The sequence below is a fragment of the Polypterus senegalus genome, chromosome 4 (assembly GCF_016835505.1).
Source record: "Polypterus senegalus isolate Bchr_013 chromosome 4, ASM1683550v1, whole genome shotgun sequence".
Taxonomy (NCBI): Eukaryota; Metazoa; Chordata; class Cladistia; order Polypteriformes; family Polypteridae; genus Polypterus; species Polypterus senegalus.
Window position 1 is genome coordinate 116481891 of NC_053157.1, and position 144179 is coordinate 116626069.

The window sequence follows — 144179 nt, forward strand, 5'->3', positions numbered from 1 at the left end:
GATCTTCCTGATTCATGGCCAGAATACCCACCCATCTTAAGTGCCACCTTCAATCATCTTTAACCACTTTCTGGTGCAAGCTATGGTACCCACCTGTCTGAAACCAGCTACTTTCATACTAGTGTCCAAACAGCCTAACATCAACAGTCTAAATGATTACAGACCAGTGGCACTCACATCCATTATAACAAAGTGCTTTGTGAAATTGGTCTTAAAACACATTAAATCTATTATCCCTCCCACCCTGGATTGGCATCGGTATGCCTATAGGTCAAACCATTCCACAGAGGATGCTATTGCCATAACTCTCCATACTGCACTAACCCATTTAGGGCAAAGGGGGACATATGTGAAAATGCTGCTTGAGGACTACAGCTCTGCATTCAACACTGTTGTCCCCAGAAGGTAAGTCATTAAACTCTTGAAGCTGGGCCTCAATAATACTCTGTGTATGTGGATCAAGGATTTTTTATCCAACAGACCACAGATGGTCAGACTCAGTCATCATTTTTCTTTAGATCTGATCCTCAACACCAGCGTGCCACAATGCTTTGGGCTGAGTCCCCTTCTATATACCCTGTATACATACAACTGTGTCACCATACATTCTACAAATACAATAATCAAATATGCAGATGATACAACAGAGGTGGGGCTGATTCAGATGAGATGGCATACAGAGATGAAGTTGCTAAACTGGTAAGAGTGATGTTCAGTACTTAACTTATTACTGAACAGCAAAAAAAACAAAGAAATCATTCTGGATTTTTAGAGACAATGTAAGGATCACTCTCCTTTAAACATCACAGGAGAAGAAGTAGAAAAGGTTTCAAGTTTCTCAGAACCCATATCGCTGATGACCTCTTATGGACAACCTTCTCCACAGCTCTAATTAAAACGTTTCAGCAGTGGCTCTATTATTTAAGGACTCTTAAGATCACCAACTTGGCTGCGGAGCTGCTCATGGCCTTTTATCACTGCTCTGTTGAGAGCGTTTTGACATACTGTATTATAGCGTGGTATGCCAACTGCACAGCAGCAGACAGGAGGGCATTACAGTGCATTACTGATACAGCTCAAATGATCATTGGACTTCCTCTAGCTTTACTGGAGGATATCTTCAAGACTCACTGTCTTTGCAGAGCTAGTAACATCTGGAGGGTGTAACAAAGATAGCCAAGAGACAGCAAAGGTTTGGGGCAGTCACCCGTATAATATGCCCTAGCTGCAAATGGGTATTTTTTATGAGTTGTGTTCAGGTTGAAATCCAAAGCAGAATTGATTTTAGTTTAATAATATGGCGGCTTTAAAGGCCGTGACAGGAAGTGACGTCATCTGGACCGGAGCCGGAAGTGATGTCCCCAAACCCCCCAATTCCCCCAAAACACAGTGGACTGGAAGTGACGTCATCAATAACATCAGAACAGGAAGTGACATCTTCTGGACTGGAAGTGGCATCATCCATGGTGCTGGTACCGGAAATTATATCATCAATAGCGTTGGCACCTAATGGGATTTCTCGTGGACAGTCTGCAGAGGACAGAGAGAAAAAGTTAGCGCAACTCGCCACCCCCTGGTCTCACGTGGTAGTACTATTATTTAGGCCCTCTAGCTGTTTCCAATCGCACATGTCTGACAAGGGATACAACTCATCCCTGCCATCACTCACATAGACTCACACTAAAAGGCTTAAAAAATTTTTTTTTTTTCCTAGATCCATCATTGCACTGAACTCTAGCTCATCTCAGAATCATATGTCTTGCATGTCCTAGTGTAAATTTTTAACTTACATCTTAAGTAAATTTATTCTGGTGTAAATTGTGAGGAATTATTTGGTTGACTAACTATATATATACATCCTAGGGACTGTACTGCAAATTTCATTGTGGAAGAATTGTCAAGGTCAATAAAGGTATTCCTTTTAATCTTCTTCATCTTCATCTAAGCTTTGTGGCTTCAGGCCCATTTGTACCTTTTTAAGTTTACTGACAACCAACATACAGCAATTGAAAATCCAGGCGTTTGAAGTGACGGGAAGTGGAAGAGACTAGTGTGGTTAGAGGCAAGGAAAACTACAACACAACACTGTGCTGTGCTTGGGTGGGGGGCAGTTAGCACATGTTACTAGCTGAAGTGGCATAGATTTCCTCTTGTGATTGTGACTCTGCTATAGCCACATAGGCTGTGATGTTATAGTAGGCATGCGTGAAAGTTCTGTGCATGGCTGCTACAGCTCTGTGATGTCACGCTGGCCTTGCAAAGCATCATGAGGTGCTCGGATAAAAATGTTCTTCTAAGGTTGCTGCACTGCAAATTTCCAGGAAAATATTCAGCAAACAAGGTTACGGCAAACAGAGCATATTTATTGCAATGAATGCTTTGGCAAATTTCGACGATCAACACTATTAAAGAATAATGCACATAATTAACAAAAGTGATATTAATATACTGTAAGTAAAAGAATCAAGAATGAACAAAATAGGCATAACACAAGAATCTGAATCCCAGGTTTGGGGGAATCCTACTTGCAATATAATAACTTTCTTTGAAAATTGTTTTCAGTCCTTATTGAAGCAATAAGCAGTGGGGTTTGGTAAAAGGTTAAAACCCTCAGGAGCAAAAGCTATTAGAGCTGCAGTTACTTGATGGTTATCAAAGACACCTGCTAGCCATCGAGTTGGGAGTGTAAAGTAGCGTGTTACAGTAATCTAATTACATTTCCCAGTAACACAGAAGTCAGTGGTGGCTGGCCAATAGAGGACACTAGGGTACCACCCTCCCTGCTGGAAAGTATTTTTGAGCTTTGTTTCTAAACTATACATTTTTAAAATAAATAATTTCTTACTTAAGAATGTGTGTGTTTAAAATGTGCAATAACGTGTAATTTATAAATAATGTTTAATTATGTCTGAGGGAACTTCACTTCATATTCAACGCCTCTCTTTCAATGTCTCTGCTAAGACACAGTGGGCACTAGAAAAATCACTGTTACTGCAGCAGCATCACTGACAAAAGATATTCACGTAGCAACATAAATATAGCCAATCAGCGTCCTTAAATCTAAAGGGCAATTAATTTATTGCCCCAAGCAGAATCCTTCAGTGGAGCAGACACATCTGATGTTGTTTGCCAGAATACACACAAACTGTTATTGACAATAATGAGCATGCTTAATCAATATAAAGGATTTCACCCACCACCAGATTCATTTAAGATCTCTTCTCCAAAATCCATTTGAAAGGAAAACTTTGGTGGAGAAGCTACAAGTTAAAGAGCTTGGCCCAGATCAGCCAGACATCAAAATCACGCAACAGGCCCGTGAAAAAGGTAAAATCTACATGCAAGGCTTCACCCTTTAATCGGTACAACAGAAAGGATAGGCTATTTGGATGCAGTCATGTAAATGCTGTAAGTTGCTTCCCATGTTTACTTTTTAAAACAATGGAGACAGATTCAACATCGACTGTTTCAGAAGTTAGGGACATGAAACATTTTCTGAAAAGACTGAAAAACATGAGTGAACAGACAAGGGCGAACATGAAGAATACAGAAAACATTCATAAAGTAATTTTGGAGTAAATTGGTTTTTAGAGTACAATGGGGCCATTTGAAAGAGCAGTTAACATTATTCAGGATGTTTCTTTCTTTAATTTTTAGTCATGGTGTCCCTTCCTTGAGGTTTGAGACTACAAAATCCATGCTTTTCCTGCACACGTTTTCATAGTAATTTCTGTTTCTGTCTGCGCATTGCTTGTCTCACAAATTGTACATTTTCAGTTTCATAACTTTTTAATTAGAATGTCTGAAAGTCCCCTTCCTTGAACCATCACCTTATTGTGGTGGAAGGGTTTGCGTGTCCCAATAATCCTAGGAGCTCTGTTGTTCAACAAACCTCCAATGATGAATCAAAACTTTGGACAACGTTTTCCATTGCCCATACGAGGGTCACCGGGGCCCCCCTCTGGAACCAGGCCAGGAGGTGGGGCTCGATGGTGAGTGCCTGGTGGCCGGGCCTGAACCCATGGGGCTCGGCCGGGCACAGCCCGAAGGGGTAACGTGGGTCCCCCTTCCCATGGGCTCACCACCTATGGGACGGGCCAAGGAGGTTGGGTGCAGTGTGAGTTGGGTGGTGGCCGAAGGCGGGGACCTTGGCGGTCTGATCCTCGGCTACAGAAACTGGCTCTCTGAAGGGGAAGGAGCCTGAGCTAGTGCGTGAGGTCGAGAGGTTCCGGCTAGATATAGTCGGACTCACCTCGACGCACAGCTTCGACTTTGGAACTAATCTCCTTGAGGGGGCTGGACTCTCTACCACTCTGGAGTTGCCCCCGGTGAGAAGAGCCGAGCGGGTGTGGGCATACTTATTGCCCCCCGACTTGGAGCCTGTTCATTGAGAGGTTTACCCCAGTGGACGAGAGGTTAGTCTTCCTCCGCCTTCGGGTGGGGGTCGGGTCCTAACTGTTGCTTGTGCATATGCGCCAAACAGCAGTTTGGAGTATCCACTCTTTTTGGAGTCCCTGGAGGGGGTGCTAGAGGGCATACCTTATGGGGACTCCCTCGTTCTGCTGGGAGACTTCAATGCTCACGTGGGCAATGACAGTGAGACCTGGAAGGGCGTGATTGGGAGAAGTGGCCCCCCCGATCTGAACCTGAGCGGTGTTTTGTTATTGGACTTCTGTGATCGTCGGATTGTCCAAAACGAACACCATGTTCAAGCATAGGGGTGTTCATATGTGCACTTGGCACCAGGACACCCTAGGCCTCAGCTCGATGATCGACTTTGTGGTCGTGTCGTCGGACCTGTGGCCACATGTCTTGGACACTCGGGTGAAGAGAGGGGCGGAGCTGTCAACTGATCACCACCTGGTGGTGAGTAGGCTTCGATGGTGGGAAAGGATGCCTGGTAGGCCAAAACATGTTGTGAGGGTCTGCTGGGAAGTCTGACAGAGTCCCCTGTCAGAAATAGCTTCAACTCCCACCTCTGGCAGAACTTTGACCACATCCCGTGGGAGGTGGGTGACATTGAGTTCCGAATGGGCCATGTTCAGTATCTCTATTGTTGAGGCGGCAATCCCCGAACCCGTTGGTGGACACCGGCTATGAGGGATGTTGAAGAAGTAGTCCTACAGGACCTTTTTGTCCTGTGGGACTCTGGAGACAGCTGATAGGTACCGGCAGGCCAAGCGGAATGCGGCTTTGGTGCTTGCTGAGGCAAAAACTCGGGTATGGTAGGAGTTTGGGGAGGCCATGGAGAATGACTTTCAGACAGCTTCGAGGAAATTCTGGTCCACCATCCAGTGTCTCAGGAGGGGGAAGCAGTGCAGTGTCAACACTGTATATGGTGGGGATGGTTCACTGCTGACCTCGACTCGGGACGTTGTGGTTCGGTAGGGGGAATTCTTCAAAGACCTCCTCAATCCCACTAACATGCCTTCCAATGAGGATGCAGAGCCTGGGGACTCGGGGGTGGGCTCCCCAATCTCTGGGACTGAGGTCACCAAGGTGGTTAAAAAACTCCTCAAGTCTCTGGATGTTGTAGGACTGTCTTGGTTGACACGCCTCTGCAACATTGCTTGGACATCAGGGACAGTGCCTCTGGATTGGCAGACGGGGGTGGTGGTCACCCTCTTTAAGAAAGGGGAGGGTGTGTTCCAACTACAGAGGGATCACACTCCTCAGCCTCCCTGGAAAAGTCTATTTGGGGGTCCTAGAGAGGAGAGTCCGTCGGATAGTTGAACCTCGGATTCAGGAGGAACAGTGTGGTTTTCGTCCTGGTCGTGGAACAGTGGACCAGATCTGCACCCTTAGTAAGGTCCTGGAGGGTGCATGGGAGTTTGCCCAACCAGGCTACATGTTTTTTATGGACTTGGAAAAGGCGTTCGACTGTGTCCCTCCGAGAGTATGGGGTACCGGACCCCATGGTAAGGGCTGTTCGGTCCTTGTACGATTGGTGTCAGAGCTCTGTCCGCATTGCCGGCAGTAAGTCAAACCCATTTCCAGTGAGAGTTGGACTCCTCCAGGGCTGCCCTTTGTCAACGATTCTGTTCATAACTTTTATGGACAGAATTTCTAGGTGCAGCCAGGGCATTGTGGAGGTCCGGTTTGGTGGACTCAGGATTGGGTCACTGCTTTTTGCAGATATTGTTGTCCTGTTTGCTTCATCAGGCCATGATCTTCAGCTCTCTCTGGATCGGTCTGCAGCTGAGTGTGAAGTGGCTGGGATGGGAATCAGCACCTTCAAATCCAAGACCATGGTCCTCAGCCGAAAAAGGATGGAATGCCCTCTCAGGGTTGGGAGTGAGATCCTGCCCCAAGTGGAGGAGTTCAAGTATCTCAGGATCTTGTTCACGACTGAGGGAAGAATGGAGCGTGAGATCGACAGGCAATCGGTGCAGCATCCACAGTGATGCGGGCTCTGCTTCGCTCTGTTGTGGTGAAAAAGGAGCTGAGCTACAAGGCAAAGCTCTCAATTTACCGGTCGATCTATGTTCCTATCCTCACCTATGGTCATGAGCTATTACGAAAGAATAAGATTGTGAATACAAGCAGCTAAAATGGGTTTCCTCCATAGGGTATCTGGACTTTCCCTTAAAGATAGGGTGAGAAGATCAGTAATCCGGGAGGAGTCAGATGAGGTGGCTCGGGCATCTGATCAGGATGCCTGCTGGATGCCTCCCTGGTAATGTGTTCCAGGCACGTCTAACCGGGAGGAGGTCCCGGGGAAGACCCAGGACATGCTGGAGGGACTATGTCTCTCGGCTGGCCTGGGAATGCCTTGGGATTCTCCCAGAAGAGCTAGAAGAAGTGGCCGGGAAAAGGGAAGTCTGGGCATCTCTGCTCAAGCTGCTGCCCCCGCGACCCGATCTTGGATAAGCGGAAGAGGATGGATGAATGGATGTCTGAAAGTCAAAAATACAAGCTGAATATGGGTGTCAATTGAACACCAAACCATAATTGATTCAAGACCTTTCTAAGGAACAACATGACACAGGATCACCTGAACACTTGGTCTATGCTCTCCATGTAGAGAAGCTGATCAGAAACATTCCTGACTTAATACTAGAATCATTGAGAGATTTGCCACTCAGAAAGACAGAAGGGCAAAATTCTCATATAAATAAGATCTTACACAAACACACACACACATATTCCCCTAATGCTATTTTTCTTTTTATATAGGTTTCCTTAGCATATGACATCATCTAGCAATATATGCCACTATAGAAATTCCTAATACATTTTTGCTTAAAAGTGTGTTTGCTAATTTTACTGTATACTGTAGGCTATATGTTTCATTACCTATTCATCTGCTGATCAGAGTTTTTTAAATGTCATTTATATGACTGATTATTTCACAGAATATTGGTATCCTGCAGTATGTATTAAAGTCTATTGGGATGGTTACTCAAACAGACCGAATAAGGCACAAACAGCCCCACCTAGAATGTTTGTCACCAGCCGCCATTGAAAGCAGTGTATCATTTTAAAGTTTACATTTCTGTAATCACGTTAGAGTGACTGAGTTAACTTGAATTTCGATACATTGCGCATTTGTTTTGCAGAAAATAATACATAAATATCATAAATGCCTTGAAGGGCATGCATTTCATTTCATGTAAGAATCAAAGGGAAATTTGGCTACCTGATCTTTTTCCCCTGCTCAAGTGTTTAACCTGTACAGGAGATGTGTCTTACTTTACAACATTACACAGTAGGATTGTACTGTGTTGAGCTTGTCTTTATTTAAAAATCAAGATTTTGTATTTTGTTTCGAAAAATAGTAACATTTCTGTCTTACAGTGCATGTAAACAATATGTTTAATAGAAAGAATTTAATTCTAGTTTAAGGGAGACAGAGAGAAATGAACCCCAGTGTGTGAACCCTTCCTTAAACAAGGGGCTTTAGTTAATATGATGTGATAGAAGTGCTATGTAACTAACCATGTGCTTTCTGTACACAATATTTGTAGTTTCTTGTTTTTTTTATACCAGGGACAAATATTAGCTCACCAGAACTGCTCACTCTTGTACATGCTGTACATAATTGCACATTTGTGTCATAGACTAATTCCTGTTTTTCCTAGTGACTAATTTTGACTTTTGTTCATTGCAAAAAACAATTTTACAGGAAATTATTGTTTATGAATTAAAACAAGAAATTAGTAGAAATAATCAGAATGTTGGGTATAAATATAATTTGTCCTGTAGGACATCCTGTAAAGTCTGTAGCTACAATGAGATTTGAAAGTACCACTTTGATCTCTTGTACTGTATACAAACTTTTGGAGCATTCAGATTTAAAGCAAGATACAAATTGAAATAGGCCTACACTGGGGAAACAAAAGGTTACCTCCAACAAAGTGGGGAACTAAAAACTGGAACCAGTAAGAACTGAAATAAACCATAAATAAACTTACAAAATTGAAAATGATGGGAAGTCAAGTAAAAAGTACAGCAAAATGCAAATCTAAACTTGCAATGTGCAGTACGCACATATCACACAACAGTACTGTGCCAACCGAACTAAGGTTTTTACTTTGTTCACTTAAGAATATTTTTAAGTTTATTGCCAATTTTATGTTCAGTTGTATTATCTATATATATAATTCATTAAGGCAAGACAACCATGGAAAGCACGCCGGAAGGGGCGTGAATTCACTGAGCCGCCAACATGCAAGACACCTATGGCGCACGCAGGAAGGAGCCACGCCCACCAACTCCTGGAACCTCCGAGCCATGTTGACCATTCATAGAGGCATGTTTCTCGCGGAGGTGAATTGCCATATGCAGCGTGTAAAAAGGTTTGCGAGGGGTATCTCAAAACAATCCTTTCCAACTGAGGTTAAAACACAATGAGGTAAGCAGTCTTTAAAATCCAAGTTTTCAGTTACAACGCACGACCGCTTGCACCATAGCAAAATGTTTCACACGCTACATACAGCAATTCGCGTCCTCGACAAACGTGTGTCTTCTTAGATGCTCCTGCAGGAACACGGAAAGTCTACATTAGTCTCAGGTGCATCTGGACTGTGCAAAGACGACAACGACTCAAGTGACGAGTTGGAGGTGGTGGTCTGCCAGCTTTCAGTCACAAATGATTGTGTGTTGGTTCATTCCGTGCATTGTTACAATGTTGCTTTTCTTGCTGATTTATTACATTACCGATTTTTCAAATGTTAATTTTCTCCCTGTGCTTAAAAATCATTAAAAAACCGGCCTGATTATGCGGTGTGTGGTACGCCGCGGGTTGGCTAGTTATTAATATTAGATGTTTTAAAATTGTATTTATTAACATTGTTCACTTACTGTAAACATTTATTTTACAGTTGTTTTCTCCATTAATATTTTTGCTCCTTGGGATATATCACCCCTTGCCCAATGAGCTGACAGTTAATTAAATTTGCAGTAGCCATATATGAACATGCATTCAGAATTTTTCACCATATCTCTTCAACATTCTTGCCAAAATGGAAGATACATCTGAGTACAAGTAAGTTAATGAAACATTTACCTTAATTTTTATTTAACTAACACACAAGGGATAAGCAAGGGGACATGTAAGACATCAAGTGTTCCACTTTTCCACTGGCAGAGCAGTTTTGAAGGTGGGAGTTAACGAAGAACGGCCATCCAGGGTCCTGCGTCGGCCAGTACCCTCATTCCAGAGTTTGTAATCCTTCTTCACATGTGTATAAAAATAATAATTACACAAAAAACTTACGTTTTTATTCAAGATTAAATCTAAAATTAACGGGACAGCAGATACTTTATTCAAACCTGGAGACATGTGGGTCTTCCACTATCTACATCATCAGTTTCAAGCTATTGTAGAATGCAGAATAACTAAGTTAGCTTGGAGAAATGATAAAAAATGTCTAAAAAATGGTGAGAAGAAACAAAGATAAGCACAAATTACAACAGTGGGTGTGAAAAATGGAAAAGGAAAAAGAAGAGGAAGGATACACATATAGCACTTAAAGGCTCTTTTAAGCAATTTGTTGTAAAAAATAGGAGGTGATGAAGAAAAAGAACATGGGTGATGATTGTAGATGCCATTGAGACACCTGGAGGTACCAATAGCATTGGCAATAACTGTACAGTGTTGTGATCTGTATGCTCACAAATAGCAAAATGATGGAATACCTGGAAAAAGACCCTTAAACCAGGCCAAGGCCTACACCAGCCTGCCCAGAAGTAGGCTTCACCTTAGGTAGCCTGACCCCATATAGTATAATGGCCTACTTTTACCATTATAGGCCTAAATTGGGGTTTTGGCTTTACAATGCTTAAAATCCCCCAAAATATTTAAAATAGAGAAAATGTCTTTCAAGGGAAAGGGACTTTAGAAAACATCTGGTTGAAGGAAAAGGTCAAATCAAAATCTTTAACAACAAAGATATTTATTTGAAAAGCACAAAACTGCAAAAAGGTGAAATAGGGGAAAAATGAATTTGCCTAAAAATGTAATCCAAAGCAAATACAGCAAGTCCAAAGCCACAATCTAGTAAACAGTAATTCCAAAAACAGATGCAAGAAATACAGAAACTAAACATAGCAAGGAATAGCAATACTTACAACTCCAACAACAATAAATGAACCGATAAAGGGTTTGTTTCCCTGCTTGAATGTATTAACTGATGGCAGTCAGGCCAGTTAGGCAACTATTTCTTCATCTTGCTGCTACTCTCTCCACACTAGGATCCAGCAACATCTGAATAAACTGAAAGATTAAATTAAGTTGAACTTGCAGGCAAAATTTGAGGTCAAAAGTCACAAAACAAAAGAAAGTGTCCCACACTCGGAATAAGAAAATTAGTACTGATAAAGACTGAAGCAGAGGCAGAATATTAAAACTAGTGAGAACCAACCTCTAGTTAGTGTGAAACACACCATGTTATTGTTTGGAAAAAATCCAACGGGCTGGATATCTGAAGCTGTGTGCAGTCATCTTAAAGATGTAAGTTTGATCTGTAATTATATAACAAGTCACGTGATGGCAAGGAAAGGTAAACAGCCAGGCTGCAGCCATAGGGACAGACACCAAAATGGTGGTAACTGCATGAAAGTCAAAAATAGGGCAATGATAAAATCACAGTAAAAATGAATAATCAGAAAAACAAATCTAATAATTACCAAAACAAAAATTAAAGAATCAAAACTGATTGCTGGGGGTGACATAAATCCTGACTTATTAAACAAGGAAATGGTGGTGACAAAATGAGCTGGTATATAAATAGTTTTTAAATAGGCTGAGGTCAGGCAATCACAAGAAACAAACTAAACAAAAGTCAAAAACAATTTGAACACGCAAAAGGTCAAGGGGCCTCATGCATAACGTCGTGCGTAGAATTCGCACTATAACATGGCGTAAGCACAAAAGCCGAAATATGCTTACGCACAGAAAAATCCAGATGCAGGAATCTGTGCGTACTCCAACTTCCGCATTCTTCCATTCCATAAATCCCGGTCAGCGTGAAAAGTAACGCTTGTGCACACGCCTTCTGTCCCATCCCAACTCCTCCCAGAATTACGCCTCTTTGAATATGCACATCAATATAAATCGGCATTAAGCTCAGCCTTCTGTGAAAAGACAATGGGAAAAGCACAGGGGAAAATATAAGAATTTCAGCGAATACCAAGTGGAGGCAAAGGAAAAACATACTATTTGTTTAATTAAACCGTGGTATAATCAACAAAAGGAAGTTGATCGAGTGACATAGCGTGTCTGAGAAAATTGAAAGCTCAGATATCAAAGTCACCGTGAAAAGCCAAGTCGTAGCCCACCGTCTGAGTGTCATATGAAAGCTTATTAGGGTACAGATAAAAAATAAATAGGCACACAGTGGGAAAAAAGCACGAAATGTCAACTTCAATCTCGAAATTTCCACTTTAATCATGTAGTTTATTTTTTCATTAAAGTAGAACATCATAAATGTCATATTAAAATCGTTTAATTAACCAGTTTCTCAAATCACATTGTAATTAAAGTAGCACGTTAAATGCTTTGTTTTGTATGTGATCTTCTATGTGCTCTATGTGTGTGAATCACTACTTGCTTCTTAAACCGGCTGTCTTCGTCCGACTGGACACAGAATCCATTACATTCGTGATATTACAGCTCTCTGAATAACTAAAATACTGAGATTTATACGTGATATAATTTTCATAATGATAGGAGTTAAAGCACGTTATTAAACATGGGTTTCACAGCGTAGTGATTGTGTGCGACCTTCGATGAAATTATTTATTGCAGCAGTATTCAGGGGCGGCTCTAGGCAGAGAAAGAATCAGTGGCCCCTTTGTCCGCCAATGTCAATATGGTATCTTATGCACGGTGGATGGCCATGTCCGTTGCGGACACAGCATAGTCGCCTTGTGCTCATGTAACAAGCATTTAACTTTTGTCGAAATTTGCCGCTGCGTTTTTAGCTGTGTCGTTATTTTCTCTTTCTGTTTTATATTCAATATATATTGGCGTGGCCACCCCTGCAGTCCTTGCTTTTCTTTCTCCAGGTAACCGAACACGATCACCACACAATCAGCTCTGTAATAGATGTTATGCCACCTGTAAGCTTAGAGCGCCGATTCTTCAAAATGTTTAAGGAACATTGAACTATCTTCGTAGTACATGTTTAATCATTCTATCCTTCACGCCAGTCCCAGTAAAGAATATGGATTATTTAAATGAAGTTAAAGTTTTATCTGTATAATATAATAAACATATTTTGCTGTATTTCATCTTAAAAATGATATCGTCATCATATGTAAATACGCGCTTTATAAGGTGGCTCAGGTTGTGCAATATTATAACTGTAGTGCAAGTTTACAGTGGGGTAATTGTACTTATAAGTACAAATAGTTCTACAAGGAGCAATTGATTAAGTGCATTTAAAGTTCTTGGGATGAAACTGTTTCTGAACCGCGAGGTCCGTACAGGAAAGGCTTTGAAACATTTTGCCGTAGCTGAGGTAGCATGTGCTTAATGCTGTATAACGATAATTCTCTTTCCGATCAGCTGCTGCTGTGATTCACACTCAGATACAGTGATATAAATACTCCGAGTTGTGCAGTGAGAGTAATATGGAAAAAGATGATCGGCTGTGGCAACTCCTAACGGGAGCAGATGAAAGAAGAAGAAGGTGTAGTGAGAGTAACAACGCTAAAGCAGTTATGGTATTTGGAATACTATGGCTGTTCCCTGGACCATTATATTGTTACAAGTTAATTACAATCAGATGCATTACACTAATAAACAATATGCGGTTAGTTTCAGTGTATTTATAAAGCCGCGTCAGGAAAATAGGGAGTAACCACACAGGAACAGTAGCACTGCTTTGACGCTGGGTGCCGCCAGTCTGCAAAACCGAGCGGAGAACTTGCATACGACAAGGTATGAGGTACCGTGGAAATGTGCGTGGCTTTACATCAAGTGTAGGTTTTATACATCGCGATTTGAACGTGGAAAAGTTCTTACACAACATTTCTGTGCATATGCACTGTTTATACATGAGGCCCCAGGGGTTTCTCTACCCCTAGCGCATTTCACTATTGTTCTTTTTTTAGAAATAATTGAAAGCTAGCATAACAAGATACTGCCACTGGCATCTTAAATAGGAGGAGTGTGATGACCAAGCTCAGCACATGATCAGGAACAGGCATAACAATTGAAAATAAAAGGCTGTGGTCATACAGATATCGTCCCAAGATGATACAAAAAACAAGAGCACAAAAAGGCATTTTCAGAATAATAATAAAAGTAATAAACCAATTGAGTAAACTTACAATAATTCTAAAAATGAAATTGATTGGATAGGAATGGCAAAAATCTTGGATTCATCACACTTTAAAACTCCAGGGGCATCAGTTATAAAACTGCATATTGCAAAATAAAAAACAGATTTATAAAACCTGGTGTATGCACATTTCAAAGCAATTTATCTTTTATAAATCACAATAACCTTGTAAATATACATCCATGAATGTACCTTGAACACTACCCCGAAATGTCCCTATATTGAGCTTGCTAATCATCCTCACACAAATGCACTCACTATGCTGCAAAGCTTCATTAGCTAGTAGAGCAGCATCTCTCTCCTGATGCGTCGGGAGACCTTCTGTATTTAAGAGTATCAGGGTGCACACAGCAGCTAAGACCACCACTCCTCTGCATTGAAGGGGTCATGTGAAAAGTGCAAGGTGACAGCCAGAGCAGGAAGCCATTATTACCTGGCACATGATTGCTATTACAATGAATAGTGCAGGCGATGTGAAACACCGCATGAGTTCAGACAGTTAACATACCAACAAGCCAGTCACTACATGCAGCACTATCATGTCTGTCAAAGCTACTTTGCCTTAAAATAAATGAATCAGGGAATCATCCATGCAACAAAGCCATGAAGTTTGTCAGTCTTATATTAGCATTACAGATGACTTGTGCATTAAAGGAATGGCACTGCATGCTGATTACAAAAGTGGCAAACCAAAGGCAAACTGAACACTGCTGCAGATTTTCTTTTATGTTGGCAAAAAACATGTTATGTTTTATGTATGTGCAACCACACCATATGAAAACTGGATGTAGTGCCTCGCCGGTCAGTTATTGGCTTCAAGCACAGCTGGCATAACAGAATGAAGTTTTCCTGAGATACTCCTGACCTGTCTGCCAGTTGCTTAAGAAGTGATAACAGGTTGCCAATATAAACTGATGAACAACCAAAGTTCTTCAGTGCAAATACACAGCATTGGCCCACTTAAGAGGAAAGTAAAATAGAGCCTATACATCATATTCATCACTTCTGAGGTGTACTATGTAAGTTCAAATTTCACCTGAGTCATCATTTAGTTGGTTCCACTGCACCTCCCTGCTTGAACAAGGATGTAGTAATTTCTCATTTTCTCAGAAATGCAGTGAAAGTGCATGGAAGTGAGGAGTTGTGGCTCTGATGGTAATGATAGGTGCTGCTATCTGGAAGGTTGCTGGTTCATATCCAATTACTGCCAGAAAGAATCCTACTCCATTGGGCCATTGAACAAGGCCTTTTAACCTGAAAATTGCTCAAGGGGTGCTATACAATGGCTGACCCTGCACTCTGACGTCCATATGTCATAAGAAAAAGATCATTTCCCCTCAGGGATTAATAAAGTGTATCAAGTTAAAAGGAAATATTGTGTATGGATGGGTTAGGGCTGCTGTATGTGTATGTATATTCCCCCATCAAATCTTCTTTTATAAATCCCAATGTTTGCATGGGAAGCTGCATACATATTAAAAAAAAGTCTCGAAATGTTCATAGGCAAGCTGTATCAATAAGGCACCTGGGCTGCTAGTCTAAAGGGACGTAGTTCTTCTTAACTGTTCTTGGCTTTGTGGCATTGACCCATTGTGGCCACTGTTTTCTCCCTGTGATTACCTCCTAGCCTGATCTTAACCTACCTTAGTTACTCTGTCTTGCTTGGGTGCTCTTGAGAACTTTCCCTCAACAACACTTTTGCCTGAACGGGGCATCTACTCTCTGGGGCCCCCCCTCTGTTTCTACTGGCAAGTGTAAATGCTCTTAAGCTATCACAGTATATTTGCCCCTTTTAAAACTTTCCCATGTCCACAAGATCTCTTTTGCCTTGAGCAGCCCCCTTTAAAACTCTAGCAAGGCATTTAGTTTATTGACAGGTGTATTGAAGGTATTCCATTCACTTTCCTAGGCTGCTTATTATAATGCGGAGTTACAGAATGGCAGCATGGCAATTTTGGGTGCAAGACCAAAAAATAAATAAATAAAAATTGGATGTAGTGGCAGTGTATAGCTAGGAATACTCAAATACATGGGGCATATTGAGATAAGCCAGTTAATGTAACTTGCAATGAGGCAGAAACCAGTGTATACACAGAGAAAATACACATGAGCACTCAGAAAATATATGACCTGCAAACTCCTTGCACAAAGTGACCGGGTCTGGATTTGAATCAAAGATTCTGGTGTGGGCCATTTTAAATGGTTATTAATTTAGGCATTTGTTAATTATGCATTTCTAGTTATTATTTTGTTTTTTTTGCCAGCTTTTAAGCCAAAATTGCCACACCACTTAATCAACAATGGAATAAGGGTGTGGATCCCTTAATCTGATTCCAAATTATTTTTAATATTAAAAGATTACTTTTACTATTATATTTTGTTACTCTAATATCTGAGTTGGCATTGACTAGCATTTGTAAACCTTTACGTTGCATACCCTTTCAGAGGTTAAGAGCCATTTAACTAGCGTGTGCTTGATAATGAAAGTTCAGGTGCTAAGCAGCTCTCTTAGCGTGTGTTGCAACCTCTGAGGCTAAGTGTAATTTATTAGCTTGTTTTTCTGAATAAAGCCTAAGAGGCAAGACAGCTTAAGTTAACCTGCGATACATTTAATCCCAACTCTAAATCTAAATAGAATACAGGGTGGTCTAGATTTAATTATGCAATTATGAAAAGGCAAACATATCGCACCCGCTGTTCAACTGACAACTGTCTCCCCACCATTTTGGAATGCAGGGCAGGTACTGCCATCTATTGGCAACAAAAAGATTTTTTTGTAAATTGTCTATGTAATAATCTTAATAAGTTACAGTGTAATGAAAATTGCATAATTAGATCTGGACCACCCTATACATAATAATCATGAATATTTCAAACTGTGTACCTCAGAGGATGGTTATCCAGCATGTGCCCACCTGTACAAAAGGATTAGACCATTACAGTGTAAATGTTCTCAATAGCAGAGTCAAAGAACAGAGGAAGTATACAGTAATTAACAATTTGTTAACTAGCAAACTCACATTTAAATAAAGTAACAGAAATACACACCCATTGGAAGTTTTTGCGTTTTATTGTTATACAATCCTGCTTAACGGTGGAATCAATTCACTATTTTGTAGATGCAGTGTTTAACAGTGAATTTCTCTTGGTGAATCTTCCATTAAGCTGTAACTGTTGGAGCACACGGGCAGCAGTTGTTGTCTATACAGTCTGTCCCGTCTCATCCACTGCATCTTATAATCCCTTCAGAGTTATGAAAGATTTATCGGTGGCCTCCCTCAGTAGTGTCTTTCGACAATCACTCAGTTTTTGAGGACGGCCTACTCTAGGCAGATTTATAGCTGTGCCATTCTCTTTCCATTTTACGATAGTTGATTTAATTTGACTCCAAAGGATACTCAGTGACTTGGATATTTTCTTGTCTTCATCTCTTGAAGTGTGCATTTCAATCATCTTTCTACAGAGTTGCTTAGAGTGTTCTTTATTGTGTAGGGTAGGTCAACAGTATTGACTGACCATAAGGTGGACCTTCCAGATAAAGTGCATTTATACTACAATCAATTGAAACATCAGACATGTGATCTCCATTGAACAAATTATGTAACATCTAAAACCAGTCAGCCGCACCAGTGAGGATTTAGGTGTGTCATATTAAAGTAGGTTTTGTGGTGTATGACGGCTGTTTATCCCGGCCAATACCCCAAAGCCGCCTGGTGGAGCTCTCCCTGCAGCATGGAGGTGCCCCGAAGACCAGCAGGGCATCATGGACATTGGAGTCTTTATCCACAGCCCTGCTGGATACCATGGGGGCCACTAGGAGACGCTGCAGGGAGGAACGATGCTTATTTACCCTACCCCCCTGAAGTACGTCCGAGTTACATGGACAAGGGGAATGACATGATTCTGGGGTCAAGAAAAGGACTTTTTATCTGACCCAGAAGTGATAAGGAATCACATGGACTGGGGATTGAAACACTTTCGGGTCAGGGACTATAAAAGGACTGTGACAGTTCCCAGACAGCGAGCTGAGCTGGGTGGAAGGGTGGCAACGCATCTGGGATTGGTGGATAGTTTATTGTATTTGTTATTGGTGAATTAATGAGTATTGTGGATAGGATGGTGCTTTGTGCACTGTTGTGTATAAATAAAGTCAACATTTGGACTTTTACTTGGTGTCTGACGTTTCATCGGAGGGTTCAAGGGAGCGATAGCTCCCCCAGTCTGTCACAGTTTATATTTATGTGTTATATATGTTTTGTGTTTTATATTTGTAATTAATTTGGACCACTCTGCATGGATCTGTTTTCACTTTGACATTAAAGTGTTGTTTTCTGTTTACTAGTTTCAAAAAAGCCAAATTAAATCAGGTGTATTTCGGTGTTGTATAAGGGCCAGTTTACTGTATACTTCACACTCATGCATCCTAGCGTTCCTATGATGCCTCTTCTGAGCATGTCGTCAGAAATTAATACGACACACGCGCAAGTTGCAGTAAGAACAAAAATATGGGTAGCGTGTGTATTCAAGTTTTGGTAGGTGAAGTCAGCATCATTGTTTACTATCAGCATGTGACGGAAAGCCGCAATGAAGCTTCAACAGGTTAAATATGCGTGCTTCGATGTCTGACGGCTGGTTCAATGAGGTGAATCAAATCATCAAACTAATGCTGATCTGTGAAAATATTTGTGGTGCTTTTTCTTCATCCATTAAGCATCATGTATTCCCTATTATAGTGATGCAATATATTTAAAAGTCGCACATACCATCTTCTCTGTCACTGTTGCCATCTTTTTTTATTTTGCACTTTTGCAACAACATCAGAATACAAAGATTTTTTATCTTTGACATCTTCCTTCTCTCAACTCACAACACAGCAAAATCAGACACTGTTTTCTCACAGTGATGATTTCTTGCACTACCACCTTGTGGAATCCTCCAGATTTACTTTAAGTACATGCACAAGTATAGTCAGTACACTGCTTCAGTAGAAGCAGCCTCCTCAAGCTTGCACATCACGTAGTGTTAAGAATATCCTCGACCTAACAATAAATTGTGGAAACTTCTAAGGAAGTGAATACTTTTTATAGACACAGTTTATGTGCAGAAATTGAGAGAAGGCAGGAACCTAAGCAGGAAAGGATGCCAGTCCATAATCAACCAAATTCACACTGCTTGGAATTTGACACCAGTAAGATTGGTGACTGACTTCAGAGAGTCCATAAAGTTTAGCTGAACAAGGATTCAAGATGGGGCCTGAGCTGTTGACATGTTTAAGAGCCTCTATGGGAGATATTTTGGTCTTTTCAGGTGAGAGATTGTGTCAGGGGCCTAAGCCTGAAAGACTTGTCATGGTGTGCAGAAGTGCAGTGCATTCTAGGCAAGCTGAAAGGCAAAGCAGGTCTCAGAGTATTTTGCATAGTTAAAAAGGACCATGCAATGTTTTGTATAGCCAGTCTGTTTGCACCTTTAAGCAGCTTTTGATTCCCATGCTAATATAACCTTGAGCTTCTGTGATAATGATTTAGTAAAATTAGTTTGTTTTGAGAAAAAATAAAAATGTTAGCCACTCTGCTAGCAGAAAAAAGCCAGGTGATTATTTTGCACAAGAAGGGGGAGAGTATGACTGCCTTTTATTTAACTTTTTTCAGAAAGACCTATCATTTAAGTTACTGCTTGTTGCAAAAAAGAAGCTGTCAGTTCAGCTGAAAATGGATGCTTTAAGAGAAACCCCTGACACTTTTATGGACTCTTAGAAAAGTGCACTCTTTCTGTCACCAAAAAGAAACTGTAATTTTCATATTTAGATAAAGAATCTATAATCTGTAAATAAAAACCTGGGCTTTCTGAGAACTGTCATGTTGGACTGAATGAAGGCTGCTTTTTGTATTGCTTATATTTGTTGCTGTTAGTTATTATGGAAATAAATATGATTTTTAGGAAAACTTGAATCAAGCCTTTATCTGTTTGCTACTAGTATTGCAAAGTGTTACAATTGATCATTGTTTGTCTTGCTACAATCCCATAAGGGCTCAGTATAATGCTTTCAGAAGTCCTCAACTGGTGATAAACTGGGTTGATGTAAAGGAGTGAAAGTAAAAGTCACTAGAGGTCCTTTGGGTGGAATACATGGGGTACAACATGGACAGTGAGACATGTAAGAGGTAACAGTTAACAAGTGTATATGTTGGTTTTGGCATTTCGTCCTATTTCTGCCATTGAGAAAAGAACATAAGAGGTTAGTTGGTGCCTTTGGTGTTATATGTATATCCCAGGTGATCAGATAACAGGATAAAACTGCCAAAAATGGAAAAATTACAAATTTGTGTAATTGATTAGTTGTTTGATTTCCCAATTGAGTATAATGAATGTGGTATTTTTATTTGATTATATATTTGTAGCACTCCCTAAGAAATAATGCAATCAGGAAAAAGAACAATTATATGCTACCAGCCTTAGAGCAGCAGTCAAAAATAACCCAATAAGCAGTTAATCAATATGACTTCCCTCCTGATCTTAAGCACAAAAATACAAAGACAAAAAGCACAGTTAAAGTAGAAAATTAAAATATACTATATTATTAAATTGGAAATATAATACAAATGCCTCTTTACAAAACGTTCAAGACAATATTCCGAGTTTATATATAATCCCAGCCAACAGTAATACAGACAATGCACAAACAAACACAAACGATAGATAGAGAGATAGATACTTTATTAATCCTCAAGGGTAAATTTACATACTCCAGCAGCGGCATACTGATAAAAACTGATAAAAATGCAATAAAAATGCATTGCAAGTTAAAAAATGAAAGGTGGAGAGTGTGAGGCAGGTATAACAGACAATAACATTGTATAATGTTAACGTTTACTCCCCCAGGTGTAATGGAAGAGTCGCATGGTGGGGGGGAATGATCTCCTCAGTCTGTCAGTGGAGTGAGGAAAGAAAACAGGAACAAATAAGCTGTTATAGATTTTTATAGAATATAAAAGCCACAGGGGATGCACAACCCAGCATGTTCCTCTGTGCTTGTCTCAAGTCCAGATAAATGTGGAGGATTACATCCGTGAAGGCATTAGGTGTAAAATTTTGCCAGATCAATATGCAGACAACAATACAGATTTCCATACTGGATCGGTCAACGCTCAGGTTAACCTGTACTGCTAGTCAACAGGGTGCTGGTGGAAACTGGGCTACTGTTGGCCAAAGAAGTAAAAGAAGAGGTGGGAGACGTGTCTGGAGGCAGGAGGAGAGGAGGAAGGTAAAGAGAGTTAAACGGATGGTAGGAACTTTGAATGTTGACAGTATGACTGGTAAGGGGTGAGAGTTAGCTGATATGATGAAGAGAAGGAAGTTTTATATATTGTGCGTGCAAGATACTAAGTAGAAATGGAGTAAGGCCAGGTGGATCGGAGGTGGATTCAAATTGTTCAATTATGGTGTGGATGGGAGGAGAAATGGGGTAGGGGTTATTCTGAAGGAACAGTATGTCAAGAGTATTTTGAAAGTGAAAAGAGCGTCAAGCAGAGAGAGAGTGATGATTATGAAGCTGGAAATTCAGGTGTGATAATGAATGTTGTTAGTGCATATGCCCCACAAGTTGGGTGTGTAATGGATGAGAAGGAAGATTTCTGGAGTGAGCTGGATAAAATGAAAGACAGTGTACCCAAGGGACAGAGAGTTGTAATTGGAACGGATTTAAATGGGCATGTTGGTGAAGGTAACAGAGGAGATGAGGAGGTGATGGGTAGGCATGGTGTCAAGGAGAGGAATGAAGAAGGTCAGATGATAGTGGATTTTGCAAAAAGGATGGACATGGCTGAGGTGAATGTGTATTTTAAGAAGAAGGAGAAACATAGGGTGATGTACAAGAGTGGAGGATGATGCACAAAGGTAGGTTCTATCCTATGCAGGGGGGGGCAATCTGAAGGAGATTGAAGACTGCAAAGTGTTGGCAGGGCAAAGTGTAGTTAGGCAGCATAGGATGGTGGTCTGTAGGATGATGTTGGAGATCAAGAAGAGGAAAACAGTGAGGGCAGACCTAAGGATCAAACAGTAGAAGGTGGAAAAGGAAGACTGCAAGGTTGAGTTCAGGGAGGAGACAGGCACTGGGTGGAAGTGAAGAGTTGTCAGATAGCTGGCCAACTACAGCAGAAGTAGTAAGGGTGACAGCAAGAAGGGTGCTTGGTGTGATATCTGGATAGAGGAAGGGGGAAAAGGAAACCTAGTAGTGAAATGGGGAAGTACAAGACAGTAAATAGAGGAAGAGGTTGGCAAAGAAGAAGTGGGATAGTCGAGAGATGTAGAAAGTAGACAACAACACAAGGAGATAATGTGTGAAGTGAAGACAGAGGTGGCGAAGGCTAAAGAAAAGGCATATGATAAGATATATGAGAGGTTGGACACTAAGGAGGGTGAAAAGGACCTGTGTGATTGCCTAGACAGAGGGACGGAGCTGGGAAAGATGTGCAGCAGGTTAGGGTGATAAAGGATAAAGTTGGAAACGTACTCACAAGCGAAGGGGGGCGTGGGTAGGTCAGTATCAAGGAGGAGGTTGAACAGATAGAAAGAGTGCTTTGAGAGGCTGATGAATGAAGAGAATGACAGAGAGAGAAGGTTGGATGATGTGGCAATAGTGAATCAGGAAGTGCAATGGATTAGCAAGGAGGAAGTAAAGACGGCTATGAAGAGATTAAAGAATGGAAAGGTCAATGGTCAAGATGACATACCTGTGTGAAAGCGTGGAAGTGTTTAGGAGAGATGGCAGTGGGGTTTTTAACCAGAGTGTTAAATGTAATCTTGGAAAGTGAGAGAATGCCTGAGGAGTGGATAAGAAGTGTACTGTTACCAATTTTTAAGAATAGGGGGATGTGCAGAGCTGTAGTAGCTACAGGGGGATAAAATTGATGAGTCACAGCATGAAGTTATGGGAAGGAATAGTGGAAGCTAGGTTAAGAGGGAGGTGATGATTAGTCAGCAGCATTAGTTTCATGCCAGGAAAGAGCACCACAGATGCAATGTTTGCTCTGGGTGTGTTGATGGAGAAGTACAGAGAGGGCCAGAAAGAGTCACATTGCATCTTTATGGACCTGGAGAAACCATATGATATGGTGGCTTAAGAGGAATTGTAATATTGTATGAGGTAGTTGGGAATGGCAGAAAAGTATGTAAGAGTTGTACAGGATATGTACGAGGGAAGTGTGACAGTGGTGAGGTCTGTGGTAGGGGTGACGGATGAATTAATGGAGGTGGGATTACATCAAGGATTGGCTCTGAGTCCTTTCTTATATGTAATGATGATGGACAGGATGACAGACAAAATTAGACAGGATACCCTGTGGACTATGATGTTTGCTGATGACATTGTGATCTGTAGCAAGAGTAGGGAGCAAGTTGAAGAGACCTTGGAGAGTTGGAGGTTTGCTCTAGAGAGGAGAGGAATGAAGATCAGTAGGAACAAGACAGAATACATGTGTGTGAATGAGAGGGAGGTCAGTGGAATGGTGAGGATGCAAGGAATAGAGTTGGAGAAGGTGAATCAGTGTAAATACTTGGGATCAACAGTACAAAAGTAAGGGATTGTGGAAGAAAGATGAAAAAGAGAGTGTAGTCAAGGTGGAATGGGTGGAGAAGAGTGTCAGGAGTGATTTGTGACAGACGGATATCAGCAAGAGTGAAAGGGAAGGTCTACAGGATGGTACTGAGACCAGCTATATTATATGGGTTGGAGACAGTGGCACTGACCAAAAAACAGGAGATAGAGCTGGACGTGGCAGAGTTAAAGATGCTAAGATTTGTATTGGGTGTGACGAGGATGGACAGAATTAGGAACGAGTACATTAGAGGGTCAGCTCAGGTTGTACGGTTTGGAGACAAAGTCATAGAGGTGAGATTGTGTTGGTTTGGATATGTGTAGAAGAGAAATACTGGGTATATTGGGAAAAGGATGCTAAATATAGAGCTGCCAGGCAAGAGAAAAAGAGGAAGGCCTAAGAGAAGGTTTATGGATGTGGTGAGAGAGGACATGCAGGTGATGGGTGTAACAGAACAAGATACAGATGACAGAATGACATGGAAAAAGGTGATCCACTGTGTCAACCCCTAATGCGAGCAACTGAAGGAAGAAATATATTTTAATAGAATATAGCAATTGTTAAATGAAAGTAGTTGTGTTTACTACTTTCAGTATTGTAAAGATAATGTAATTTGCAGTTATTGCTGCGATGGGTCTCTGAGCAATGCTAAACTCTCCTTGACTCTGTTAATAAGATAAGGCCAGCCCTAAGATCTTTCTACAGAATTAAGTCATCTATTTGCTATACCAATTTAATGGATCAGAAAAAAGTAATATTGATGTAAAATAGGCAATACTAGCTTAAAGGCCCGTTTTGTCATCCTGTAGTTCTGTGACAATGAATCTTCATCAGTGATTCATTTTGGCAGAGGTTTGCATGTCCATCAGTCTTTGTCAGTGATAGATGTTAGGTAATATATTTATTTTTTAATTGTATCTTAAAGGAATTTAGTAACTTAGAAGTACTGCACCATAATTTTTTTCACACATATTTTCATGTTATGCATTATTTTTGGGCACAGTCAAACACAGTGGTATATGCAGCTAAATTAAAGTTCCACAGCCTGATCACTGTGTGTGAAGTTTCCATGTACTTGTGTTAGATTAACTGGCAGCTCTGTTAAGTGAACATGACAGCATAGCTGTGTGTGTGAATGTGTTTTGTAATGGACTAGTGCAGAATTTCTGCCCTATTTGTTCTCAATGCTGATAGGATTCCCATTGCAACACATCTGACTATTAACCCTCGCTGATCATGGCATATGACATGCATTTAAGGATTTTATTGTATACTAGATGTCCCCTGTGGTTCTGCCTGTATAGTAATGAAATAGGACAAACTTTAAAAATCAATAAAATTTTTTTTTTTTAATTCTCATTTGTATTGAGAAGAATTTATTTTGATAGCTTTTGTATCCGAGGGGCTATTGATATACAATATTTTTGGTTTTGATGTCGGGGTGAGAATGTAGCTATGATGTCTTTGCCAAAAATGTAAAAGTTAGCCAGGTATCTCTGGCCAAGCGGAAGGTAGATATGCTCCAAAGTCAAACGTCGATACTATATCTGATTTGGTCTCGTCCGATGCAAGAGATGGACGTCTGAAGTGGAGCTCCGCTAGCAACGGTGTTATTTTTCATATTATTTGCTTATTATCCTGAGATATCCTGTATTTATTTAACCCGAGAGGGACTGCTACAGTATATGTAAGCACATATAAACATGGCCAACAAGAAGGGGGGTTTGAAAGAATAGAAAACTAAAGCTACACCCAAGCTACGATCAACAAGCCCCAGTTCAAGATATGGCCTTTCAGAGACAGACCTGGATCAGATGGGCGAAAGCACAGACTCCTCGGGACCACGGTCCGCAACATCATCGCCGGCTGAGAGCAAAAAGGGGAGCGAAGGTGCGATCGTGAGTGCAGATTTGGATAGCTCGCCGATCGGAGAAGATCACCTGAAATTGGAAAGGGCCTTGAAGTCTGCGGCTTCAATTACGCAATTAAAGAGAGACCCCTTTCCAGGTAGGTTGGGCGTGCAGTGGGTGTCAAAAGTAGGGGGTCAATATAATACAATACACAGAACAGAACAATTCCTTAAGACAGCATAATAATAAAAATTTTAGAAGTACAGTTTAACAGTAGATGATATGACATAATTAGGTTTGGATATTTGTAGAGTCCTGGAGACCTCATCCATCTAGCTGCCTCCCCATTTGGCCATGCCACGGCTGAAACATTGCTCCGATGAAAGGACCCCTCTTTCCCATGATTCCTGTGATCCTACATCAGGGATGACTTTACCATAGGCAGGCAAACAACTTGGCAGGTGGGCCGTGGCACCAATGGCCACATTTGGGTACCGAGAAAAGAAACAGAATAGGTGAGGGTTAGTATTCAATTATAACTATCATGTTATTTATGTTTTAGTGCTAACAACTAACAACAGAGATGCAATATGTACAGTTAATCAGCAGCTCTAGTCAGGATATGCTAAACTGAAGTAGTGAGTCTTCAGCCGGGATTTAAAGGCTGAGACTGAAGGGGCATCCCTTATGGAAGCAGGAAGACCATTCCACAGTTTAGGGGCCCTGTAACTAAAAGCTCGACCTCCCACTGTTATTTTATTAATCCTTGGAATCCTAAGCAGACTGGCATCTTGAGATCTTAATGTGCTCAGGTTTGTAAGTCATGATAAGTTCAGACAAGTAAGCCGGACCTTGGCCATTTAATGCTTTATATGTTAAAAGGAGGATTTTGAAATCTGCCCTAAACTTAACTGGGAGCCAGTGTAAAGATTTAAGAACTGGGGTTATGTGTTCATATTTTCTTGTTCTTGTAATAATTCTTGCAGCTGCATTTTGGATTAACTGGAGGCTGTATAGAGAACAGTTTGAACAGCCAGTGAACACCGCATTGCAGTAGTCAATCCTACTAGAGATAAATGCATGAATTCATTTCTCACAATCCTGTTTATTTAGAAAGCGCCTTAATTTCCTAACATTTTTAAGATGGAAAAAACATGTTTTGGACGACTTTGTAATATGCGCTTTAAATGACATGCTAGAATCAAAGATAACTCCTAGATTGGGCTGATTCCGTAAAATTAATTGGGATTCCAACTGAGTTAAATGACGACAAAATATTGCTGTGATCAGCGTCATTCCCTCCAACAATTAACATTTCTGTTTTATCTGTATTTAAAGACAAGTAGTTCTCATTCATCCATTCCTTTAATTCACTAACACAACTAATTAAAGACAACATCGGAGAAACTTCATTTGATTTAAATGAAAGGTATAACTGGGTGTCATCTGCATACGAGTGAAAATTAACATTATGTTTCCTAATGAGAGATCCCAGTGGAAGCATGTAAAGTGAAAACAGTAAAGGTCCAGTACTGAGCCCTGCGGGACACCATATTGAACTTCTGTGTATAATGATGGAATACTGTCTGCACATTTCTGTACATACTGGAATCGATTTGATAAATAAGAACTGAACCAAGTGAGCACGGGGCCTGTAAGCCCAACATCGTTTTCTAGCCTGTGCAGTAAAATCGAATGGTCAATGGTGTCAAATGCTGCACTTAAGTCCAACAACATAATTGGAGACATGTTGGAGACAGACTGGCTGCTTTGGAAAATGGGAGTAGAAGGTATAATGTCAGAATTGAAGGTCTGCCTGAGAATCGAGAAATTTCAAACCCTGTGAAATTCACATCTGAACTTTTTTCTAAAATAATCGGGGACGACTTTAAAGCAGAATCTGAGATAGCAGCGGCTTACCGCGTATGCTGATCAAACACCGTTAGACCCCGACCAAGATCTTTTATTGTTCGTTTTGAACGATTAACATTTAAGCTAGAGGTGATGGCACTCCTCAGAAACAAGGAAGATATTATATATGAAAATAACCACATTCGTATCTTCCCTGACTTCTCTCCAGCAACAGCTACTAAACGCGCAGCCTTCTACAACATTAAACAGCGTTACGGCAAGCCAGTGTCAAATACAGCCTCTTGTATCCGCAAAACTGAAAGTGGAATGGCAGGGTCAATTCTATGTCTTAATTAGCAAGGAAGAAGCAGAAAAGGAATTAAGAAATCTGATCCCTGGACTATTCTGATACATAATAGTGAGTCATGGCGGTTAATGATAAAGCAAGGATTAATAATCTATTGTCTGATCTATTCGTTTTAAAATACGGGTTTTATCAGCATATATTCTCATATTTTCTTAGTATTACTAGGGCGCTATCTGTTTATGTTTTATTGTGCTTAATTACTTTTTTCTCCTTTTTTTTCTTTTTTTTCTAATTATTTCATCTCTACCCTAAACAAGACTGTTCAATATCATACCCTTGGTTTATTGTTATTGCTATTACTGCATTAAGACTTGTTATGCTTATTCTGGACACATTTTAACACCACCCCGGGTTTATTATCTGGGTGTATCATCTTAATGCACTAAAATTGCTGAAGACTATATATATATTTTAAGTGCAAAACTTTTTTTTTTTTTTTTTAGAGATATCTCTATCTTTTAACCCTAAAGCGCCGCTTCATTGGGCTTGTTTTGCTTTGGACGTGCTCTGTCTCTGGGTATGTCAGAGGACTGGGACTGTGTGAAGTGGGTTTTAGCCTCACTTGGGGAGGCAAAAGGGAGGGTGGGGGTTAAGGGGGGAGAGAAAGAGAGCAGGCTTGATCTATACCTAATCTATCCTCTCAATCTTTATAATTATAACTACCAACGTAATAATAAGCTGCATGGCAACAACTCTAGGGGAAATAGGAAATTAAGACCTAAACTGTCTCACTTCCAGTTAAGACTATAAAATGACATCAAAAACTCAGAATCAGTGTCTCCATGATGGGACAGTTAACTTCGTAAGCTGGAATGTTAAAGGCCTGAATCACGAATTAAAGAGAAAGAAAGTACTTCTCACCTAACAGGTCTAAATGCTAAAATAGTATTTTTACAGGAAACCCACTTACTAAGCAAGGATCAGTTCCGCTGCAAAAGACTGGACTGGCCAAATGTTCCATTCTAGTTTTACAAAGAAAACTAGAGGTGTGGGAATTCTCATACATAGAACAGTACCATTTGTAGCATCAGATGTAGTATTGGATCCTGAAGGAAGATATGTAATGGTCATGGGAGACTTATCTAACTGTAAAATGATTTTGATAAATGTTTATGCACCTAATGTTGATGATAAGGAATTTATACAAAATTTATTTGCATCCATTCCCAATCTGAACACTCATAAAGTTATAATGGCTGGGGACTTTAATTGTGTTCTAAATCCACTTTTAGATAGGACTTCCTCCACAGGGGGAACGGCATCTAACACCGCAAAGATAATTACAAAGTTTATAACTGATCACAACTTATCAGATCCCTGGAGGTTTTTAAACCCAAATTCAAGAACATATTCTTTCTACTCACCAGTACATCATTGCTACTCAAGGATTGATTACTTCTTTATAGACAATAACTTCTTGCCTAAGATTAAATCTTGCAAATACGATGCTATTGTTATTTCTGACCATGCACCTATGATCTTGGAGCTAAAATTACTAAGCCCCATACACTCACCCGCAGATGGCCTCAACCGCTTCTATTAGCTGACGAGAATTGTACTGAATTTATATCCAAACAAATCAAATTCTTTCTAGAGACAAATACATCCCCTGAGATCTCTGCAGGAATACTCTGGGAAACTCTTAAGGCCTTCTTAAGAGGACAGATTATCTCATATCTTTCCCACAGAAATAAATCCGAGCCAAGAAAGTAGCAGAGATAAAAAGCGAAATTACTAAAATAGATGAAGAACATGCCAGACTACCAAGCGAGACTCTACATAGGAGGAGGCAGGCTCTACATTCAGAATTAAACCTCTTGACAACTAAAGAAACTGAACAACTAATTTACAAATCCAGACATCATTACTATGAACATGGAGAGAAAGCTAATAAGCTTTTAGCTCAACAAATTCACAAGCAAGAAGTGCAAGCAATCTCGTAATCACTAACACGAACGGAGATAAAATCATCGAACACAAAAATATAATGCACACTTTCAGAGACTACTATAAATCCCTATATACTACTGAGTTTAAAGAAGACAATACACAATCTAATGCATTTCTGGATACATTACAGATACCACAAATACGCTTTAGTGTGGAGGAACTTGATAAACCTCTGGCATTATCAGAATTACTAGATGCTATAAAGTCACTCCAAGGTGGAAAGCAGCAGGCCCTGATGGCTACCCTGCAGAGTTTTACAAGAAATTCTCCGCTCAGCTAGCTCCCCTCCTATTAGCAACATTTACAGAAGCCAGAGATAACCAATCTCTTCCACAAACCTTTCGCCAAGCACTAATCACTGTCTTTCCAAAACAAAATAAGGACTTATTACAATGTGCATCATACAGACCAATTTCACTTCTGAATAACGACGTTAAAATACTCTCTAAAATCATAGCTAGAAGGATGGAGAAAGTGCTCCCTCGTAATATCACAAGACCAAACTGGATTTATTAGGGGCCGACACTTATCTTCAAATCTTCGACGCCTGTTTAATGTAATATACTCACCAACTAAATCAAACACCCCAGAAATATTATTATCATTGGATGCAGAAAAAGCATTCGACCTGATTGAATGGAAATACCTTTTACTACATTGGAGAAGTTTGGGTTTGGCCCAACATTTGTGCATGGATTAAATTACTGTATACTAACCCAGAAGCTTCAGTTTGCATCAACAACATTTGCTCAGACTACTTTAAACTAGAACGTGGCACTAGACAAGGATGCCCTTGTCACCGCTGCTGTTTGCATTGCCATTGAACCACTGGCAATACATTGTCGAAATACTGATCAGATAAAGGGGATTAGCAGAGAAGGACTGGAACAGAAAATCTCATTATATGCAGATGACATGGTACTGTATATATCGGACCCAGAAAATTCTGTGCCTGCAGTCTTAGCAGCACTCACAGAATTTCAAAAGATCTCTGGTCTCAGAATTAATCTGAATAAAAGTGTACTCTTTCCAGTGAATTCTCAAGCATATAATATTAGATTAGACACCCTACCTTTTATCATTGCAGAACAGTTTAAATACCTGGGTAAACATCACAAGTAAACATAAAGCTCTTTATCAACAAAATTTCACGTCTGCATGGAAAAAATTAAACAAGACTTGCATAGATGGTCAACCCTTCATCTCACACTAGCTGGAAGAATTAACACTGTTAAGATGAATATTCTTCCTAAGCTCCTTTTTATTTCAAAACATCCAATATACATTAATAAATCATTCTTTAAGCAATTAGATTCAACAATAACCTCATTTATTTGGAATTCAAAACATCCACGCATCAAAAGAGCGACCCTACAAAGACAAAAGGCAGAAGGCGGCATGGCTCTACCTAACTTCCAGTTTTATTACTGGGCAGCAAATATACAGGCGATAAGAACCTGGACACAAATAGAAGAACATACACAGGCTTGGACCGCAATAGAAGTAAAATCTTGCAGTACTTCTTTGTATTCCTTGCTCTGTGCTCCAATAAACACACGCTATCGGCAATACACTAATAACCCAATTGTGCTCCACTCACTTAGAATCTGGAACCAATGTAGAAAGCATTTTAAGACGGAGAAGCTTCTATCTGTGGCACCCTGCAAGAGAACCACCTCTTTCAACCTTCACAAACATATGCAGTTTTAATATCTGGAAAAATTTGGAATTAACTTGCTTAGAGATCTTTATATAGACAACGTCTTTGCATCCTATGAACAATTACATTCCAAATTTAACATTCCAGCTACACATTTCTTTCACTATCTTCAAATCAGGAACTTTGTTAAACAGAACCTTCCAGATTTTCCTCATCTTGCACCCTCATCCATGCTGGAAAAATATTGCTCAATCTCAAGGACTTAGACTCCATCTCTACAATATATAAAATCATTTTACAATCCCTCCTTTCAAAGATCCAAGAGGACACTGGGAAAAATCTCAATTAATATATCAGAAAAGGAGTGGAAAGTAGCAATGCAGAGAATTCACTCAAGCTCCATATGCACAAAGCATACAATTATACAACTCAAAATTATATATCGAGCACATCTGTCTCGACTAAAACTCTCCAAAATGTTTCCAGGGCATGATCCAACCTGCGACCGTTGCAACCAAGCCCCAGCCTCACTGGGTCACATGTTCTGGGCCTGCACCAAATTAACATTATTCTGGACAAAAATTTTAATTACCTTCAGACAGCCTTGGACTCACAATCCCTCCTAACCCATTAACAGCTGTGTTTGGGGTTCTTCCAGAGGGCTTAAAGTGGAGAAGGAAAAATAAATTGTGATTGCATTCACTACACTTTTGGCACTCAGACTCATTCTGATAATATGGAAGAACCCAAACTCTCCTCTTTAAGTCAGTGGGAAACTGATGTGTTATATTATTTGAAATTGGAAAAATCAAATACTCAGTTAGAGGATCTGTACAGACTTTTTCAAAACATGGCAGGATCTAATCAGTAATATTTTAAAATAAGTTCATAAAGCACAGAGAATTTATTAATTTAGGTATGTTTACAAGCCTTAAATTTTAGGCCGTTTGGCTTGCTCTCTCTCTCAGGGTGGGGATCGATCTGTTCTTAAATCAATTTTTCTTTTTGTAAAAACTTGATTGCTTTGTATGGATTGTAATAAAATTAATAAAAATAAAAAAAATAAAAAAAAAAGATACTATATCTGATCATGTTCAGCTCTGATGGGAGAGCATCCCCCGCATGGGGAGAAGAGCACTTTCCAATGAGCAGGTACCCTCTAAAACACATGTAGCTGTGGTCTTTCTCTCAAAAACGTTAAAATTGTTGCTCCGTAACAATCTCTAGATGATAATGTCTGCTGAACAAACATGTATCGCTAAGCAGAGGCAAGGTATGCATCAACACGTGGCGAGAGGTAATGCAAGCCGAACGGAGACTGGCGTGTGAGTGAGGATGACCCCGCCCAGCTCCCTACTCCTGAGGTCCCACCTCCCTATCTGCTCAGCCTGTCTCTCGGATTCACAAGAATACATTGGAGCCAAAACCAAACTATAATACTTAACGTGATTTGAAAAAACGCAAAATCAACCAGAATGTTCGAGCAAATTATAGAAAAAAACCCAATCTAAAATTATTAAGTATTTCTCTCGTGAAAAGCAGACAGACATACAGACAGAGAGACAGATATTGGATTTTAAATATACAGAGATGTGGCAATGTTTTTGACCTTGTAGATTTCAGTCAAATATGCTTTATATAATTGTTTGTTTTATTCTGAGTTTTAACTCATGTTCTAATTAAAGTAGAATTAACACTAATTAGCTACACTGTAGTAGCACTGCCTGATTAATGCTGTTGACTCAATATAAAGGGTTTCAGTTAAATAAGTGGTTCAAAAAGAAGAAGTGAACAAAGACAACTACTACTCACAGACTGGGACAGATCTATCGGTTGCTTTTTGCTAAACTACAGTCTTGCTCTGTCTGCTGACTCTTTTTGTCTGTAGCCATGTAAGCCATGGTTTGATGGGCTGTATCAATCAGAGTTAAATAAATAATGGATATCTTAGTGCGGGACAGATAAGATCAAAGAATCCACTTTTGTCCAAAGACATATCCACACTATGATTGAATTCGATTAGAAGATGATTACTGTAAGATTGTTCTGGAGTGATGAAGACAAGCCCCTGCTCTGTGTTGTCAATAAAAGCCTTGCACGGTTTTTATGCCTTTCATAAAAGCCAATGAAGTTGAGGAAAGATGAAGAAACTAGAGTACCTATTAGACTGCCTAATGTTTTTTGACTGAGTGATTGTAAATATGTAAATAATTGTACATGTTCATTTTTAATACATTGTGTTTTTAAATCTTTTAATGTTTTGATTACTTCTCAAACTTTAAAATTATGTGAAGGCTCACTTGATAATGCATTAGTGATGAACACTGGGCCCCGGAAAATGCCACTGGATTGAGAAAGAGACCATTGGCCGTATTGTGAAGGTCCATACTCAGTGGTGTGTTGGGCTGTTGTTACACTACAGCTCTGAACTGGATTAATTAGGTTGCAAAACAGATGGATGAACGCACATCCTTTTTTGTGTGGCAGGGAATACCTATTCACATTACATTTGCTGACATTCATTGAGACATCTCGGTTTTCTCTCCTCCATGGGTCACTGCAGTGGAGATGTATTTATCTGTTCCATCATGTTCTTTTTCTTATTAAAACAGATCTCTTGCACATTTTTCTCGACTACATCCCTCTCCTGGTTTTCCTCTTGTCTCTACACTTGTCCAGCCCACTGAAGTCTTCTCTCCATCATCTTCTACTTATGTCTTTCATCTGTAATCTTCCCCTGATGTAATTATTAATTAAGCTGTCTTTAAAAGAAAAATTCAGTAATTATTTTGGAGTATATTAAATACACTTACATTTCTCCTAATTATTGCAATAATTAGGAGAAATGCAAATGTATTTAATTTACTCTTTAAACTATGGAATGCAATGTCAACAAGCTTAAAACACTATGAAATGCAAAAACGTATCGGAAATGTTTCAGCAAGTATATACTGATTTTTTTAAAGGCTTTTTTTCAGAAAGAACATATGAATAAATATGACAAAGGCTACATCGAGAAATTAGGTATAAATATTTAGAGACTTCCATAAAATAAGAAACTTTGTTCGGATGCTTATGTGGGCAATAAAAACTCAATTACCCAGATTACTACCATGTAGTACTTTTACGGAAAGAGGTAAGGCTTGTCCAGCAAGCACATTTATTTTATAAAACTAGTTTTATTCATGATAATGTTAGATTACAAAAGTTTTGATAGCAAATAGATTCTTTTGCAATAAACAAGCATAGCATATTTCCTGAAAATGTACAAAAACAACAGAAAAGCACTTACATGCTTTAGCTCATTTGGCAATGTAATGATAAAAGTGAAACGATACATTTAGGGTCTTAAATGACAAATTCAAAAAGATATTAAATTTTTTTCAAGTAATATATTACATTTATTTCTAAAGAAATGTCATCATGTTGCTATAAATATGTCATTCTCTTTAAGTACAATTCCAAAAGCATAACATATGCTACAAAGTATACCATTTGTGGAAAAATGTATGATTACAAGCTGCATGTATGTTTTAAATCATGAGCCACATTCCTGCATTTTCGGTGGGTGGCAACACTGGCAATGTCCACATCATTGTTGTACAGTTCAAACAGATGTAACTCCTGCAGAAGTCCTTGTGTTCCATATTAAAAATAACAGATCTTATATACATTAAAAAGCCACTCCACTCACTCCTTTTTAAACATTCGCCTTACTGCAGAGCTTAATCACTGTGATGGTCAGCACTGGGATTTCCAGGCAAGAAAGACAGTGACTGGCAACAGCTGGCCATAGCTGGTAATGTTTTTGTGTTTTGTAGCGGTCAGGAAGTCTGCAAAACAAGTTTGTCTCACACAGGCGGAGCACTATAGCGAACAACAGGGTCATACTCTACAGCTTGCATGCAGCAAATCGGAGGCGTTTCCTGGCTATATAAAAGTTCTGCTTCCTCATTGCTGTAAATGACCGTGTCTGTGTCGTCAGAGTGGTAACCAGTTGTATGGTTGGAGTTCTCAGATGCCACGGACTCTTTGCTTTTGCTAGAAAACAACAAGAGAAAAGCAATGAAGAACCCAAGGTTGACTAATATATGTCTTCTTAAACAAGCTTGCACTTAAATTAGATACTTACTCCATACCTGTTGAGATAAACTATGGAAAATCCATATACAGTACATAAAAATTAAACAGTAGAAATATTTGCATTGTTTAGAAAAATAAAAAAAGAATCCTCTTACTGTAATCTCAAAATAATGTCATTTTGAAATACTGTGCTTGGTACTTCAAATACAATTGATCTGTTTTTGTGAGACCACTTTTAATGTTTATCATTTAAAAGTGTTTATTGCAACTTTTTTGTATGTAGTGAACTACTTCTATAAATGACGATTTTCTTTCCCATAATATCTTTTGCATAAATATGTGTTCCACTTATCCATTCATCCATTTCCGACCGTATCTCAGAAGCACCGAGCATGAAGTAGGAAACTCTTGGGCGCTACACAGCATACTTGTGCAGGCCCACATAATGGGCAATTCAGTGTCACCAATGAATCTAATCTGTATATCTTTCGGATATGTGAGAGAAACCCAAGCAGGAACCACACAGGTGGTGCAGTTTGTAGTGCTGCTGACTCGCAGTATGGAGATCATGGGTTTGAATTCCGGATCCTCCCTGTGTAGCTGCACTTTGAGTAGTGAGAACAATTGCTATATAAATGTAAAGAATTATTATTACTTTTAATGTGTAAAACATTTGCTGATGACATTGTGATCTGTAGCGATAGTAGGAAACAGGTTGAGGAGACCTAGAGAGCTCTAGAGAGGAGTGGAATGAAGGTCAGTAGGAACAAGACAGAATACATGTGTGTAAATGAGAGGGAGGTCAGTGGAATGATGAGGATGCAAGGAGTAGAGTTGGTGAAGGTGGATGAGTTTAAATACATGGGATCAACAGTACAGAGCAATGGGGTTGTGGAAGAGAGGTGAAAAAGAGAGTGCAGGCAGGATGGAATGGGTGGAGAAGAGTGTCAGGAGTGATTTGTGACAAACGGGTATCAGCAAGAGTGAAAGACAAGGTCTACAGGACGGTAGTGAGACCAGCTATGTTATAAGGGTTGGAGACAGTGGCACTGACCAGAAAGCAGGAGACAGAGCTGGAGGTAGCAGAGTTAAAGATGCTAAGTTTTGCATTGGGTGTGACAAGGATGGATAGGATTAGAAATGAGTACATTAGAGGGACAGCTCAAGTTGGACGGTTGGGAGACAAAGTCAGAGAGGCGAGATTACGATGGTTTGGACATGTGCAGAGGAGAGATGCTGAGTTTATTGAGAGAAGGATGCTAAGGATAGAGCTCTCAGGAAAGAGGAAAAGAGGAAGGCCTAAGAGAAGGTTTATGGATGTGGTGAGAGAGGACATGCAGGTGATGGGTGTAACAGAACAAGATGCAGAGGACAGAAAGATATGGAAGAAGATGATCCACTGTGGCAACTCCTAACGGGAGTAGCCGAAAGAAGAAGAAGATTAATGTGTAAAACGCACACAGACCGTGACTGGTCTGCAGTTTAAACCCAGTCACCTAGAACTGTGAGGCAGTGGAACTAACCACTGCATCACCATACCACCCTTTTCTAAACTTGTCTAGATTAATTCTGACTATATTGAAAGTGCTACTGTATGCACCTGAATTTTCCAAACACATCAGAGTTATTGATGCTTTTTTCTGTTTCATAAATTTACTATTTAAAAAATGGGTTATATTACTTTTTCTGGTTTTGATTTAAGGAATCTATCTGTCAATCTGTTACTTTGGACAAGTACACCAATCTCTGTCTGGCTTTTTCATTAAAGATTGTTTCTTTCCAGGTTGAAAGTTTTTAGGGTGATAGCCCATTTTCAAAAAACCATGATACTGCTTTCATGACAAATCCAACAGTGTAATTGTTCTTGGATTACTAATGTTGTTTCAGTTCGATTTATTTTTGTTGTGCTAATGCATCTAATGTCCATTTACCATGTTGCCCTCAAAGGCAATTTATGCTTCAGCTTTGCCGATTTTCTCCAATAATAGCTTACACACTTGGCCTACCTGCTCTAAACAACATGGCCTGCATGTAATGTATGATGTCTAGATTATATGAAAAACTTTCTAGGTTTAGAAGCACCTAATAAGAGCATAAAGTCTATTTTGTCATTATGAGTCTCCAATTGTACAATGGCTGACCCTGCGCTCTTACTCCCAAAGGTCATGTGAAAAGACAATTTCCCCTTGGGGATTAACAAAGAATATCAAATCAAAAATAATAAAAATAACTGATAATGTGTGACAATATCACAGCACTGCTAATATTACAAAATTCAAAGTAAATTTGAGATGTAAATTTATTATTTCGTTCAACTTAATAGTGCAGAACCGTAGTTCATTTCCGCAGCTTTAACATGCACGTCATAAGCCACTGCAGGACACTATTAGCCAAAAGTCAAACTTGTGTGCATGTGAGAGGAATGCAGATTATGAACAGAATTGGGAAGAATGTATAAACTGTAGATAGTGATTTCAGCCAAGTTTCTTGTAATGGTGAGGTGTCAGCACCATGCTATTGTTAACCAAGATTTATTCCAAATGACAAACTTAAGTAAAAACTACTAGAATGTTTTCAAGAAAATATATGAAACTGGTACCCAACTTTCTTTAGGGTAAAGATCTGGGAATGCTGCTATTGATCTACAAGAATATCAACATTCCTATAAATGAAAACTCACCTAAATTTCAAAATTTGATTATGCTGATTCTCCAGAACTTTCAGCTCCTCTGAAGACAGGATCATTCCACTGTCTGTCTGATTGTCCTGCAGGGAAACACTTGCTATCAGATTCTTAAGAGTACTCACTGCATTATTGTGAAAGACAGTTTGCTCAGACTGGCTTACTACAAATGGAATGATAGACAGTGAATCTTTCTAAATATGCCACATCCTTCATCCTTTGTTTGTTTCCTTTTAGGCAACTTGGCTCCAGATGGTGATTGAACTTATGACCTGCAGTCTTTGAGCAAGCAAATATGCAGCAAATAGGAAGAAGCAAAATTCATGATATCACTTACGACAGCCATTGTTTGCTCCACTGGAATATCCTCAAAGGTTTTCACGCTAACTGGCCGGCTTTTCCTCTTGCCACCTTGACTATACCTGCTACTTAAACAAGTAAATAATGGTTCAATATATTATGTATTTTTTTAAACGTGAATCTATCAAATTTTAAAAGTATCCTTTATGAATAACATATAGCATAAGTTGAATATATAAAATCAATGAGAGGTAAAGGGTTTTGAAACCTTTTTTTTCTGTTCTGTTAATTTTCATTTAGAAACAGAAAGGAGATATCAAGCCAACTCATTAAAAGAGCAAAACAATTTTTGATTTGCTAGATGTTTTATTATTATAACTGACCTAATTATTTTACAGGTTTGTAACAGTCTGATCTTAAGCTCATAAAACAAAATGTTGTCTTCACCAATAACATCCACAAGGCACCACCTATTTTGGTTGAGCATGGGCTTCAGGACATAGATGGACATGTGAAAGTTTAAACTTAATTATGCTAACATTTTTTATTTATCTCAAACGGGAGTAAGACAACATAGGAAAGGTCAAGAAATACAGAGGTTGACTCACAGAGTAAGTGCAAACAACAAACAAGGACTAAGGCAAAAGACAAGAAATAGAGATATGAGAATCCAGAAATACAAACATAAAGTCCTGACAAAAGTAAGCAGAACATGGCTTACTTTATTTGCAGTGGTAATGAACCTAACTGGAATAAAGCCAAAAACACAAAAACACACAACATGGCATTACCCCCTGATAAAAGTGTTACCTATAGAAATGCTTGACATATTTACTGTATTTCAGAAATACCTGGATGAAGGGGCACATACAAGTAACTGTTTGGAAAACTATGAAATTGTATGTCTTTACACAGAACAAAGAATACAAATTCTTAAATATTTAGGTCAAACTGCCCAAGATACACTTGCATGCTTTCTATAGACTATCTGTCCTCCATGGCACTCACTATAGACTACATGATTTTATTTTACTGTCAAGAGCGGTCAAGGCCACCAGTTCTACAGCAGTGTCAGAGACAATTGTAAGATATCTTCTATATTGCTGAGCCTGAAAAAAATCACTAAAAATATTTTACATCAGCAAAAAAACTGTGAAGTACAACAGATGGAAAAATGGCAGCCCCTTCATTAGACAATATAGTGTGTGTTAAAAATACCAAAAGATAGAAACAATATAATGCAATAATGGAGATAGAGGAGCAAAGAGGTGAGCTAAAGATGTAGTCAGGAAAAGGCAAGAGGACACTGGAAGAAAGATACAAGAAACAAAAAGCTAAATCTAATACACAAAAGTCCCAGCACTAAGATCTTCTAAGATGTGATCTTTAGCTTTCACTATTTTAATGAAAAATGTGAAATAAAGGAAGGAACCCAATACATGAATAACTCCATAACCATACCCTTTTTTCTATAAAAATCATGTAATGCTGTCATGAGTACAATAGCAGGGAACATGGGACAAGTAACAGGCTTTTCATCCGTAAATAGCCTAGTCACCACATACTAACCTGGTGCAAGAAAAAAGCAGCCATAAGTTAACTATGATTCAAAATGCCACTTTGCCATTTAATAATTCACGACCAAAAGACTGAATAAAATAATCCTTAAAGTGACCAAAATGGTCTTCAATGGGCAAAAAAAAAAATATTAAAATATCAGTATCAGATTTAACTGTTGATGTACTTAAATTATTTGTAAAATTAAGAAATTAATATAACTTGTTTAATAGATAAAAATGTTTGAATTTCTTGAACCACTGTGCATAAATCACAGGAAATACTGTAGGAAAACTGCAAGCAGGATAAATGGATGAAGATGAGGAGCCAGTCTCTGTTTACCTAGTAGTAACACCATGATTTTGTTTTAGCTTCATCAAAATTATTAAAATAAATGAGTTCACCAGGATAGTCCTATTTGATACAGCTCAGAATAGCACAGTGGTTTCCACCAGTGGAAGATTTGAATCTGCACACATTTTTACATTTCGTTCTACAGTAGCCACCTTTCATGATACATTTAATTATTTATGCTCACATATCATTCTGTTTTAAATTTTTTTATTGATATTTCACATTGCATTTATTTATTTGCATATTTTATTTATCTGCATATCTATTTTTGTAAGCATAAATGTACGTCCAAAATATTCGCCCATAGACCATACATTCAGTATGACAAGTCACTGGAAGCCATTCTAGGTCCAATATAAGGGTCAGCAGACGACACTCAATTGGAGGCAGAAGGAGAAGAGTTTCATTGTTTTGTATGATTTTTGGGTGCATCATTATATTTCGTGCTTGGTGGATTAAAAATCCATTATTTGAACTCGTGACTGTGTTGGGCTTTGGTGCTTGGTAGTGTAAAGGATGGTTACGCTGCATCCTTTTTTATACAGTGATGGATTATATTTCTTAAAGTAAAATCCCTTCACTCACTATGCTACCTATAAAATGTGTAAGGGTAATGAAATGTAAAATGCAAATTTCTTAGATTCACTATAAAAATCAGTAACATGTTCAAGAACTATTTCATTCTTCCAATATCACTTTGAAGATTCTTGATGATTTATATTCCACATACTAAATATCTTCATTTTCTATGCTAGCTAAAAGAAATTGAGCATCAGGAAATGTGAAAAGCCAATGCCTTTTTTAGATTAACACAACTTAATATCAGTAACATGTTCAAGAACAGTTTCATTCTCCCAACATCATTTGAAATGCTTTTAAGCTCTTCTCAGGAGTCATCAACAGATTACTGCCTAATAAATAATTATTTGCAAAATATTCCAAAAGCGAAAGGAAAGTTATGCACCTTTAAAGCGGCGGTTTTCAGTGCTAACTCAACAAAAATATTAATTATCAAAAAGTACCAAATAACATGGTAATCAAGTATGGAAAATATGTAATTAAAATGTTTGATTTACCTCTCAGAATCTGTATATTGGACAAAACCTGTTAGCAATGTTTTCAAAAGATATGGTTGTCTTTACCTCACAACTGCAGCATTAGCATAGTTATTTTTGGAATCACTGCACTGTTCTTCAGTAACACAGGAAACAGGTGAAGTGGGTAGTGAAAGAACAGAGTCCTCCTTCAAATTCCCTGATACTGTTAAAGGAATGTAATCTTTCCCATCCTAAAATGTTAAACACAGAATAAACGATTTCATGATAAATATTCAATATGGAATTCTTTTACACCAGTTTGAGCGCTTACATTATAAGGTGGTAGTCTATTTCTTCAAAAATAAAAACAGTGTCTTTTGTCAATTCTTGGAATCATCAAATATAATATTGACACTATGTGGCACATGTTACTAAACTGCTCAAAAAAATTAAAGAAACACTTTGAAAACACATCAGATCTCAATTGGAAAAAGAAATCCTCCTGGATATCTATACTGATATAGACTGGGTAATGTGTTAGGAACGAAAGGATGCCACATCGTTTGATGGAAATGAAAATGATCAACCTACAGAGCCCTGACTTCAAAGACGCCCCAAAAATCAGAGTGAAAAAATTATGTGGCAGGCTAGTCCATTTTGCCAAAATTTAATTGCAGAAACTCAAAATTGTACGCAGCACTTTGTATGGCCCCTGTGTTCTTGTATACATGCCTGACAACATTGGTGCATGCTTCTAATGAGATGACAGATGGTGTTGTGGGGGATCTCCTCCCAGATCTGGACCAGGGCATCACTAAGCTCCTGGACAGTCTGAGGTGCAACCTGGTGGCATTGGATGGACCAAAACATAATGTCCCAGAGGTGTTCTATTGGATTTAGGTCAGGAAAGTGTGGTGGCCAGTCAATGGTATCAATTCCTTCATCCTCCAGGAACTGCCTGCATACTCTCACCACATGAGGCCAGGAATTGTCGTGCACCAGGAGCCACTGTACCAGCATAGGGTCTGACAATGGGTCCAAGGATTTCATCCTGATACCTAATGGCAGCCAAGGTGCCTTTGTCAAGCCTGTAGCGGTCTGTGTGACCCTCCATGGATATGCCTCCCCAGACAATCATTAACCCACCACCAAACTGCTCATGCTGAATGATGTTACAGGCAGCATAATGTTCTCCATGGCTTCTCCAGACCCTTTCACTTCTGTCACGTGCTCAGGGTGAACCTGCTCTCATCTGTAAAAAGCACAGGGCACCAGTGGTGCATCTGCCAATTCTGGTATTCTATGGCAAATGCCAATCGAGCTGCATGCTGCTGGGCAGTAAGCTCAGGGCCCATTAGAGGACATGGGGCCCTTGGGTCACCCTCATGAAGTCTTTCTGGTTGTTTGGTCAGAGACATTCACACCAGTGGCCTGCTGGAGGTCATTTTGTAGGGCTCTGGCAGTGCTCATCCTGTTCCTCCTTGCCCAAAGGAGCAGATACTGGTCCTGCTGATGGGTTATGGACCTTCTATGGCCCTCTCCAGCTCTCCTAGAGTAACTGCTTGTCTCCTAGAATCTCCTCCATGCCCTTGAGACTGTGCAGGGAGACACAGCAAACCTTCTAGCAATGGCACGTATTGATGTGCCATCCTGGAGAAGTTGGACTACCTGTGCAACCTCTGTAGGGTCAAGGTATCGCCTCATGCTACCAGTAGTGACACTGACTGTAGCCAAATGAAAAACTAGTGAAGAAACAGTCAGAAAAGATGAGGAGGGAAAATGTCAGTGGCCTCCACCTGTTAAACCATTCCTGTTTTGGGGGTCATCTCATTGTTGCCCCTCTAGTGCATCTGTTGTTAATTTCATTAACACCACAGCATCTGAAACTGATTAACAACCCCCTCTGCTACTTAACTGACCAGATTAATATCCCATAAGTTTCATTGACTTTATGCTATACTCTGATTAAAAAGTGTTCCTTTAATTCTTTTGAGCAGTATATATTTCAGAAAAAGAAGTTCCATTATAATTTTAAAAAGTCCATTATTTATTTCAAATGTATTGTTAATTGATAATTCTAAATTAGCCCTGTATGTATATGCGGGTGCCTGAGTAAACCATGTGATGGATTTGTACCCAAGTTTTTAAATGTAATCCAAAAGAAAAAAATCAAGAGTGAAAGAAAATGTTTGATTTCTGAAGTAACATTTTTTTGAATCAATTAAGAACTGATTTGATCATAACAAAATATGATAGCACATAAACAAGTTCTGTTGCATATTCCAAATTTAAAAAAATAATCTGGGAAAGTTTTAAAGCTTTGTGTAGAGTTGACACTGGAAAAATACCTCAAAATAACCATGGAAAATATTACTACTGTTTCTGTAAGCCAAATACACTCTTTCTATATTTTGCACTATTAATTTGTGTTTATAAATGAGCAATTGTAAAAACTTACTATATAATAAAACTAAAAATAAGTTACCTAATTTGTCCACCATACCTTTTGGGCACTAAGTTCTAATAAATTTCCCAAGTGTTCAACTAATTCAACAAACGTTGGTCTCTCTTTAGGGTGCCCAAGCCAACAGTCCAGCATTGTCTGATATCTGGCAAAAAATATAAGGCAAGTTATTTGTAACATATACATACATGATCTTTAAATTATTTTTATCACAGGCCTGCACAAAGCATTCTTCGTGTTTGTTACGCATATATCATCCATTTGCACAGCAGTAAGTTATTTAATTAGCAATTATAAATGAGTACTTCCATTCTACAGTTTTCATCTTTCCATTACAGTTCTGTTAAAAGCCACTCAAACAGTAGGAACAAACACAAGATATGAAGACATACTGGATAGGATGGATGTCATTCATACCAAGGTGCACTGACGCAAACCCATATTTACTCTTCCTGAGTAGTCAAAAAATAAAAAAATAAAAACAAAATCATAATAATCTTGATTGCAACTCTACTGTAATCTTTGAAGAAACAATTATAATCACAAAAATAGCAATGAAAACCACAGTATAGGAAGTGTTTAATCTGGGAATCAGCAATAACTACCTGTTGTACCATTATTCAACCCAAAATATATAAAGAAAAAATAAGATGAATAGATTTAAGAAATATTAATTTTTATACAAAGAAAATGCTTAGGAATATTAACCGTAAAGTAGAGATTCATACCAGTTGATAGAAAACCCTTCCAGGTCTTAACGTAAACCTTCTGAGAGATTTTCTCAGCTTTACTGACACATATAAAGCACTCAACCAATGAAGTATATTCAAGAGTCCTTGCTCATTTATGGATTGTGTCATTAACATAGCATGGCAGCAATAAGCAAAACAGCTACTTGTCTTACATGACTTTAACAACATAAACGTTGATACATTGTTTGGGATTCTTTATTAACACTGCTCCTGAAGAATGCACTGCTGTATTATTAATGAAGCACATTACACATACTGTACATGTAGAATGCATATGTAAGCTGTCATTGGATGAACCCTTCAGGATGTTTCAGGATTTCTCTTAAATCTCCTGTTGACCTGTTTACTAACATATTAGACTAGTTACTGATTGCTTACTGCTTGCATACTGGTTCTGGTAAGTGGTTTATAGCCAGATGTTTTTTGAGTTCAACTGATTTGTCACTAACAGAAAAAAATATTACACTCAAAAGACATGAAAGGAGCTTCCAACAAAATGACAATCACCCTGACTAGACTAGGCTCACTTTGGGCACTTGCAGATTACGATTAAGAGCTGTAATCAGGGTTAAACAGTGAGTCTGAAGTGGGGACTGAAGCAACAAACATGTGATTTACTTTGCAATAACTCTGCATGATAATAGATTGTGCATGCTACCAATATGTATAAAGCAGTAAGATCACAATGAGTAGACTATTATTCATCTATCTAATTATTCTAGAAATTACTTAATCTAACTTCATGGTTAAAGCAGCCTGTGTTGACACAAATCATGAAATAAAGACACATGTGATGATAGGCCACATTCAGGCACACACACCAAAGTTTAGAAGCACTAACTAATAAACTACCTAACACACAGAGTAAAGCTGTGTTGGAACAACAGCAGTATCTGGAGAGAGAAACCCCACAGAGAGGGACTTATGATGTGATGATCCAGATCATTTACTTTTTTTTACAGTATATGTCATATATATTAGCAGATGTAACTAATACTGTTGTGCAGATGTTAAAGCAACTTGGTAAGTGCAATTGTGTAATTGATGAATATGAGAGCTGCAATTAAATATTGTTAAAATTTTAATTTACGACAGAGATGTAATGTTCCTTCTGGTGGTAGTTAATTGAAATACATACAGTACATAAAAAAATTCTGTCGTAAGCAAAGGGTTAAAGATAGAAGTATAACACCATTTTTGATTAGTTCTTTGACATCTAAAACCAATTTAGGTCTCACTGTGAGCCATTTACAAAACTGTATGCATATGATATACTGTACTTCATTAAAAGCTTACAGTAGTTTGAATACAAAAGTACAAAAGGTAACAGTAAAATTCAGAGAAGAAAAAGTTTGAATATTCTTAGCATCATCAACAAGTTGTTCTTAATATGAAAATACATGGCTTACCGTTCATTTACCATGATCTGCTGTTACCATGCTATAGTAAACATATCACTTCTTATTTACAATCAGTGATGCAAATCTGATATTTATTGACCTAACAGCACAAATGGTTAGTTTATTAGATACAGTAATCTTGCACTTCCCAGGTCATTTTCTGCTCAATCAGTGACAGGATCAAACATGCCAAGAATAAAACTGAAAGTCGACAGAAATGCATGATTAATGTAATTCAGTGGTAAAAGGGATTGACTTATGGTTTAGAAAGGTTTTGGATGTAAAACAATATTAGTATTAATGTATAATAAACAGTAGCTCTGCTGATACGTTCACATTTAGGAGTTTCATAGGTATATATAAAATGGAAGGGGCGGCACGGTGGCGCAGTGGTAGCGCTGCTGCCTCGCAGTTAGGAGACCCGGGTTTGCTTCCTGGGTCCTCCCTGCGTGGAGTTTGCATGTTCTCCCCGTGTCTGCGTGGGTTTCCTCCCACAATCCAAAGACATGCAGGTTAGGTGGATTGGCGATTCTAAATTGGCCTTGGTGTGTGGGTGTGTTTGTGTGTGTCCTGCGGTGGGTTGGCACCCTGCCCAGGATTGGTTCCTGCCTTGTGCCCTGTGTTGGCTGGGATTGGCTCCAGCAGACCCCCGTGACCCTGTATTCGGATTCAGCGGGTTAGAAAATGGATGGATGGATATAAAATGGAGCACTAACAAAAACAAACATTTTGCCAATGTTGGTCCTAATACCAAAAACACACCATGGATGGAAGGGGTCAACGGAGGCTGACTCAGGTTGGGTAAATAAACAACCAAATGAGTGGTCATGAACTAACAATTCTCTATGATATTAATGTCGAAAAGGCATATAATAATGCAACTTATTGTGGACTGAACATACCAAACTGACTGACCTATCTACTAATGTTAGGGAAAACAAAAACCTGTGGTTGAAATTAACTAAGAAGAATAAACATTATACATGAAAAACATCCCCTACTAAGATATGCTTTGAAACTCTCTAATTCATGATGATAAGAAGATCAGAATATGGTGAAAACTGCATGAGTCCATAGATCCATTCAGTCAATTGTTAGTAATGCAGGGTAGTGGTGGTAGTATAATGTGCTGGCATGTATTTATGACTGCGTCATTAGATAGCAGTGTAGAATAATGTTTGAATGTCCCAAGATATCTGAACATCACTGATTAATGGTTGCATCATTTTATGAGAGCATTGTAGCCTTCAGAAAACTGGTGATTTCAATAGGATTATACTTTATTTAATAGCGCTAGAAAAAGCTAGGAATTTTTTGCAAGAACATGACAGTGAATTAAGTTTGATGTGAAGAAATCCCAAGTCAATAGGGTTGAAAATAAGTGTGAAAAATAAGAACAAGCTATTCAGAGTCGAAATCTAGAACTACTTAATTTATAACAAATATTGGGCACACTTCAGCTTCTGTAACAGCACTTTTAAAACCTTGTCATGTTGAATTCAAGCTGTTAAGAGGGCCAATGGGGGAACACCTCTCTTTTAGGGAGGTTTACCTAATAAAGAAACTATCAAGTATATATTTTATGGACTAACTGAACACACTGTTCCAGATGTACTATCAGTTCTGTTTTTGAGAACATGCTGATAACCATTGACTAATCTAAAACAAACTTTTTAGATGTTATGGAATACAGCAAGAAATAGTTCACGGCTTTGTTCTTTTATGCTTACATTTCTGGGCTGGCATAATCAGGAGCTCGCATTCTTGTGCCTTGTCTTAGTCTCCTGCAGAATTCCTCATCAATTGCAACCCCTGGATACGGTGATGCACCTATTGAAAAAGTATTGTTGCACACATTAGAAAAAATACTAACTGAAATCTGGACTTTCATTTGAAGAAAAGTAAATTATTTACCTAATGAAAATATTTCCCAAAGTAAAACACCAAATGACCAAACATCACTTTGTGTTGTATAAACTCTGTCAAAAATTGTTTCTGGTGCCATCCATTTCAGTGGAAGACGAGCCTAAAGATTAATGCAAATTCTTAATGACCAAACTAATATTTTTCCAATACATTTATCAAAAAATAAAAAATATGGTCTGTTAATTGTTATATCAATTATTATTGTGAATCTTCTGATTGAATACATCTCATTAGAAAATATTTTTTCTTATAAAATTAAAGTGACTACTTTGAATAAAACACCAAGTCATACTGATTACACTGTTCCTCATCAAAACCCTCCTGCACAAAAAATATCAATGTACTTTATAGATTAAAGTTTACTAAATCCATTTCTGAAACTGAAAATTCTCTACAACACTTTCTGTGAGATAACAGATTCAGTTTCAAAACAATCTGTTGCTATTTTAAGAAAGAACTTACATTTGTTTAATTTATAGGAATAAGTGTTATTAATGCTCACATTAACACCTTTAATTTTTGACAGGAACACATTTTATTTTGCAGAACAGTGTTTTATGTTGTACACATCAGTAAAAATCATTTCAAAATAGCATCAGCTACATTCCGAATGCAGTAAGGTTTATCTGTACTTAGATTTCTACTTACATCGCCTTTACGAACATAGTCAGGGTCTCTGTAAACATCACGGGCGAGGCCAAAGTCACAAATCTTAACAACATTATTTTCTGACAAGAGTATATTACGTGCTGCTAAATCCCTGTGGATACACTACAAAAGAAAAAAAAAGTTTTTAACTTATCAGTGGTATAATTATTGAACCTTTGATATATTATCTAAACCTTTCACAGTAACTAATAGTAAACAAACGTACTACAAAATCATTAAAACAGTGAAATTATTTTTCAACCTTTCTTATCTGCTGCTGTATACCATATCATATAACATGCTCACTGTGATAAGCCTACTGTACAACATATTTCCATTCACTTATCTAATTACAATTTGTTTTCAACTGACAAAAAAAACACAAGACACACGCTGAATGCTTTAAGTTTCTTAAGTGAGTTTTACTGAATATTCCCCTTAATTCTCATCTAATAATTTGTAAAATGTTTTGCACGAAGAAAGATTTTCTGAAACGTTACATGACAGGACATATTTAACTATTGTTATAATTTACATAAAAATAAAGAACTTGTCAAAATAAACTAGCAGGTAAGAAATAAGACACAACAGAGTAAAATAAATCCTTATTACAAATCAATGTATGACACAGATGATATGTAGAATGCAGTGTTTTCTTGGAGGAAAAAATATGTGAATGAATGTAAAAATTAAAATATGAAATTAAATTGAAATGCATTGGGCATTGATTGGTGTTCCTTCTAAACATCTAGACAGGCAAATACAAAATGTCAGATATTTTAGCCATTTGAAATCTTTGCATATTTTAAAATATACGCAGGTGAAAAGCAATGATAAATTCCCTTATAAAATTCCTAGATTTTTACTGAAAGAAATGAATTTATTTTATTATACCGAATGTAATCATTTGATAGAGAAATATATTTAAGCTCCTGTTGTCAAGACACATTTTAAAATGCAATTCTTTATCAAGATTACATATTAATATAAATGGCAACTGTTCATTCACTTTTCACATTACCTTGCGTGAGGCAAGAAATTCCATTCCCTTGGCAACCTGAAAACTGTAAGAGATCAGGTCTTCCATTGTCAAGACAGTCTTCTGATGATTTTCCAGTTCTAGAAAAAAATGGAGAGAGAATGTACAATGTGATTGTTTTTTATTTAGATGTCACAAAGACACAGATAACTTGGTACCTAAAAGGAGTACATTTCTTTTATGTTACAACAGATGTTTCCTTGGATTTCCTTGTGTTGAATGAAGGCAGTAAGTATATTTAATTAGTTGAGAAGTGGAAAGTTAGTACAGGACAATCTCATAGTCAAGAGTCTGGCATGAAGAAAAGATTAAAGGTGCATGCATGCACCAAGATGCTTGTGGAAAACATATAATAAAAAAATAAAATAAATGATATTTATTAAACAAATATATCTTTTTAAAGGAACATCTGAGATGGACAAGAGTCTCAAGAAAGCATTTTAAAACTTAATGAAAAGTCCTGAAAGAACACATTTTGAGAAAATCAGGAGTGGTCTCCCCTAGACTTTCTTGTATACTCAGATATGGGGAGGGATATTTGAGGAGTAAACCACAAGACAATGATTATATTTTTATTTTATGTACATTAAAGAACCATCAACAACAAATTCAATTAATAATATATTGAACAATTTTTATAAAAGTAAGGTTGAATAAATCAGACTCTGCAGCTGCATGAGTAAAAGGCAAAGTACCACTTCTAGTTAATGGAAATAGTCCAAAAGTTGATAGAAATGTACGTTTTGTACCTAATACTTGCATGCAAAATTTGGCTGACCTAAGTGAAAGCGTACTCAAGTTATCATGTTTACATACACACACACAAACAGACAGACACAAAGACATAATTCCAAAAATGGTATTTTCGGACTCAGGGAGGTCTAAAAGGTCGAGATTCATCAAAATCTCAACATCAAATCTTTGGACAGTTACAATACTTTCCCTATGCTTTGTACTGTATACAAGAAAGTAAAATACTGTAATAAAAAAATAAGCTGACTTAATTTCAGCTCCTGAAGCCCTCACCTATCCCTTTATTTATACACAAATATGTTTTACATTCAAAATGCACTATGTATTATAATAAATAATGTTTCCATGATCTGATTTATTTTGTACACCTCATTCACTAAGGAATTTCAAACACTGAGCTTTTCACTTACAGACCTATCGCAGGAATGACACACTAACAACTTAAAGAACTGAAATAAAACAGGTATTCTGTAGCCTTGGCAGCTAGTGTTGTTGTTATCAACTGGTACAGTACCATTGTTGAACCATAACAAGTTCATATGTTAAACTTTGTTATAACAGTATTTGCTTGAAAGCATTCCTTCCTATTATGCTTCATATTGCAGAATATTAGCATAATTTAGATGGTATCAGTTTAATATAAAACTTATTCTCAGTCACAAGAATCTGTACACACCTTCTTCATCGTCCATATTACAAGACAATCTGTTTTCATCAAAACCAGAGCTACCAGAACTCTGACTGCTAGTGATACTTTCTAGGTTTCTTGTTGTGTCGAGGTCCTTGTCACATTCTTCTATAGTTCTTACACTGGATCTTTTGTTCTAAAGAAGAAAGAAAAGATAAATTAAACAATGTTATTTACTTATTAGTCCATTTCCTTTTTATAGTTCTGTTTAAGAAAAATGTTTCATTATTTTATATTTCACCTTGAGGATACTCATGGTAAACTCTAATCACAATCAATTACTTATCCATCTATGCTTAATCTCTATCTATGAGCATGAGAGGCATCAGCTAGCTGTGCGAGAAGGGTAGAAATCTTTTTGATTGGAACTTCATAACTTCAAAGACACACACACAAACATACAAACACGTACTCAGCGTTTCCAAAGGAAACACCCACATAAACTAGGATTGGACACACAGGAAGGTTACACAGGAAGTCAAACAACTTCCGCAATACGTTGGAAAATAACTCTGTCATAAACACATATTCATTATTCTATGTTTTTGTATTGTCATGGAAAAATACTGTAAAACTTCATTTTTTTTAGCTTTTTCAGTTCATATTTCAGTGTCTTACATTCGTAACATGTCAGGATATGACTTTAACAAAGTCCTAAGGGACTACTGTTTTGGGGTCATGCAATAATTGCTAATGTTCAAACAGGTCTTGCTCTGGACATTCAATGCGTATATGTGTGTCAGACATGTAATCATTTAGAGTGTGATCATTCCTGAACTTATACACTATTTCTATAGCCAAGTACCTATCTATTAAAATAATGGGAACCTACTTCAAGCCTATAATAGTATGTACAACTATTTACTGATACAAAACAAACAACTATGTGCACACATTACTCACTGGCTTCCTTTTCAGCTGTTATAGGTGCATCTATATTACAAACTACAATTGTTTTGGCTAATTTTGTTCCCAAGGTAAATAATTTACATGGCGCATGTAAAAGTATGGAAGAAACTGCACATCAACATCTGTGATGAATCTCAAACAACCGGATGTTTGAGTTTAGTTGTTCCTGTTGTTGTTTTTATTTAACCACTGTTTATTTTTATCCATTGTTCATCTTGTACTTCACAAGACAGCTACTGTTTACTAGTGTCAAGCTTGCTAGCCAATTTCAGAATTGAAGAGCCTTTGTCCCCATGATAGTGTGGAGAAAGAGCTTATTTTCCCAATTTATTACAATAAGATTGCACATTTTCCTTTAAATAACTTACCTTATAAGGTGTGTAATCTCCTCTCTTGCTTTTAAGGTAATTTGACAGGTTTCCATGCCTGCAATATTCCACAATTACCATCAAAGGACCTGCAATTAAATTTGTTTCTTTATTTTTTTTTTAATTTAAGTAATACATATAAGATGCTTGTTCTTCTTTATAAGTGTTTTAATATTACTGGGAAAAAAAAACTCTTGTGCCACTCACCTCCAGGTTTAGTGCATGCTCCAAGCAGATTCACAATATTAAGGTGATGGCCAATGTGGATCAATATCTTCAGCTCAGACATTAATGCTCTGTACTCGCTGGAGGTGGCACCCTCTAATTAAAAAAAAAAAAAATTTTTCAAGAATGCGTTTTAGCACATTAGTAATTAAATCACATTTTAATTAACAAAAACCCATCTCTTTTTGCAACTGACCAAAAAATATACTTTAATCTTTCCTGTGTCTGGATTATTTATTTATTGTATCTTTTTCTTTGAAATTGAAGAATAGGTAAAAAAGAAGGTCACACACTATAAAATGTTTTCACAAAACAACATCAATAAGAACAATCCCTGTGTTAGTCTATGCTACTTTCAATTCTTCTTTTGAAAGATCAATCTATTTTCTCACTTCCTTAATCCAAGTCAAAATCATTTTCACGTTTGTAAAATTGTCCATTCTACCCTTACAAGAATTTCTTTAAGAAAAATGTTTTGGAGATACTCACACACACATACGGTTAAGGACTTCAAATGATATACTATACTGTAGAATACATTGGAGATTATCGACTAAACATAAAGTGATAGTACCTTTCAGCATTTTTACTGCAACTGTTGTACACGTAGAGGCTTTTTGGATTCCAAAGGCTGCTGCTTCCACCACCTGACCAAATGCACCACGGCCAAGTGGTTTCCCTGTAAAGATCATAAGTAATGATAACTAGCTGTAATCTGTTGGCTTCAGTCAAGTTCTGATTACAAATTGATGTAAATCTAAAAATCGCTAAATTTATTCCTGATTTCTCATAAACCCTGTGGTCACAATAACTGGATAAGTGTTGCATGATTATGTTCCAGCTTTTCTATTGTTTCAACTGCTTTAAGGAATGTCAATATTTTCTTTGTTGTAACAATTATTAGGTTGAGAGTTTAAAGATAAAAGTTGTTTTTGGCAAACTATAACTTTTTTAATTCTTGTTGCACCATTTCTATAAATAATACATTCTACTCAATCAAATACTATTGTAAAATGAAATCCTGAAATAACAAATAATAATCTTGTTGATATTTTATATTGCGTCAGCCATCTCCTAACAGTTTGGCTGGTTTCCTGACTCCAAAATTCAAACTGTTATCTGGAGTTAAAAAAATGACTCACTTTTATAATATTTTATTTACATTCCATTTTGTCTGTGTGAAATTTCAGTAGAAGATATTTATGCTAATTGGTCAGCTTCCTTAGATAACAGATTTAGTTTCTAATTGCATGTGTAGTCATTAAATGGTGAAAGCATTGATTCTGAACATTCCTTTTTTTTTGGTGTTATTTATCTATATCAGTACGTTAGCATAGTAACAAGTGTTTGCAGAAAGATTACAAATTTGTGCAAATATTAATTGACTAAATTGGTCTGACAAATTTGTTTCATTTTGTTCAAATGTTCATTACAATTTTTAATTTGTTCCTAACACAGCCTTTTATTAAATATTAAGAAAACCCATGGATTATGTGATAAGTAGGCAGTCACATTTTCTTCCTGAGAGAACATGCTAATTTAGCAGCATAACTAAAAACATAAAATAGGTTCTAAACAGAATTACACAGGGACTGAAATTGTTTGAATTAGACTAACCTGTAGATTTCCCTAATGTTAGAATATTGTGGCTATTCTCAAATTAACAATCTTTAATAATATCTTCAAATTAGAATACACGTACAGGATCGCTTAACTCAGCAATCTATCTATGTTTATAGGGCTACTATTATCATAGCAAATTTCTTACTTGCATGCGCAAATCAACATACAACATGTCTTCACTGTCTGGTGCCATTATTAATGTTTTATTGTATTATGACAAGATGATATCTGCTACGAAAAAAATGACTAATTCACAATATGGGTTAATTTGTCATTCATTACTATAGACATTGATGACCGTATAACTTTGAGTAATAAAAGTTAAATGTTTAGGGTTAGAAAGTAATGGTTAGCTCCCAATTTTTAAAAAGAACCACAATGAAGAATACAAGAATTTACTTTGATAAAATCTAAACTAACTTTGAAACATGTTCATGATTTTAGAAGTACAAAATAATGCAGGTACTATCAAATATTATTGACAGGATCTGGAATAATAGGACATATTAACTTTATGATTTTAATTTAGTAGACAAACACAGTAATAATATGTTAATAGGCAAATTCCCATACAAATCAACTCACCTAGCTTTAGCCTATCTCGGGGAAACTCCCACTTGGTAGGATCATAAGTCAGAAATTCTTCCATTGGAACTTCATCAGGATCAACAATGATTGATAGGTAGCCTGTCTTGAATTCTTCTCTATGGGACTGATTGAGAATCAAGAGTCTAGTTACAAAAACTGCAGATGATGTTTCTCCTGTCTAATCCACTTGCACTGAGCAAAAGCACATTTTCAGCCAATTATTCTGAAACATACTTAATAGAAGAAGAAGCAGAAGTTTATTTTTTTTAGATGTAATCCAATTAATGCTGAATTGTGGGAGCTTTACAAGGCCTCACAAAAAGGTCTACAGCATGAAAAGGAAAATGCTGCTATGATTTCAAACACAATAGCAAGAACAATACAGAGAAATCTCAGTTAGTTTCAATTTATCTATGAAAAACATGCATATTTTACCCTTTTAATGGTTCTCATGATGATTATTAGAAGAAGCCAGAAGAAGAGGGCAATCACCCCTGTGCCTATCAGGATAATAAGCTCTACATTTTTCTTCTCTTCTGCACCTGTTCCAACCACAATATATTTGCACAATGAATTAGGGAAATTAATATATAATACAAAAATATTTAACATACAACAAACAGTCTCACCTTCAATAGAGACAACAGCACGTGCCATTTGACATCCCAAATCATTGCAGGCCATGCAGTGATACACACCCATATCTTCTTTTTTAACTCGCTGGATAGTCAAAGCTCTGCTTTTCTGTGTAAAAACAATGCCTAGTAGGATAGACAGCACAAAAGAACTTGTCATATATTAAAAAAAAAAACAGTACATAAAAGTGAAAATAGCAGAAACAGGGTCTAAGTTTTACCAGAATCCTCCATTAAAGTGGCATTGTCTTTTATCCATGTCACAACAGGAGTAGGAGTTCCACTAACAGTGCAGGTAAGTTCAATAGTTTCACTAATATTTACATGCTGACTGGTTGGGTTTATTGAAACAAGAGGAGCCTGTAAAGCTGCAGAAACAAATCAGACATATTATTTATGATGAAGATCTGAACACCGCAAATTCAAAAATTCAAAAAGCCAAAACTTTAGAAAACATCTTTCAAACCGAAATAACTTTAACTGAATTGTCACACACACTCCGTGCCTGGGTTAAATTCCTGTTTTGTGACTGATGCTACTAGGATAGACTCTAGCCCAATGTTTTTATTAACTACAGTCCTCAGGGACCCTTGTGCCTATGTGTTTTTATTCCAACCAATTTCAAATTGAGTGCTTCATTATTAATTTTAATTTATCTCATTATTTAGTGAACTGTCTTTCTTTATCCTCTTATTTTAAGAAATTATTAAATATTTGCATTTTTGCAACAGCTTGAAACTTTTGGCATTTTATACCTTTATAACTGGCTGTTTCCTTTAGGCTTTCCTCTCTTCATTCTATCCAAATGCTGATAACACTGAAAACATTTTGGTAACCACTTATGCACCATGTGTCCTGTCAGCAGGATGCTACCATATTTCAAGTTTTTTGTGTATGTTGCAATAAACCCACAACTCAACCAAAGTGGTAATGGCATTTTTACATACCCAATGGTGTCTTCTTACAAATAAGTCATAAGTTTTCATGTTGTCTACTCATTTTCATTAGTACAATATGTGATTTGGAGATACAGTATATATGCTGAGGGGGGGCAGCATGTCACAGCTGAGTGAATCTTCTTTTATCAAAGATCCCACCTGTGTCACACCACAAACAGTGAATTTAAATCATATAGGTATCTATGATTGGTCATTTGTACTATATGCTACAGCTGTGCATATAAAACAGAAAACATATTGCATATGTGACAGCTCATCATTATGCTTCTTTGTATATACGCTTCTAAGGAGTGCATGTGGACTGTTTGGTTGATGTGAAATAAGTGTTAAACTGTGTACTATGTAATGTCTTGTTCAAAAAAATGAGAACATACATTTGAGAACGTTACAGAATGCTAGTAATATTGAATATGAAGACCAGGTCACAATTTTGACTCTATTGAGAATGATAGATAGATAGATAGATAGATAGATAGATAGATAGATAGATAGATAGATAGATAGATAGAACTTTATTGCAAAGAACTTGATGTCCTGATTTATTTGTAAGTACTGCTTAGTATAACTTTTCAGCGTGCAGTTTTACAACTCAAGCATCATGGATTTGGTTACAATATCTGGATGCTATCTGCTGTACCTTCTCCCTGTTAGTTTTCTGAGTAATGTTATTCTTTCAGGTCCATCTTTCTTACATACCCGCTTGATGTTTTACGTGAAGGGCACTTTAATCTAATATCACTGAATATGCTGCTTGCAGTTTCAAATAGGGAACCCCACCTGCATCTTCCTTGGACCAAATGGCACTGTATTATGCCACACATGTTGCTTTGTCACAAACATATGAGGAATAAGAAGTTTCAACTAGAGTCTTGTTCATGGTATAATTCTCCACCTCCTAATCATGTTCATTTTGAGATGGAGATTGAAGCAAGCGTGTGTGAAGTCCAGGGCTGCCAGCAAAGGCACTGTCCTCACTCCCATAAGAGAAGCTGATATGAAAATGTATGTAGGTACTGTGCTTAATATATTCCAGACTTAAAATGCAAGAGAAAAGGAACAAAAAAAAAAACACACTAAGTTTCTGTAGGGCAACTGCAACAGTAGGCAGGAGAAGATGTGTGAATTACCACACAAAAACCCCAATCTATTCTACAAAATTTCACTGTGTCTAGTTTTAAAGACTGCCATGAAAATTAATTTTGAACGTAAGGGTTTGGATGAAAATACATACATATATACATACATATCAATCCATCCATGATCTGTCGCTTATCCGAGGTCAGGTTGCAGGGGCAGCAGCCTAAGAAGGGAAGCCCAGACCTCCCACTCCCCGGCCACCTCCTCCAGCTCTGAGGTGTTCCAAGGCCAGTCGGGAGATATAATCCCTCCAGCGTGTCCTGGATCTGCCCTGTGGCCTTCTCCCAGTGGGGCATGCCCGGAACACCCCCCCCAGGGAGGCCTCCAGGGGGCATCCTAACCAGATGCCCAAATCACCTCAACTGACTCCTCTCAATGCGGAGGAGCAGTGACTCTAATCCGAGTCTCTCCTGGATAACTGAACTCCTCACCCTATCTCTAAGGGAAAGTCCAGCCACCCTGCGGAGAAAACTCCTTTCGGCCGCTTGTATCAGCGATCTTGCTCTTTCGGTCACTACCCAACGCTCGTGGCCATAGGTGAGGGTAGGAACGTAGATTGACTGGTAAATCGACAGCCTTGCCTTTTGGCTCAGCTCTCTCTTCAACCTGACGGACCGTTGCAGAGCCTGCATTACTGTGGATGCCGCACCGATCCATCTGTCAACCTCAAGCTCCATTCTTCCTTCACTCGTGAACAAGACCCCGAGATACTTGAACTCCTCCACTTGAGGCAGTAATGTGTTCCCAACCCAGAGAGAGCATTCAACCCTTTTCTGGTTGAGAACCATGGCCTCGGATTTAGAGGTGCTGACTCTCATCCCCGCCGTTTCACACTCGGCTGCGAACTGCTCCAGTGAGAGCTGGAGGTCACTGTCCGATGAAGCCAACAGAACCACATCATCCGCAAATAGCAGAAACAAGATTCTGAGGTCACAGAACCAGACCCTCTCTGCTCCTTGGCTGTACCTAGAAATTCTGTCCATATAACTTATGAACAGAATCGGTGACAAAGGGCAGCCCTGGCGGAGTTCAACCGCAACAGGAAACAAGTCTGACTGAATGCGGACCAAGCTCCTGTTCCTCCTGTACAGGGACTGAATGGCTCGTAACAACGAGCCTTGAACCCCATACTCTTGGAGCACACCCCACAAGATGCTTTGAGGGACACGGTTGAATGCCTTCTCCAAATCCACAAAAACAAATGTGGACTGGTTGGGCAAATTCCCATGCCCACTCCAGGATCCTGGCCAGGGTGTAGAGCTAGTCCAGTGTTCCACAGTCGGGACAGAATCTGCATTGTTCCTCTTGAATCCAAGATTTGGCCATTGACCGAACTCTCTTCTCCAGCACCCCTGAATAGACCTTACAGGGGAGGCTGAGGAGTGTGATACCCCTATAGTTGGAGCACATCCTCTGGTCACCCTTCTTAAAAAGGGGGACCAACCCCCAGGTTTGCCTATCTAGAGGCACCGCCCCCGATGTTCATGCGAAGTTGCAGTGACGTGTCAACCAGGACAGCCCCACAACATCCAGAGCGTTGAGGAACCCAGGGTGAACCTCGTCCACCCCAGTGGCTCCGCCACCTCAGAACATTTTAAACTACCTCGGCCCCTGTTATGGATGGGCCCCCCCAGAGTCCTCCAGCTCTGCTTCCTCTAAGGAAGACATGCTGGTGGGATTGAGAAGATTCTCGAAGTATTCCTTCCACCAGTCAATAATGTCTGCAGTTGAAGTCAGCAGGGTCCCATCTCCACTGTACACAGTGTGGGTGGAGCACTGCTTTCCCCTCCTGAGGCACCTGACGGTTTGCCAGAACCTTTTTGCGGCCAACCGAAAGTCGTTTTTCATGGCTTCCCCAAACTCCTCCCATTTCCGAGTTTTTGCCTCTGCAACAGCTGATGTCGCCACACGCTTGGCCCGCCGGTACCCCTCAGCTGTCTCTGTAGTCCCACCGGTCAACCAGACCCGATAGGACTCTTTCTTCAGCTTGACGACCTCTTGAGCCTTAGGTGTTGTCCACCACCGGGTTCGTGGATTGCCGCCACAAGAGGCACCGACAACCTTGCGAAAACAGCTACTGGCAATACACATTTTTTAAATTGTTTAGGTGCAACAGACTGTCTCCAAAAAGGGACACAATGTTTCCAAAAGCAGGTACACTTTGTGCCAAGAAGTATAACATTGCAATGCCAGTATATATGACATTTAAACTTGGTACAATGATAGCCGCGAGATTGGGACACAAAAGAAAATTGGTTCCAGGGTTGTGCGTTATAATTTGTTTTGGTTATGTATCTGAAATTCAATTTTTGTAAAAGAAATCCCTAAAGTGTATTTTGTTTTATGTTTTATATATTGGTATAAACAAAAGTTCTTAACTATATAAATACTTTCTTTTAAAAACTTTGAGTGTTCTACTCACTGCTCTTCAATCATTTGCCGCTCCTTCCAGAATAAAAGCCGTTTATTTTTGAGTATGTAATTTAGGTATGATAATGCCAAAAACCCTCAGTGCATAAGAGGTTAAAGACCAGGCAAGTTAAAAGACAGTGAAATAATTGCTTCCCTTTAGCATTCAATGTTGTTTGAACCTGTATCTGCGTTGCTCTTTGGTAATTAAAAGCATATGGGTAAAATTAAGGGAACAGCCTTTATGGAAAAGGGTAAATTAAAAAAAAAAAACAGCAAAAGAAATGTACACATTTAAAGTTATGGCAAAGATACAAATATTTATGAATTTATGATAAACCTCTGAAGGCCAGTTAATTAAAAAGCAAGATCAATCAAAAGTAAGAATGATGCACATATTGCAAAATTGGTTGGAATAAATACAGCAGCTATAGGGGTGCCTGAGGACTGGAGTTAAATACCGCTGTTATAGCCCTCGTAACACTGAACTGAATTAGCAAGTCTGGAAAAGGTGTTGTTGGATGGACTACTGCAACTTGTAAAAAGGTATTTTTTACTTCTTAGCTAGTACTAAATCTGATACAAATATATTCATACAGTATTATACTGTATATGATTACACAATATTTGTTTTTTAATATGTATAACACTGAAAATCTGGATTGTTTTATCCTTTAAGAATATTTAACATCTTTGATCATATACTTAAGTCATGGGTTGACAGATTCTGCATGACTGAAAGGTGTGACAATTAAGCATAGCCAGGTGAAAGGGAAAATTTAAAGAACAAGGGTAAATCCCTAGAAGCTAAACATGCTAGTAACATTCACTAAGATACTATAGGCTTAAAATATCCTGTGCAGTATGCTATTTATGCATATCAAAACTGGAACATTATGGAAACTATTGTTAAATTCATGAAACTTTCATTTAGAAATATATCACAAGGAATTATTTTTTAATTGATTATAAAAGGTACCTTTTACAGAAAGGCGCTTCACTACACAATGCTTTTCACCTGTCTTCACATTCTCTGCCTGACATACATAGGCACCCTCAGCTTTGCTGGAAATCATTTGAAAATTTAATTCAAGAATGATGTTTTCTTCATCCTGTTCAAATTTAGATACTCCTTCAATGTTCTCTTCAGGAAGGTTGAGATGCTTGCATGGAAGTACAAGAAGTTCCTTATGACGGTTGGAGAAGGGATTATTCTTCATTTGGTACCACTTTAAATTCTTGTAGGTGAATCTGTCAGCTTTGCATTGCACAGTTACATTATCTTTCTCTATGGGCTCATCACTGGGTAGTAAGTTCATTTTCAGACCTCCTAATAAAGAAATAGAGAACAATAGCTTATTTATATTTCTGTCTTCATTTTGTTACTTTCCATTTTAAGTACTGGACACATATGTAAAGTTAACCTCTACTTTAGTACATGCCTCCATCATTAATCCTTCTTTACTTATATATTTAGAAGATGCTGTAACCAAACCCGGCACAAAGACGTTTGCAGCACACCTACTGAGTGACTGATTTTATGACACATATATTTTTAAACTGTATTATGTAGATTTTATGACACATATATTTTTAAACTGTATTATGTAATTCTCTAAGAACTTGTATTCACAGAAATTTGAAACTTCACATCAATAATGTACTGTTAATATTATTTAGGTTGAGAACTTTACACAGTTATTTAGTTACCATTGTAATCGGTAGGGGGCTTTGCAGTACCCTAGACACAACCTCATTAACACAAGCCCTGGTTTAAATAAAAGGTTTATTTGCACAAATACCTTACAAACATGCCTCAAAAGTGACATAAACAGAACCACAATTCTCTACTTCTCTCTTTTCTTTCTTTTTCCACTGCTTCTCGGGAGCTTTATCCTCTTCCACCTGACTCCAAATTGCCTGGATGAGGTCGAGTTCTTTCATTTTAAACCTGGGTGTATTGAGCCCAAGGAAGTAGAGATTACTAATCCTGGCAATTCTTCTAGTGACCTCCTTGGAATCAAAACAGGGTTGCCCCATAGGACTAAAGGTACCAGCATGCCCTGCAGGTGTCTGTGTGGGAATCCTAGCCCAGGAATGCTCCCATCTAGTGTATCGGGAGAGAATGTAGTCCTGACACTGTCCTTGCATCACACTGGCCTCACAGCCAGGCATTGTTCCTTGCCCCATCCTAGAAGGGATGCCCATCTATGTGCACCATCCATCATGATTATTAATTTGTATGTTAACATTACACATGTTGTTAGTATGAGGCAAGTTATTAACCATAAAACTGCAATACAGTTGCATACACTGTTTATAGTGTCAGTCATAAAGAAGTTTAAGCCTATCTTTGTGTCTAACTGCGGTTTAAATTTAATAATGTATATGATAAAAAAAACTTGTAATGATAATGTTAATAGTCTTGTGATGGTATTCATGAATTGTCAACACATTGTTCTATTCAGATGGACATGCTCTTTATTTTTCAGCTGTCTCAGCATTTCTGGTATCACTTAAATAACACACATGAGGCTATTTAATAACATTGCTTACAATAGCTTTACATGTTACTCTAATCACCTATTCCAAATTTTAAAAAGACAGGAAGTACAAAAACTTGCTGCACCAAATTATTATGGAAGACAGACTAGGGCACAAGATCACGAGTTTGACCTGCCCTCAGCCATTCTGGATATGACTGTTTTCATACTATTCCTATGACTATACCCATTTATCCCCTTTCATTTACATCCTTGGAGTGCTTAAAAACGTTTACCACATACTCCACAAGTCATACATCAGTATTTCTTATATACTTGTGATCAGATTTTCCTGAGTCCTTTAAATTCTTCAGTTTTTGAGTCATTAGACCTCTGTTGCAGCTTTGTGCTTTTAGTTTACTTTTTTGGTTTTTGACACACTTTCTGCCCCTTAGTAGTATCTGGCCACCTTAGGCCAAGTACCATAAACATTTCTTGCATAGGATTCTAAAGTGAATTACAGTTTCTTTAGACCTCTTTACATTTTATTGTCATTCTGGTTAATGTCAAAACTGTCTCAGCTGTTTTTATCTGAGCCTGACTTGTGGAGTGCTGATTTCTTTTAAAGTATGATTAATGGCTGTATCACAAAGCAATTTATTTTTTGCATTGTAACATAATAATAAACCTCATCAATATTCTCTCATATTTGTATGCATTTGGATTCCCCTATTTCATACTGGAGACTTCAGAAAACAATTTTATCAGGCAACATTTTCAGCAGGAAATGAAGAACTTCCTTTAGCTTCCTTTGTCTGTAATTTTAACCTCAGCACACTGTTTAGACCTTTTTCATATCAACACTAGCTTAGCTTGCTTTAAATAATAAGTGATATTTTGTAATATTAATCTTGTAGCAAAGTTTAAGTTTTGATTTTTTTTCTTTTCACATTTGTTTTTATTATACAAGTCCTTAGCATTGACTATAATAATGAAAACATTATTTCTCAAGTAATTTAAATGCTCAGGTTTTCTGCTAAAAACTCAACAAATAAATATATATAAGCATCATAATTTGCATTTTCAACAGATTAAAGATTAGGAAGACAACTGTTAAGTATTGGCTTCTAAATGTTTTTTTTGTCTTTTACTGAATTGTTTTACCCTAAATCTAGAAATTATATGAAGTACAATGAATCAAATAAAACCTTGAGAAACTTTTGTTTTTTTAACTAAGTCTAAATCCATTCCAGTTGTCATTATATTCAAGCTTTAAACATAACCTGCATAACACTTGACAATAAATAAGACATACATTTTACCAAATCTGGTTAGGTTCACAAATATATAAACAGAAAATTAGTTAAAACATAACAGTTTGTAAAGTCTTACTTGTAACATGAAAAATTATCTCTCTTTCATCTTGTCCAACTTTGTTTTTTGCCAAACACCGGTATTTAACAGATGCATTTGCAGTGCGAATCTTTAGTATGCTCACAGTCTGCACATCAGTGAAAGAAAAAAGAAACTTTAAACATACTGCAAGCGTTAGTCAAAGAAAATCATAATTGATATAATCTCTACTCGGAATTAGAATTAATAAAATAATAATATAAAGTTAATTATTATATTACACAAATGATCTATATACAAATATTCTAATGAGCTCTCTGTAATTTTTTTTTTTTATAGTTATCTAATTAGCTGGGCATAGCTGACCTTAGTGACTCCATCAATAATGTCAATCCTGTTCACAATGTCATCAATTGGATTTTTTGTGCTGTTTCTTGCAATATCTTTCCAGTTGTTGCACTCTGGTGATTGATCAATCCCTTGGCTAATGATCAAAGGCAAAAAAGAAAATACTCCTCAATATTTCATGTTTATTAATATGGTATGACAATAGTACAGCAATGAAGACATGCTATGCAATCTAAAGTCACACACATAAGGCAATGAACTCATTATCTACTGTACTGCTAATTTCAATATGTCTCTGAAATATGCAAGGACACTAGGTGTAAGTTTACTTTTATATCTCTGAAAAATTTAAATAAAGTGTATCATTGATACCTTTCAGTATTTGTGTTACGTTCACAGAGCCACATTAATAAAACATCACCTTGTTTTTGGTTCTAATATCATGGCATTGTGGCTTATCTGCAATTTTGTCTTCAAAATCCAGTTTCAAGTCCATCCTGATAAGCAAATTATTAACTAATAATTATAACCAATATGAATGAATGAAACTGTGGGAATACTGTATCTACTGCACACTAAAAAACATTTTTATTAAATGCAGCAAAACTGTACAAGACTACATAACTTTTACACAACATAAAAAATGCTATGAAAAGCGCATGAAGTAATTAGTAAGCTAAAGCCAAAGAAAAAAAGAAAATTCATGCATTTATTTTATTATCTAAAACCTTCTGCATTTATCTTTTAACCTTCCAGTTTGTAAAGTTTGTTTGTAAAATATTCTGATGGGTAACACAATGCTCAACAAAGCACAGGAAATATCTCTAAATGGATGTGAGGATACAAAAACAACAACAGGATGACAGTAGCCTTCAAACTGTCATGAGGGAAGTGATGTCTTATGCTGGGCCAAGATAAGCCTGACTTCACTACTTTTCAAGCTCCTCTGCCTAGAACTCAATTGAAACATCAGTAAACTTATGTGATCAACCAATCAGAAATGAAAATAATATTATAGAGAAATGATTTGTCCATTTTACTGCCAAATACTTAAATAATTTTACTATTTTTAATATATATATAACACCTATACAGTACATTCATAGACTGGTTGCAGGGAGCTAGGGCATACCCTGTCAGCATCATACACAAGACTGGAGCCAATCCAGAACCATGTAGCAGTCCATCAAAGGCTACATCATGTCCACAGCTCATTCACACCCTGATAATTTAAAGTATCCAGTTAACACGTCTTTATGGATGTGGCAAGTAATTTGATACACCTAAAGTGCGCAGAGGCATAAGCAGTCTGTGCCAAGACAGTGTCAACCTTGTCAAGAGGTTTACTTACCTCGGCTGACATTCATGTCTTTAGTGACTCATCCTATTAAGTCACTAGACAGATTGGAAGAGCATGGGGGGTCATCAGGTTGCTGGGAAGGGGTGTGTGGAGCTCACAATATCTATGCAAAAGGAAGGTCCAAGTCTTTAGAGTCGTGCTGCTTCCTGTCTTGCTATATGGTTGCGAGACATGGACGCTATTTAGTGACCTGAGTCGAAAGCTGGACTCCTATGGTACTGTGTCTTCAGAGAATCCTTGAGTACCGCTGCTTTCACTTTGTCGAATGAGCGGTTGCTAATGGAGTCCCGAACGAGGCACATTATCTGCATTTTGCTTTTTGCTTACATAGAATATGGTTCCCATTAACTAAAATTAGGGAAGTTTACTACAATGCATTTCATTGATTGCAAGATTGTTTAAAAAAAATGTTTAGGTGACTAAACATTGGTTTTCTTAACCGTCTATTGGTTTAGCCTTGTAGCATACTGAAGTTCAGGGTAGAACATATTCTTATAGCTTATAATGAGTCCTTGCCAGGTTGAAATGAATGGTAGAGAAGCTGAATGTACATTTGGAAAATAAAATGCTTAGTTTTAGTGCCTTTCAGACAATCACACAAGGCCTACCAGCAGCAGCAATGCTGGCCTTACTTTGCTTTTTAACATTCTGATTTCATATGAAATATACTGTGTACTCACTTGCCTAAAAACTGCCACATGATGGCAATGAAACTAAAAAGAAAAAAAAAAACAGTTTTGCAACTAAGAAAATGGCAGACGTCTGAAATATTTGTTATTTACTGTACAGTAGATTGTTCTTATATTGGGGAAGAAACAGTGATTCTTAGGAACAACTAAAATGGAAAGTCCATATGTAAAACAGCATTAAAATAATTACACTGTTCCTACCACATACTTAATTTTGTTTTTTTTCTTGATATTTTACTGTTGAATGTTGCATTTAATCAACAATGATGGTTACAAAGAAGAAGCCTGCATACAAAAAGAATATGGAAATAGTGTATACTCTTTAAGACACTTATGGATGGGTAGATAGGCAGCAAAGGCAGATTTCAATAGTTCACAGCCTAAAGCAAACAAAGGTCTATGCAGCACAATGGTACACAGACTGACATTCCATCCAGAGTGAGCTGTTGCTCTAATGATTAACAGATATAAAACAGTAAAAAGATGAATAATTGTAATTTTTCTTTAAAAATAAACTGTTACTAAGATCATCTTTTTTGTACAATAATCAGTGACATCTGGAAATATAATAATTTTAGTTTACTCAATCACTATGGAAGATTCAAAATACAGTATGTGAATGGTTTTTGCTTGTTGTCAGGGTTTTACTCAGGACCACACACTAGAATAGGCAAACCCTGGAAATTTTACAGTACATGCTCTGATTAGTTAGACCTTAAATAACATTAAATTGAACTTTTGCTAATAAAAAACAACAAAGGAAAATAATAGATGAAAACTAAAAAAGATATTGCAATAAACCTGCACAAACTGATAAATGGTAAACAAAGGAAAAACTGAAAACACTAAAGCAAGGGGCCAGCAAGGTGACGCAGTGGTAGCGCTGCTGCCTTGCAGTAAGGAGGCCTGGGTTCGTTTCCTGGGTCCTCTCTGTGTGGGTTTCCTCCGGGTTATCCGGTTTCCTCCCATAGTCCAAAGACAAGAAGGTTAGGTGCATTGGTGTTCCTAAATTGTCCCTAGTGTGTGCTTGGTGCATGTGTGTGCCCTGCAGTGGGTGCCCTGCCTAGGATTTGTTTCTGCCTTGTACCCTTGTGTTGGCTGGGATTGGCTCCAGAACACCCCTGTGACCCTGTGTTAGGATATAGCCTGTTGGACAATGACTGATTGACTGACTGACTAAAGCAAGGGAAGGGTAAAAAATTCTAATTAAATAAGCTATGGTCAAAAAACTAACGAATCATAATAAGTACTGTATGACAGAAAAGCAAAGGCCAAACAGGAAATACAAGTAGAACATTAACAACTCAAACAACATTTAAAAACCTAAGCTCCAATCCTGAAGCTCTACAACTGCTAAAGAAAATAAGAAATCAATGGCAGAAATACAAAAAGGAAAACTTCAAAGAAGCTTTAATATTTAAAAGGTACACAAGGAAATGTCTTAGGAAAGAAATGAGCCTGCAGTGCTGTCTTTTATTTTCTAGCAGTAGAACCTCAGAATGAGTAAGAAAAGGAGCCCCCCTTAATTGGAAAATGAGGAACCAATCAACAACTCAAAGGAACATAACTCTAAAATTGAAAGAAAAAAAATAAGTATAGGTGGAACCTGGGGGTGAAGGTCTAGCAAAATCATGATATAAGAAAACTGCCTGGAATACCAGCTTATTCATTTCTTTCTAAAAATAAGGAGATTCCTCTGTGATGCTGATATTCACCCAACGAAAAAAGAAATACGAGGTGTGGCAGAAAAGTAATGAGACTGATTTTTTATTTACCAAAGTTTTTATTTTTTTCAAACATTAATGTTATCCCCTTCAAAGTAGTTCCTTGGGCAGCTACACACCAATGGAGATGTTGTTCCCACTGTTGGTAGCAGCTGGAAGTCTTCAACCGGTATGGTCTTCAGCATGTCCGTTACACTCTTTTGGATGTTTTCTAAAGTCCCGAAATGACGTCCTTTGAGGACATTTTTCAGTTTAGGAAAAAGGAAAAAGTCACACGGACTGAGGTCAGGTGAATAAGGGGGCTGGGGAACCACAGGAATGCCTTTTGAGGTCAAAAATTCTGTTATGGAGAGGGCAGTTTTTCGGCACCATTTTGGCACAGACCTTTCGCATGTGCAAATGTTCAGTCAAAATTTGATGAACAGTAAATCTGTTCAAATTTAATTGTTCACTCAACATTCTTAATGTTAAACGACGGTCTGATCTCACAAGAGTGTTCACACGTTCGATGTTTTCATTGATTTTCGAAGTTGAAGTCCTCCCTGAACGGTGTTCATCTTCAACGTGTTTTCTGCCTTCCAAAAATGATTTGTGCCAGCGAAAAACTTGAGCTTGGGATAAAGAATGTTCCCCATAGGCCTGTTTTAACTTTTCAAACGTCACACTTGCCGTCTAATGGCATAACGTTGCTCCAAATTCCGCTGTTCCATTTTGCGTGACGCACAACCAAAAACACAACTTCGCTAATAGCAGTCACAAAAATCACGTAGTTAACGGAAGGAGTTGAAACTCGCACTGAGCTATAGGAGGGTACTGATACACGTGCTCTATCAAGGACAACAGCACAGCGTTGCCAGATCGCTTGCAGTGTTGCCAGTCTCATGACTTTTCTGCCACACCTCGTATTGCAATAATATCTGCTGATAATAATTACTGTAAGAGATTAAAATTTTATTTATCAACAGCTGCTCTCCATTAAATCAAAGTGACGTTACATGTTTTTGATCAAACTGATCCATTTATTCTAAAATGAGGTCTATTTCTGTTCAGTTCTTTCATCACCATAAAGAAGCCCTGAGAAGAACATTTGCGCATTTCAAATATCAAGTACCTGATGATGTATAAATTTTTATAGCTATTGCAGTACTTTTTTGTTATTTAGAGATAACTGTGTAATATATACACAACATCTAATAATATATACAGCACTAAAAATATAGTTTTTCATCTTTTCATTTGGATTTTACAGATTAAATGTGAGTTATAAGAAAGAGCAGGTATTACTTAAGAAATTAAACAATGCCTAACAAGAGTTAACTTCCTTTACTATAGATGAAAAAAAGATATTTTTACTTTCCCTTTATTTACAAAGCATTGTAATGGCCCCAGAACTTTCACTAACTTATCAATATGTAAGTTTTCAAGGCAACTAATGCCCCTTCTCCAGGCTAGAGTTGTCTCGAAAGCTTGCATATTATAATCTCTTTAGTTAGCCAATAAAAGGTGTCATTTTGCTTGACTTTTCATTACATCCATAATGGTGAACATGGTACAACAACCTAGTACTACAGGCAAGTTATCAATGAATACACACACATTTCACATACATTTCAGGTCTCCATGGAAACAGTTTGGCCACTTTCATGGTGTTGTCTATGAGTGTACATATTTGTGTCAGAATGCAAGTTCATGGATATGATAACACCTAAGTAATTCAATCAAAACAAATGAATCCAAGCACAGTAATTAGTATTGCAAAATTCTACAATCTTATTGATTTTTCTATCAATATCAGAAAAGTCAGTATATCATTTGTATTTTTACACCACGACTACAACCATATTAGCCAATTTAACAGCAATTACATTTCCAAGGATTTAGTTTATTCTTTCAACTCACGGATAATTGAAGATGCACTTCTCTTCTGATATCCACTGCCACTGAATCAGTACTGGTGAAGGGATTCCATCAGCTGTACATTTAAGAACAGGACTGCTACCAAGTTCATAAAGATCCTTTTCATTAGCAACATCTTTCTCACGAATATGAGGAGAAACTGAAGTAATCAAAAATAAAGGAATATAGTATACTTTCAGAAACACATTTTGCAAAATACATTAATAATATAACATTATCCACTACAAAATCACAGAAAGCTAGTCCATAAACTTGCAGCATCAGGTTAGGTACCAGTTCACTGCAGGCCACGCTCATTCACAAGCCTACACTCATACCATTTATAGTTGTTAATTAACCCTAGAATGCAGACAATCACTGGAAACAGGTTTTAAACTCATAACGCTGGATCATCAAGGAAAAATAAAAAAATAAGAAAATAATCACAGACTCTGTACCTCTGTCTTTCTAGAGCTAAAACCACTTAATTTTTAATTATATTAGTTGTCACGTTAACAAAGAAATGGTGTGGCTGCTTTCTGATCAGTTTAATAAAAGTGTTTCACACTTTGTAGCGTTAATACACACTAGTATGTATGTGCATTAAGGAGAATTCTTACCATTCACAACTAGCTGGAATGTATAGCTATACTCCTCTTTAGTTAGTGGGCTCTTCAAAATAACAGTGTAATTTCCAGCATCTTTTTCAGTCACATATGAAATATTTAAGTCATAGCTGCTGTTTTTGATCTTGTAGCTTTGATCATCTTGATGGATTGGATTTCCATTTTTCTTCCTGATGAAAACATTTTTTTTTCAAATATACAGTATATTGTATCTTCATTGTGCAACTTAAATCTTCTTAAAAGCAATCTGAGATGAAAAATACTTAAATCTTACCATTCGACTAAAGGAGGTGGATAGGCTAAAAATTTTACTGGAATTCTAACAAGTCGATCTCCTGATTTTGCCTCAATCAAAGTGCTTGTGTCATGTTCAATTGAAATGAAAGGTTTTGCTATAAAACAAATAAACATGAAATTCTGAAAAGGAACATAACCTGAAAGTAGTCAGAAACATTTCTAATGTAAAAATAAGTGCAACATATGAATAAAATGTCTAATTGATTATATGAAATTAATGATCACTATTATTCGTCTTAAAATATCATATATCACAAAGCAACTGAAAAAATCTTTCTTACCATAGACTATTAAAGTGGTGTTGCTTGTTTTTTCCATTCTTCCACTAAATGCTGTACAAATGTACTTTCCTGTATCATTCATGGTCACATTCTCTATTATTAAAGTACTTAAAAGCTCTAAACTATCCCATAATTTTTTCTTGTTGAACTGTATAGTGGGATGGCTGAGTTGTAGTGGGTATTTTTCCTAAACAAAATAACAGAGACATAGGTTATAGAACTGACAAGAATCAATGATTGCCAGATATTCAGAAGTTATATACAGATATTTATGTTTCAAATGCAGTCGTTTTCTTCAAAACAAATTCACATAAAAATCAAGATAACATAACATAGCATTCAATTATATTCTCAAACCCAGTTATTCCTATTCGGGTTGGCCGGAGCCTGTCAACTCTGAAATGGGTGACAACTCATGCAGAGACACACACAGAAGATCAACTTATAAACATGAATTAACTTAACATGTTTAGGATGTACGGGGAAATCAGAGTACCCTGAGGAAAACCTATCCAGACACTGAGAGATAATATAAACTCCACACAGAAAACCTAAGGAGGATTTTAAACCTAACATTTAGATACGTGAAGCAACAGCCTTAATCACTGAGCCAACATTCCATGAATATCTTAAAATATACAATATAGAATGTACAATGATATATTGGAGTATAATGTTATAAATTCAAACATATGTAAATTATTGACATTTCAGTAGCATACCAAAATACATTTTTAAAATGCATAAATGTATCATTTACATAAATGCACTCCTAAATACGTGTCAGATAGGTGGTCTGGTAACAATAAATATACCTTATTTTGAGTGAGCGTGATTGTGCATGTGTTAATGTGCCTTGTTACGAGGGCCCTGTATGTCACTGACTCTTTGTTGTTAGGACAGGCTAAGGCTGACAATGACCTGGCATGGAATTAAGCATGTCTGAATACATATGTGTTTTAAGATATCATTTTGTAATAAGATATTTAAAAATATTTCGGAAAGTATATTTAATATACTTGTAGTAGGGCTCCATGATTTTCATCTCAGATTTAATGCTTTTGAGATACTGATTGGCTTAAGCTTTATTGTGTCAAGGTGCATTTTACTGGACTAGGAAACAACAACTTACACTGCCAGTACAGAAAGAATTTTCAGCAGACACAGAAGTACAACAGTGGAAGAGGTGTTAATACTTCAGAACTGCAGACAGGCATTTATGATCTTTTTGTTACCTAAATAGTACTACGAGGCAAACGTTTATGTTACTTATCAAAATATGAAATAATAATAATAAATGCTACACCACTTTTTGAAAAGGAAGAAAACCATATTACATTAATTAGATGCAAGTGCTATGTATGTTTGTTTTTTTTTTTTGCTTTAGTTATTATTCTTGTCAAAATAAATCATTTAGATTATTTTTCCTGCCTTCTAATACAATGTAATAAAGCTATTCAATAAACTTTATTTTTTTAATCAATAAATTTTCTTTTATGTATTCATACATTCCATAATCACTTTTGTATCTTTTTTTAAAATGCCCTTAATACTACCTTAATCAAAATCATTCAGTCTTCACCATAGACTTCATAAAATCCAATAAGGATACCCTATTACTAGAAGAAATAAATTATGCTCTTGACTGTAAAGAATTATATTAATTAATGCTCTGCTCAGTCATTAAGAAAAGCAAATAAAAAACAATGTTCTTACCTTTGGAGCTAGAAATGTCCATTTAAAATCTATTCTCACATTTAACTCCGTTTTAGCAGTACAGTTTATTACCAGCTTCTCACCAACTATCAACTGTGTTTGCTGTGGTGGGGTCATCCAGAGCTCTTTGATTTTGTAGCCTAAAGTAATAAAAACCAAAAAGCTCTGTTGTTAATTTGTCAATCATATACTTGAAATCTGTGTTGTTAATCTTTATTCTAATTATTACTTAATCCCACATAGTCACAGGACCTGGAGTCTATCTTGTCAGCATTTGGTATGAGGCAGAACCCAACCTGGATGGGAGGGCAATCCACTGTAGGGCACACTCACAGATACATCACTATTCAGTGATACAGGATAAATTTGTGTCACCAATCAAACTAACATGTATGTCAGAAGGCCCATAAGAGAAAACCAAACAACCTAAGAAAATGGACAGAATATTCTGCATTTCTGTGCTGTTAATAATAAAATTAATAATAATAATAATAATCTGCATAATTTAGTAACAATAACAATAATTAATGATAATGTGTTATATTTTACAAATAAATGACGCTCTCTAAGTCTCTGAGAGAGCCATAGAAATAATTGAACAACAGTTACTGTGTTTTACTTGCCCTGTGAAAAAACTGAAAGATTTATAAGTTAATTTGTAGCAACTAAATTTTCATTTGACTTTTTCTTTTAAATGTTATTCAGAAGCTGTTTTAAAAATAGGATTTTATTAAGAGTTTACAGTATATTTTTTCAAATGAGTATTAAAAATTTAATTCATCTTTATTAAATTCAGTATTTTCCTCATTACTATAAAAAAACTTTAAATACACTAGCTCTTAATTTAATATTCTAGTATCCTTTTTCAAAACAAATGTCCCACAAAAGATTAATAAAATGTTTTACACAATACTGAAGATTTTCACCTTCAGTTTACTTCCCTAATCAGTTTATTACAGTAATAAAAAGTGTAACACATCATATGTAAGGTGTTGCTTTTTTCCTTAGGTATGGTGAGATTCCGTAGCTATACAGGTTCTACACTACTGTATTCAGATCTTGGCCTGGTCACAATCTGTGTTAGATATGTACGATCTTTTCATTAACTATGACAGTTTTTCTCCAAGCTCTTTGGTCTTCTTCCGATATATAAACCATATGCAAGTTAGCTGAATTGAAGACCTTAACTGGTCTTGTATGAGCATGTCTGCAATAGACTTGACACGTTGTCTACGACCTACTCCAACCCTGTGTCTGATGCAACTGGGATAAATTCTGCCCCTTACAGAACTAAACTGCATTGAATGAATTAGATGACAGTCAGATGGTTATGTTTGCTACATATATTTATATATAAAATGTAAAAATTACATCTTTTAAAAAGAAATTACATTATAAATTAAAATGTTGCTTTTCAAATTAAGATTATTCAGCAGTTAACCAAATGTTTAGCTCTGTAAGTCAACTGGAACACAATTGTCAATTCAGTTTTAAGTTAAAACGTGTCCCCACTCCTGTACCACCTCTCCAGACTGATTATTAACTTGATTATCAAATTGTCTCTGTTCTGTTTTTCCTCTGTTCAAAAAATGAATGATGGAACTATCCAGTACTGCACTTATTCTAGCAAGGTGATGTTAGATTCAAGTTTGAGTATGGAAGATCAGTGACTTTGGTTAAAAAGGGTAACATTATTTTTTGCAGAAGCAGTAATCACACTACAGGTATAGTCGGGGGTGGGAAGTACTGTGTAAATCAACTAATAGAGCTAAATCAAGAGGTAAGGAAAATAATTTAACTGATGATAGCTTCTAATCTTTGCAATATGCCCATATATTACACAGTCTTCAATCTCTGATACAGGACACTCATTTAATATTTTGCCCAGTGTGGTTAGTGTTTATTAGTATTAGAATTTTTTTCTAAAAAATTGTGGGAAGACTGGCAATCTATACATTCTAGCTAAGTTGGGGGTTTTGAGAGCCAGAGCCTTGAGCATTTATAAAAACCAAATCTCTCCTGGGACACCAATTAAAAAAATGGTTAGAGGAGTAATCAGGTGTGTGTTTAGGCTCATTTTCAAGCATGTATTTTATTTTCCATAGAGTTAAATGGACAAAAATGCATCAGAAGGTCTTGAATACTGAAACAGAATACTCATTGTAAATGTTAGGTAGTAAGGACGTGTGTTGATTGTCTGTTAGTGATGGATAATCTTCATATATGTCCAGAAACATTTCCAGAAGAGAATGCAAAGCATAAAGTAAACAGTATATAATTAATCCAATCACTATAACTTAAAACAGAAGCACACATCATAGGAACAAAAATAAAAAACAAATAAAAATACAATTACTAATATTTAATTATTTTCATTACATTGTAATAGTATAAAAAAATGTGTGATTTTCAAAACCTTGAGGACTCTCTCTAATGAAAAGAGTATAAGAGCTAAATTAATATTTATAACATGGCCTAAACTAATTATTTTAACTAAAGTAACAAAAAGAGCAATTCTAACCTGCCCCCCCTCCCACCATTATTAAAGAAATATCTTGGCCTCCTTTTTAACACTACACATCATGCAGACTGTTTCCTGACTATTTCCTTCCTTTCCTGCATTAGTCTTGATCTGCACTCCTCACAAGCAATATTTTTTGGAGCTTAAATATCATTCTCAATGGGAATGCCGTTACCAAAGTGAGATTAAAATTTACTTCCAGAAATACTGAAAACATAAATTCACTTTAAAGGTGTCCTTCATTTCAGACCATATAGTAAACAGTCTTCAACTATTGCAAACTAATGCTTCTGACATTAATTAAAAATCATGTATTTTTTATTTCCTTGATTCTAAATATTTCAGTAAACAATAATCTGATGAGCTGCTTAATATAGTATTGTGTTAAAAATATTTTGAAGAGAAACAGAATATTTAGTCACTCAATGAGCCAAGAGATATATTTTTGTGATATTTTTTTTATTAGTAAAATAAAACAGAAATCAACATGCCATGCTGAGAAGTAACTAATATGAGAAATAAACCCAAACAGGGCCCCTCATACCACCTCCAAACCCCTCCCTCCATTACCCCGTCAAAGGCTATATTTAAACTTCTGAACCTTATGATATCAACAAACTCCTTGCTGGATTTGTGTCAGGCAGTAAAAAAAAAAGTCCAAACATTCCTTTAATCCACTGGTGATAAGCTCACTAAACAAACATGCATGGCCATTATCTGCTTCACTGTCTCTCATTTTTCCTCTTTCCTTGTTCTTTCTCCTCTTTATCCTAATCATGATATAATTTTGCACTTATTTGCAATATCAGATTTCTTAAAACTTTATAGATTATGATGATGTTCAAAACTTGGTTTCTAAGCAAAAACTACAAATATGTTTCTTGTGTATATTTAATGGTGTAATCACATTTGCTGCAGGATTATCTGTTCACATGTCTGTTTACAGCTTCCCTATTCACTTCTCATCGAATCAGTGTTTTAGTTGGAAAAATATCTGGGGGAACTCTCAGTATAACAATGCCAGTAAAGGACAATGCTGGTGGTTGGCAAAATAAATGTAAATTTTCCGCTCAAATGTATTTGTCTCGATATATATCATTCAAAAAATCTGTGTCCTGTATTTTAAATGAGATCACGGGCATTCTTTCAGCGCACTACTTACCAGTCCTGTTTTTGAAAACTCTCACACCTATGTCAATTACAGCTAAGATGTCATAAATATTGCTAACTAGTTTTGATATACATGTTTTGATATACATTGGCAGGCAGTGTGGTGTAGTTAGTAAGGCTTTGAACTTGAGGGTTCAAATCCCACTACTGACACTGTATGACCATGAGCAATTCACTTGAGCTGCCTGTGCTCCAATTGGAAAAACAAAAGAAATGTAACCAATGTTCTAATAAATGTTGTAAGCTGCCTTGGATAAAGGCATCAGCCAAATAAGTAAATGTAAATGTAGGAGGTTATGATGATAAAATGGATGGACAAAGCCAGAATCTGCAATGAATGTAGAACTAGCAAGCTAGTCATAAATCTGAGACTATTAAAATCAATCAACCATTGTTGAATTAACATTAAGTTACACTGCTTAATAATTGTATTTAATGATGTATGAGACTAACCTATAGCCAAGTAAAATGTCAAAGGGCATGGTGTTGTATTGTTTTTTGTTTTTAATTTTGGAAAGTACTTTGTTTTGTCGGGTGGCACGGTGGCGCAGTGGTAGCACTGCTGCCTCGAAGTAAGAAGACCTGGGTTCACTTCCCAGGTCCTCCCTGCATGGAGTTTGCATGTTCTCCTGTGTTTGTGTGGGTTTCTTCAATAGTCCAAAGACATGCAGGTTAAGTGCATTGGTGATCCTAAATTGTCCCTAGTGTGTGTGCCCTGTGGTGAGTTGGTGCCCTGCCTGGGATTTGTTTCTGCCTTACACCCTGTGCTGGCTGGGATTGGCTCCAGGTGACCCTGTGTTAGGATATACTGGGCTGGAAAATGATTGACTGACTTTGTTTTGTTTATTGAGGTTCAGGCTAATTCACTTATATTTATGTTTAATATGTTGATTAGCCCATTAACTTTTAGTAACTATTCTTTATCTAACTGTCTTTAGTTGAACTAAGTTCATCCTAACTTTTTACAAATGGATACCAAAACAGATTTATGATGGGAAAAGGGAAGGGTGTCAACAGAAATCAGGTTTACTTTTAAGTTATGAGCAGTAGTATATCTTGGCTTAAAAATAAAATAAAAAGATTTTTAACATGAAAAAATAAATCTCTATAAGTGAAAAAGTAAAAAAGTGCACAGTGTTATAAGGAGATGCACATGTGCATTTCAATGTCAGTATTATAAAATATGAAAAATCATCTTCTCCTTAAACAGTTCTGAGAAAATCTGTTTACCCTACCTGTATAAATTGACTAAACAATGTTAGTCTTTCATACTTCAAAACAAGTAATAATTAATTCTTGGCTACATTTTCTCCTGTGCAGTGATCCTCTGTGAGGTGCAAGAAAGGCTAACCTGGCTTTAGCAATTCATCAGTCAAAGTACTTGATGCTCACTGGATCCTTAATTAGTTTTATAGACGTACAGCAGTTCAGTGATGAAAATAAATACATCTTAAACAAAAGCGGAACTTTATCAATAATAAAATAGTACTTACCTACAACTGTTAACATGAAAAGTGGTGACTGGAATATTTTGCCATATATAACTGTTTGACAGCGTACTATTCCTGCAAAATTGATTAAGAAACTGGGGACAATAAATCCTTTGCGACTATTCCAGTAAATAATCTCCCCATCTGGAACAATTTCTCTGTCTGGGTATTTCTGTAAATAATATATAAAACAAATACCAGCAAATTATAGAAGGTTAGCATACCACTAATATGGATATTAAACCGTTATGGAAAAAGTTTCTTCATATTTTTACAAAATAGTTTTAAAACAAGTATTTTATTTAGTGCCACTATCCTTCCCACACCGATAATATGTTTTGTTGTACAGTCGGTTTCCTTCCCATCATTTTAACCAATATTTCTTGTAACTGTTATCTTTTTTCTTTCAGGAATATAACTAATTTTAGCAGTAAATTAAAAAAAAAAATATATCAACTTGCTTTATCCCTCCTGCCAGACATCTATTCTTAAAAAGAATATTGGGGTATTTGAAATATTCTAATAGAAATCTGTACTCACAATCAAAACATTAAAAAACAAAAAACATAAAAATAAATGATCGCACATCCTTATCTTGTTTGTAAAAGTTTTCTGGACAGTATTTTAGATTCAGAGGACTATGCCAAGAACCAAAAACTCCAAAAAAGAAAATAACACTGTCAAAATAAATAAATAAATAAAAATAAACATAGTTAGGGGCTAACTAAATCAGCAGTTTCAAATTCACCACCTGTAATCCCTCTCCCTTAAATAGGGTGTTTGCAAAGTGAAGTAAACATTCTATGAAGCAAGCACTGTACTATTATCACTGACATAATCAAAAATGATGATGGAAAATAACAGAAAATATCTAAAAACAGATATTTTGAAAAACAAAACAGGCATAAAAAGCACCTAAAGCTCACCAAAATCATCGAAAACAGCTATAGATGGTGGGCTTTTTACACTTAACCAGTGCAAATGAAGTGATACTATATAATTATTCAGTTAAAATGCCTTTATTAAATTCTACCTGAATTGGGCACATGCCATTCGTTTTTGTTTTTGTATGTTTATTTTAATACTAGCAATTCACAGTTTTATTATAAAATGAAAAATCTACATAATATTACAAATTACTGATAACAGCTTAATAGTGTAAGGAAGATAACAAGTTAAGTTGAATTCTTACCGCAAATAAAGTCACATTCAGGTCCTGAAAAGAGCCAAGGCATGGTATAACAACAGGTGTGTTTTCTTGAATGAACACTATCTCAATATTTGAAGATGAGCTGACAAATGGTGCCCTATAGTCTGAGAAAATGAAAAGAGATATGTTTAACATAAGCAGGTTGATCCTTGTATACATACATATGCATATATACAGTTTTACCATGCTTTTTAAAACACTGTAATCTAACATCTCCAATCTTGTCTTAAAAAGCACATCTTTTATGAGAAATATCAGCATGGCTAACACCATAGTTACATATACACTAGACACTGTATATAATATTCTCTGATAGAGAAAATGCTAGTTTCTGGTTGTAGATTTAAGTGCATCTCTTGGTGATATTGACTGCTGAATTTTACTACCATACACAAGCCTAATAATTTAGTTGCCCCTGCAGATATTGTGCTAATGCTGGTTAACTTTATGCTCATCATATAATTTTCCATCCACTCAAAAATCTGAGGTTAATACTCTCTCATTCCTGTCTGAAATTGGTATCTTTCAGTTCTGGCATTCTTTGAATTCTGTTTTCTTTCTATGTATTGCTATAAGGTATTATTTGGAAACATTAATTGTTCATGCATATTACTCCAGTAAAGTGATAACACTTTAGTGGAGTGATGCTGCAGATAATTAAAAATGACCTTGCCTTAAATTAGGAAAATAGAGAAGCTATTTTAGTAGAGGGCAACACTACAAATAATAAGACAATAATGCCTTCCAAAATGTACAGTACCATTAAAAAGCTATTTTTTTAAGTATTATAAAATGTTGACACTGTATACATTTTCAGATCTTCAACCAAAATCTAGAATTCTATAAAGGGTGTCTAAGTGAATAAATAAACTTTTTTCTTTACTTATTACATTTATTGAATGAACAGCTAACCAGGGGTAATGTTTTATCCCTATTGCTACAATGACTGCAACCCAATGCTTCCTATAATTAAATATCAGTTTTCACATTGCTATGGAGAAATCTTAACCTGATGGAAGAATATTAGTTCACTCTTACTTGCAGAGCTGTTTTAGTTAAAAACACTCGTGAACTGCTTATTTCAGATAATTTCTATTAGGTGTAGGTCTGGACTTGAACTTCGTCAGTTCAATAGATTAGTTTTTTTGAGCTCATGTTCCTCCCGATAGTAGGAGCACCTCTTTGGGTTTCCAGTTTTAAAAATGGGGACGAACAATTAAAAGGGCACTGCTCTCAATGACCATGCAATATTGAAAAGGTATGTCAGCCATCATAGCTTAGAGCCTTCAGCATTTCTGGGCCAATATCTTTCAGCCCTGGGACCTTAACACTGCTGGGTTGCTTAACTAACTCAGTGATATCCCTTGGAGAAATGGTTTTTGATCCCTCATCTGCTTATGGCTATGCCATTACTACAGAAAGCTTGTCCAACAGGTTCAGGATCCCCTCACAGTGTTCCTTCCAATGCCAGACTACAGGTATATCCTCAGTCTGGGTCATCATTTCCTCCATCCTTTCTGAGAAGGTTAAGACCTGCCTTCCCTTCTGAACTGCCTGATCATATTCCTGAACTTCTTTTAGCCCAATCGATAGTCATTTTCTCTCTGAACTACCACATCCAGGTGTTTGCTTCCCTCACTGCCAAGGCAGTAGACTTTTTTTTAGCCTTTCCACCATGAAGTGGCCGTCAGACTACAACTCTTTCACAATGGAGGATTTGAACAATCTCCATTTGGACTCTATGTTACTATGTTATCGTTCCTCCCCCACACTATGCGACTCTTCAATTCCACCCGGGGGAGTAAATGCTAACATTAATTTTATTTTAATTTTTTTCATTTTTATTACTATTTAATTTAATATTGTTTCTTTGTATCAGTATACTGCTGCTGGATTATGTGAATTTCCCCTTGGGATTAATAAAGTATCTATCTATCTATCTATCTATCTATCTATCTATCTATCTATCTATCTATCTATCTATCTATCTATCTATCTATCTATCTATCTATCTATCTATCTATCTATCTATCAGTCTCCCCCCAGATGTGGGAAATATCTTTCAAAGGTGAAACTTCAAAGTCTTCTGGACAGGGGCCTCTCCCAGATGTTCCCATTCGACCTCCACTACTCGCTTGGACTTTCTAGGTTTATTCAGGAGTCTCCCTCACCAACTGTCTCTCACTCCCCCCACCAGGTTGTTATCAGTTGTTAGCTCTGCCCCTCTTTTCAACCAAGTGTCCAAAACACAAATCTGACAATACAGTTATAAAATTAGACCTTTGGCCTAAGATGCTTTGATACCAAGTACACTTATGAGCCACCTGATATCCAAGCATAGTGTTTTTTATGGACAGACCATACCTTACACAGAAGTCCAATAACAAAACACCACTTAGGTTTACATCAGACAGGCTGTTCCTCCCAATCAAGCATCTCCAGGTGTCCTCACTGTTGCCCACATGGCTGCTTACAGAATTTTGGAGTCCCTAGCTGGGACCCTTTCCAGGATTCTCTCCATGCACTCCAAGAAGTGCCAGGTGCACCAAGCTGTCATTTGGTACATAATCACATACAGCAGTCAGAGTCCTCCCTTACACAACCTTCAGCCACACAGAGACAGCCCTTTTGTTTTCCAGGAAAAACCTCAACATGGCATCCACCAGGAAGGGGTTCAGTAAGAAGCCCAATCCCACTTGATGCATTTTGCCATTAGCAACTCCACAGCAGAACAGAGTTCAGCTTCTTTCAAAAGATTTGGTTCCAGAATCAAGTGAGTGGGTGGACATGAGCCAAATTAAATCTAGATGGTAGCACTCTGCCTCACCCAACAGCTCCAGCTTCCACTTTTGGAATGGTTTTGGAAGTGTGAAGCAGCTGGGATGAGGATCAGCACCAACAAATCTGAGGACATGGTCCTCAGTAAGAAAATGACGGTCTATTCTCTTTGAGTAGGAGGTTAGTAACTGCCTCAAGTGGAGAAAATAAAGTACCTCAAGGTTTTGTTCGAGAGTGAGGTGATAAGGGATAGTGAGATCAAAGACAGATTGGTGCAGTGAGCACGGTTATGCATTTATTTTTCCTATTCACTTGATTTACCAGTCAGTCTACATCCCAACTCTTGCCTATTGTCATAAGCTTTGGGTAATGTCCAAAAGAACAATTTCACAGGTACAAGCAGCCAAAATGAGTTTACTCCACAGGGTGAAAGGCTCTCCCTTAGAGATGGGATTGAAGCACAGAAATCCTGGAGAGGCTAGTAATAGAGCTGCTGACCTTCCGCATAGGGTGAGCCAACTGAGATGGTTCTGGTGTCTGATATGGATGCCACTCAGCGCCTCCCTCCAGGGGTTTTATGAGCAGAAGAGACCCCATGGAAGACCCAGGACTTGCTTGTAGAATTATATCTCCCAGATGGCTTGAGAATGCCTTTTGATCCTATAGTATGAGTAGGTAAGTGTGGCTGGGGACAGAGACACATGAGTCTAATTGCTAAGTTGCCCCCAAGACACAGTCTTGGAAAAGTGGTGGAAAATGAACGAAAGAATAAATGAATAAGTAGCTCATGGACTGTTAAGCAGAATTGAGGGTTCATTCATTTCGACTTCTGAGTATCATGTTTCTGTTTCATTGTGTGTTACTAATTTCATCCTAGTCCTATACCCACAATGATGTCTGTTGTCCTGAGGGGTGTATTTGAGAGCCATGTTATACACAGTCTGCCAATTTCAATGAGAAAATAACCTCACTAACCCCACAAAATAATCTCACATTGCATTTTGAGATGCAATTTCAAACTCGTCTAAGTTAAGAAGGTGCTCTACATGACTGTAGACATTAATTCAAACATGAACCTTCTCAATATGCAAAACTGAAAACCAGCTTTAAAAGGGGCTTTATGATACAGCTGATGAAAAACAACAGTAGTTACCAAGAAAAGCAAGATTCAGATGCTAACCAGATAATCAAACCAATAAAATACTGACACTAGTTATGCAGGCAAAAGTGTGATATTTTTGGCTGCTGTTATGTCAGACACAAGTACCTAAAAAGGTTCAGCTTAACTGCAACACCTTGCCTACCCTTTAGTTTCTAGCCACACTCTTTGAATAGCCTGCTGACCTATTGAGAGAAACAGACAAGGAGATGTGCTTGGTATTTAAGACAGAAGCTAAGACAAACTGGTTTTTAAATCGACTGAGGATTGCTATTAAAAATGAGGAGGCTAACCATTATAATTAACAAGAGAACTATACTTCAAATAAAGCTAAATGTCTAAGACTACAAAGCTATAAATCATTACTAGAAAATTAGAGCCTAAAACTATACATTACCATTTGGTCACAGATTAAATCTGTAATCTTGGACAAAGGACTAATGGTTTTCATCATGCAGATTCTGGTGCCTCATGGGAGGCAGTTCCCTGAAACCATGCAGCACCTCCTAGTGATTCATTAACTACCCACAAAATTCCAAAATGCTGGCATGGAAACATTTATGTAAGGCAAGATAAAAATTCTTAACAGTTTAATGGTTTGGTGCTACATTTTTGGAGAGCTGACTGAATTGTTTTCTGATCTCATCAAAAACTTTTTGTGGTTGTGTCATAAAGTGTTTGTTGAACCATTTTACTGGCAATTTGACTGTGACAGTGAGGGTCAAAATAAGAGAGATATTATAAGGAGCAGAGTTGGTTGTAATCAAGCATGTCTTTGCTCAATCAGTTGACTTTAAATATAATTAATTTTAATTGGGCAGAGAGCAATTAGTTTTTGTCACAGTACCAGCTGGTATTAGATAACTTTGTTCATCAGATAAATAAGGTGTCTTATATTAAGCATTAGATTTTGGTTGAAAAACATTCAGTTTCAAACATTTGTGAAAAGCAGGGAGGAACAGATCAGTTTTTTTTATTATACTGTATTGCGTTTTGTTTTTTGTTTTTGTTTTTTTAATAATGGATAATTTAGTCATAATACTTCCACATTATCTAAGACCTGTTTTTTACAAAATGTTTGAAGGCAATGTTTTATTATGCAGATTATGGCACAGTATTTAGTTCTTTGATATCAAGAAGAACTGATTACTGTAGTGATTTATTGTCACTCTGTTCCTATTGTTCAATTCTTATTCTCCAAGCAACTCAGAAGAGAGCAGCAAATATTATCCATGGAAATAAAATTGACTGTGCAGTATAATACCAGCTTTTATATCAATGAATTGACCTCCATTTAAATTTAGAGTTTATTTTAAAATCTTCTTTTGTCATACACAAATAATGCCAGTTTCTTGAGAAAGCTATCAAAGGCCTGATGTTTAATATTTTTCTTTTAAATAATAATCACAGATTTAATTATTTTAAAAAGTATACTTTGCTGTCTGAACATTTTTGAGTGCCCTGTTGAAGTTATATCATATATATGCTCCTATTGGTTTCAACAGCATTGTAAACATCAAAAATTGGGTGATATCCACAAAAATAACATCCAAACTAATTCATTTAATTATGTCACTCACACACACACACACACACACACACAAAATACCAAGGAAGTGGTGAACAGTAAACTTAAAATAACTATAACATAAAATAATTGAAATATAATTTCCTAAATCTTTCAGTATTTGGGTCCACTATATTGGTCTTTCCTTCTGCAAATACAATCACATGACAAGAAGTTAATCTAAATCTAGACTCCTTTTGATAATAACAGTAACAAACTATATTTAATTGAAAACTGCTGGACTTTCAACTACAGCCTAAAATTAATGCAGTTACATTATTGTCAGATAATAAGAATTTAACAACAATATCATCCATGTCAATTTAATTGCTTTCTTGATTATAAACAGCTAGACCTTTTGGATCTTTAACAGAAGTGTTTGTAATTTCATCTAGAATACCTAGGGACAACCAATTCTTTCTTTTATCTATCCATTTTCTATTTCTGACCAGGTTCAGAGGAGCTGGATTCCATCCTTGGCTGCAAAACAGAGACATCGCTGAACAAAACCTAAGTCCATCACAAGATGCACTTATGTACTTTCTCATAATCACACACATTGGTTTAATTTCAATGTGGCACAATGCCATTGCTGCCTCACAGCTATAATGTTTAAGACTTACATCCAGACCTGTCTATGTAGAGCTCTCTCCCATATACCAAAAACATGTGTACAGAAAAACATTCTAGCATGTATGCAGGTATTTACACTTACCGGGTTTCGATCCTATATAATTGTGGTCTTATTGAAGAACTCATTTTAAAGTACTAGCATGGATCCACTGTACTAATTCCTTTAACAATTTTAAAACATTTCAGCCATGCCACTTCTTAATATTAACTTAAACTAAACTAATTCAAATAAAAATGTTCAACTCCTTCAATCTTTCCTCATAACTCATTCCTTACAGGCCTGGAATCAGCCTAGTTCCTCTTCTCCGGATGTTTGAAATACTCCAGGTGAGGCCTTGCCAGAACATTATATAGCTTAAGCATAACCACTTTTGACTTGTACTCTACACATTGTGCTATGTAACTATGTTCATTTAAATGTTACATTTTTATTTCCTATTTGTACTACTTTACATTTAGTTATATTACATTTTATCTGCCACAAATCAGCCCAAGCAATGTATCCTGTTTGAGTCCCTTTGTAATGACTTGGCTAATTCTAGAGTGTCTGTCATTCCACATTGTTTAGTATAAACTGCAAACTTAATCAGCTTGTTTTTTATACTCATTTCTAGATCATTTAAGTATTAACAACAGCAGCAGCCCGAGCACTATCCCCTCAGAAAGGCCACTTTAAACATCACCTAAATCTGATAAAATCTGTTCTTTACATCATTATTCTTTGCTTCAAATGCTTGAGCTAATTTTGCAGCTGTCTGCATAGAGATCTCTGAATCCTTTTAGTCTGATGCCCAGACTCTTATGTGGGTTCTTATAAAGAGAGCCTTGTTAAAATCAAGATAAATAATATTATATTTATCTTCATGATCCTTTTGCTTCATCACAGAATTAGTAAAACATGACCTTCCCCATTTGAACCGATACAGACTACTCACTAACACAGCTGTTTTTGTCAAGCAATGTCAAGCGATGCTCAATCTTTTCCTTAACAATTACTTCTATTAATTTACCCATGATGCTAGTTAAGCGTACCTGCCTATAATTACTTGGACTCGCCAGATCACTCTTTTTTAGTACAATTAAACAATATTTGCTAACTTCAAGTCATTAGAAATCTTATGAGGATGTATTGACTTCTGAAAAATAATAGGATTTCAATGATCACTATCCGTATTAAGTCCCCTAGGATAAACTTTAACTGGTCCTTGCAATTTGTTTGACGTCACCTTTCTAATCTCAGCAGCATTTCTCCATCTAAAATTTCCACATCACCAAGTTAATCTTTGGCAGTCTTAGTTTCTTTTTAGAGGATATCCACTTCTTCACATGTGAAGACATCAAAAAGATGAAAGTTTACAGCATTTGCTATTTTACTGTCTGTATATTTTAATTTACCCTTAGTGTTCCTAATACATTTCACTTCCTCCTTTATTGCTCTTTTACTATTAAAATAAAAAAGTCATATTTTACTTTTCTGGAATATTTCTCTTTAGCTGCTTTTTAGTTTTACTAATATACTTTTTAATCATTACTCTCAAGCTCTTGTACTTCCAAAGATTAGTTCTGAGGTCCTCTGCCTTGTCACCTAATAAAGCTGTTCATATTGTTGAACCTCTGAAGTAAACAAGAACCCCAACATACAGACAGAGAAAACCAGAAAACACTACACAAAATACACCCCATATCTGAAACAAATTAGAGTAGAAGTGCTGTGACACACCAGTGCTAACTGCAACACCATAATTTCACACATTATATGGTACAGCCTAAGCACAGTTGGTTTTTCAGGTTGAGGTAAATAACTCAATAAAAAATAGAAGAGCAAATACAATATTCTGGGATTAACAAGTGAACCACGGCACAGTGGCTAACAAACTTCTTTTAATGGTCTAAAGAATATATATACAGTACCACCATTATTAAACATAGATTTTATGTTGTCCTTACCAAATAAGCCCCACAAAGCAAATGTGCAAAACACACACAAATAGACTTCATAAGAAACCAAAAATGTAGAGGGCTTTGCTTCTTTGGAGGCAAACATTGAGTATAAAAAATCAATAATAATAATACTGGCAAATCAAGATTTGTATACAACATCTAATAAACTTGTATTTCTGATGTGAAGGGCTAATGTGATTTAAAAACATACTTTTAATAACCTTTTCAAAATTTTTAGCATTTTTATGTCTGTTTAATTCTCTAAATATAGTCTGCCAGAAGTCATATGCCAAATGAGCACAGTCATCTTATTATTATTGTAGAAACATCCTGCTGTTCTAATATCTTTGCACTTTACTCTGGTCTGTAAAGCAGCAGGCCTCCAAAGTAAACTCAACAATAATTTTTTCAAACTTTACCATTTAAATCCTTAATGAAAACTTAGTATTTCAAAGAGAAACCTCTTAATATTGCAGCATGCATTGTTAACACAGAATTAAACTTTTTCACCCTAAATATGATAGCTGGGTCCAGCCCACTTAAATGACTTGCACAGACTCATTCTTTGCCTCAATCTGTACCTTTTTTGTCTCATGATAACAATATCAAATGACTCATAGCAAATTGTATTCTTATTGAATGCCATATGCCAAGGCTCTGGAATGGAAGACCAGCTGGGTCATTTCCTTAACAATAAATTGGTTAAAGAATATACCATGTCATTTCCTTTATTTGTTTTTGGGTTTTTTCTTTAACTCTCTGAGAGAAAAAAATGTTTGATTGAAGTAAGAAAGACTGTTGTTTGGTTAAAAAACCCTTCAGAGATCTTGTTCTTCTTTATTCATTTTATATACAGTATCAAATTTTAATATTTATGCATTTTATGATACTGAAGGATAGATGGAAAAATATTTTAGATACTGTACTAACATAATTTATTAACATGTAACTCACAGCATGTTCCACCAATACAAGATTTCATGGAATTCAGATGTTGTAACAAGAATACCAGTACCAAGAATTTGTTGGCAGCATTCCGGTTGCAATATTCTTCTTACTAAGATACATAAATAAAAACATTATTTCATACATCATACTGCCCCAGGCTCCCCTGGAGTCAGAGTAGCATGAGCTGAAATAGGTTAGTTTTTAGACATGGCTTTTGCAGTAAGTTGGACACTCAGCATCATAAATGAAAAAATGCACTTTGCCAAAATGCAAGCCATAAAATCATTTTTTATTCTTTTAACTAAGCTATGGCCTACCCAGGAGTAATAAGCAACTAGTATAAGAGAGAGTTATGTGTAAAATAAAATGTAACTAAAATCACAAGCAAATTAGCATATTCAGGCATGGAAGACAATGATGTAGTGACTTAGGGCTGCTGCCTCACAAATCAAACAATCAGAATTTCTAAGGCAATTTTTGTAAATTTGTCTGTCTGGGCACTAACATTTTCTGTTTCTAGTTTTCATGAGTGACACTAGTTTGCGGCCATAATACTACTAAGTTGCTGCTAGTTACATTACGTGTGTGCCACATGACATGTGACATCATGGCTTTCACATTATGGCTGTTTATATTAAAAACATCTAAGCAACTGTGCAACAGATTTAGTGCTTTGAAAAAATTATATAGTTTAGATCCTGGTGTTAACTTTGCTTTTTTTTTATATAAAATGGAGCATAATTTTGTCCTGTGACTGTTGACTACTGTACTCTGCTCCTAGTACCATTAAAAAACAAACAACAGTATTTCCCTACTTAAACTCCCCGAAGTCTTCTATGGAAAGTTCTCATCAATTGTTATGGTGTCAGTGGAGTTTACATATTTTGCCCTTGTTCCATATGGGACTTCCTTTGGGACTCAAATTGCTACCTTCATCAAAAAGATGTGAATGTTAGACTGAACATGGACTCTAACTGGCCTGTTGTGAGTGCAGGTGTAATTATGGTCTATGATTGACTGACATTTAGTTGAAGGCTGGCTTCTGTCTTTGTGAGTCTGCCACTCCCTATGACATTTCATTGGTCTAAGTGAGTTAAGAAAATGGATGGATGGAATTATAAAAGAGAAGAAAAAAAACATGTTAAGAGAGGGGAATATTTGTTTTACTAATTTGTCTTACTTGGAATTTCCTACTGATGCAAAAAGTTTATGACATTATCTGCTTTTCATTTACTGTATATCTCAATTACAAGATGATAGTGAGACAGAGTCATTCAAGCATCATGTCAAAGACATAAGACAATTCTGAATAAAACAGTTTACTCCAAGCCGCATTCACAAAACTACACATATTCACAGCATGTTAACATAAAATGCTCGCAACTGGACAGAACCTAAAGTATCAGAACAAAAAAAAAATAAACATTCAAACTGTGGAAGGTCTAGATCCATGTGTGGTGTCTAATACTATATAAATCTGTTTTGAATGACACTTAATATAAATAATTGTAATGTTTTACATATAGAAAGGAAAATATCAAGTATAAATAGGTAAAAGGTGATGCCTGAAGTAATAAATAATATTGAGTCTTATTGGTCACTGGCCACAACAATCTATCTATATATATAATTCACTAAGGGCACGCATGACAGTGAGCACAAGTAAGACAGAGCCATGCCCGCCAACTCACAGAGCCCCGCCCGCCAACTCTAAGACCATGGGATATGCGCGACAGAGCCCCGCCCTCCAACTCTAACCCTCCTACCACGTCATGGGATACGCACGACAGAGCCCCACCCACCAACTCTAACTCTCCTCCCACGTCCACCCTCAAAACCTGTCCCGCCCACACACAGCCGAAACGGCATTTCTCGCCAAGCATCTACAGTACACTTAAATCGCTCAGTCCAATCCAACAGTAGCTGTATGAAAGGTTTTCGAGGAAAACCCTAGGCAGAATGTACGATGCTACAATGCCCCGACATTTCACACCAATGTTGCACCGATTTTCGTCGGAGAAGATGGCGAACCGATGGTTGAAAGGGACATTTGCATCTATCCCATAGGCAACTCCTGTAGACAGATTTCCACGCTCAATATGAATTGGAATCCTAGGGTTTACCCACTTTTATTCCCTTATGGAGAAATTGGCTGGCACAAAGATTTACAACATGTTCCAGATAAAAGAACCGCCAAACAAAGAAGGCTTACTCAATGCCAATTTTACGCGTACAGATTAGCAATGAGGAATATATCTAATATTTTGCACTCCAGCGGCGAACTATTCCAACAGTACGTCGTAGATGCGTATGTTAAAACAGAGGGCGCGCGACTCAACTATCTCAGATTAGATCAACAAGATCTGCGTGTGGAACAATACAAAGGACTGTCAGACACACTGCAAGCAAACGCTGAAAATGAAACGTACGTTTAGGCAAAATGATCATATTACCGTCCACATTTCCAGGAAGTCCAAGATACATGCAACAAAACTAGCAGGATGCCATGGCCATAGTACATAAATTCGGACAGCCTCATTTATTTATCACTTTCACATGTAATCCTGCTTGGCCGGAAATTCTACATGCACTGTCGGATACCCAAAGACTGGAGCACAGACCTGATATCCCACATGCTGTTTACTCTTCACAATAATTCTAACAACCAGTCTTCAGCCACGGTCAGTTGTACGTGGCTTTTTCTAGGGTTAGATCTTTCGACTCATTATCTGTCGTCACCACCAAAACACCTATTCACACCTGCGTCTTTCAAGAAGTATTTATTTCTTCTTGATTTCTGAATTCCTTTCTCACCGTTTTCCGTTCCTATTCTTACACCGCCGTATGCTACGGCAGGCTTCGGCTAGTACACTATAAACAAGTAATTAACATGTTAATAGGTTGCTTAAGTTTTATTGCATATTGTATGAAGTACAAGTCTAGAGGAATTATATTTAAGGTATTGCTTATTAAAAATACTTCTTTAATATGTTGATCTATTTTTGGTCTTCATAGTGTAAGATATAACAGTGTAAGGAACAGTTCACAGAAGAGATTTCAGACTTATCCCTGGAATATTGTCCATTCATCCATTTCCTAACCCGCTGAATCCGAATACAGGGTCACGGGGGTCTGCTGGAGCCAATCCCAGCCAACACAGGGCACAAGGCAGGAACCAATCCTGGGCAGGGTGCCAACCCACCACAGGACACACACAAACACACCATGCACCAATTTAGAATCGCCAATCTACATGTCTTTGGATTGTGGGAGGAAACCGGAGCGCCCGGAGGAAACCCATGCAGACACGGGGAGAACATGCAAACTCCACGCAGGGAGGACCCGGGAAGCGAACCCAGGTCTCCTAACTGCGAGGCAGCAGCGCCACCGTGCCGCCCTCCTGGAATATTGTGCATGATCTAAGTCTTAAATAAATATAAACTAAGCTAAAGTATTACAGAAATATACAGAATTATGAAGGAAAAAGTAAGGTGCATGACAGACGTTACTAAAACATTTGTATGTTTGTCATGGTAAAGAGTAAACCTCTGTAACACTTTACTTAAGCAGTATAGTTAAAAGCTGCACCTTCAGAATGTTCACATCTTAACTTGACACTATTTTAAATTCACAGTATAACATGATTCTCTTCTTAACTTGACGCTGTTTTATATTCACAGTATAACATGATTCTCCTTATTATGTTTTTAATCCCTATCACCTACAAAGTCCTACTATATCCAGAAAATGAATGTGTAATAGGCATGAAGCTGCACCATTCCCGGTAAATACTTCTCCTTTTAAGAATCCACATGTGGAACAATTTAAGAAATGTACATAAAAAAATGAATGTAGTTTTATAAATTTTCTTTTCACAAGTTAACCATAAACTGTATTAATTTTTCTTCCAGCTGTATCTTCTTATCTTACATTATAGTGTAAATAAATACAATTTATTTGTAGGATGTAAAATGAGTTTAAAGTATTTTAAAATTTGTCAATAATATTAGGATATTGTACCGTGTTAGCCATTATGGATGTACTGAGAAGTCAAGCAAAATGACACCTTTTGTTGGCTAACTAAAAAGATTACAATATGCAAGCTTTCAGACAACTCAGGCCTCTTCTTCAGGCAAGATGTAATACAGAAACTGGAATTCCCTGTCTTTATATAGACACTAGAACAGATACAGCATTGGAGACATCTACATGTTGGGATAGGTTTTAATTCACACCAACCAGGAAATGGAAAAAGAGAGTTTAATAAACAAATCTTTAGATTATAAAGATGAGAAAGAAAAGACTTGTTAGGATTAAAAAAAAAAAATAAGCAGGTTCGAAAATGTTATATTACAGTAACTCTAGGGAAATTATACTATGTAATGTGCACATGTGTAATGTTTTGTATATGAGTGTGCATTACAGCAAGATGCTTTAATATAAAATACAGTACAAATAGCTTTACAAAGCATCTAAAAATAAAGAACTGCAAAACAAACTAATAAAGCAGTGTTTTGAATATACCATAAATAGTTGCATTCATTCCACAAAAGAGCCTTGTGACTAGTCTTAAAGAGAAGACTTACATTAAATCCTTCAAAAGGAATGCAAGTGCAAAACTGGGGTTTGGTAAACATCATTTTACACAAAAAAGATGATTGCTACAATGGGAAATTTAAATATAGAATAACACAATGAGGGTGTGAATGGAAAGAGACTTGTCTTTGAATTGCGAGTGTAGATGAACAGGAAACTGCTGAACAGCAGAGATCTTAACAGCCAGAACTGGTTACATGTTCCCATAATTTAGAGATACCAGGCATTAATAATACAGTATTTTTGATGCAATGATCTGTACTTCTGCAACATAAGACACACTGTAAGTGAATTCTGCAACTGAAGACCATATCAACAATTTACTGTATATGTATTGGTGATCTCAAAATTATATTAAACAAAATCAAAAGAAGAATGCATAAACTGGAAGCCCTACAACATCTCAGTTATCAAAACAAATACTGAAAAACACAAAAAATATCTTAGTAATTTTTAGTAGTAAAACAATGAAGCTCAATATACACAAAAAGTGTAGAATCACAATCAACAGTATGTAGACCAAAATCTACTGGTACAATCTGGATACGGTTTCAGGCATTTAGGATGGTAATACTTTTATTCAGTTTTCACATTAAATTTATAATCATGCTATACATACATGAAAATTGTACCATAATAGAAACACATAATGAATGCATCATAGACAGTAAATACAACATCAGACTAGATATAATAAACACGCAGGAATTTGTCAGTATGAGTAACTTTTGGGTACCCTCATGACTGATTTAGCAGGCTGTTAGTAGTCCAAAACCATTTGGCTTAATGGAAGAGTAAAGAATATGACTGTGCAAGATGGCAGAAATCTTTAATAATATTGGTCACTTTTCTTGAGAACAGTCCATTATAAGTGCTTTATTTTTGGGTTGTGATAGCCACAGATTTGCCTTCTGACTCACAGACCCAACACACAAAAACCTACAGGCATCACACCAGCAGTTAAAACCATTTACAATGATATGTAAAACATATAAATCTACCGAAAACCAAAAGTCAAATTCCTGACACTTGTCAGTGCTTTCTAAAAATAATATATTGTATCTACAATATGTGTAATAATTAAATATTTGCAATAACACAAGATTATTAAGTAAAAGTATCTGCAATCTCAGACAATATATAATATAATATATAGAAAAGTCTCTGGACAAAACACTTTACATTCTGCTAGGTTTAGTGAGCTGCAATTGATAATTGAATTAACTTCTTAAAAATAAAGTCATTTAATGGGCAATTACATCTTGTTTTAAAATAGTTTATGTACAATTTATATCTTTAAGCATATCTAAAAGAAGAATTACATTTTCAAATGCAAGGGAATGAAGACTTTTTCTCTTGAATAAGTACACAGAGTACAAAATATCAGGGATACAGAAAATTCTTGTCAAAAGCAGTCCACCTCTCAACTGTATTAGCTTACCCCACAATGAGTAAAACTACTGCATGTGGAAAACATATTACACAAAAAACACAAACTACATTGTGACAAACCAACTCTGTACACCTGCATATACTGTTTTTTTAGAGATGTCCAAAGTGCAAATGTCAAAAAAAAACTCTCAGTAGTTAATCTATAAAAAGGCTGCAAATAACTTTTGAAATCAAGTACTTAATAATGTAAATAAAAGAGTTCAAGTACAGTATTTCTATGTCAAAAATAAATTAAAACCCTCATTGACTTTGAGGAATCAATCAAAAACGCTGAGCAAATTAATATGAAGTGCCAGCAATAGGCAGCAAAATATAACATAAAGTCATCAAAACTTCAGAGCTTAACTGACCTCTCAGAAATGTGTTACATCTAATAAGGTCATTTCTAAATTCAGTTAACAGATAGCGCAAATAACAATTGAGCAAAGATTCAATTTTCTTATTATATAGCGTGCAATAAAAAAAGAACAAAAAAGGAAAATTCAGTGGGTACATTTCTTGCTCGTAATGTATTTTCTGCTAAAATAAAATCATTTATCATTCTCATGCCTTCTTAAATCCAGTTTAGGTTGCAGGGAGCTAAACCCTAGCCTGGTAGCACTGGGTGCAAGGCAGGAACCAACCCTGAGTAAGGCATCAGGCACTCATCAAGTCATTTTGTAAGTGTCATTTACTGTAACTTAGCCTATAATTTGTTGGCAAAAAACTCATGCAGACACAATTAGAATGCACAAGCTTCACCCTCCTATTGCAGGATTTGAACACAGGTTGTTAGAACTGTGAGGCAGCAGTGTCACCAAACTGTACCATATTAATGTGAGGAAATAAAAATCAAAATATTAATGTGGTAAAGTGAGTAAGAGGTCTGTGGCCATACATGGTTTTTAAATAAACAGTGTGGCTCAGGTTTGTGGGTGCACACATGCTGCTGCAATGCCTTCCTCCCCGGAGTGTTTCATGGGGAAATTGGTTGATCGTGCATTGATTTCCAAATGCGACCAGCTCAGCCATTGTCTCATTGGCACTAGACACGTTGTTGAGCAAAGCACTGTGTAGCAGGAGCAATCAGAGCTCTGAAGGTCCTGCGGTGACCCATAGAGGTGGCAGGACAGAGGAGTCAGACTTGGATGGTCTCAACGGGATACCAACTGAGCTGGCTGAGGCTGAGTCAAAAGGTTGACTGCACTCTTCTGCGTCTCTCTTCTGCTGAGTAGACCCATCAGGTTGAGCTGAAGAGATAGCAGAAAAGAGCACGGGAGACATGTGGAGGTTAGGAGATCCTGTGTTTTTATTCCTGGTTTTCAACTGTTGAACTTATTTAGTGTTTTTAATCTTCCAGCACTACAGCACTGATTTTATGGCTCATTTATAAACTTATTTATCGGACATCGGTTACCCACTGACTTAAAAGAGGTGGGATGGGATTCTTCCAATTGAACAAGATAACTTTATGTGCAAGTAGTGAGGTGAAGACGATTACAGTTTGTTTGTCCTTCTCCACTTTAATCCCATCTGGGAGTACACCAAACGCAGCTGTTAATGGTTTAGGAGTGACTGGGACACCAAGAGTGTTTGAGAGGCATTTAAAGATTTTTGTCCAAAACAATGTTGATTTGATGCATGCCCAAAACATGTGGCCCAGTGAGGCCGGAGCTCAATTGCAATGTTCACAGTTTGAATCTTGCCCTGGATACATTTTAAAATAATTGTAAACTGGACAAATGCACCTGATAAAAAATGTAAGCTGAATGATTGAATTCAACGGAGCTAGGGTATATTCTATACAAAGCTGCCTTCCACTCCTTTTCTGAAATCTTATGTGAAAGGTCTTTTTCCCACCATACCCTGGGATCTTTGAAAGGAAGGGACTTTCACAAGACCTATACACGCTGGCAGCACTGCAAGGATTATATTTTTTTGATTTTTCCAATGCCTGCAATACCATCCAGCCATCCCTTTTAAAGGATTTACCAGAGAGATACTCAGATGGATGAGCCTATAGTGTCCTTGATGATGGACCATCACCCAAGACTCAAGGACTGTATTTCTGATAAAACTGTGAGCAACACTGGAGCACCACAAGGAATAGTCCTGTCACCTTTTCTCTTCACTCTGTACACCTCAGAATTTAAATATAACACCAGGTCATGTCACTTAAAAAATTCTCAGATGATTCTGCAATTATAGGGTGTATTGATAAAGGGGATGAGACAGAGTCTAGGAGTCAGGTGGAGACATTTGTATCTTAACATCAGTAAAACCAAGGAAATAGTTATTGACTTTTGCCACACCAAAGAGCATCTGTGTCCAATTACTATTCAAGGAGAGGATGTAGAAGTGGTCCAGTCCTTCAGGTACTTGGGGGTCCACATTAATGATAGGTTGGACTGGTCTTGGAATACAGAGGAACTATATAAGCAAGGGCAGAGCAAGCTCTTCTTCCTTAGGAGATTGTATTCCTTTAATGTGGGAAGTGACATCTTTTATAACTCGGTGATTTCCAATGAAATTTTCTACGATGTGGTCTGCTTGGCTAGTGACATCACTTCAAGAGAGGCCAACTGCTCATTTATACTTTAAGATGCACTCTAGAACCCCTGAAGGTAGTAGTGTAGGGGAGAATTAATACAACACAATGTTGTACATCCTCTCCCTGACACACTAACACTGAGTATGGTACATTCAGCCAAAAACGTATTAAACAGAAGTGTGTCAGGAATCACTATTGAGGCCCCTTTACACCAACAGCAATATATCTGCATAATGCCTTACTGGGACTGTGACAGCCAAGTCAGAACTTTTCTTTCTTTTGAATTGTCTTGCTTTATTGTCATTCCTGTAAGTGTTCTTGTATTTATTTAAAGAGCTTCTGTCAAAAGCCAAATTTCCCCCTGGGGATAAGTTCTATCTATCTATCTATTTATCTAAACTTCTGTCTCTCAGGAATTAATATAGTGTGCCAAAATCTATCTACCTATCTTATTTATTTAATAACAAACTGCTTTGCTCCTTATATGTTTACAGTGGACAATGATGATCAATAAAATACTAAACAACACAAAGCACTTTTTGCATCTACTTTTGTTTATGACTTCTCATTGCCCTAGCCATCCCAGTCATGATTATTGATGTCCAGGTTCAAGGAGGGGATGCTAAGGTCACTGGCAACCTGGGCCTCACAATTAAATATTAATTTTCTATGGATATTGTTTTAAAGTACTTGTACTCACAGTTCAACCTCTCAAGATCCATAAGGATGCTGTGAAGGAAATGTTTTGTATTGACAAATTCCTATATTATAATGCACTTCATTTCATTATTGAGATGATTTTCTTTGATTTTGTTGCAGAACATTTGACAGATACAATTGTCAGTTTCACCAAAAACAGTTCCTTAGACACCCTGAAAGAATTTACTGCTGTCTGTATTTATTTTTTATACTGTTTGATATTCTGTACATTGTATATTATATGACAATTATTTTTCTTTTTATTTATGACTTGTATAACACCTAATATTAACCTATACAGTACTCACATCTGTGGATTTCGGTAGGGTTATCCTGTTTAGCCATGAGACAAATTGCAAATAGAAAGTACTCATTTTATAAGTAAAAAATGACTGACATTGGACACTACTGTATGTGACATTTAGTAGAGTAATAGATTTAAATATATTTGTAGTGTCTTGGTGGTGGGGGGGTTATTGGAAATTTTGATTTGCATATTCACCCTCTGCTGCTAATGTGACTTCCTCATGAGACTGAAGGGTTTCCTGTTATATTTATGACACAAACAGCTGAGTCAAATGAACACTAATGATTGCAAAATGTATGCCAGTATTTTATACTGGTATCCAGTTCAAGATCAGTTCCTGTTCTTAACTCTACCAGCACCCCATCAGTCAGAAGAAGATTAAGGAGGTTATAAAAACAATCAGGTAGAAATCTTTTCAGTATGTTAAGGGAAGTCAAAAATTACCTGTAATAATGTTTGAATTTTTTAATACTGTTGCAAGCAATGGTAACTACAAATACATTTGCAAACCTTTTTTGAGTGCTTTGCTATGTCCCAATTTAGTCCATTTGGACTAGTTGATTGCAGTTTATTATAGAGTTGCAAACATGACCTATCTGTATGTACCAAAGAAGACCAGTGCTCAATTTTCAATTTTTTGTAGGCTAAAGTTGCATCAACAGCACAATTTCATTTCTGAAGCAAAACTAACCTCCACAAGATAAAGCCAACGTGAACAACAACATAATATTAAATGGCTCCACAGAATGAATCAAATATTTGACTCCAAGATATGTGGTCAATACCCTACCACACTGCTGTGCAAAACTGCTCATTCCAGAATCTGTTCCTAATACTGAAAATTTTCTCAGCACTATCACAGGCATCTTTTTTAATATATTGTGTGTTACTGACTGGCCATAACACACCAACATATAACCAATATTAAGCCCATCATTACAGTAGTATCTTTTTGAAAAGGATTCACATAGACACTTTTTACAAATGTGAAGTATACACAATTGCAAATGAAAGCACATATATAAAGTAAGATTTCCATACCTTGAACGTATATATAGATGCTGGACAATGTTTTCCCTTCTTCCTGGGGTAAATCTTTATAAGCACATTTGTAGCTCCCAGTATCATTGCCAATGGCTTTTGAAAGAGTAAGATTTTTACAGAAGAAACCATATCCAGTGCAGTCACTCACTGATATCCTATGCTCAAGACTGCTTTGATTTCTAGGCCATGTCCACTCCAAGATTTGTTGTCCCCTTCAACATAACAATAGTAAATAACAAATGAGAAGTATTCTTTAAATACATTTTAAAGTAGTATATAATGTGATGTTCCAAAATTATAAGCCACCTGTGCAATTTCACTTTTTGATTAGATATAACAGCTGGTAAAGAAACACTTATATAATGTACATAACTTTTGTCCGTGTGCATGCATTGACTATTTAAGGTCACTACCAAGAGCTATCAGGATGGATTTTTTCTCCTCTTTTTTGTATAAACTCTGTAACCTGGTGCAATATGTTTTGCTTCTATTTGTTTTGTTTTCATTGAAGCACCTCAAGTTTACCTTGAGCACCAACATACCAATACACAGTTGCAACAGCCAGAGCCTGTGCCAGCAACATATGGAACTAGCCCTGGACAACATGCCAGTCCATCAAAGGGTATCTTAATTCACACATCAAAACTCACTTACTCATCAGGCCAATTAAGAATTGCCAGTTAATCAGACCTATGTGTCTCAGCTTGATTTGGGAGCAGAATACATTAACTCAAGGAAACTTACTTTAGCTTGGAGAAAATGTCTAAACTTCACACATATAATCAGGAGACATAATTAATAGCATCATCATCGCATTATTACTATCAATGAGGTACTTTGCTACATAAGGCTCTTCACGTTAAGGAAAACATGCAGCAACTAACTAAAAATGTCTTCATTTGTAATTCATTTCCCTTTGGTGTAAATTTATGATGAATATCCTCTATGAAGTTGGAAGTGGAAAATTACCTTACTGAAGGAAGTCTACATGGGCTGTGATCATAATGATCTAATCACAAACCTAACTTGTATACAACCTTCATGAGCCACTGAACCCCAAAGATCTTGTAAATAGTGTTCTCATAGTCGTTGGTACCATTTTAATGACATTACGGTCATGAATGAACATTAATGCTGTGGCAGCAAGCATCATCCAAGTCCTGATCCAATATTTCCCACATTGATGAACACCACAAAGATCTGCCAGGACACTAACCTGAGAGATGTGGTATCCAATATACAGTAGCTTCAGAAAAGTTTTCTTTCACCTTTTTGTGTTTCCAACCATTTTCAAGAAGGCACTGTAATACTTGTTTGATGCTTTGAATGGTATAGTCTATATTTACTATCACTGTAAAACAATTGTGCACAGTAGGTATGCTAGACTATTTTTGTTTTTGTAAATTCCAGAAGTGCATCATTCAACTGCTTTTGGAAATAATTGAGGCATAATTTCTTACCAGCAAATAATCTCTAGAGTATCGCTTGCATTAATTGTGTATACTTCTTCTTTTATATTAATGCTGGGGGCTTCAGAGATGTATCCCAGATTTAGTCCTAAGAGAATTAAAAAAAAAACTTTCAGAATTGACCAACACAGCCACAGCATAGTTTTTAAATGAATATCACAAACAGAGCTAATATGAATTCAGATTTTACAAGACATGTTTTTCCATAGATCAGCAGCAAATCTCAAATTTCTATCATAACAGGAAAAGAAGGCAGATGGCCCCAAGTCGCCTCAATGGCATTGTATTTTCTGAAATCAGGGTGGAGTTCCTGTTTTCGCACTCTAAAGTACAAGACCTCTGCTAAGGATATGAAGCCTGGGAATTAAAAAAGAATTTATGTATTTCTGTATCTTTTAATATATATATAAGTACCAAACTTGTTAAAAAGAGTTAGCTAGGAAGTAACCACTTGCAAAGAAATGAGGCACTCAGTTCATCAGATCATAGATTTTCATATGCTGAAACTGGCAGAAATAGGTTGAATCCCTATTTCTGTGTTACTACAGTATATAATGTGGTACTATTTTTTTCTTCTTTTATCTTAGAATTTTAAAATGTCTTTTTAAACTGAATATCATTTGATGGTTACTTTACAACACCCTTGTGGAGTGTGTCATGTTTAACAGATATATAATATAGTTCTGGGCTGCTTTTCTGTACCCAATGTTACTTTTGTAGGTACTAACTCACCATTACTTGTAACGAAAGCAAAGACAAAGGTGACCTTACTGTAGTATATTTATACATACAATTGATTTTAACCAATAGTTTATATAATTTTGCTTATGTTTTAGCATTGTGTATGTTCAATGCAGTTCAACAGTTCTGCCATTTCTTATGGTGCAATAAATGATTATTATACCAAACTTTGATCATTCAAATATAATTTATGTATACTGTACTCATAAACCAAGCAAAGGTAAAACAAATTCCTTTAACACGTTCATAATGCTTTCTACCTTCTAAATGGAAATTTTGGAGATATTTCACAAAGAAAATATCTCATCAGAACTATGATATGAAAGAAGAGGCTTATCAAAACATATGGAATCTTTACATACATTAGTCCATTTACTATTAGTTGTACAATTCAAATTGGAAACAAAATCTGTTAATAACCTACACCCTGCATCTACAGACCCTTCATTTAGATCACAGACACATGAGAGCATGACTTATCCACCATCCACTTACTGTGCAGATTTTATCATGGACTACTTTATTATTAAATACCCTAAAGAAAACATATGGCAAATTTTAAAAACATCAGAAACAGAGTCCTTTATCAACAAACTGTAAGTACTATAACATTAATGCAGAATTAATGGATAGATTATAGGCCAGTGTCTATATAACCTCAAAAAAATCCAAGCTACTAGTAATGCAGACCCAGGTTCGCTTCCCGGGTCCTCCCTGCGTGGAGTTTGCATGTTCTCCCCGTGTCTGCGTGGGTTTCCTCCGGGCGCTCCGGTTTCCTCCCACAATCCAAAGACATGCAGGTTAGGTGGATTGGCGATTCTAAATTGGCCCCTAGTGTGTGCTTGGTGTGTGGGTGTGTTTGTGTGTGTCCTGCAGTAGGTTGGCACCCTGCCCAGGATTGGTTCCTGCCTTGTGCCCTGTGTTGGCTGGGATTGGCTCTAGCAGACCCCCGTGACCCTGTATTCGGATTCAGCGGGTTAGAAAATGGATGGATAGTAATGCATTGCACTTTGTGAAAATTAAAAACCAAAGGAAAAAGACTTAAATTTTAACAAGCAGAGCAGACTACACCAGCAGACAGGAAGACAGATGGACTGACATACAGACAGATACAGTAGATAGATAGATAGATAGATAGATAGATAGATAGATAGATAGATAGATAGATAGATAGATAGATAGATAGATGTGCTTACCTGCTTAATTTCAAAAGTAAAATATGTTTATATCCTTAAGGACAGCATGGAAGAGGAAAAAGATAAGAGCTCTTTAATTAATCAAAACCAAAGGCTCAACAATCAGTGAAAAAACTGTATTATGTTTACATATAGTAATCCTAATAAGCTTATTCTGAAGAAGAATTTATTTTTCAAAAATACATTCATATAGCATATAATGAGCATTCACCCATCTTTATTCTAATACATTTAACTCTGTTCAGCTTCTCTTTAGTTGGAGCCAGTACTTGGAGCACTAAAGGGATCCAATCCGGAACTGAGCACCAATGTACCACAGAGCCTCTAACAGACACAGAAATACTGTACTTTCTCAAATTAGGCCATTTCATAGTCACCATTAGGCATGTTTTTGGGATATAAGAGGAAAAACAGAGCACTCACAGAAAAAAAAATGCACACATGGGAAAAAGTACACAAGATGGTAAACAGGTTTGGGAGTTGTGCAGCAGCTTCTCTAATCACAGCCTCACTTTTTAAAACCCCTTATTACATAGGTAATGCATAAAGTAACTTTGAGAAACAAAGAATATCGATTTTAAATACTTCCAATACAAACTCACAATTTTAAGTTAAGGAACTTTGGTAAATAACACATACTGGAAACCTACGGAAGCCAAAGATACTTTGCAAAGTTGACGCTCTAATCACAGAAATCTGAGCAGATTTAATTATAACAATTTATCTACTTTTATTATTATTATTATTATTATTATTATTATTATTATTATTATTATTATTATAGTAGGCTGATAGGTAAAACATATCGGAACAGCACATTCAATGTGTGGCAGTAATCTAAAGCTAGTCCGTTGTTGGATTGTCGTGAACACGCAAACACAGTGACATGGCCAGGAAGCATACCCACAGCACGCGCTCTGAGCACTAAGCAGCAACGCTAAGCACTGGCCAACCTGTCACTTCAGTTTAATTGAAATTACATTCACGTCATGCATTTTTTATTATGAACCCTCCAAAACTGACAACTTGTGTGAGTATGGATATGCGCGTTAATGGGCCTTGGACCACATTCTGTTGGAGCTGACATCAACCCTGGCGACCACTAAATATTCTACAGTATTTTGATTTGAAAATGTTATGTGATGTTATTTTTGTTACCGAATTATAAATTTTATCCGCGGAGATTTAAACATTACTGGTTTATAATTTTGAGAGAAAAAAAACCCCTCAAATTTCATTGATACGTCACGGCGGCATCCTGAGCCAGAAGGAGATCCCTTCTAATCGTGAAGCTTACTGACTAACTCATGAAAGGGACAATTCCTCCAGGCGCGTGCTTCTAATGCGGTAATATCGACAGCTAAAAACTTCATGCAGTAAACCTAATTACTTATTGTAATTGATACTTAAAGAAGTGAAGCTGTTTTTTTTTTAGTTCCACCACGAGGTTACCCTATACATTGTCTCTGTTAATCTATTTGTTTACCTCAATCACTTATTTTGTTAAGCATCTCTGGAAGTTAGAGCCTAGCCCATTTAAGTTCATGCGAAAAGACAATTAATTTCGGGGATTAATAAAGTATATTTTTATCATTGTCATTTAGATGGAAAAGGGTGGTGACAAATACGACAACGTTGGACTTGTGATGATAAACGCAAACGTAAAACTGGATTGTGCGAGTTCAGTTAAGGGAAGAATAGAAAAATGACATGGATGGCATTATTAAAATAATATAAATAAATTTGTATAACCAGTAAATGATGCATCAAAAGGAACATTATCAAAATTTCTCAAAAAGTGATGTGTAGGCAATACGATATCATTCCCCAATCCATTATTTCAGAGTGAGTTGGCAGGGGCCCATTCAGGCAGCATTTAACGCCACTCGTTGGACCAGTCCTGGACGGATTGCCACTCTAAAGTATGGTCTATTTAAGAACACTGTCACACGCAAATTCTCAGTTTAGACTGGACCAAAAACGTACATTTGTGAAGAAAGTACTCTGAGAAAGAAGAACATTCATGCACCTGGAGGCCAGGCAAACTCCACACACTGTACCTATGAATTCGCATAATAGATAGATAGATAGATAGATAGATAGATAGATAGATAGATAGATAGATAGATAGATACTTTATTAATCTTAAGGGGAAATTCACATACTCCAGCAGCAGCATACTGATAAAAAACAATAATAATTATAATTAGAATAATAATTACCTTTAACATGTTGTAGTTAAAGCTAATTATTATATTTTAGTAAAATATGAAAAGTTGTGAACTTCTAAGAACTGGAAGTGATTGTAATAATAACTACCTTTAACTGGTTGCTGTCCCATAATGCACGCTAAAATAATCAGAAGACACTTAACAGCCATGTTCCAAAGTTCCGACAAAAAGTCCCGTAATTCCTAATCGCCAGTTGATACTGTCAGACTGATTTTATATAAGGAAATTATCCGCATCTCCAAACGGCGCCTCACTGAGCTGCTATTCCATTTTCCTCCTCCTGGTCCCGGTGATGCTTCTTACGTCCGAACGCGCTGACACTTGGCGCACTACTGTGCACATGACTTAGGGAGAGAGAGAGAGAGAGAGAGAGAGAGAGAGAGAGAGAGAGAGAGAGAGAGGCTGTTCTTACTGAATTGGACGTCGAGCGGAGTCGGAATTAGCGCCTGGTCGCCCGGCCCATCTGTCTCGTCACAAGACCCCCTGCAGGTCACCCATGTTGCATTCATCTATGTACTTTTTTAACCTAAAAGGAATTTAACCCTAAAGTTATGTTATGATATATTTAAACTACTAATGGAAGAACAAATAAGAATGAATTATTGGGATGAAGAACAACGTCTCTGTTCTCAGTGTGACGAATTATTAGGATACATTATTCATACCATATCTTAATGAATAAAATCTTTTCAGGAATGTTCAGTATTGTACATTCAGTAAGTAAAAATCAGAAACTGAATATATGCTTAAATAAATAAACTGTTAAATAATTTTAACATTGCATTACTTGAAACAGAATATATAATAAATAAATACGCAAGCAAATAAACACAGTTAAATTGGACTTAATAAAACGTAACGTTTACATTTTTGAATAATGTTGTCTGTCGTGCTCGGTTTAAGGTTTGTTGAGTGATCACAGTGAGATTCGTGACTCACACCAATGTAGTCGTGATAGTGCGGGACTGCGGCTGCTGTCGAATCACGAGTTTCAGGAAGGTAATAAAAAACATAAAGCCAGTGAGTCGGAGAGGTGGCTCATGAAATAATGTTTCATAATTCACCCAGACGACACCACAAACTGAAAGTGACCAACCTCAATCCAAATTTCTTAAAAATCTCACTTTAACGGTTAAACCCACTGTTCATTTAAACACTAACAGAAAAAAACTGGTCAGTGTGAACACACACACACACACACAATCTGCTTCAGCTTAATACGTAATATATTTCTGTTGGAATATTTAATCGCTTAATTTGTAACCAAGGTCCACGAATAAATAAATATATACATTCATTTACAACAGTTAATAATGCAGTTCATAAAGTTAATAAACTGTTCCCGTACCCCAGATTGAGCATTCAAAGTAGTCGCCACAAGTTTACTAATTTAATATACTGTATAACACTTTTTTAACGATGTTCATGAGCAACAAGTTCCATTTATAAAGATTTTCAATAATAATGAAAAACTATGTGTTTATATAATTAAATGTTAATGTCTTTCTTCGTAAATAAAAGGGATTTTGGATGCTAAAAACTAACAATTACCAGAATAGGGTTCATTCTTCAGTTCATTCTTCAATTATATTATCCATCCATTATTTGAACTGTTGTCTATGATAAAATTAGATTTTACATATTTAAAATCTGTACATATTTAGCAGAAAAACATGTGAAAACATCTTTTATAAATTGGTTACTTAATGGCTTTGAACGTTAGGACAATTTCATTTTATTTCTTTTATTAATCTGTTTTAAACTCCTTATCTTTTAATCCCTTTCTTTTATTCATTTCTGATGATGGCTCATTATAATGTTTTTTACAGTATATTAAATATAATGGAGCACATTTTACATCCTAATGTGCAATGTTAATATTTTTAAAGGTTTTAATGTTCTTAACATAGGGAATGAGAATCTAATTAAATCATATTGTGCCAATGCTTTAAATAGAACTACTTACCTTCATTAGTTGTACATTTTAAACTAACCAGACATTAAGCCTACACGGTGGGGCAATTATTTGCAATATTTACTTAAGATAAAATGCCCAATTATTGCCTATGTGGAGTCTGCATAGTCTCCCTAGTCCTTCACCCACCGCCCCCCATCCTTAAAGTAAGGTTAACTGAAGATTTCAAATTGTGAGTGTACATGAGTGGGCTCTGTTATGAAATATTTCTTTCCTTGTAGTCAATGCTGCTGGAATATGTTGAATTTAATTAAATTGGATTCAGAATGTTATGCTGTTAAAGTTAGACTACTGTATATTTCAGTATACTTTTAGTTTTTCTAATAGGTTTCACAAGTTGCTATATACCTTTTTATTCAGATTATATATTCCAATTTTTTTTCTACATGTAATTTCTGTTTACTCTCTGGAAGTTAGAGCCTAGCCCAGCAATAATTGACAAATTAAGAGCCATTCCTGAATGGTAAAGTACATATCTACACATGCATGTAAAATACACAAAATTGACCTTTGGAACTGAGAGACAGAATTAATTTCCACATATTTGTCATAACACCTTACAGTACTATGAAAAGAATTTGTTTTTCCATTTGCTAGAAGTTCTGGCCATTGCATACCGTAAATCATTTGATTTCTAACAAATGTACTGGTAAACCTTTACAAAGCAAGATATTCACACAGTTGTCTTCTCTGCAATTCCTCATGTTCCAGATACACAGAACACACCCTTCCTTTTTCATAGTTCTTCCTACTCCGTCACCTCGCTAGTGATGAAATTGACTTCAACAGTGAATTGCTCAGAATAGAAGGCCCTTTTTGTTGACAGAAGATGAAAATGGTATTCTGGAAGTATTTCAGTCCAAATTCAAATTCTGTTACAGCACTGAAACCACACTGTTATAGGTTTACAATATCCTTCTACTAATTACTGACGCTGAAGATTCTGCTATTCTTGTACTGCTAGATCTTGCTTCAGCTTTTGAAACTGTGGATCATGCAATTCTTATTTCCTGCCTTGAAAAGTATGTAGGCATCTAAAGTAATACCCTTAAATGGTTAATATCCTATTTAAGCAATATGAGTTTTACTATTCTCCAAGGTGAGTTTTCATCCTTTCGAGGCCATCTTACTTGTGCAGTTCCTGAGGGTTCTATCCTTGAGACAGTTCTCTTTCTGATATATATGCTACCTTTATACTCGATTGTCAGGAAGTCTTCTCTTTTCATTGCTATGCTGATGATACTCAAGTCTGTCTGCCAGTGAAATAAAAGCAGAGCAAGACAATACAGTCTCTCCATTCAAGCTTAAATGATATTAAAACCTAGATGGCATTTAACTTTCTTAAACTTTTACTTCATTATTATGAGTGTGTATGTGTGTGGGGGGTATTTGAATATATCTTTTGTGTATAGTTTGTCATGAGTGAGTTTTTTTATATGTGTATATTGTAAATAAAGCACAAGAACAGTGTCAAAGGTTTGGGGATCCACTCTGTATACTGCAGAATAATAGATAGCAAAAGTGAGGTCTTTAAAGACTCGAGTCCAAACAGAACTGAAAAAAGAAAATGGCTGTCATATCTATAGTCAGATGAAGGGAAATTACATCATGGAAAATGGCATTCTGAAACCGGAAGTGACATCTGTGGAAGGTGGGATCTTGAGGCCTGGACCCAGAAGTGATGTTGTGTGTGTCTTCTGAGGACTGGAAGTTAATTTGAGGGGTCATTAGTTGTTCTGCAGGAAGAGAGAAGAAAGAGTTAGAGGGCAGCACCAACCCCTGGTCCGGCAGGTACATGCACTTATTTGAGCCCGTAAACTGTCTCCCAATCACACATGTGTGACACGGGCCCAGGCCCCCCACCACCCCAGTCCGGACCCATCAGGTCGGGAGGCCCAAACTGAGAGGTTTTGAATCCGAGAAAGAGCATCGGCATTGGCCTGTAGAGAGCCTCGGTGATAATCGACCGAAAACCGGTAGAGCTGTAGGTCTAAAAACCAGAGTGTGACACTCGGGTTTGTCTCCTTATGTCCCGCCATCCACTCTAAAGCAGCATAGTCGGTAATGAGGGTGAACTTACAGTCCAGGAGGTAATACCTCAGCTGTGTAATGGTACATTTAATACCAAAGTGCTCCGTTCCACTGCCACCTACCTAGTTTCCCAGTTCTGGCTCAGGAACATAAAGGGGTGTTCGACACTGTCAACTCTTTGACTCAGCACAGCACCAAGACTTGTATCCGAAGTGTTGGTCTGAAGAATAAACGGTAAAGAAAAACAGGAGAAATTAGTACAGGTACTGAGGTCAAGGCCTGCTTTAGGTAACGAAATGCAAAGTCCACCTTTTCATCCCATACCACCAAATTTCTTTTCTCTAACAAAGTTGTCAAGGGCTCCGCTCTCTCTGAGAAATGGGGCATGAACTGAAAAGAAAGGCTTGGACCTTTGGATTTGGATAGAGCCAATGCAAAATGGCTTCAACTTTGGAACTCTGTGGCTGTATTGTACCTCTGCCTACCTTTTAACCTAAATATTTGGCTCTGGTAAATCCAAAGAAACGTTTCTTGGGATTCATCTGGCTGGCTACGCTTAGTGATCGAAGCACAGCTTGAACCTGCTCTAGGTGTTGCTTTCCTGTGCTGGAATAGATGACGACTTCATCCAGGTAGGCAACACAATAGGAATTGTGGGGCCTTAGGACTTTATCCACCAGATGCTGGAATATGGCAGGCACCATGCAAACCAAATGGAAGCACACAGTATTGCCAGTGTCCACTAGGAGTGCTAAATGTGGTTTTGGCCTTCGCGGATTCCGTTTAAGGAATTTGCCAATACCTTTATCCACCAGATGCTGGAATGTTGCAGGCGCTCCATGCAAACCAAATGGAAGCACACAATGTTAGCAATGTTAGGGGTTTTGGCTTTTGCAGATTCCATTAAAGGAGTTTGCCAATACCCTTTTGTCATGTCAAGGATGGTCAAATGTTTTGCACCTCCCAGTCTCTAGAGGAGGTCGTTCACACGAGGCATGTGGTAGGCTTTGAATTAGGAAATTTGATTGAGCTAATTGAAGTCATTGCAAAACCTTCAACTCCCATCTGGCTTTACAACCAAGACTTTTAGGCTGGACCAGGAACTATGGCTTTCCTCAATCACACCTAGTTCCAACATCCTCTTGATCTCAAGTTCCATTTAGTTGTTTTTTTTGCTTCTGGGAAATGATAGAGGTGGTCCCTGACTATCACCAAGGGTTCAGTTATAATATCAGTGCATTCAGCAAGGTCTGGCCAGGTCACTCACTAATTACCTCTGGTACTGACAGGATCACTGATTCCAGCCCCTGCTTCTGTATCAGAGTCAAATTTGGACTGAAATTAAGTGATAGATTATGAGTTTTAGGAGAGTGGGGCTGAGCTGGGAAGGTATCCACATCCCTGTCTCTCCATGGTTTCAGCAATTTGACATGATATCCGCTCGGTCGGTCGTAAACTCTGTTGTTTAACCAAATAGTCGACCCAACCTTTTAGTTCCTTAACTTCGTATGGGCCTTGCCAATGAGTCAGTAATTTAAAGTGGGAGGTTGGCACTAGGACCATGACACAGTCACCAGGTCAGAATTCCCCAGTAATAACACCGGGCCTGTGCTGCTTGGGCTTTTTCAATTTTTTCTTTTAAAATAGGTCTAATATTTGCCAATATATTGCGTAACTGAATGATATATTCCTTCTTTTAGGATGTTCAATAGTCCCCGCGGTTGACCTCCATATAATAATTCAAAAGGGGAAAACCCTGTTGAGGCTTGAGGGACCTCCAGATAAGCGAAAAGAATGAGGGAAAGTTTCTTCCGTCCACGCTAACCACCTTGTGCATCATTTGCTTGAGGGTCTGATTGAACCACTCCACAAGACCGTTAGTTTGAGGATGATACTCTGCGGTCTTGAGATGCTTTACCCAGAGTAAACTGGTAACTTCTTTGAACGTTTCCAAGGTGAATGGTGTCCCTTGATCAGTTAAATTTTTTTTTGGGGATGCCTAGTTGCACGAAAACCCCTACAAGTTCCCATGTGATATTCTTAGCATTAGCCTCCGGGAAACAAGTAGCAAATAGCAAACAATGCCAAGGGATCGAAGGGTCCCAAAATATCAACCCAGATAAAAAGGAATACCAATAAGGGGAATGTCAATAAGCAGTTGAGAATGTCATAATTGGCAGCCTCCTCCTCTCTGAGGTCATAATAGGTTCACTGAGCTTCACCCTTTTTAGGAACAGGGCCAATATGTCAGCCCACTCCTCACACTCCCAATGATGGCGAACCACCATCCATTCAAAAATAAGAAAATAGGTTTTGATATCATCATTCTCTTGCAAAGCTAACAGTATCTGTGAGGGAACCCGCGCCCGATCCTCCTTGATAGCAGCTGTGGCTTGTGCCTTTGCCTTTAATTAGGTGAGCATGGCTTCCATTTCCTCCAGGTTTTAGCTTCACCCTTTGTTGTTCAGTGGCCATATTGGTGATGACAGAATTCAGGTCCTGTTCTTCAGACATTGGAGCAATATCCTGCTGACTACACTACTGTAAATAAAACACAAGAACAATGTCAAAGGTTTGGGGACCCACCCCCTATACTGTAGAGTCATAGATAGCAAAAGTGAGGTCTTCACAGACGTGAAGCCAAATAAAACTGACAACAGCAAAATGGCGGTCAGATATATATATATAGTCGATGGAAGGGAAATGACATCATGGAAAGTGGCATTCTGGAAGTGACATCAGCAGGAGGTAGGATCTTGACACCGGGAACCAGAAGTGGGTGGTGGTGGGTGCCTTCTGAGGACCAGAACTGATCCTTAATTTGAGGGGTCATCGGTTGTTCTGCAGGAAGAGAGGAGGAAGAGTTAGAGGGCAGCGCCAACTGGCAGGAACATGCACTCCTTTGAGCCCATAAACTGTCTCCCAATAGTACATGTGTGACATATATATATATATATATATATATATATATATATATATAATCATGTATGTATACAGTATATATATATATTTATAAACTTCACCCCCTGCTCGCTTTGCTCACCAACCTCCCCGAGGCCAACGCTATGCGCCAGCCACTTCGCGTCTCTGCTGCTCGCGTTGGGAAGAGGGGAGCTGAATGCACCCAAAGAGGTGTGGTCAATCCTCCAAAACCCCCTCTTAAACAGTGATACAATGGGAAACAAATGTTTTTTTTTACCTCTTCTTTGCTCGATCAGTGCAGGCTTGCTGCTGCTGCCATGCTGCTGTACAGCAACTGTCCCTTTGTCTCACTTCCTTGTCTGTCTTCTCCCTCAGACATCCTTTGCTCCTGTTGGGGGTCCCACTCCCAAGGCGCACCCCTACGAAGTGGAAGATTTTTTATTCTTTTAATTGAGAGATGGAACTGTCCACTCCGAATATACATGGAGCTCAATTCACTACTGAAAGAGACTTATGTTTGTTTGAAGTGTTTGAATAATGTTTCTGTCTCTAAAATCTCCTTTGAATCTGTGCAACTCTGTGACCCAAATGTGACAGCGTATGTGGATTTCACTTTTACTAAACAAATCTTTTAATTCTTGCAGATATGCCCCTTCATTGGGAAGAAGCACTTCTTTTCCCTGATGGCAACACGAATTAGACAATCTACAAGTCTCCAAATTAAAGTTTAAATCCAAATAATATATTAAATCTCTTTTCGCTGTTCCGTTATTTCACTGAGTAATAATTTCCATTTATTTGCACTAATGTGATCTTTACTATCATTTTTTGAGACTTTCGAATTTTAGTACTTTCATTATCTCTAACCTGCTCTGCATGTGTATCATGCCAATGTTTTTGAATTCTTTACGACATTCTACTTTGTCATCTACTTTTTTTCTTTATTTATTTATCTATCTATTTCCGGCCCCGGGCATGGTTAAATCTCTTGGCACAAAGTCTTGTCTCGCGGCACATGAAAGTGTCTCTCTGATAAAGTCACATCTCGCCTCTCTTCCCAAGATTTATATATATATATATATATATATATATATATATATATATATATATATATATATACTAGCAAAATACCAAGCCAGCAGGAGAAGTAGTGTGTTAAAGAAGCAATGAAAAGAAAAGGAAACATTTTGAAAATAACGTAACATGATTGTCAATGTAATTGTTTTGTCACTGTTGTGAGTGATGAGTGTTGTTGTCATATATATATATATATATATATATATATATATATATATATTTACACACACACACATAAACATATATATATATACATATCTATACATATACACATATATACACACAAATACATATATATATACATACATACACACACACATATATAAACATATATATACATATACATACATATCTACATATATACACACACAGCTATTTCGTATCAGTGCAATACTCTGCTTGTTAAAACGGATGACTCCCGCTCTTACGTGCGTGGATATTATGAACTATCGTATTTGTTCAAGTTCTATTTAAATTTTTAAATAGAAGGAATTTTTATTTAGTCGACAGAAATATCTTTGGTAGGAATGGTAAAACAGACAGGAATATTATTCGTGAATAAATCAACTCAAACCTTAAACAACTTATAATATTTTGCTCTCCATAAAAATATATCCTGTCTAAATTATACAAGTTAGAAATAAAGTAAACGTTAAAAGAACAAACATTCAAATTTCTTTACTCTTATGTAATTTTATATAAAAATAAACTTAGATTTTAAATATCCCAAAAGATTTTGCTCTCCATAAAAATATATCCTGTCAAAATTATACAAATTCAAATATGAACATGCTGCATAACAAAACCTAGAAATATAAATAAAATGTGTTCCTTTCAGCAATAACAAATCAAATCATTCAGTTGTCTTTGCTCATATGTCATTTTAGAGCTGGACGCCTGGCATCTTTTTGGCAACAAGTTCGTTTCTGTTTGGTGTGAGGTTCTGTGTTGTGGAGATTCTCAGGATGGATTGCAGGTGCTCATCAGTGAGGTGACTCCTGTGTGCTGTTTTGTTAGTCTTTATCACTGAGAAGAGCTTCTCACACAGATATGTGCTACCAAACATGCACAAGGTTCGAGCCGCATGTAGACGGACTTTTTTTGTTCTTCAAAGTCACCAAAGCGCCGTGCAAACTCAGTGCACTCAGTTTATCAGCAAAGTGCGATTTGGGAACACCGTAGTGACGACTTGGTTTAACATTACTTGGCAACAGGGAAAGTGGGGCAAATTGCACTGGTGCATTTGTGTCTCCCATAAAAGCAGCTTCACTTGAAATCACTTTGTGATTGTGCACGGTAAAACGTCCGCTGAAGTGTCAGATTCTTATTTAATTCTTCTGCTTTCTGTATCTTCTGCATTGCATTCAGGTTACCCTGATGTTTTGTCTCATAGTGCCGTCTTAGATTAAATTCTGTAATTACAGCCACATTAGCTCCACAAATGAGACACACGGGTTCAGTAAACATATACTCAGCCTCCCATCGGTTTTAAAGGCTCTATTTTCAGAATCAACTTTTCTCTTCAGCATCGTGTGAGCTAGCTTCGCAATAACTTGCAGCATCTTAAGGTAGACTTGATTAACGCGGTAACTGTTCGGCAAGGCAGCTGAAGCGCTGAGATTATGGGATCTGTAGTTTATTGTGTTACCAGCGCTTCATATACCCGGCCATTAATAACAATAATACAGTATATAAAATGATCTCGGGCGGATATAATTACACCGGGCGGATGTGGCCCGCGCCCTTGAGTTTGACACATATGGACTAAATAGAACTTGAAAAGATATATTTTTTCAAATGTGATCGCAATTCAGATAGAGTTGACGCGCACTACAGCCTGCATGCCTCAATAAGTCATCCTTCCTCGCTCTTACTTTTTACCGCTCATCTAATGAATACACTGAGTATGGCTTTACCAAAACAATCATTGATGGCGAATAAAGTATCCATTATTTGAGTATGTAGATCGGGATGTATATATATATACATATATATATACCCGCGTCGCAGCGGAGAAGTAGTGTGTTAAAAAGCTAGAAAAAGAAAAGGGAACATTTTAAAAATAACGTAACATGACTGTCAATATACAGTATTTGTTTTGTGAGTGTTACTGAGTGTTGCTGTCATCAAGGATTTGATTATCATTATTTCTTTCAATCAGGTTCGTATTTGTAGGATGTGTTGTGTTCAAGTTACATTCCGTGTTTGTCAATCGTTGTAAAGATGACAGGTTTCATTCATCGATTCGTTTCTTACTGCATCAATAAACAGCTCGTCTTCTTCTTTATCTGAGACCTGACACACTGCATGCACGGGTTTTTTTTACACTGTCTTCCTTTAGCAAGACATTGACTTTTTCCAACGTGTGCTTTGTTTTGGATTTATGAATATGCTTGTATGAATCAGACGCTTCATATTTTTGCTGCCTTTTCAATTGTGTAATTGGTTTTGTTCAGCGCTCTTTGGAACTGTTGCTTTTATCTGTGCACTCGCCAGTTCACGTGAGCCGCTCGGTGTACATGCATCGAAGGTTCCCAGCTGTGCTGGTGCCATCTCGTGCTATGTCCGTGGCTGTATTTAATGTTACCTTAGTCCTGGCACTTAAAACTTTCTCTCGCAGTTTCGCTGAGTTTGTGTCAAACACCACCCTGACCATAAGCACAGTCCTTCACCCGTGAATATTTACCCGTGGCAGTTTGCTATTGGATTGCCGCTGACGGACGGCCTTATATGGGCAGGCACTAAATTACAAACGCCAGCGGCAGCCTGTCTATGAACTTAATTTAAAGTGTAGGTTTACATCGTGCTTTGTTTCAAGTAGCAGAACTCATGAATATGGTTGTATATGTCACTCGCCGCTTCTTATTGTTTCGCTGCCTTCTCAATTATATAATGCATGTTTTCTTCAGCGCTTTTTGAGGTCTTCCTGGTTTTCTATGTACTGCGTGATTACGTGGGAGGCGTGATGATGTCACACGAAACTCCGCCCCCGGTGTTGAAGCTCATCTCCATTACAGTAAATGGAGAAAACTGCTTCCAGTTATGACCATTACGCGTAGAATTTCGATATAAAACCTGCCCAACTTTTGTAAGGAAGCTGTAAGGAATGAACCTGCCAAATTTCAGCCTTCCACCCACATGGGAAGTTGGAGAATTAGTGATGAGTCAGCGAGTGAGTGAGTCAGTGAGTGAGTGAGGGCTTTGCCTTTTATTAGTATAGATATATATATATATATATATATATATATATATATATATATATATATATATATATATATATATATATATATATATATATATATATATATATCATTGTTCCATTTAGCTTATCTTGTAGGGCACTTTGATTCAGTTTAGGCTGTTTTATATGTGTTTTATAGTACTAGAGTGCTGTGTGCAATATCACACCTTTTATTGGCTAACTAAAAAGATTACAATATGCAAGCTTTTGAGGCAACTCAGGCCCCTTCTTCAGGCAAGATGTCATCACATGTAATTATCAGGCAAGATATAATCACATGTAATTATAACACTGGTCTAAAAAAATATATTTTTTGTTTGGGAATTTCAGAGCAGCTGTTTATTAAGTTTTTTACACTCATTTCATATATGAAATCGGAATTAAGCTAGCATGTCAGGTTTTTGAAATACACATCATTGACGTTTTGACACTTTTGAATATCAATATAATATACCAACACGATATATGGAGCTTGGACTATGTCCCACCAAAATTGTTTTGATGTGATGATACCAGAGACATGTTAAAGCGTATTTATGTCAATTTACCTCAATATAAAAGTGAGGTCAGTGTGCCCAAAAATGTTGGAGGCACTTGCTTTTGCACTTGTATTGCACATCTGTCTCTCTTTGCAAGAACCAACAGTAGTCACCCATCATGCTCGGAGTGAATTTTCCCCAATATCCGTTTTCCATCACCTTTATATCTTGATGAAATCTTTCCTTATACTCATCGCTAACATCGCCCAGATTTGGTGGAAAAAAGTCGAGATGAGAATGTAAAAAAATGCATCTTCAATGACATTCTGGCTCCTGTAAGCTAAAATACTTTCAGCAGGTTCTCCACAAGCTCAGCATTGTTCTCTTCTCTGTGACTGGCAAGAAAATTCTGGACAACCCGCACGAATGCTTCCCATGCTGCTGATTCAGTGGGCTTCAGTTTCCTTTTGAACTCACCGTCAAGCATCAGTTCATGGATTCCAGGAACAACAAAAACACCTTCCTTAATTTTGGCTTCACTTTTCTCAAGACCAAACTTATTTCTTAAATGCTGAAAAGCATTGTCATTTCTGTTCATCGCCTTGACAAAATTTTTAAAGTAATGGTGAATATAACGAACAAAATGTCCTGAAATGCAATGTTATGTTTAACAGTAAAATCTCTACCTACTGCATGTCTGAGTTGTGTCATTAAGCTTTAGAGTCATATAAGACCTGGTAATCAGTAACATATTTTTTCTTATTATTAAAATTAATAATGACAAGGTAAACAACTCACAACTGTTAGTAACGTGGTGAATTATTTTATCTCAATGGCATCCCTAGTAGAATTACGGGTATTTATCAAAATGGTTATCCACCTTTACTGTCTAGTCAGCCTAGTTGTCCAAGACCTGGAACATCAAAACTAAAAAATGGGATGTGCTTGGTGAAAATGGTTTTCAGATTTGGAGTCAGCAAGTGAAACCTGTTAAAGTAAAGGTGAAAGACTCCCAGTAGCAAAATGCTTGTTGACCAGTGTAATTAATCTTAAAATGATTAAATAGCCAATAAAAAATGGCATTTTGCTTGACTTCTCATTACTTGTGTTTTATAAATAAACTTTGACTTGAATGTATAATATCCCATTTCTAGATAGATAGATAGATAGACTGCGGTGGGTTGGCACCCTGCCCAGGATTGGTTCCTGCCTTGTGCCCTGTGTTGGCTGGGATTGGCTCCAGCAGAACCCCGTGACCCTGTGTTTGGATTCAGCGGGTTGGAAAATGGATGGATGGATAGATAGATAGATAGATAGATAGATAGATAGATAGATAGATAGATAGATAGATAGGTGGGAGCAGGCATTGTAAATTATAATGGCTGCATGCAAAATAGAGTTCCAGTACTTCCTTTTGCCACACTGTAGTAGAATGAGGGGGTGGCTAACTATGTTCATGGACAATGTATTATGAACAGGATGGGCAGCATTAGTCATTATGGTATCTAATTTTTCCATGTGCCTCATTTCTGCTTAGGTAAACCTAGAGTTAATCATATGATGCGGCTGACCTTCCTGGTCACTTTATTCAGGTGTTCTGTCAGTCCTCGGTGTGATTTTTTCAATTGGACCGTGGTGTAGTACAGTATACTGGCTCCAATGGACTGCTAAAATGTCCCCAGAATTTGTCACACACAATAAAGGACCAGAGTCTCTACAGAAGGTAGAGCCTGCCCCAGCCCGTTTTGTAGAAAATGTCTTTGTCATTCACCCAATCTAGTTCATTTTTCAAATTGACTCCTAGGTATTTATATGTTTTCACCACCTCACCCATGCACTCCTATCAGGTTGATTGCTATCAGGGGATATCTTTGATGCCATAAATATCACTTCCAATAGCTTTATCTTTGCAGAGGTGACAAATGACAAAGTCCTCAGAAACATTTCTTTATTACTCCTTGTCTCCATTGTCAGTGTGTTCTATAATAAAGGAGCCATCAGAAGACTTCTGTTGATGTTATAAAATTGGAGTTGTACCTAAAATAGCTGTGAACCACCGAATCTCTCAGAGATTGCATTGGTGGTGAACCAGCTGAGGGTAGGGAAGGCTCCAGGGATGGAGCTCTATGGTATCTGGGGTGCACTTCTCCAGGGTGGTGGTAAGGCTCTCCCCCTAGCATTGCAAGCAATCTTTGCTTCCATTTGGGAGATGGTTGTCATCAAAACTGACTGCAAAATGGGATTTGTAATCCCTATCTGGAAAGGGAAGGTTAATTGCCTGGATTGTGGCAGCTACAGGAGGATAACATTGCTCTTGGTGCTCGGTAAGGTCCTTGCTAGGCTCAGCCTCAATAGGATCCATGATCACTTGCTCACCTACCAGCAACCAGAACAGTCTGGTTTAACTCCTAAGAAGTTCTTACCGCATCCCAGCACTGAGGGCTCTCATCAAGCACAAACGCGAATATCAGCAGAGCCTTTGTCAATTTTCATAAAGTGTTTTACTCAGTTGATCTAATTGCCCTGTGTGACATCCTGAGACTGCAGGATCACCCCATGGTTGCTGGATCAAGGTCAGCCTGTACACTGGTACTGTGAATGCTGTGCAGAGTGTAAGCAGAACCTCTTCGTTCTTCCCAGTTGATTCTGGGTTTCTTCAGGGGTGTGTTCATGCTCCAACTCTGTTCAGTGCTTGCATGGATTGGGTGTTGGGTAGGGTCATGGAGTCAGCAGCTGTGGGACATGTGTTGGTGAAGAAAGATTCACTGATCTTGACTCTGCCGACAATGCTGTGATCTTCATGGTATAAATGGAGGCTCTCAAGAGACTGAGTGAGGAGACTGAGTGTGGGCTTGCGAGTGTCCTGGATAAAAACCAAGATCCTGATCTTTAATGACCTCTTGGGCATGGCCATCAGCCGTGTGTCTGTCTGCAGAGAGTGTCAACTATGTCGAGAGGTTTACCTACCTCAGCAGCAACATTCATGAGTCCTAGATGTATCCTGTCAGTTAAATAGTCAATGATTTGCATCTTATTCCCAATTTGGGAAAGTTAAATTTTATTGAAGGCACTGAAGAAATAAAAGAAAATGATCATGACCATAGATCCAGCTTTGTTTGGGTGGAAGTAGACTTTGTAGTGAATATTGATCACACCTGCTTCAATATGTGTCAAGTACGCAAAATGCAGGTGATGAAGGGGTGAAGGTTATTTCAGGAATAGCCTCTGAAAAGTCTGCCTGATGTGTGAGAGCCATTTAGTCCTTAGGAGCACTGAGACACTCATTTTTAGGCTCAAGGATTATACAGGATGTCTTCCACAGTTGTGGCACCCTCTGTACGTTCAGAGAAATGAACGATAGGTGCTGAAGGACCACAAATGCCTTGAACACTCTTGTACTGATGCCATCAGGCGCAGTTACCCTGCATTTGCAGAGCTATTATAGCTGACTCCTCACCTGATCAGACGAGACAGACACTCCAGGAAGTGAAATGGGGGTTACAGGCGTCAGTAGGAAATGCATGGAGATGAGGAAGTAGGCTCCAAGGGAGCTGCATCCTTCCTATCCAACACACAAAAGCTAGCAGTGTTAGTAAACGACAGATGGGAGTGGAACTTGTTGAAAAACAAATTTAGGTCACTGGTCTGGTCCAAATTTATTTACAATTTAGGTCCCAAAAACAGGAACTATCACTCTTCATCCAGCTCAGGTCACTGAATAAACCTTAGGCAAAAAACAATAAATCACTACATAGTGGTAAAAGTATAATCACTCAGCTCAGTAAACATATGCCTACACAGATTGGTGGGAAATCGTAGTTCCAACAGGCTTCAATGTTTCCTTTAAGCCATTGTGACAATATCTTACATCACACGATGCATTGAAGAACTTGACTAGCATATTATACCCATTTGCCTGGCTGATTCTTGCTTTAATAATTGTGCTAACCCATTGTCTTTCCATTTGATAACTTGTTCCTGACTGTTTAACTTTAGAACAACTTCTCCATTTAAGAGGAATATCACCATCTAATGATGGTGGCCTTGTACTACCTGCATTATTATTGTATGACATATATTGTTTGTAAGAGTGTCTTAGGTCCAACTTCTGTTCCATACTGCATTTAATTATGTGCACTCCCTGCTTTGACTGGGTCCCCTCCACAATATAATTTTGCACTCTCCAATCTGTTTGTCCTATATTTAGAAGTTTTCCCATTATTCTATGTTTGTCCTGAGGTGTGTGTGTGTGAATCAAAACAGAAGGCACATGCATTATAGCAAATTAGATACTTGACTGAAATTCAGTAGGGTAAAATCTACCTTGTTTTCTTAAAGGTAATTAAAGCTGTAGTCTTATATCTCTTTCATCCCTGCTGTTGTTGGTGTATGACTTACTGACTTTATAATGGGTTAAGCCAGTTCACAAAATTAGGGGAAGGGCAAGTGAGCTAGAACTAGACTGGGCAAGAAATATTAATTCCATCACTGGCTTAAAGGGGAGAGTGATTGTCAGATTGATCATAATGAAAATCTTCCACCAGCACAAGTGTGCAGAATCCCAACAGTGAGTTTCCTTGATGTCATTATGTTGATTGTCTTTGGGCACTAAAGTTTGATTGGAATAGACATACAACTCGACTTAATCACCCACTATTAGAAAATTGTCTCCCAAAATCAATAGCCAAAATAGGTACAAAAGTAACAGGTTATTGGAATAAGTGTGCTGATGGTAAGTGAGGCCATTTTGAAAAAAGTAACACGGCATAGATAGATAGATAGATAGATAGATAGATAGATAGATAGATAGATAGATAGATAGATAGATAGATAGATAGATAGATAGATAGATAGAATTTTTTTTGTCCCAAGTTGTAAATTTAACTTAGAGAAACTGAATAAATAAATAACTATTATATCAAACAACAAGTCCCATCAAATACACACAACGACTGTCTGACTTGATGAAGATAAAAAGAACAGTCCCAGAGGAATTATAAAGGCATAAAGGTAATGTTTCTTGCTACACTTCTGAATAATCCACTGGTTGAAACTACTCAGTGTTACTGTGTCAGAGGATATACAACATTGTTCACAATAGCTATTAGTTTTATTTTCATTCTTTCCTTTGTGACTACCTTGAGTGACTTGAGAGTGTATCTCATAACTAAGCATGCCCTTTCAATTAACTTGTTGATTTGTTGTCACACTGGTCATCACAGAGTTGTAAAAGATATGAAGTACATCACTACCCACATATTCATTCATTCTCCTAAGAAAAAGAGCCTGCTGTGCTCTTTCTTACAGTATATAGTGTATTAATGTTACTAGACCAGTCCAGTCTGCCACTGATGTTGAACCCCTGTTACTGTGTTTATACTGAAAAAAATATGATACACTTTGGAATAACTGTGTGTAAAGCTGATGAAATTTACACAAATACAAGAGCATGATACAAAAATTCATACAAATTCCAGAGCATGGTAAAGTTACTAAAATACTTTGGTTTAACTTGAGACACCTAGGGTTAAATAACTGTTTCTGACTTAGTGAACAATCCTGATGTTAGTAATGACTGTAAATATAAAGTATATAGTTACTAATTAAATAAGAGCTATCGATTCTTAATTTTACATATTGTGTTTTACTTATAGTGTTAGGTAAAAGCATAATGTTTAGCTCTGCATTCTAATAGGTCAAGGAGGATGGGATCAGATCCCAGTAATCTGTTGTGCAGAGTTTTCATGTTGTTCCAGTGTTCATATGCAGTTTTCTTTTAGTGTTATTGTTATCTTATACCATCACAAAGATATGTACACTGGTTTAGTTGGAGCCTCCATGTTGAACAGATTTGAATGATACCAAGTACACGTATGGGTGTGCTCTACTATAAACTGGCAGATCATTTAGAATAAGATCCATCCATGCACCAAACCACAGACTGGGATGGCAGTAAGTTAATTTGGCACATCATGTGCAGCTGTGTTTCTCTTTAATGTATTAGAATACAGTTTCTAAAAGTGTAGCTAATTCTCTTCATAATGCTTAATTAACTTAATTCAATTAAAATGGTTTAGGATTTTGGTAAAAAATCATAAAACATTAAAATTGGTAACAAACCTTCAAAGATTACTACATATACCAAATGAAAAATAAACACAACTTTTTCTGGAATGAGAAAGCTATAATTACAGCTTTTATAAAGTTGTTGTTTTGTTTTAGCTCACAGAGCAGCAGTAGAGCTTTTGAAATTGAGAATTACTAACAACACAAAGCTTGTTACGTGAACTTTTTAGGTCCATATGGAATGAAATGATGTATCAGGTCACCTTTAAAAAGGCCTTAATTCCAAGCTTAGGTCAGAACACTTAGTTTTTATGCATTCCATAATACCTCAAATATCACCAGAAGCAAGGGAAATTACAATGTGCCAGTAATGCCAGATACTACAGATGAAGTGGCCACACACACACACTGTGTCAAAAATGCAAGCAAGGTTTCAGCATATTGGAAGAACAGATGCCTTTCCAATATCTGGTCTTCCTCATCTGAGCACACTAGAGCTGGACCAACACAGCAGCCTGGTTCACATTTCAGATGTGTTACCAGATACAATGTGCTGGTGACAGGACAGTTGAGGGACAGGCATTTTTCTGCTGGCCTCAGAGCACATGCCAGAGGTCCTCTATTCAAATATTCTAGACATGTGACCATGCTGCAGGACAATGCCGCATGTACAGCTGCTGTGGTCACAACTGTCTGGAGTTATGAATGCTGGTATATAGCTGCTTTCTTGGCCTACTTTTCTTCAGACCTTAACCCCATAAATCACCTTTGGGATGACACGAATCACAACAATCAGAGATGTGAGACTTCAGCCTGCAAATTGCCACAGACCTTTTAGATCCATCTGTAGGAATGGGATAACATTCTATACCTGCAAACTCAGAAGACCATTGGCTCTGTAGGCCAGAAGTGTCAAGCTGGAAGTGGTAGCTGGAAGAGATGGTCACACAAGATATCAAATAACTACAAGATAATAACAATAATAATACATTTTATTGATAAAGCGCCTTTCCCATGCTCAAGATGAGTGCTGCTAATGTTCATGGTTGTTATTGTTTTCCTGTTGTTTTGGTTGTTCTGCTTTGTTTTCCTGTTATTCTCAATAGTGTATAGCTATTTCGGCAATATACATTGAAATTTCAGTTCAATAATGAGTATTGGATGTTATTTTCTATCCACATATTAACTGATTTTGCCTTAGCAGCTCTATAGCTTTTTTTTTACTTTGTTTTCTGTTTCTGTTTAGTAGCTTAAGTTTGAAATTGACAACACATCACAGTGGTATAGTAGATAATGCTCTTGTTTCACAGTTTCTTGGCACTTAGATTTGACTCCAGTCCCAATAACTATCAGGAGTTTGCAAGCTTTCACAGTGTCTCTGTGGGATTTTTTTTGTGGGTACTCTAATTATTTTTTGTCACATGCCAAAAAACTGTTTAATATAATAATTGCCTGAAATGGCACTGTTGTGAGTTGGCCCTATAATGACCAGTTATCCTGTCTAGGAGTGTCTCTAGCTCTTCAAAACTCTGTAAAAGAAACAGAAAAATCAGAAAATAGATGCATGGAGATTTCGCTATTGTACATAGTGTGTCTATGTTTATCAATGATTTTATTGGGTTGTGCTGTCTTTGGCCAAAAACCCACCTGATACCTTTGGCTAAACATCTAGCTCCCTGGCAAGGCAAATGCAACTTGCTTGATCACAAGCAAGCTCACAAAACACAAACGGGTAAGACTGGCACAATGAGAGAATCAGAAGTCTGTGGATCTGAAGCAGGAGAAATCTCAATACGTCTCCTAGGAACAAGGCAAAGAAAGCAGTCATAATTCAAACAGAGGGTTAGAAACACAGTATCTACAAAAATAACCAAGGCTTTGAATGTTTGAAAGTCTTTATGATTAAAGAAAGTCCAGATAAATGTCATTCTTTTAAATAACATGTCAGACAGAAGTCAGGTGGCTCAACATTACTGGAATTGTTTCTAAACACCTGCAAAAAACATAAAATGGGAACTGTGAGGTATGTAGGAAAGGGTGTATGATCATTCAGTTAATTAATAATTAGCTGTATCTCTGGCAATGTTGGTAATTAAATAAAGCAATCAATAAGACCCAAGGGCTTGAGGCACTCCAAGTTTATGTATGAGATTCATAAATTTGCAAAAGTCAATATTAGTATTTTTCACTTTCTATACTGTGGTTCTTACTGTCACAACTAGCCTGTATGGATAATATACAGATCTTAGAATTATGGATATATACAAATTTAAAGAGTATATATGTAGATATATATGCATATAGATACATATAGAGGGGTGACACAGTGGCGCAGTGGGTAGCACTGCTGCCTCACAGTTAGGAGACCTGGGTTCGCTTCCCAGAGTTTCTCATCTCCACTGGAGTGGAGTTTGTATGTTCGCCCCGTTTCTGCGTGGGTTTCCTCCCATAGTCCAAAGACATGCAGGTTAGCTGCATTGGCGATTCTAAATTGTCCCTAGTGTGTGTGTGCGCGCCCTGCCCGGGATTTGTTTCCTGCTTTGCACCCTGTGTTGGCTGGGATTGGCTCCAGCAGACCCCTGTGACCCTGTAATTAGGATTTAGCAGGTTGGATAATGGATGGATGGATGGATACATATAGGTGAAAGAGAATAACAAAAAACACATTGAAATTACAAAAGTTTGGTTGAACTTTTTCTCTCCTATAAAAGAGGGAACATAAGTTATGAATTCTATCACTTGGCTTAGATGTTTTTCTTTCTTATAGAAAAAAGGAACAAAAATTATAAATTCTGATTGTAAGAGTTTCATAGTTACATAAGATTCATAAATATTTTACTAGATGACAATGCATAATCTATGGGAGGTTCCTATAACCCCCATAAGTTGAGTAAAATTGGTATATTCTAGCTATTTCTATCTGCTTTGACTAACATTATTCTTCAATTAGTGACCAGCCTTGCCATGTGTAAAGGTGTAGAGGGCATATGGTTTCAAACCATGCCCGTGCCCATGCTTATGTGCCTATAAGCCTACGGGCCTTTTGAGTGTGTGAATTAATATGTAAGAAAGCAGCACTTAATTTAAGTGCAGAGCCGAACGTTTAAAGTGTACAGAAGAAGAAGCTAAGAATCTTTAAGTATATAAGAAGTTAAGAATCTTTAAGTACAAAAATAACTAAAGTTTCTCAAGAAAGCTAAGTTTAGAGAAGATACATTTTTCCTTTTTTTGCCTTTTATTCTATGTGTGTAACTACTTTTTTCTTGATTCTTGTGTGGATTATTTGCTTTTAACTTTCACAAAATATTTTTAAAACAAACTTTTGAACTGAGAGATTTCTTTCGGCATGCATTTTACCCATGCTCAATCTTATACTTCAGCGGCTACACTGATCTTCAATTCATGTGTTCAAGATGGAGGAATACTTTAGCTAATAATTAAGCTTCTCGTGCCTGCACTGTGGCATTCTTTTTTCCTCAGCTAGTCTGCACTGGCTCGACACTCAGCAGTTCCTGCGTGTGAGATCCTGCTCTGCACTTTCTTATGGTATTTAAGATGAAAAAATCATAATAATTAGAACGTATCTGTCACAAGGTTATTAACTTTCAGTTACAGTGACACCAATACCATAAGCTATGGCTTTGCCCTATCTATTAAATTACAATTAATAGTTCTGTAGTACTAGGTTGTTGTACCGTGTTAGCCATTATGAATGTAGAGAAAAGCCAAGCAAAATGACATCTTTTATTGGCTAACTAAAAAGATTACAATATGCAAGCTTTCGAGGCAGCTCAGGCCCCTTCTTCAGGCAAGATGTAAATTGATTACATCTTGCCTGAAGAAGGGGCCTGAGTTGCCTCGAAAGCTTGCATATTGTAATCTTTTTAGTTAGCCAATAAAAGGTGTCATTTTGCTTGGCTTTTCTCTAAATTAATAGTTCTCAGAATCTAAGTAGATGTTCTTATGGTTTGGTAGAAGCAATGCTTTGTTTCTTTCCTGGTCATCTTTCTCCAGACATGTGTGAACAATCTTCAGTATACTTTCTTTCTTCAGGAGCTCATCTCCTTCTTTGCCATGGTCGCACCTTCAGCTTGCAGGCAGTACTGCTGTTTCTTTTTGAGGTTTTTACTCACACAGCATCCACAGGTTACTATTAAAATTTAGCCTGATGGGTTGGCTGGTGATCAGTCAGCATCCATTGTTAGCAAAGTGAACACGTGGCTATTATACATACGGTCATCCTCTGCTGGGGCACTTGCTATCTTAGTAAAGTATAGACTAATGACGCCACTCATTCAACTCCTGTCATGGATGGTTTTCTATTTTTACAGTCCATCCTTTTTTTTGCTGCTTTCTTTGTGTACCAAAGTTACACAGTCATATGATTAACAAATGTATTTATGTGTGAAAATAACATTAATTCTTTAGTTAATTTAGATTTTTGCAACATGCGGCCCGCAAGAGACCTTACAGATGTCCATGTGGTCATCAGGGACAAAAGTTTGCCAACCTCTGCTCTAAGCACTAGAATCTCTCCTAGCGTATATAGCAAAGGTTACAGTCATTTTGAGCAGTGGGCTGATTGAGAAAGATAATGCATTAGGGTCTTACAGGGGTTTTTAAAGGAAGGAATAGAGGTCTTCCCATTAGTTTTTAGGGTGCACATAATCCCATCCATTTGGTTGACAATTGATGTAAAGTTCTGTCCATCGCTGTTACTCATCCTTGATTTTGTCCTTTGTTTTATCAAGCTCATTGCTCTGAGAAATGCCTCTGTGATGTTAAATGGTCTGGTATCCGTCATCATATTAGACAAGGCATGAATACTGCATTTGGCGAGGGGTCATTTGGTGGAAACTAAAACTTTTTAGTTGGCAGTTATTGTGTCTGGCAGCCATGACTTGTCTTCTGACCATACTCAAAATGGACAATGTCATTGGTGCTGGAGGTGTGGACAAGCCCATCAAGCAGCTCAGTGCACATTGAAGAAACCATGTCATCTCTGTAACAGGAAGCATCTTCAAATACTGCATGTTCTCCCAGTGAAACCCTGTACCTAGATAAACCTGAATGCTCCAACCATGTCCTCCTTAAAATAATCAAAGTTCATCTGCAACACCAAGATAAAGTTTTAGACACGTATACAGGGTGCCCTCAGGTTTCGACACAGTTCCATTCCTACAACAGTGATATAACCCGAATTTTGATGTAAGTTGAAACACACTCTAGCCTACAGTTGTGCTTGAAAATTTGTGAACCCTTTAGAATTTTCTATATTTCTGCATAAATATGACCTGAAACATCATCAGATTTTCACTCAAGTCCTAAAAGTAGATAAAGAGAAACCAGTTAAACAAATGAGACAAAAATATTATACTTGGTCATTTATTTATTGAGGAAAATGATCGAATCTATACTAATAAAAGGCAAAGCCCTCACTCACTCACTCACTCACTCACTGACTCACTCACTCACTGACTCATCACTAATTCTCCAACTTCCCGTGTGGGTGGAAGGCTGAAATTTGGCAGGTTCATTCCTTACAGCTTCCTTACAAAAGTTGGGCAGGTTTTATATCGAAATTCTACGCGTAATGGTCATAACTGGAAGCAGTTTTTCTCCATTTACTGTAATGGAGATGAGCTTCAATGCCGTGGGGGCGGAGTTTCGTGTGACATCATCACGCCTCCCACGTAATCACGCAGTACATAGAAAACCAGGAAGACCTCAAAAAAGCGCTGAAGAAAACATGCATTATATAATTGAGAAGGCAGCGAAACAATAAGAAGCGAGCGAGTGACATATACAACCATATTCATGAGTTCTGCTACTTCGGAAACAAAGCACGATGTAAACCTACACTTTAAATTAAGTTCATAGACAGGCTACGCTGGCGTTTGTAATTTAGTGCCTGCCCATATAAGGCCGTCCGTCAGCGGCAATCCAATAGCAAACTCCCACTAAATATTCACGGGTGAAGGACTGTGCTTATGGAGAGGAAGATGAGATGGTCAGGGTGGTGTTTGACACAAACTCAGCGAAACTGCGAGAGAAAGTTTTAAGTGCCAGGACTAAGGTAACATTAAATACAGCCATGGACATAGCACGAGATGGCACCAGCACAGCTGGGAACCTTCGATGCATGTACACCGAGTGGCTCACGTGAACTGACGCAGTGCACAGATAAAAGCAACAGTTCCAAAGAGCTGAACAAAACCAATTACACAATTGAAAAGGCAGCAAAAATATGAAGCGCCTGATACATACAAGCATATTCATAAATCCAACTACTGCGGAAACAAAGCACACGTTGGAAAAAGTCAATGTCCCGCTAAAGGAAGACAGTGTAAAAAACCCGTGCATGCAGTGTGTCAGGTCTCAGATAAAGAAGAAGACGAGCTGTTTATTGATGCAGTAAGAAACGAATCGATGAATGAAACCTGTCATCTTTACAACGATTGACAAACACGGAATGTAACTTGAACACAACACATCCTACAAATACGAACCTGATTGAAAGAAATAATGATAATCAAATCCTTGATGACAGCAACACTCACAAAACAAATACTGTATATTGACAGTCATGTTACGTTATTTTTAAAATGTTCCCTTTTCTTTTCTAGCTTTTTAACACACTACTTCTCCTAGCGATACGCTGGTATATATATATGTATATATATATCCGATCTACATACTCGAATAATGGATACTTTATTCGCCATCAATGATTGTTTTGGTAAAGCCATACTCAGTGTATTCATTAGATGAACGGTAAAAAGTAAAGCGAGGGAGGATGACTTATTGAGGCATGCAGGCTGTAGTGCGCCAACTCTATCTGAATTGCGATCACATTTGAAAAATATATCTTTTCAAGTTCTATTTAGTCCATATGTGTCAAACTCAAGGGCAGGGGCCACATCCGCCCGGCGTAATTATATCCGCCCGAGATCATTTTATATACTGTATTATTGTTATTAATGGCCCGGTATATGAAGCGCTGGTAACACAATAAACTACAGATCCCATAATGCAGCGCTTCAGCTGCCTTGCCAACACTTACCGCGTTAATCAAGTCTAGCTTATGATGCTGCAAGTTATTGCGGCTAGCTCACACGATGCTGAAGAGAAAAGTTGATTCTGAAAATAGAGCCTTTAAAACCGATGGGAGGCTGAGTATATGTTTACTGAACCCGTGTGTCTCATTTGTGGAGCTAATGTGGCTGTAATTACAGAATTTAATCTAAGACGGCACTATGAGACAAAACATCAGGGTAACCTGAAAGACCTGAATGCAATGCAGAAGATACAGAAAGCAGAAGAATTAAATAAGAATCTGACACTTCAGCGGACGTTTTTAACCCGTGCACAATCACAAAGTGATTTCAAGTGAAGCTGCTTTTATGGGAGACACAAATGCACCAGTGCAACTTTCCCTGTTGCCAAGTAATGTTAAACCAAGTCGTCACTACGGTGTTCCCAAATACGCACTTTGCTGATAAACTGAGAGCACTGAGTTTGCACGGCGCTTTGGTGACTTTGAAGAACAAAAAAAGTCCGTCTACATGCGGCTCGAACCTTGTGCATGTTTGGTAGCACATATCTGTGTGAGAAGCTCTTCTCAGTGATAAAGACTAACAAAACAGCACACAGGAGTCGCCTCACTGATGAGCACCTGCAATCCATCCTGAGAATCTCCACAACACAGAACCTCACACCAAACAGAAACGAACCTGTTGCCAAAAAAGATGCCAGGCGTCCAGCTCTAAAATGACATATGAGCAAAGACAACTGAATGATTTGATTTGTTATTGCTGAAAGGAACACATTTTATTTATATTTCTAGGTTTTGTTATGCAGCATGTTCATATTTGAATTTGTATAATTTTGACAGGATATATTTTTATGGAGAGCAAAATCTTTTGGGATATTTAAAATCTAAGTTTATTTTTTATATAAATTTACATAATAGTAAAGAAATTTGAATGTTTGTTCTTTTAAGTTAAGGTTTGAGTTGATTTATTCACGAATAATATTCCTGTCTGTTTTTACCATTCCTACCAAAGATATTTCTGTCGACTAAATAAAAATTCCTTCTATTTAATATTTAAATAGAACTTGAACAAATACGATAGTTCATAATATCCACGCAGACTTGCACGTAAGAGCGGGAGTTATCCGTTTTAACAAGCAGCGTATTGCACTGATACGAAATAGCTGTGTGTGTATATATGTAGATATGTATGTATATGTATATATATGTTTATATATGTGTGTGTGTATGTATATATATATATATGTGTGTGTATGTATATGTATGTGTATATATGTATATATTTGTATGTGTATATATGTGTATATGTATAGATATGTATATATATATGTTTATGTGTGTGTGTGTGTAAATATATATATATATATTTATATATATATATATATATATATATGAGAGCAACACTCATCACTCACAACAGTGACAAAACAATTACATTGACAATCATGTTACGTTATTTTCAAAATGTTTCCTTTTCTTTTTCATTGCTTCTTCAACACACTACTTCTCCGCTGCGAAGCGCGGGTATTTTGCTAGTATTACATATTTGTGAGTGGCAAAAGTATGTGAACATCTAGGATTAGCAGTTAGTTTGAAGGTGAAATTAGAGTCAGGTGTTTTCAATCAATGGGATGACAATCGGGTGTGAGTGGGCACCATGTGTTATTTAAAGAACAGGGATCTATCAAAGTCTGCTCTTCACAACACATGTTTGTGGAAGTATATCATGGCACGAACAAAGGAGATTTCTGAGGACCTCAGAAAAAGAGTTGTTGATGCTCATCAGTCTGAAAAAGGTTACAAAACCATCTCTAAAGAGTTTGGACTCCACCAATCCACAGTCAGACAGATTGTGTACAAATGGAGGAAATTCAAGATCATTGTTACCCTCCCCAGGAGTAGTCGACCATCAAAGATCACTCCAAGAGCAAAGCGTGTAATAGTTGGCAAGGTCACAAAGGACCCCGGGGTAACTTCTAAGCAACTGAAGGCCTCTCTCACATTGGCTAATGTTCATGTTTATGTTCATGAGTCAACCATCAGGAGAACAGTGAACAACAATGGTGTGCATGGCAGGGTTGCAAGGAGAAAGCCACTGCTCTCCAAAAAAAACATTGCTGCTCATCTGCAGTTTGCTAAAGATCACGTGGACAAACCAGAAGGCTATTGTGGAAGGATGAGAGCAAAATAGAACTTTTTGGTTTAAATGAAAAGCGTTATGTTTGGAGAAAGGAAAACACTGCATTCCAGCATAAGAACCTTATCCATTCTGTGAAACATGGTGGTGGTAGTATCATGGTTTGGGCCTGTTTTGCTGCATCTGGGCCAGGACGGCATGCCTTCATTGATGGAACAATAAATTCTGAATTATATCAGAGAATTCTAAAGGAAAATGTCAGGACATCTGTCCATGAACTGAATCTCAAGAGAAGGTGGGTCATGCAGCAAGACAATGACCCTAAGCACACAAGTTGTTCTACCAAAGAATGGTTAAAGAAGAATAAAGTTAATGTTTTGGAATGGCCAAGTCAAAGTCCTGACCTTAATCCAATCGAAATGTTGTGGAAGGACCTGAAGTGAGCAGTTAATGTGAGGAAACCCACCAACATCCCAGTTGAAGCTGTTCTGTTTGGAGGAATGGGCTAAAATTCCTCCAAGCCAGTATGCAGGAATGATCAAAAGTTACCGGAAATGTTTAGTTGCAGTTATTGCTGCAAAGGTGGGTCACACCAGATACTGAAAGCAAAGATTCACATACTTTTGTCACTCACAAATATGTAATATTCAATCATTTTCCTTAATAAATAAATGACAAGTATAATATTTTTGTCTCATTTGTTTAACTCATTTCTCTTTATCTACTTTTAGGACTTGAGTGAAAATCTGATGATGTTTTAGGTCATATTTATGCAGAAATATAGAAAATTCTAATGGGTTCACAAACCTTCAAGCACAACTGTAAGTCACTTACCTATCCTAACACAATTGCAAAATCATAATCTAGAACATTAAAACAGAACTATGCCACGGATAAAAGAAAAGGACAAAAATATACTGTACTGTATACTGTACTGTACACTGTACTGTAGTAACAGAAAAAATGAGTGAAAAAAATCCTTGCCTTTATTCCTTCTCACATCTCAATTCTTTAAAGTTTTTATAGGAGTCAGCATTGTAAATCCGAAAAGTTGTATGTCGAGACATTGTAACCCGAGGACTCCCTTTACTATCCTTGATGATGGGTCATGCTGCCACCCAGGAACTAGGTCTGAAAGGAGAACTAGAGGATGTAATACTAAGGACCATTAGGCAAGATGTGAAGACACTACATGGTGCTTCAGTATCCTTCAGAATAGCTTCAGTTTCCCAACCTTACAAGAATTATCCAATCACAAGAGCCTTTACAGCTGAATAACTGAGCTACAATAGCAGATCTGCCTGTTCACAAAGCATGTCCTCTCTTGTTGATTGGAGCTGATCATCCACACTTGATCACCCCTATGGCACCTGTGCGCCTTAGACCACCAGGGGACCCTGCAGCAGTTACAACCAGATTAGGGTGGACTTTACAAGGTCCAGCACAACTGTGTAAGGAAAACCTTCAACCACAACAATGCCTTCATATTACCCTTACACTTTCAATGTCTGAACTTTTCAGAAATGTTGAAAGACTCTGGAAAGCAGACATCATCCCTCACAGAAATGAGAGACTCATAACAAGGTCTAAACAAGATCAAGAGGCCATTGAATTACAGACAAAAATGATAAAGGTAATGGTAGATGGTGTAAACCGCTATGCCATGCCACTGCTACACAAGAAAGACATGCCTTGTTTACAAGTATACCAAGAAGCTGTTATGCCGAGTTTGTGAAACATTGAAAGACATGTCAAAGGACTCTACAAAGGCAGCTTCCTACAATGAAGAAATTAAAAACTGGAGGAGGCTGGATATGTTATTAAGTTACCAGCAGAAACAATCACCTCCTCTGAAGAGTCTTGGTTCATTTCTCACCATTTGGTTCAGCATAATAGGAAGAGCTGGGTTGTATTCAATTGCTCTTTTAAATATCGCGGACATAGGCTGAATGAACCCCTGCTCCCTGGGCCAGCCCTGGGTCCGTCCCTATTAGGAGTGCTCTTACATTTTCGGGAACATCCTGTAGCAGTCGGTAGCGACATTAAAGGAATGTTTCATCAAACCTACTTTTTACCTAAAGATAAACCTCTTCTCCATTTTGCATGGCATAATTTGGAAAGTAGCACTTCCCCCCTTATCTATGAATGGCAGGACATGTAATGGACAATACTGAATCAGGGATGAGATCCAATCCTTAGTAGAAAGAAACTTCTATGTGGGCAACTATTTGCAGAGTCTACCATGAACCCACAGGGAAAAGCAACTGATAGACACACTAAGAAATCTTTTGTCAAATGGTGGATTTGACCTTTGTCAATGGGCTAGTAATTTTCCCAAGATACTAGAACATCTGCCACAAGAAGCTTGTTCAACAGTACAGAATTCTGGTTGTCCCAGGATTGACCAGATTCCACAGAATCCACTTTAGGCTTAAAGCGACACTGTTCCACTAACATTTTCAGGTACAAGTCTCATCCAGTGCAGAAATCAACTGTTACTATGCACCACATATGCAAAGTACTCACCATTCAGTATGATCCTTTGGGGTATATTCTTCCATTCATCACACATGCCAAAGTCCTGGTCCAGAAATTGTGGGATAAACAAAGAGACTGGGATGACCCTATGTTGCCTGAAGATCTGTTATAAGTGCCTGGAATGATTGGAAGGGATAACTTCATACTCTGGATGGCATTAGTATCCCAAGATGTTATGCATCTGTTGATATGGACCTATTTCCTATTACCAGACAGATTCATATATTATGTGATGTCTCTGAACAAGCTTATGGGTTTGTTTCTTACCAAAAAACAGAAGACAAAGATGGCAATATTCATCTTACCTTCATTAGGGCCAGATCTACAGTAGAATTGTACCAAAGTCTCGACAAAGCATACCAAGACTAGAGCTATGTTCGTCCTTAAATGGAGCACAGGTAGCAAAACTCTTAGAAAATGAGCTTACTTTAACAATAAACCAAGTGGTTTTGTGGTCTGATTCCACAACTGTGTTATGCTGGCTATAGTTTGAATCCATCCACTTTAAAATATTTGTGGGAACCAGAATAGCTGAAATTCAAGAATTAACAGATCGTCATTCTTGGAGTTATGTGGACTCCAACAGGAATCTAGCAGATGATATCACATGGGGTTGAATGCTAATTGAATTGACTGTACCACACAGATGGAATTAAGGCCCATGATACCTTCATAAACCTGAGTCAGAATGGCCAGTAATGCCGACCATTGTTATTCCAGAAATTGAAGAAGAACAACGGAAGAGTGTCTTTTATGGTAGCAAGGTGTAATCTCCTCTTATTCCTAATCCTAGGGAATACCATACATGGAGGGAGCTAGTAGAGGCTATAGTTCAAAATAGAAGAGGTGACCAAACCAGTCCTACTGCTGAAGACTATCGAATGTCAGAATTTCTTATCTTTCAAAATTCCCAGTTGGAGTTTTCCTGAGGACTACATGTTGCTGAAAAATGTAAAGCCTGTTCCTGCTACCAGCCGACTTCTTACTTTAGAACCAGAGTTCGACACATCATGTCGGCTTATCCGAGTTGGAAGTTGATTGCGCCGTATTGAAGGGATTGTGCTGTCATCAATTCATCCTATTGTTTTAGACCCTTACCATCCGGTAACTAAATTAGTTATTCAAGAATATGATGCCAAACTTCATCATCCAGGTCCAGAGAGAGTGTTTGCCAAATTAAGGACAAATGTCTGGATCCTAAGAGGCATTGAAGCAATTTGCAAATTCCAACATACTTGCACAATTTGCCATAAACTGAAGGCAAAGCCCCTTATCCCTAAAATGGCAGACCTACACCCAGCCAGATTGAGGCTTCACAAACCTGCCTTTTTTAGCACTGGCATGGACTGCTTTGGACTGTTTCATGTTAAGATAGGTAGGTGCTCTGAGAAGAGATGGGGCATTATCTTCAGGTGTTTCACTACCCGATGTGTCCATTTGAATGTTTTCACTAGTATTGACAAGGATTCCTTCCAAATGGCACTCAGAAGGTTCATAGGTCGAAGAGGCACACCCTACGAGTTACTGTCTGACCAAGGCACAAATTACCATGGTGGAGGGAGGGAGTTAAGAGAAACATATTCCACCCTTAGTTTAGATCTTCAGAAACTGCTTGCAAAGCAAAAAATAATTTTCCATTTCAACCCACCAGGAGAACCACAATTTGGTAGTTCATGGGAGAGAGAAATTAAGTCCATGAAGCAGGCCCTTTACACCACAATAGGTTCACAGTCAGTGTCTGAAGAAGTACTTAAAACAGATCTTATCGAAATAGAGGGAATCTTGAACAGAAAGCCTATGGGGTATCAAACGTTGCTGACTTGGACCCAGTTACACCTAATTTCCTGTTGATGGAGCGGCCTGATAGTTCTCTACCGCAGATTGTCTATCCCGTAGATGAGCTGATGGGGAGGTGGAGACAGAGACAGAGTCAAGTGCTTACTGACCAATTCTGAACGAGTTTTGTCAACTACTATTTACCCAGTTTACAGGCCAGACAAAAGTGGCATAAAGAGCCTGAAGACGTCTTAAAAGGAACATTAGTCATGCTCATTGATCCTCAGCTTCTTCAAGCACTTTGGTTAATAGGATGTTAGAACTTTCCCTATCCCAGATTGTCACGTAAGAGCTGCAGAGGTGAAGGTGAAGGATAGACTCTATACTAGGCCTGTTGTTTGTCATATTCCACTTCTGTAAATTCCACTTCAGGACTCTGATAGTAACAAACCATAAGTTTAATATTTTTTCTGTTTAAAATGAATAGCAAATATTCATAGCATATTTGGGGCAGCAATGTTAGAGAGACAGCAATAATTAAGAGACACGGCTCACATTTCAAGGTGCATCACCCAGCATGCACGATAACGCATATTATGGTATATTCAAAAAGCGAAAGAGATGCACGTGTATTCCAGTAGTCATTTCCACATAGAGAAATATTTGTTTGTAATAACTAAGAGTCAGTAGTGTCCTGAATTAATAAGAAGTGTGCATTAATGACCACGCACACATATATACTTATTCTAATACAGGTGTATATCTTCGAATGAATAAGTCAATTTCATTATGAGCTGCTGTGTGGAATTCTCTGCATCATTTACCAGTATCCTGATCAATATTCCGTAGTGAATACTGTAAGTCCTGAACACATTACAGGTACAGTTGTCCTTTGCTACAGTCACTCTGGTATAAAATTACATTTTCAAAATAGAATGCATCATAATCCAAAGGAATCTATCCATTCATTTATTTCTGTCTGATTTTGCTGACAGGCCAGAGTGCCATCCTGCAAGTTTTTCTTGTTACACAAACATACACACACTGTATCTAGCTCACACAACAATTCTCCCTAGTCTTACTAAAGATCTGTCCTTTACTGAAATGCTGATGCCTTCTGCCTCTTACATAAGGAACATGTGTCTCAGGACACTCTGTCCTTTCAAGTTATAAAAGATACACACATTATCTCTTTATTTTTTTACTTTTTTACTTTCCTGAGATTTTTTATTAAATATTTTAAAAATATCTTCTCCATTCTGGTTCACTCTAACATTCTTTAACAGTTAAGAAAGCTCCTAGTGTCTTTTAACTTGGAAAATAACTAATTCCCTTATCTGCCCCCACTCTACAGTTGATCAATAAAAACTTCACATCCCACTGGATTTGTTAGTCTGGCTGTCTATGTGGTAGGAGCCAAATCTGAAAGGGCCTAGGAGACAGAGGGAGAGACTGAGACAGACCAAAATGTCGTTATAAAAAGAAGACAGTCACCTTGTAATGGCCGACCCCTTACCCAGCCAGCAGCTACACCTCCAAGACCTGTGTCCTGGATAAATTACTGAGGTGAATCTTATAAAATCAAGCTGTACCTCTAACAAATACAATTTTCCCTACAATCGACGGATTAAATATAGGCACACAACAACAGATATGTAAAAATAGGTGGTTATTTATATTAAATGGCAAACAAAACACTACTGCACATTTCACACATAGGAAAAAAAATTAAGTATATATATATATACTATATATATATATATATAAATATCCCTCCACCAAGCCAACAACATGACAACACCACAACCAAAAGCCTCCCTTGCCCCAGTAACATATAACAAACATAAAATACGAATAAAGATAAATGGATACGGAAATGCCAATGATCGTGAGTTTGTGTCCGAGTATAAAACTACGGATTACTGTTCAACAAACTACGGATTACTGTTCAACAGATAGGTGATGTGTTTGAATTTCCCGGAAACAAAAATGGAGCAAACTCACCGTGAATCCTTGGCATGTGGTGGACAATGTAGTTCAACGCCAGGGTCTCTGGGGATGATTGAAACGATGCAAGTCCGGCAGAATGAAAAATAAACAGGATCCTAAAGCGTGATGTAGAAAAATAGCAGGTACTGGTGGTTCGTGGTAATGAATTGTGATCTCCGTCTTTCTCCTTCCTCTCTCCTTCTCTTTGTTCCCTCCTGATTGTTTAAATAGTTATGAGCCGGATGTAACTGATTGTGATTGAAAACAGGTGCATTCCATCTTGGGGCTGTGGTCTCTTTCCATCATCCATCCCCCCTGCATTTACGAGGACGACATTCACTGATGCACACATAAACAGCAAACGGGACAATGGAAACAAAACACACTTAGTACTAAAATTGACAACACTATTAGTATGTAGCCCCACTACAACCTTGCTCTAGGCACTACCTGTAAACTGCTACCAACCACAAGTCAGAGAAGTATTTTTTGGTCATTTCGTTATGTACCACTAAACGGGTAACCTCTGGTGTATCCAGAGATGTCCTGGCCTGGTCATTTATTGTTCATAGGACATAATTGTAATTGAGATTACCAGTTCATAAAAATGATTTGTAAAAAATGTGCTTTTGTATAGAAATCCATTTAAAGTTGAGATTTCCATATACTTTTAAGCTTTCAAGCACAACGTTGTTTAGTCATTCTTTTTTCAGAAAAAATGTTTTAAACATAACAAACATCTTAAATTCACACATAACATAACACTGACAAACCTGGAACAATTTAGAGACATGTGGGTGCAGCACACCTAACTTTTCCATTAGCCCCTACTATCTGTGTCTGTTGCTCTGAAACTGTAATAACACAAAAGCCTCATTAAGGAAGATGTACACAAACACTGTTACCTCTTTGATCATGGAGCTGGCACATGGGTTGGTGCAAATTCATGATAAATATGAGGGAAAAAAGGCCAGAAACTGATGGACAGTGGAAGAAGAGGAAAAGAGGAGCTGGTTTGATCTATCACACTAAGTGAATATATCATGCATATACACTGGGATTAATAAAGTATCTATCTATCTATCTATCTATTTATCTATCTACACAAACACATATAAATATACTGTGACCAACAAGGGGCATTGTGGCACCCCAAATCTAAGATACAACTCCACAGGTTTATTTTCAAAAAACATTTCCACAAAGGCTCCAAAAGTATCATAAATACAGCGCAACACAATTCTTCTCCCTCTTTTTTTCATTCCACACCTCCCAGGTAGGCTTTGTCTTCCATCCACCCTACTCCAGTTTGTCTGGATGAGGTTGAGTGGTCTCTTTTATCTTGGACCCAGGAGTGCTATGGCATAAAACAATGGAAGTATTTCTGGGTTAATCAGAAGTCCCAAATGGTAGGAATTTTGAATCTCTTCAGCTCCTCCTCGTGGCTGCCTTGAAAGTCAACAGGGCCGCCTCATGGGACTACAGTTTACAGCATGGAATCCTAATCCAAGGAGGCTACCACCTAGCATATTGGGGAAAAATATATTTATCAGTGTTCCTTTTCTCCAGTCCTTCTGTTTTTCCTGGCTTCCCGGGAGGGTAACTGTCCTTATTCAATATCAGTTGGGATGTTAGTGAATGTGTGCAGTCCATTACAATGTATATATGATGGCAGTGGCAGCACTTTATCAAGACACCATATCCTCTGCTCCGTATCCCTACCACATAACGCCAGCTGCTGCGCACTTATGCTACCTTAAGCTGCAAGCTGACTTTCTGTTACACAGTAAACCGATATTAAAGAAAAACATCCACTCTTCAAAAAATCTTCCTAAACAGTATTTCAATGGGAAACAAACACACTCTTAACTGGGTCTTTTGCAGGATCAGCTGCGGCTTTGCTCCTTTACTGCGTAACATGCTTCTCACATGATGCATAGAACATTTAAAAGACCGAGCCCAGGCCAGCCCAATTGCTCACTCTTCTGTCCTCTCTTGCCCTGACCACCTCTGTCACAGGCAGTGCTTCCAAGCCATTGAACCTGCTCAACGAAGAAGACTTTGTGTTCTTTTAGGCTGAAGGGTGGAGCCGGAGCATGACATTTGCCAGTTGCTACCTGTGCTCTCATGTACTGAAGATAAACTCCTGTTGAATAAAGTTTTGAGTTTGTTTCTGCCTATTTAGTAATACATTTAACCTTCCTTGGAAAAATCTGTCTCCTGTGCAACTCTACAGCCCAAGCTTGACTATATATATATATATATATATATATATATATATATATATATATATATATATATATATATATAAATATATATATAGGAGAAGGAGTTCTTAACCCAGAAATCTACTTTGTTTTTTCATTCTGTCTTCCATGAAAAGGGCAATACTTCCCATTCATATTTAATTTCCATCTCCACTCTGTCCGGTGTCTATTAATAAAATGCTCCTTTTTCATTTAGTCTTAACCTGGGAGGAAGAAGCAGCAGATTTTTTCTGAAGTAAGTGCAAAAAAAGAGAGAATGCTCTTAGTGTGACATTAACCATGCCTACCAAGATTTTATTTTTTTTGTTTATTCTTAATGCTCTTGAATAAACATTAAAACCAATCAGATTTCCAAATAATTTTCTTGGTCACTCTTATGTCCTTTAAGATAACAGATCATTTTAAAATTACCTTCTCAAATCCATTTAGTTCAATTCAGAGTCTCTGGGAGTTGCAAGCCATCCTGACAGTATTATGTGCAAAGCAGGAATTGGCCCCAGATAGGGTACCATTCAATCGCAGAGCCCACTTATTCTCTCACCCCACCACACACACACACACACACACACACACCCATAAGTGGTCATAAACATTTTTGTTTTACTATGAAGTTAATTCCAGTACACTTTTTAGTACTGATTCATTATGTTTTTGGTACTGCAGTGAAAACAGCAATATTTCTAACATAAATTTGTCTGTTTAATTGGCAGTTTCTGCCATCAGCATGACTTTGTGTCTTTATGTAGTATATTCTGTTACTGAGAATATGCTGCAAGTGTAATTCCTTGATTAAGTATTTGATTTATTATTCACCAGTAATGACGCAATGCATGATACATGCTCATACTTTTTCTCTGATTGTTTAGCATTCATTTGCTCAGAGGTTGATGCACTTGCTTCTTCCTGAGCAGCTCTTCTTTTCTCCACCCTAGCGGCCCACTTCTTCTCTTCTTTTGTTGGCATCTTTTTGTGTTAAAACTGATTAAGTCAGTGTTGGTGTTGCAATTGCTTAGTACGTTTTCTTTAACTTTTCACTTAAGCTGGCACTTAAGTCTTCAATCTTCCTCAAGAATGATTTAAGATATGAAGAGGTAGGGGAAGTGACGGCGAACGTGTTAGGGATGAAATTGGCATCCGTACGTATGCGCCACATGGCCGCCCTGCTGGCTGCTGCCGAGAGTTGATTCTCACATAAAATAAAATAAAAAGAGGAATAACTTTGGGGTCAATCATCACCCCGAAAGCAGATAGTAGACATCACATAGTATATGTGTACCAAATTTCAGGTCAACAGGTCAAACGGTTTGCGAGCTACAGGTGATTTAAAATCCTGGACAAACAAACAGACAGCCACGGTAGCATATTATATAGGAGGATTATGTGTCTTTATAAAGTTTTTGTTATTTGCATTACAACATAGTGCCATTAATTTGTACATAAATTTGTTTTTGACAAATGTGATTCTGCCATTTACTAATTCATGTAATTATACATTTTTGTGTGAAATGTCTCCCTTTAAATATGTATACATTTATGTTAATAAACCTTTTAATATTTCATTTAGTCATGTGCATTGCTTCACAATTAGTATACATATTTTTAAACTAGTGTATCCTTAACTCCTTTGTCAAGTCATAGCTCCTCAAGGTGGGTTTTCTTTGACTGTGGTATAGCTACACCTGTACAAGAGTCTAACATTCATTTTAGGGGTAAAATTACCTTTAATGATATCATCCTCCAAGATGAGGTCTGACAAATGGTGTCATATATCCATACATCAAGGTCTGTGCTGTCTTCATAAACAATGTACTACTTTAAAATTTCACTGAATACCAATGCGTTTATATTTACATGATGTTTTTTTTAAGCAGGGCCCTGCCTCCCTAGATTTTCTCATTGCAGATTCCAATATGCTGATCACAACCTCAGAATATACACTCAGTGGAAACATATATGCTTATCTAGAATCAAGTAAGATTTTCTTTGCCTAGAGAACAGCCTGAATTCTTTGTGAAATGGATTCAATAAGATGCTGTTGACATTAATTCCACAAGGTGCTGCAAGTATTCTTTAGGATTTTGTTCCATGCTGACTAAACAGTACTACACAGTAACTGCAGATTTCTCAGTCACATGTTCATGCTACATATCTCACATTCCTTCTCATTCCAAAGCTGCTCTAATGGATTGAGATCTTCAGACTGCACAGCCCATTGGAATAAACTGAAATCACTGTTGTGCTTATGAAAGCAGCCTAAGGTGACACTTCAAGATTCTTTTAAAATGGCAACATTATCCAGTTAGGAATAAGTATTTGAAAAAGTTAGATTTGGGACATATTCTTCTTCTTTCGTCTGCTCCCGTTAGGGGTTGCCACAGCGGATCATCCAAATTGTTGTCCGCATATTGATTTGGCAAAAGTTTACACTGGATGCCCTTCCTGACGTAACCCTTCCCATTTATCCATAAAGGGGAGTATTTAGATGATTGTCAATTGATATACAGAGGGCTAATGTCTGCCAAGAAAACATCTCACATAACATATATTTAGCTGTTTCCTGCTTATCTACTCCATCTTTGTTGAGCAAAACAGATACCCCAAGTTACTGAATCACCTATAGAGTTATGCACACGTAGGAACTTGCAGTCACATTAGCTGCATATGCTCACAGGAGACCTTCAGGATAATTATAAAATTTCCATCATGTAGTTCTTTGAAAAATGTTATATTTAATTAAGTTTGAATTACAATTAGTATTAGATCCCCTTCAACCAACATGTGTACACTAAATGAATTTTTACAGTTACAGTCTAGATAACTAACTTGTGTTTGCTAAGAATCATTTTAATAATGTTTGAGCTTAGTTTACTATTTTTTTAATATTTGAAAAACAGCACCATCTGCTGGGAATGGTGGGGACAGTGTCCCACCTGCCCTCAGTGTAGAAAACAGCACAGCTTTGAATACTGTTGATTTTCTACAGAGCTGATTTATTCCACCTAAATTAGTATAATACCATGACATAACTTGAAATATCAAAACCCGATTAATGCAGATCAGGGTTGCAGGGAGTTAGAACCTAAACCAGCAAGCCTGGGATGTAAGCAAGTGGCAGCCTGGGGAGAATGGTCCTATGTGACAAGGGATACTCACAAAAAAGAGATTCTTAGTTAAAGTGAAAATATTTAAGGATTTGGGTAGAAATGTCATTGCAGATATAACTTTCTTCAGACAATGATTGAGTATGAGATTTGAACCCTTGAATGAAGATCTGTGAGGCAGCAGTGCTAACCACTGTGCACCTCCTCAACTAAATAATGTCACTTTGAAATGTTCCTAATTTGTACAGTAGATGTTTAACTAAGGAACTAACCTGGTGACACATTGGTTAACACTGTTGCATTAAGCTCTGAATGATTAGTCTCGAATCACAGCTCACTTACTTTGTGTATTTGGCAACTTATTCCTATTTCTGTATTAGCTTTCGCCCAGGCACATGTCTAATATATGTATCATAGGTTCATTGGCAACTTATATTGGCTTTGTTTGAGTGACTGTTTGTATGTGCAAGTATGTGTTGTGATGGACATGCAAAATTTGTTCATGCCTTGTGCCTGATGTCAAGTTGCCCATAACTCTGAATTGGACAAGCAGATTGGTGAAAGTGCAATTGAATCAAAATTGAATAGAATAGACAGGAGTAGAAGGTCAACAAGGAACTAACTTCTCAAAAATAATAAATAGTTAAATAGTGTGCTAAAGAAGTTATGAAAAAAAAAAAGGAAACATTTTAAAAATAACGTAACATGATTGTCAATGTAATTGTTCTGTCACTGTTATGAGTGTTGCTGTCATATATATATTGTCATGCACCGCGATAAACTCGGCAGGGGGACAAAGACAGCGTACTAACCTCTCTCTCTTTTCTCCCATAGAAAAGACAAAGCGACCTCGCCATAAAACCCGGAATACACAACGGTCTCTACTTCAGGGTTCCTTTCTTCCCTCTGGTCCCCCAAAGATGACGTCAACCTCCCACAATCCATCACATCTTCCCAGCAACCCTCACGTCTGATTTCCGGTCCATCACTTTATATTGTCCCCCCTAACCCGCCATCTTTGCCTTATGATTTTTGAGATTTTTATGTCTGAAAAGAAACCTCCGACCAGCAGGCGAGGGAGTGGCGGCACTGGCGATTTGACCCCAACGGTCCCCCTAGGGCACAAGCCTTTGAGTTCTGGGGTAAGATCGGGCACTAACTACGGCCAGATGTCAACCAGGCTCGGCAAGTGTGTGAAGCATTCTTGTACGCAATGCCAGAATATCTCGCCCAGCAGGTCCGGAGATATCACTTTAAGACCATGGACGGCCTTCTTGAGGTACTCAAGTGCCAGCTGGAGGTGAACCGACTTGGGGAGGTGGAGAGGTCAGCTCGCGGGGCCCGACAGGGACGTGTGGCCATTCCAGAGGCCACCAGCCGCGGTCTGGAGGCTCCGGCTAAGCCATGTGATCAACCCCCATCCTCGCCGCGCTGTTTTAAGTGTGGTGAGCCGGGGCACATCGTCAGCTCCTC

General features: G+C 37.4%; 1 protein-coding gene across 1 annotated transcript; it reads right to left on the minus strand.

Annotated features, from left to right (window-relative positions):
• Positions 1–34220: 34220 nt before the first annotated feature.
• On the minus strand, positions 34221–104373 carry kdr (kinase insert domain receptor (a type III receptor tyrosine kinase)). Its single transcript, XM_039751211.1, has 30 exons — positions 104142–104373; positions 99877–99973; positions 98414–98628; positions 78745–78866; positions 77556–77724; positions 72372–72511; positions 70656–70842; positions 70352–70469; positions 70072–70247; positions 69455–69611; positions 63801–63918; positions 63474–63582; positions 60578–60928; positions 55315–55461; positions 55088–55219; positions 54894–55000; positions 54456–54582; positions 52822–52926; positions 52230–52343; positions 52023–52111; positions 50734–50881; positions 49287–49384; positions 48266–48388; positions 47606–47717; positions 47422–47521; positions 43579–43684; positions 41181–41326; positions 38165–38252; positions 37825–37910; positions 34221–35102 (listed from the first exon to the last, which is right to left on the minus strand). Exons 1-30 carry the CDS (start codon positions 104200–104202, stop codon positions 34913–34915), a joined length of 4038 nt encoding a protein of 1345 aa, XP_039607145.1. The 5' UTR covers positions 104203–104373; the 3' UTR covers positions 34221–34912.
• Positions 104374–144179: the final 39806 nt, after the last annotated feature.

Coding starts and splice junctions, on each gene's coding strand:
- kdr (XM_039751211.1), bottom strand. CDS start 104,202: ATGGCTGTTAAGTGTCTTCTGATTATTTTAGCGTGCATTATGGGACAG. Junction 70,248..70,351: donor CCACCTCCTTTAGTCGAATG/GTAAGATTTAAG, acceptor TGTTTTCATCAG/GAAGAAAAATGGAAATCCAA. Junction 63,919..69,454: donor AAGTGCATCTTCAATTATCC/GTGAGTTGAAAG, acceptor TTTGATCATTAG/CCAAGGGATTGATCAATCAC.